Source organism: Amphiura filiformis, chromosome 19, assembly GCF_039555335.1.
Source record: "Amphiura filiformis chromosome 19, Afil_fr2py, whole genome shotgun sequence".
NCBI lineage: Eukaryota > Metazoa > Echinodermata > Ophiuroidea > Amphilepidida > Amphiuridae > Amphiura > Amphiura filiformis.
The window spans coordinates 13,821,331-13,949,779 of NC_092646.1; the positions used below are offsets into that span (position 1 = coordinate 13,821,331).

Here is a 128,449-nt window from a genome sequence, read left to right on the forward strand (position 1 = left end):
ATTGCTCTGACCTCATAACCGCCAGTCCTATCATTCACATGACTCATTCAACAAAGAAACCATTTGAAAAACCCGTCACCTTAACCATACCTTGTCCACCCAATCCTAATAAGAGTAGCACCCCCGGTGCCGCCAATAGTAGTGGGGGTAGTGGCAGATCAGAAAAGACAAATACCCAGCAACCTTTGCGTCCAGAGGGGGCTGTTGTCATCCGGGCAACGAAGAGCAGTATATTTGGCGGCGATCCATCGAATGACTCCTTGCATGTGCTATTTAGGCAAGGAAATTCGGCAGTGTGGAATGAGTTGGATGGAGTGGAGATCAAACAAGTTAGAAAAGATGTGGTTGCTGTGGAGCTTGAACAACCGGTAGATAGGTAGGTTCATACGAACAAAGTAGACTGTGCCATTATCTGAAGGAGGGTCGAGAAAGCGTGCCTACTCAACTTAATACAGAATGTCCTAGTCCTGGTGATGGTGGTCCCTTGACAAAAAAAAAGCTACATGTTGGGATTTATAACGCTCGACTTGTCATTCAGCAAATAGATCTTATATCTCAATTAAGATGGAGCACAACACGATGAGGAGATCCGCAAAAAAAGCGGGACACGCAGAAGGAAGGCTGCTGTAAGGGTCAATCTTCCAAGATCAACGGTTAACGGTTTGCTGCTCCGAATTTTTCGTCCATGATCTGATAATGGCATTCCTGTATTAGAATGAGACAAGGACCCAGAATGATATTTCTAGTTTTCGTATGAATTATGTCGTAGACGTAGGCCTATACACATAGTTTCGACCAACCCTCTTGACAAAGACCTAGTAGTTAGTATTATGTACTTTGGTTCACCTGAAGTTCACCTGAAAAATGCTTTTTCACGGTTGCGCCGCAAGTGCCGAAAGTTATTACACGTCCGTGTACCCTCTGCGAGATTCTAATCTCCTCTAAATGAGAGGGGGTGTTGATGCAAGAGACGAAAGGCAGACACGTACCCTCCACAAAAACGTTACAATAGATTGGTTTTACAATAATACATGTTTGTACAGCAGTCTGTATCAGTACAGTTGCCAGTCAGACAATACGGACGCACATCACTAAATAATTATGATGATATCAATACAAACTTCAAATGTTTTTGTGAATGGTATCTGCCTTTCGTCTCCTCAGCTGGAGGCACTAATATGCTCGTAGACAATTCTACGGTACGTCACTATATCGAACCAAAAAATAGCTAGTTTAATGGGCCTACTTCATCTATTGAAAAAGTCATTATCTCTCGATTTTATTTTTCTCTTTATTCACATCAGACTCGTCGTACTACGCATGACAGCAGAGCCTCGTTACCCAATCCAAAACATCACCAACACATTTGAAAAAGCCTTGCAGATCAAATATGCAAATATCATCCTTCAACATAGAGAAGATGATCCCCAGCAGGTTGCCGTTCTTTGCGTCCCGTCGAAGCAATTAGAGGGCGCCCTCAGACGGTTAGGTAATGATGGTTATGAGGCACAGGCTGATCCCAGTCCAGAGATTCCGATGACGGAAGGACAGGAGATTACTTTGAAGTAAGTTTCAGGTTAAAATGAACAGAGACATAGGCATGGATTGTTCCAATTTTACTCGTATTGTCAAGGGAAATAAAATACAGTAGTCCTTCGCACACATTTTGAGCTTTATTGGTAGGATCTGCTCTTTGACTTAATTCTACATAATGACGAAAAGGACTTTAGATGATACCAATTTCTTTTTAAACCCCTGATCACTATTGCCTTTTGTACAGCGTTTGCGATTGGTTAATTACACATATTGATCTGAGTGACCAAGTACACCTTCTAAATATTTAAGCTCAATCCTCTTCAACCCTGCCACCATTCTTACCATTTTGCTGATTGGCTCAAGAAATCATAACAGCCGTCTTGTAACCAATCATAATAGCTGTCTTGTAACCAATTAGCAGATAGAAATCATGGAATGGGATTAACGTTGGCGTAGCAAGAGCCTCGGGGCCATGGACAAGGAGCAGCTAGTGCGGGCCCTTTTAACATCTCCTTTATCATGTTTATCAGCCCTTATTTCATTTTCGCTTTTGCTCGGGGCCTTGAACTCTCAGGCCCCCTGGACTTCGTCCACCCTATCCACCCGTTTGTTACGCCCCTGGGGTTAAGCCATTGTAAACAGCGGAATCCTGTATTCGTCCCTATGGAAAATCGTGACATCTTTTTTCTCGTTTCTCTCTTCCATTTAAACGTTAACAGATTCAACGGTAATATTAAGATAATTGGACGCGAGGAAATGAAATTTACCTTTTACTCTCACAAACGAAATCTCGTGGAATTTTCCGTGACAGAAACCAACCGTTTCGGCAACTACAGCTCTTCCGAATACCGCGGCATGGCCGAATTCTATGGAATACCAAAGATAACTTTACAAGATATGGAAGACCCGGAAGAAGTGTTGCTAAAAGAAGCCGAGGCTAAAGCGGCTGAAAAAGAGAATAAAGGAGATAAGAAGGATGAGAAGAAGGGCAAAGGTCAAAAAGGTCAAGATAAAGATAAGAATAAGGACCAGAGCGACAAGGAGACATCTCAGGGTTTGCTCTGTAAGATTCCAGTAACGTTACCAAAGGTACGAGCTTATTGTATAATAGTGTCTTACCGGGTGTCTTACTCGATTCTTGGACAAACATAACATAATAGCCATAGTATTAACCAAATCGGAGTTATCCTTCGTGTAAGAGAGCACGAAATAATAATAGTAGGCCTATTAGGGTTAGGATTTAGGGTTAAGGTTAGCATGGTTAGGGTAAAGGTTAGGGTCAGTGTAAAGGTTAGAATTAGAATTAGAGTTAGGATTTGTTTTGTGCTTTCTTACACGAAGGATACACCCGAAATCGGGAGATACCCTCAAAACGAATGATGAATATCATATCAATCATACAATATGTTTATAGCTAACTTACATGGTCAAAATACATATAAATACACAGTGCTTGAAACATTCCAAACCTTAAAGAGCCATTCGGTCATTTTAATGGTTATGTTGGTCCATTATATATTGACATACTATCCAGTGGCGGCACCAGGAATTTTTTGTCGGGGGGGGGGGGGGGGATTGGGGGAAAAATGAATTTCAGGGGGGGGGCATAATCGATAAATTTGCGCAAAATTGCCGCAAAAAGTTGAAATTTACGTAATTTTGTGGGTTTTGCCTTATTTCAAGCACTGTAGCACATCTCATTCACGCATTCATTGTATTCAATTATATTAAAAGCAACACAATCTTTTACTACATTTACAAAGAAGGATAGAAATGCTTTAATATTTCAGTTAATATCATACCAAACGTCGGTTCGTTGACGGTATAATAATATTTGATGCACCTTTATATTAGTCCTCGTACTTTTTAATTTGGTTTACCATTACGTGACAAAATATTCTTTTACACGCAGGCTGAGCCCGACCCTCCATTACCACCAAGCCGATACAGAACAACTGCAATTGACATAGGAGGTGTGTATTATTAATTGTTTCAAACTTGCATTTACACCAATATCCAAAGAGTGCTTTTCAAGTTATAATGCTGTATCATATCTTGAAAAGCATGGGGCAATGAGTTTGGCAAACTGCCGAATCGGGATTCGTCACTTTGTTAAATCAAATTATTGTGTATTGATTAGCGCTGTAGGTTCTGAGAGCAGCCGCACTTGTTTTAACTGTGATCAGCCCGCAGTGTGATAAGTAAGCAAATAATTTAGGGTACGTGGCATAGTACAGGGTCATAGGGCCAGCAGTATGTCGCGTTTTTGGCAGGTTTACATGGTCCAGTAACCATCAGATGACTGACATGTGGTAACAAAGGAAACAGTCACTGCAATCAAAATATAATCTGTGTACAGACAGATAACTGTGTGGTATCATTATAATACACTGCATTTGCGATGCGTTGCTTTGCGATGCGGTGCGGTGCGTTGTCGCACTGTATCGTACTGCAAACTACTGCATCGCGATATCGCAATAAAGTTAAATACATTTTAAATTGGAACCGCGACGAGTTGTGTGAGTTGCGGCAAAGGTAATCGATATATCGGCATCGCAAAGCAACACATCGCAATAAATGCGGTGGTAGTATGAACGGACCTTAAATTAACGGTGCACCCAGACAATTATGTGTCATTCTTTATCAAAAACGCAAAAAAGGCACCAACATCTTTAGGACTCTATAGGCCTACATGTTTTGTGAGAACGAGTTCCAATTGTCGGTTTGTTTTAAATTGAGATTAAGAATGCCTAAAATTGGTCGTCAAATGGCTCAGCTTAATATAGTGGTCGGGGAATTCTACATGTATTATTAAATTTCCATAACCTGGTCGCTAATAATTTATTTATATTTTTTATAACTATATTTCAGGCATCGTGAGTAATACCAATTTAAAATGGCTGTCATCGGAGCTTGGCAATGAATGGGAGTCTCTAGCCACGTACTTGGGAATCAAAAGAAGTCGTGTACAGAGTATAAAACGGAATAACCCCTCCAAACAAGACCAACAGATCCTGGATATGCTGATAACGTGGCGAAGTCAGTGTCCCAAATCATACAATAAGGAAAAGAAAATTTGTTCAGCACTTACCCGATGTGGGCGATATGACTTGGCTGAGGAACTGAGATATAGAGAGGAAGAGTTTGAGGAAGGCAATGATGACTAGATCACATGATTATCATAATTGTGATGGACTGTGAAAGTGCTTCCAAAATGTCGAAAAGCCAGTGCTCGAATATGTCAAATGAAATGGTGCTTTACTCACCTAGTGACAGCGAGCTTGTCTGAGTTTAGGGAAGTGTTAAGGCTCTTAAGAGAGCAATGGTATAACAGACAAGCAAACGGCGGGGAAGGGTGATGGGTAGTCAGAAAAGCACTAACTTGCTGTTATAGTCAAAAAGTCGTGTAGGGGGCCTACAGAGTATAATAAAACGCAATAATCCATATAAAACAAGAGCAACAGATCCTAGATATGCTGATAACAATAAGGAAAAGAAAATCTGTTCAGCACTTACTCGATGTGGACGATATGACTTGGCTGAGGAACTGAGATATTAAAGAGTCAATTTGATATTTTTTGGAATCCTTCCCAAATCATTTTTGAAGTAAATTCACGCGGATGCATGCTTACAACGTTTATATAAATCACCTGGTTTAGGGACCGTTCACAAACACTTGTTAGGGGACCTGATGCAAAAATGGGGGCCTTAAAAGTTTTGACCCTCCAAAGGGGGGGGGCTGAAGAAAATGACCACAAATTTTCCTGGGAAAATTGTGTTTATAAGCTTTTCCATTGGGTTGACCCATAATTTTCATGTCAAAAAAAAGGGGGGCCTGAAATTTGTGAGACCTGTAAAGGGGGCATCAGGCCCCTAACAAGTGTTTGTGAACGGTCCCTAATGATACCCTTGGGTGTGGGCTTGCGCGGTAAAATAATATTATATAGATAGAACTACTTTTATTTAGTCAAAATCACCATGTCATCTAACAAGGTTCTATTGTACTTCCGAAGTATATGATACACTAATAATTAATTTTCTCATGGCTAATGCTATCAAAGCATTAGCCATGAGAAAATTAATTATTAGAATATCAGAAGGACATTCTTCGTATTCAGAATGCAATTCGATATGTCCGATGTGCTCTAATGTCCCACAATAAATACTGTCCAAACGTTCATACCCCTTCCCTTAAGAACATTTATTGTATATGGACAATCCTGATGAATCTATTTGCGCAAATTAGTGAGCCTTTGGAAGGTTCACTAATTTGCGCAAATATATAGATTCATCAGGATTGTCCATATAGGCCTACAATTATATAAAATGTTCTTAAGGAAGGGGTATGAACGTTTGGACATATCGAATTGCATTCTGAATACGAATAATGTCCTTCTGATATAAAATAATTTTGATTTTTGAAATTCGCAATGTAATACACATTTTATGGCAAATCATTAAAAATTGATATTTTGATATTTAACAGTACTTGAAGTAAACTTTATAAATCTGATGATTTATACTTAAAGTGTATGAAGGTGGGATGAAAAGCCGACGATCAATTGAAAATTTTGACCTTTCGTATTGAAGATATGGATTTTTTCCCAAAACATTTTTAAAAAATAGGTCTTTTTGGGGAAAAAATCCATATCTCCAATATAAAAGGTCAAAATTTTCAATTGATCGTCGGCTTTTCCTCCCAGCTACGTATACACTTTAAGAATATATCATTAGATTTATAAAATTTATTTCGACGACTGTTATATATCAAAAATTTGACAAATATCAAATTTTAATAATTTGTCATCAAATTTGTATTATCGTGAATTTCAAAAAATGAAAATTATTTGATATCAGAAAGACATGCTTCGTATTCAGAATGCAATTCGATACGTCTGAGCAGGGGTCTGGTCTGAGGTGCTCTCATGTCCCACAAAAAATACTGTCGAAACGCCATAAACGCTCATTCTAGATCCCTTAAACAAATCCAAGAAAAGGTGATGTTGACATACCTCAATGACGTTTCGTGCTGTAACACAGCACTTTCTCAAATTGAATGTTCAGCGTTGACCTTTCTCGTCTGTTGCTTCCTGTTGGTAGCTGACGTAGATGGCGCTGTTGATTTGTTTAAGAACATTTTATATGATAATTCACTAATTTGAATTTTCATTTATCTATGATAATACATATTTTCAATGAGATTGATCACACGTTGAATGTAAATATAGGTAGCCTAAAGAATAAAAATACGATATACATTTATAATAAGTCAAATCGTGCGAATGTGTGGTTATTATAAGGTCGTCTGAACATAGATTGTTGGATTGTCGTGAAACTTTCTAGGCACTTGGTAATACTATTTCTGCATTCAAATGTGTCAGCTTTGGTGTGCCTCAAGGTACAATTTTGGGCCCACTTCTATTCACGATGTATATCAATGATCTGCCTCTAACTGTGTCCAGTGATACCAAAATCACGCTTTATGCAGACGACACTGCCGTTTTTTCGCTCATTAAAAGACATAAATGAGATCAATGTGCATCTTAATGATGATCTTAAACTAATTACATCGTGGATGGAAGTGAACAAATTGACCTTAAATGCTAAAAAACAAAAGCCATGCTTTTCTGTTCAAGTTATTTTAATGCAAGGGTTGATGAGCTAAGTCTTTACATGAATAGGGAACAACTTGAAAATGTCAATCAATGTAAATACCATCTAAAATGGGAAGCACAAATTAATCAAACTTTAACAGTGCCTAGCAAGAAGAAAGCAATGTTGATTTTCCATTAACTGGGGTGCCTAGAAATAAGGAAGCAATGTTTATTTTTCAGTCACTGGGGTGCCTAGCAAGAAGAAAGCAATGTTGATTTTCCATTCACTGGGGTGCCTAGAAATAAGAAAGCAATGTTGATTTGATTTTCCATTCACTGGTTTACCTAGAAAGAAGAAAGCAATGTTGATTTTCCATTCACTGGGGTGCCTAGAAAGAAGGAAGCAATGTTCATTTTCCAATCACTGGGGTGCCTAGAAAGAAGAAAGCAATGTTGATTTTCCATTCACTGGGGTGCCTAGAAATAAGAAAGCAATGTTGATTTTCCATTCACTGGGGTGCCTAGAAAGAAGAAAGCAATATTGATTTTCCTTTCACCGGGGTGCCTAGAAATAAGAAAGCAATGTTGATTTCCATTCACTGGGGTGCCTAGAAATAAGAAAGCAATGTTGATTTTCTATTCACTGGGGTGCCTAGAAAGAAGAAAGCAATGTTGATTTTCAATTCACTGGGGTGCCTAGAAAGAAGGAAGCAATGTTGATTTTTTAGTCACCGGGGTGCCTACAAGAAGAAAGCAATGTTGATTTTCCATTCACTGGTTTACCTAGAAAGAAGAAAGCAATGTTGATTGTCCATTCACTGGGGTGCCTAGAAAGAAGAAAGCAATGTTGATTTTCCTTTCACCGGGGTGCCTAGAAATAAGAAAGCAATGTTGATTTCCATTCACTGGGGTGCCTAGAAATAAGAAAGCAATGTTGATTTCCATCCACTGGGGTGCCTAGAAAGAAGGAAGCAATGTTGATTTTCCATTCACTGGTTTACCTAGAACATGGTAGAAAGAAGAAAGCAATGTTGCTTTCCATCCACTGGGGTGCCTAGAAATAAGAAAGCAATGTTGGGTTTCCATTCACTGGAGTGCCTAGAAATAAGAAAGCAATGTTGGTTTTCCATTCACTGGGGTGCCTAGCAAGAAGAAAGCAATGTTGATTTTCCATTCACTGGGGTGCCTAGAAAGAAGGAAGCAATGTTGATTTTCCATTCACCCGGGTGCCTAGAAAGAAGGAAGCAATGTTGATTTTACATTCACTGGGGTGCCTAGAAATAAGAAAGCAATGTTGATTTCCATTCACTGGGGTGCCTAGAAATAAGAAAGCAATGTTGATTTCCATTCACTGGGGTACCTAGAAATAAGAAAGCAATGTTGATTTTCTATTCACTGGGGTGCCTAGAAAGAAGAAAGCAATGTTGATTTTCCATTCACTGGGGTGCCTAGAAATAAGAAAGCAATGTTGATTTTCCATTCACTGGGGTGCCTAGAAAGAAGAAAGCAATATTGATTTTCCTTTCACCGGGGTGCCTAGAAATAAGAAAGCAATGTTGATTTCCATTCACTGGGGTGCCTAGAAATAAGAAAGCAATGTTGATTTTCTATTCACTGGGGTGCCTAGAAAGAAGAAAGCAATGTTGATTTTCAATTCACTGGGGTGCCTAGAAAGAAGGAAGCAATGTTGATTTTTAGTCACCGGGGTGCCTAGCAAGAAGAAAGCAATGTTGATTTTCCATTCACTGGTTTACCTGGAAAGAAGAAAGCAATGTTGATTGTCCATTCACTGGGGTGCCTAGAAAGAAGAAAGCAATGTTGATTTTCCTTTCACTGGGGTGCCTAGAAATAAGAAAGCAATGTTGATTTCCATTCACTGGGGTGCCTAGAAATAAGAAAGCAATGTTGATTTTCCATTCACTGGTTTACCTAGAACATGGTAGAAAGAAGAAAGCAATGTTGCTTTCCATCCACTGGGGTGCCTAGAAATAAGAAAGCAATGTTGGGTTTCCATTCACTGGAGTGCCTAGAAATAAGAAAGCAATGTTGGTTTTCCATTCACTGGGGTGCCTAGCAAGAAGAAAGCAATGTTGATTTTCCATTCACTGGGGTGCCTAGAAAGAAGGAAGCAATGTTGATTTTCCATTCACCCGGGTGCCTAGAAAGAAGGAAGCAATGTTGATTTTACATTCACTGGGGTGCCTAGAAATAAGAAAGCAATGTTGATTTCCATTCACTGGGGTGCCTAGAAATAAGAAAGCAATGTTGATTTCCATTCACTGGGGTACCTAGAAATAAGAAAGCAATGTTGATTTTCTATTCACTGGGGTGCCTAGAAAGAAGAAAGCAATGTTGATTTTCCATTCACTGGGGTGCCTAGAAATAAGAAAGCAATGTTGATTTTCCATTCACTGGGGTGCCTAGAAAGAAGAAAGCAATATTGATTTTCCTTTCACCGGGGTGCCTAGAAATAAGAAAGCAATGTTGATTTCCATTCACTGGGGTGCCTAGAAATAAGAAAGCAATGTTGATTTTCTATTCACTGGGGTGCCTAGAAAGAAGAAAGCAATGTTGATTTTCAATTCACTGGGGTGCCTAGAAAGAAGGAAGCAATGTTGATTTTTTAGTCACCGGGGTGCCTAGCAAGAAGAAAGCAATGTTGATTTTCCATTCACTGGTTTACCTGGAAAGAAGAAAGCAATGTTGATTGTCCATTCACTGGGGTGCCTAGAAAGAAGAAAGCAATGTTGATTTTCCTTTCACCGGGGTGCCTAGAAATAAGAAAGCAATGTTGATTTCCATTCACTGGGGTGCCTAGAAATAAGAAAGCAATGTTGATTTCCATCCACTGGGGTGCCTAGAAAGAAGGAAGCAATGTTGATTTTCCATTCACTGGTTTACCTAGAACATGGTAGAAAGAAGAAAGCAATGTTGCTTTCCATCCACTGGGGTGCCTAGAAATAAGAAAGCAATGTTGGGTTTCCATTCACTGGAGTGCCTAGAAATAAGAAAGCAATGTTGGTTTTCCATTCACTGGGGTGCCTAGCAAGAAGAAAGCAATGTTGATTTTCCATTCACTGGGGTGCCTAGAAAGAAGGAAGCAATGTTGATTTTCCATTCACCCGGGTGCCTAGAAAGAAGGAAGCAATGTTGATTTTCCATTCACTGGGGTGCCTAGAAATAAGAAAGCAATGTTGATTTCCATTCACTGGGGTGCCTAGAAATAAGAAAGCAATGTTGGTTTTCCATTCACTGGGGTGCCTAGAAAGCAGGAAGCAATGTTGGTTTTCCATTCACTGGGGTGCCTAGAAAGAAGGAAGCAATCTTGATTTTCCATTCACTGGAGTGCATCGCAAGAAGAAAGCATATGTTGATTTTCCATTCACTGGGGTGCCTATAGAAAGCAATGTTGATTTTCCATTCACTGGGGTGCCTAGAAAGAAGAAAGCAATATTGATTTTCCTTTCACCGGGGTGCCTAGAAATAAGAAAGATATGTTGATTTCCATTCACTGGGGTGCCTAGAAATAAGAAAGCAATGTTGATTTTCTATTCACTGGGGTGCCTAGAAAGAAGAAAGCAATGTTGATTTTCAATTCACTGGGGTGCCTAGAAAGAAGGAAGCAATGTTGATTTTTTAGTCACCGGGGTGCCTAGCAAGAAGAAAGCAATGTTGATTTTCCATTCACTGGTTTACCTAGAAAGAAGAAAGCAATGTTGATTGTCCATTCACTGGGGTGCCTAGAAAGAAGAAAGCAATGTTGATTTTCCTTTCACCGGGGTGCCTAGAAATAAGAAAGCAATGTTGATTTCCATTCACTGGGGTGCCTAGAAATAAGAAAGCAATGTTGATTTTCTATTCACTGGGGTGCCTAGAAAGAAGAAAGCAATGTTGATTTTCCATTCACTGGGGTGCCTAGAAATAAGAAAGCAATGTTGATTTTCCATTCACTGGGGTGCCTAGAAAGAAGAAAGCAATATTGATTTTCCTTTCACCGGGGTGCCTAGAAATAAGAAAGCAATGTTGATTTCCATTCACTGGGGTGCCTAGAAATAAGAAAGCAATGTTGATTTTCTATTCACTGGGGTGCCTAGAAAGAAAGAAGAAAGCAATGTTGATTTTCAATTCACTGGGGTGCCTAGAAAGAAGGAAGCAATGTTGATTTTTTAGTCACCGGGGTGCCTAGCAAGAAGAAAGCAATGTTGATTTTCCATTCACTGGTTTACCTAGAAAGAAGAAAGCAATGTTGATTGTCCATTCACTGGGGTGCCTAGAAAGAAGAAAGCAATGTTGATTTTCCTTTCACCGGGGTGCCTAGAAATAAGAAAGCAATGTTGATTTCCATTCACTGGGGTGCCTAGAAATAAGAAAGCAATGTTGATTTCCATCCACTGGGGTGCCTAGAAAGAAGGAAGCAATGTTGATTTTCCATTCACTGGTTTACCTAGAACATGGTAGAAAGAAGAAAGCAATGTTGCTTTCCATCCACTGGGGTGCCTAGAAATAAGAAAGCAATGTTGGGTTTCCATTCACTGGAGTGCCTAGAAATAAGAAAGCAATGTTGGTTTTCCATTCACTGGGGTGCCTAGCAAGAAGAAAGCAATGTTGATTTTCCATTCACTGGGGTGCCTAGAAAGAAGGAAGCAATGTTGATTTTCCATTCACCCGGGTGCCTAGAAAGAAGGAAGCAATGTTGATTTTCCTTTCACCGGGGTGCCTAGAAATAAGAAAGCAATGTTGATTTCCATTCGCTGGGGTGCCTAGAAATAAGAAAGCAATGTTGATTTCCATCCACTGGGGTGCCTAGAAAGAAGGAAGCAATGTTGATTTTCCATTCACTGGTTTACCTAGAACATGGTAGAAAGAAGAAAGCAATGTTGCTTTCCATCCACTGGGGTGCCTAGAAATAAGAAAGCAATGTTGGGTTTCCATTCACTGGAGTGCCTAGAAATAAGAAAGCAATGTTGGTTTTCCATTCACTGGGGTGCCTAGCAAGAAGAAAGCAATGTTGATTTTCCATTCACTGGGGTGCCTAGAAAGAAGGAAGCAATGTTGATTTTCCATTCACCCGGGTGCCTAGAAAGAAGGAAGCAATGTTGATTTTACATTCACTGGGGTGCCTAGAAATAAGAAAGCAATGTTGATTTCCATTCACTGGGGTGCCTAGAAATAAGAAAGCAATGTTGGTTTTCCATTCACTGGGGTGCCTAGAAAGCAGGAAGCAATGTTGGTTTTCCATTCACTGGGGTGCCTAGAAAGAAGGAAGCAATCTTGATTTTCCATTCACTGGAGTGCATCGCAAGAAGAAAGCATATGTTGATTTTCCATCCACTGGGGTGCCTTGAAAGAAGAAAGCAATATTGGTTTTCCATTCACTGGGGTGCTTAGAAAGAAGAAAGCAATGTTGGTTTTCCATCCACTGGGGTGCCTAGAAATAAGAAAGCAATGTTGGTTTTCCATCCACTGGGGTGCCTAGGAAGAAGAAAGCAATGTTGGTTTTCCATTCACTGGGGTGCCTAGAAATAAGAAAGCAATGTTGATTTTCCATCCACTGGAGTGCCTAGAAAGAAGAAAGCAATGTTGGTTTTCCATTCACTGGAGTGCCTAGAAAGAAGGAAGCAATGTTGATTTTCCATCCACTGGAGTGCCTGCCTAGCAAGAAGAAAGCAATGTTGATTTTCCATTCACTGGAGTGCCTAGAAAGAAGAAAGCAATGTTGATTTTCCATTCACTGGGGTGCCTAGAAAGAAGGAAGCAATGTTGATTTTCCATTCACCGGGGTGCCTAGAAATAAGAAAGCAATGTTGATTTCCATTCGCTGGGGTGCCTAGAAAGAAGAAAGCAATGTTGATTTTCCATTCACTGGTTTACCTAGAACATGGTAGAAAGAAGAAAGCAATGTTGCTTTCCATCCACTGGGGTGCCTAGAAATAAGAAAGCAATGTTGGGTTTCCATTCACTGGAGTACCTAGAAATAAGAAAGCAATGTTGGTTTTCCATTCACTGGGGTGCCTAGCAAGAAGAAAGCAATGTTGATTTTCCATTCACTGGGGTGCCTAGAAAGAAGGAAGCAATGTTGATTTTCCATTCACCGGGGTGCCGAGAAATAAGGAAGCAATGTTGGTTTTCCATTCACTGGGGTGCCTAGAAAGCAGGAAGCAATGTTGGTTTTCCATTCACTGGGGTGCCTAGAAAGAAGGAAGCAATCTTGATTTTCCATTCACTGGAGTGCATCGCAAGAAGAAAGCATATGTTGATTTTCCATTCACTGGGGTGCCTAGAAATAAGAAAGCAATGTTGATTTTCCATTCACTGGGGTGCCTACACTCAGAGAATATTTACAAAACAATATGTAAGTATAGAACCTCATAATAATTAAGTAAAATTTACCTCAGAACTATGTAATAATTACCAAAATTATGTAAAATTTTAATTAATTTTACCCAAATTAATTAAAATTTTACATAATTCGGTAAATATTACATAGTTCTGACGTAAATTTTACTTAATTATTATGAGGTTCTATACTTACATAATGTTTTGTAAATATTTCTGTGTGTGTAGAAATAAGAAAAGCAATGTTGATTTTCCATTCACTGGGGTGCCTAGAAAGAAGAAAGCAATATTGCTTTTCCTTTCACCGGGGGGCCTAGAAATAAGAAAGCAATGTTGATTTCCATTCACTGGGGTGCCTAGAAATAAGAAAGCAATGTTGATTTTCTATTCACTGGGGTGCCTAGAAAGAAGAAAGCAACATGTTGATTTTCAATTCACTGGGGTGCCTAGAAAGAAGGAAGCAATGTTGATTTTTTAGTCACCGGGGTGCCTAGCAAGAAGAAAGCCATGTTGATTTTCCATTCACTGGTTTACCTAGAAAGAAGAAAGCAATGTTGATTGTCCATTCACTGGGGTGCCTAGAAAGAAGAAAGCAATGTTGATTTTCCTTTCACCGGGGTGCCTAGAAATAAGAAAGCAATGTTGATTTCCATTCACTGGGGTGCCTAGAAATAAGAAAGCAATGTTGATTTCCATCCACTGGGGTGCCTAGAAAGAAGGAAGCAATGTTGATTTTCCATTCACTGGTTTACCTAGAACATGGTAGAAAGAAGAAAGCAATGTTGCTTTCCATCCACTGGGGTGCCTAGAAATAAGAAAGCAATGTTGGGTTTCCATTCACTGGAGTGCCTAGAAATAAGAAAGCAATGTTGGTTTTCCATTCACTGGGGTGCCTAGCAAGAAGAAAGCAATGTTGATTTTCCATTCACTGGGGTGCCTAGAAAGAAGGAAGCAATGTTGATTTTCCATTCACCCGGGTGCCTAGAAAGAAGGAAGCAATGTTGATTTTACATTCACTGGGGTGCCTAGAAATAAGAAAGCAATGTTGATTTCCATTCACTGGGGTGCCTAGAAATAAGAAAGCAATGTTGGTTTTCCATTCACTGGGGTGCCTAGAAAGCAGGAAGCAATGTTGGTTTTCCATTCACTGGGGTGCCTAGAAAGAAGGAAGCAATCTTGATTTTCCATTCACTGGAGTGCATCGCAAGAAGAAAGCATATGTTCATTTTCCATTCACTGGGGTGCCTAGAAATAAGAAAGCAATGTTGATTTTCCATTCACTGGGGTGCCTAGAAAGAAGAAAGCAATATTGATTTTCCTTTCACGGGGGTGCCTAGAAATAAGAAAGCAATGTTGATTTCCATTCACTGGGGTGCCTAGAAAGAAGAAAGCAATGTTGATTTTCTATTCACTGGGGTGCCTAGAAAGAAGAAAGCAATGTTGATTTTCAATTCACTGGGGTGCCTAGAAAGAAGGAAGCAATGTTGATTTTCCATTCACCCGGGTGCCTAGAAAGAAGGAAGCAATGTTGATTTTACATTCACTGGGGTGCCTAGAAATAAGAAAGCAATGTTGATTTCCATTCACTGGGGTGCCTAGAAATAAGAAAGCAATGTTGGTTTTCCATTCACTGGGGTGCCTAGAAAGCAGGAAGCAATGTTGGTTTTCCATTCACTGGGGTGCCTAGAAAGAAGGAAGCAATCTTGATTTTCCATTCACTGGAGTGCATCGCAAGAAGAAAGCATATGTTGATTTTCCATCCACTGGGGTGCCTTGAAAGAAGAAAGCAATATTGGTTTTCCATTCACTGGGGTGCTTAGAAAGAAGAAAGCAATGTTGGTTTTCCATCCACTGGGGTGCCTAGAAATAAGAAAGCAATGTTGGTTTTCCATCCACTGGGGTGCCTAGGAAGAAGAAAGCAATGTTGGTTTTCCATTCACTGGGGTGCCTAGAAATAAGAAAGCAATGTTGATTTTCCATCCACTGGAGTGCCTAGAAAGAAGAAAGCAATGTTGGTTTTCCATTCACTGGAGTGCCTAGAAAGAAGGAAGCAATGTTGATTTTCCATCCACTGGAGTGCCTGCCTAGCAAGAAGAAAGCAATGTTGATTTTCCATTCACTGGAGTGCCTAGAAAGAAGAAAGCAATGTTGATTTTCCATTCACTGGGGTGCCTAGAAAGAAGAAAGCAATATTGATTTTCCTTTCACCGGGGTGCCTAGAAATAAGAAAGCAATGTTGATTTCCATTCACTGGGGTGCCTAGAAATAAGAAAGCAATGTTGATTTTCTATTCACTGGGGTGCCTAGAAAGAAGAAAGCAATGTTGATTTTCAATTCACTGGGGTGCCTAGAAAGAAGGAAGCAATGTTGATTTTCTAGTCACCGGGGTGCCTAGCAAGAAGAAAGCAATGTTGATTTTCCATTCACTGGTTTACCTAGAAAGAAGAAAGCAATGTTGATTGTCCATTCACTGGGGTGCCTAGAAAGAAGAAAGCAATGTTGATTTTCCTTTCACCGGGGTGCCTAGAAATAAGAAAGCAATGTTGATTTCCATTCACTGGGGTGCCTAGAAATAAGAAAGCAATGTTGATTTCCATCCACTGGGGTGCCTAGAAAGAAGGAAGCAATGTTGATTTTCCATTCACTGGTTTACCTAGAACATGGTAGAAAGAAGAAAGCAATGTTGCTTTCCATCCACTGGGGTGCCTAGAAATAAGAAAGCAATGTTGGGTTTCCATTCACTGGAGTGCCTAGAAATAAGAAAGCAATGTTGGTTTTCCATTCACTGGGGTGCCTAGCAAGAAGAAAGCAATGTTGATTTTCCATTCACTGGGGTGCCTAGAAAGAAGGAAGCAATGTTGATTTTCCATTCACCCGGGTGCCTAGAAAGAAGGAAGCAATGTTGATTTTACATTCACTGGGGTGCCTAGAAATAAGAAAGCAATGTTGATTTCCATTCACTGGGGTGCCTAGAAATAAGAAAGCAATGTTGGTTTTCCATTCACTGGGGTGCCTAGAAAGCAGGAAGCAATGTTGGTTTTCCATTCACTGGGGTGCCTAGAAAGAAGGAAGCAATCTTGATTTTCCATTCACTGGAGTGCATCGCAAGAAGAAAGCATATGTTGATTTTCCATCCACTGGGGTGCCTTGAAAGAAGAAAGCAATATTGGTTTTCCATTCACTGGGGTGCTTAGAAAGAAGAAAGCAATGTTGGTTTTCCATCCACTGGGGTGCCTAGAAATAAGAAAGCAATGTTGGTTTTCCATCCACTGGGGTGCCTAGGAAGAAGAAAGCAATGTTGGTTTTCCATTCACTGGGGTGCCTAGAAATAAGAAAGCAATGTTGATTTTCCATCCACTGGAGTGCCTAGAAAGAAGAAAGCAATGTTGGTTTTCCATTCACTGGAGTGCCTAGAAAGAAGGAAGCAATGTTGATTTTCCATCCACTGGAGTGCCTGCCTAGCAAGAAGAAAGCAATGTTGATTTTCCATTCACTGGAGTGCCTAGAAAGAAGAAAGCAATGTTGATTTTCCATTCACTGGGGTGCCTAGAAAGAAGGAAGCAATGTTGATTTTCCATTCACCGGGGTGCCTAGAAATAAGAAAGCAATGTTGATTTCCATTCGCTGGGGTGCCTAGAAAGAAGAAAGCAATGTTGATTTTCCATTCACTGGTTTACCTAGAACATGGTAGAAAGAAGAAAGCAATGTTGCTTTCCATCCACTGGGGTGCCTAGAAATAAGAAAGCAATGTTGGGTTTCCATTCACTGGAGTACCTAGAAATAAGAAAGCAATGTTGGTTTTCCATTCACTGGGGTGCCTAGCAAGAAGAAAGCAATGTTGATTTTCCATTCACTGGGGTGCCTAGAAAGAAGGAAGCAATGTTGATTTTCCATTCACCCAGGTGCCTAGAAATAAGAAAGCAATGTTGGTTTTCCATTCACTGGGGTGCCTAGAAAGCAGGAAGCAATGTTGGTTTTCCATTCACTGGGGTGCCTAGAAAGAAGGAAGCAATCTTGATTTTCCATTCACGGGAGTGCATCGCAAGAAGAAAGCATATGTTGATTTTCCATTCACTGGGGTGCCTAGAAATAAGAAAGCAATGTTGATTTTCCATTCACTGGGGTGCCTACACTCAGAGAAATATTTACAAAACAATATGTAAGTATAGAACCTCATAATAATTAAGTAAAATTTACCTCAGAACTATGTAATAATTACCAAAATTATGTAAAATTTTAATTAATTTTACCCAAATTAATTAAAATTTTACATAATTCGGTAAATATTACATAGTTCTGACGTAAATTTTACTTAATTATTATGAGGTTCTATACTTACATGTTTTGTAAATATTTCTGTGTGTGTAGAAATAAGAAAGCAATGTTGATTTTCCATTCACTGGGGTGCCTAGAAAGAAGAAAGCAATATTGCTTTTCCTTTCACCGGGGTGCCTAGAAATAAGAAAGCAATGTTGATTTCCATTCACTGGGGTGCCTAGAAATAAGAAAGCAATGTTGATTTTCTATTCACTGGGGTGCCTAGAAAGAAGAAAGCAACATGTTGATTTTCAATTCACTGGGGTGCCTAGAAAGAAGGAAGCAATGTTGATTTTTTAGTCACCGGGGTGCCTAGCAAGAAGAAAGCCATGTTGATTTTCCATTCACTGGTTTACCTAGAAAGAAGAAAGCAATGTTGATTGTCCATTCACTGGGGTGCCTAGAAAGAAGAAAGCAATGTTGATTTTCCTTTCACCGGGGTGCCTAGAAATAAGAAAGCAATGTTGATTTCCATTCACTGGGGTGCCTAGAAATAAGAAAGCAATGTTGATTTCCATCCACTGGGGTGCCTAGAAAGAAGGAAGCAATGTTGATTTTCCATTCACTGGTTTACCTAGAACATGGTAGAAAGAAGAAAGCAATGTTGCTTTCCATCCACTGGGGTGCCTAGAAATAAGAAAGCAATGTTGGGTTTCCATTCACTGGAGTGCCTAGAAATAAGAAAGCAATGTTGGTTTTCCATTCACTGGGGTGCCTAGCAAGAAGAAAGCAATGTTGATTTTCCATTCACTGGGGTGCCTAGAAAGAAGGAAGCAATGTTGATTTTCCATTCACCCGGGTGCCTAGAAAGAAGGAAGCAATGTTGATTTTACATTCACTGGGGTGCCTAGAAATAAGAAAGCAATGTTGATTTCCATTCACTGGGGTGCCTAGAAATAAGAAAGCAATGTTGGTTTTCCATTCACTGGGGTGCCTAGAAAGCAGGAAGCAATGTTGGTTTTCCATTCACTGGGGTGCCTAGAAAGAAGGAAGCAATCTTGATTTTCCATTCACTGGAGTGCATCGCAAGAAGAAAGCAGATGTTGATTTTCCATTCACTGGGGTGCCTAGAAATAAGAAAGCAATGTTGATTTTCCATTCACTGGGGTGCCTAGAAAGAAGAAAGCAATATTGATTTTCCTTTCACCGGGGTGCCTAGAAATAAGAAAGCAATGTTGATTTCCATTCACTGGGGTGCCTAGAAATAAGAAAGCAATGTTGATTTTCTATTCACTGGGGTGCCTAGAAAGAAGAAAGCAATGTTGATTTTCAATTCACTGGGGTGCCTAGAAAGAAGGAAGCAATGTTGATTTTCCATTCACCCGGGTGCCTAGAAAGAAGGAAGCAATGTTGATTTTACATTCACTGGGGTGCCTAGAAATAAGAAAGCAATGTTGATTTCCATTCACTGGGGTGCCTAGAAATAAGAAAGCAATGTTGGTTTTCCATTCACTGGGGTGCCTAGAAAGCAGGAAGCAATGTTGGTTTTCCATTCACTGGGGTGCCTAGAAAGAAGGAAGCAATCTTGATTTTCCATTCACTGGAGTGCATCGCAAGAAGAAAGCATATGTTGATTTTCCATCCACTGGGGTGCCTTGAAAGAAGAAAGCAATATTGGTTTTCCATTCACTGGGGTGCTTAGAAAGAAGAAAGCAATGTTGGTTTTCCATCCACTGGGGTGCCTAGAAATAAGAAAGCAATGTTGGTTTTCCATCCACTGGGGTGCCTAGGAAGAAGAAAGCAATGTTGGTTTTCCATTCACTGGGGTGCCTAGAAATAAGAAAGCAATGTTGATTTTCCATCCACTGGAGTGCCTAGAAAGAAGAAAGCAATGTTGGTTTTCCATTCACTGGAGTGCCTAGAAAGAAGGAAGCAATGTTGATTTTCCATCCACTGGAGTGCCTGCCTAGCAAGAAGAAAGCAATGTTGATTTTCCATTCACTGGAGTGCCTAGAAAGAAGAAAGCAATGTTGATTTTCCATTCACTGGGGTGCCTAGAAAGAAGGAAGCAATGTTGATTTTCCATTCACCGGGGTGCCTAGAAATAAGAAAGCAATGTTGATTTCCATTCGCTGGGGTGCCTAGAAAGAAGAAAGCAATGTTGATTTTCCATTCACTGGTTTACCTAGAACATGGTAGAAAGAAGAAAGCAATGTTGCTTTCCATCCACTGGGGTGCCTAGAAATAAGAAAGCAATGTTGGGTTTCCATTCACTGGAGTACCTAGAAATAAGAAAGCAATGTTGGTTTTCCATTCACTGGGGTGCCTAGCAAGAAGAAAGCAATGTTGATTTTCCATTCACTGGGGTGCCTAGAAAGAAGGAAGCAATGTTGATTTTCCATTCACCCGGGTGCCTAGAAATAAGAAAGCAATGTTGGTTTTCCATTCACTGGGGTGCCTAGAAAGCAGGAAGCAATGTTGGTTTTCCATTCACTGGGGTGCCTAGAAAGAAGGAAGCAATCTTGATTTTCCATTCACTGGAGTGCATCGCAAGAAGAAAGCATATGTTGATTTTCCATTCACTGGGGTGCCTAGAAATAAGAAAGCAATGTTGATTTTCCATTCACTGGGGTGCCTACACTCAGAGAATATTTACAAAACAATATGTAAGTATAGAACCGCATAATAATTAAGTAAAATTTACCTCAGAACTATGTAATAATTACCAAAATTATGTAAAATTTTAATTAATTTTACCCAAATTAATTAAAATTTTACATAATTCGGTAAATATTACATAGTTCTGACGTAAATTTTACTTAATTATTATGAGGTTCTATACTTACATAATGTTTTGTAAATATTTCTGTGTGTGTAGAAATAAGAAAGCAATGTTGATTTTCCATTCACTGGGGTGCCTAGAAAGAAGAAAGCAATATTGCTTTTCCTTTCACCGGGGTGCCTAGAAATAAGAAAGCAATGTTGATTTCCATTCACTGGGGTGCCTAGAAATAAGAAAGCAATGTTGATTTTCTATTCACTGGGGTGCCTAGAAAGAAGAAAGCAACATGTTGATTTTCAATTCACTGGGGTGCCTAGAAAGAAGGAAGCAATGTTGATTTTTAGTCACCGGGGTGCCTAGCAAGAAGAAAGCCATGTTGATTTTCCATTCACTGGTTTACCTAGAAAGAAGAAAGCAATGTTGATTGTCCATTCACTGGGGTGCCTAGAAAGAAGAAAGCAATGTTGATTTTCCTTTCACCGGGGTGCCTAGAAATAAGAAAGCAATGTTGATTTCCATTCACTGGGGTGCCTAGAAATAAGAAAGCAATGTTGATTTCCATCCACTGGGGTGCCTAGAAAGAAGGAAGCAATGTTGATTTTCCATTCACTGGTTTACCTAGAACATGGTAGAAAGAAGAAAGCAATGTTGCTTTCCATCCACTGGGGTGCCTAGAAATAAGAAAGCAATGTTGGGTTTCCATTCACTGGAGTGCCTAGAAATAAGAAAGCAATGTTGGTTTTCCATTCACTGGGGTGCCTAGCAAGAAGAAAGCAATGTTGATTTTCCATTCACTGGGGTGCCTAGAAAGAAGGAAGCAATGTTGATTTTCCATTCACCCGGGTGCCTAGAAAGAAGGAAGCAATGTTGATTTTACATTCACTGGGGTGCCTAGAAATAAGAAAGCAATGTTGATTTCCATTCACTGGGGTGCCTAGAAATAAGAAAGCAATGTTGGTTTTCCATTCACTGGGGTGCCTAGAAAGCAGGAAGCAATGTTGGTTTTCCATTCACTGGGGTGCCTAGAAAGAAGGAAGCAATCTTGATTTTCCATTCACTGGAGTGCATCGCAAGAAGAAAGCATATGTTGATTTTCCATCCACTGGGGTGCCTAGAATGAAGAAAGCAATGTTGGTTTTCCATTCACTGGGGTGCTTAGAAAGAAGAAAGCAATGTTGGTTTTCCATTCACTGGAGTGCCTAGAAAGAAGGAAGCAATGTTGATTTTCCATCCACTGGAGTGCCTGCCTAGCAAGAAGAAAGCAATGTTGATTTTCCATTCACTGGAGTGCCTAGAAAGAAGAAAGCAATGTTGATTTTCCATTCACTGGGGTGCCTAGAAAGAAGGAAGCAATGTTGATTTTCCATTCACCGGGGTGCCTAGAAATAAGAAAGCAATGTTGATTTCCATTCGCTGGGGTGCCTAGAAAGAAGAAAGCAATGTTGATTTTCCTTTCACCGGGGTGCCTAGAAATAAGGAAGCAATGTTGATTTCCATTCACTGGTTTACCTAGAACATGGTAGAAAGAAGAAAGCAATGTTGCTTTCCATCCACTGGGGTGCCTATAAATAAGAAAGCAATGTTGGTTTTCCATTCACTGGGGTGCCTAGAAAGCAGGAAGCAATGTTGGTTTTCCATTCACTGGGGTGCCTAGAAAGAAGGAAGCAATCTTGATTTTCCATTCACTAGAGTGCATCGCAAGAAGAAAGCATATGTTGATTTTTCATCCACTGGGGTGCCTAGAAAGAAGAAAGCAATGTTGGTTTTCCATTCACTGGGGTGCCTAGAAAGAAGGAAGCAATGTTGATTTTCCATTCACTGGGGTGCCTAGAAAGAAGGAAGCAATGTTGATTTTCCATTCACTGGGGTGCCTAGAAAGAAGGAAGCAATGTTGATTTTTTAGTCACCGGGGTGCCTAGCAAGAAGAAAGCAATGTTGATTTTCCATTCACTGGTTTACCTAGAAAGAAGAAAGCAATGTTGATTGTCCATTCACTGGGGTGCCTAGAAAGAAGAAAGCAATGTTGATTTTCCTTTCACCGGGTGCCTAGAAATAAGAAAGCAATGTTGATTTCCATTCACTGGGGTACCTAGAAATAAGAAAGCAATGTTGATTTTCTATTCACTGGGGTGCCTAGAAAGAAGGAAGCAATGTTGGTTTTCCATTCACTGGGGTGCCTTGAAAGAAGAAAGCAATGTTGATTTTCCATTCACCCGGGTGCCTAGAAAGAAGGAAGCAATGTTGATTTCCATTCACTGGGGTGCCTAGAAATAAGAAAGCAATGTTGGTTTTCCATTCACTGGGGTGCCTAGAAAGAAGGAAGCAATGTTGATTTTCCATTCACTGGGGTGCCTAGAAAGAAGGAGGCAATGTTGATTTTCCATTCACTGGGGTGCCTAGAAAGAAGGAAGCAATGTTGATTTTTTTAGTCACCGGGGTGCCTAGAAAGAAGAAAGCGATGTTGATTTTCCTTTCACCGGGGTGCCTAGAAATATAAAAAAAAAGCAATGTTGATTTCCATTCACTGGGGTGCCTAGAAATAAGAAAGCAATGTTGATTTCCATCCACTGGGGTGCCTAGAAAGAAGGAAGCAATGTTGATTTTCCATTCACTGGTTTACCTAGAACATGGTAGAAAGAAGAAAGCAATGTTGCTTTCCATCCACTGGGGTGCCTAGAAATAAGAAAGTAATGTTGGTTTTCCATTCACTGAGGTGCCTAGAAATAAGAAAGCAATGATGGTTTTCCATTCACTGGGGTGCCTAGCAAGAAGAAAGCAATGTTGATTTTCCATTCACTGGTTTACCTAGAAAGAAGAAAGCAATGTTGATTTTCCATTCACTGGGGTGCCTAGAAAGAAGGAAGCAATGTTGATTTTCCATTCACTGGGGTGCCTAGAAATAAGAAAGCAATGTTGATTTCCATTCGCTGGGGTGCCTAGAAAGAAGAAAGCAATGTTGATCAAATCAACAGTTAACAACAGTTAAAATAATAACTATTTGAAAAAAATCCCAATTCTGTAAGATCTGGATTGGTCTAGAACTTGTTCTAATTCCTCGAGGGGCCAACGAGGCGCGTGCGCATGGCCGCAAAGCGGCCAACGAGGCGCTTGCGCTTTTGTAATGTCAGAGAGGGGTTGTCATGGCCCCATACAGGCACTGAACTGGTATAGGACTGGTGGATTTTGTAATGTCAGAGAGGGGTTGTCATGGTCCCATACAGGCACTGAACAAGTGCTAGGTTGGTCAGGCCTGTAGAACAGCTTTTTTTCGTCGCCTTACACTCTTTATTTTCTCAATATAAAAATTATATATATGTGGTGTGATCAAGCAAAATCAGTCTGAAGTCGGTCATATTCAATTTTATTATCGGATTGTAACAAGCATTTACAAAGCTACATTTTGCAGAAACCCCAATTGAAATTGAACATTTAGTTCCAAAGATATGAACAGTAAGTGTTGAAGTGTTTCCAAAACAATATGCAACAAAAGAAATTGTCTTTGTTTGGCTATATCTGGGAATCAATATCCAACTTCCGTCTGATTTTGCTTGATCACATCACATATATATCTTTATTTGGCTGTGTTAACAAGAATTTCACGCATAAAACAAATTTATCATAAATTGACAACAGTAATTATCCATTTCATTTTATTTAACAATCAAACAACTTTTGAAGGTAGTATTCAGTGTTCAGGTTTTCTACAGTAATTAAATATGATGCTTGGGACTTGAAAAGAATTGTTTATCAGGAATTTGGTGTTAACAGATTTTCGTATTAACGAGTTTCCACTGTAAAGGACAACTCCACACAGGCTGTAAATCTGGGTGGGGGACTGGGGGTACTTTATTCAACAGTTGAGTACATCACCATATTGTCTCCAATCGTGATGCCGTTTTGAAAAAGCAGAACCAATTTCCGAAGGAACAGGACAAAATACAAAGCAACAAGTTTTTTAAATATGAAGAGACCAATACAAGTTTCACACATCCAAATTTTCTCTACACAGCCAGGGCTCAGTTAATATGAAAAGAATTCTGCCCTCATAGACAATGTGTACAGCTTTAATGGAGCTGGGAATGGTCTTGCCATCACTGGAAACTATTTGTTTTTTCAAAATGGTATAAAAAAAAGTGCATTTTCTCTTCATAAACTGATTACCAGGTATTACTAGGCACTAAGATCCAAACATTACAATATGCCAAGACAAAGTCCTTTAACCCCCATATGCATAAGTTGACCTATGAATGGATTGGGTACAATAACTCATACTCTTAAAACAGGAGGTCAAATTTTGAGGTATACTTGAGTGGAGGTTAATGAACTTTGCCAATCGCAAGAGAGTATTTTGGTTTATTTGGTTCAAATTTTTTATTTAGTCCATATTATCATTATAATTTCAACATATGGACCAATACCATAAAACTATAAACTGTTCCCTATAACTAGTGAATTACTTTAGTTTATAGCACTTGCATAGCACAGGTAGCAATCAGGGTAAAAACTGGCTTTAAAATGTGATACTGGGATATCCCATTAAAATCTGCCTTCATAAGCAATGGAAGCACAGGGTACGCTCTCCTAGTAGAGGAAAAAATAAAGCATTAATTGTCCTCTGTGTGTCCCTTTTCAGCCCCATAACAACCTTGTTTTCGACCAAAATCACACACTGCCACTGGCTCATCAAATACCAAAATGTACCTTTATTTGGGGCTAAAATAGTCTGAAATTGATTCCAGTAACACCGGCACAAAATATGTTCCCCCTCCCTAGATTTTAATGCTTCCACCACAACTGTCTGCCATACCCCTGTGGAAGATTTTTTTAAAGTCTTCCACAGAGGGACTATGTTTTTCAAATGTTAATCATTTTGAAACCCATACTCCCCCTGTATTGGCTTTACCTTTATCTTCCACAACTGGAGTGAGTGTTTCAAATGGAAGTTACTCAATTGTCTATTCTATTTTAAACCAATACTCCCTCTGTGGTAGTTTTTAGCTAAATCTTCCAGGGGGGGTGGTGGATTTCAAATGGAATAGCCCAATGTCACCTTCTACAATCAGTATAGACCACTTGACATCATTGTTTATAAACAAAGGCAAGAGACAGGTCTATCGAGCTTGAACGAACCGCTACACTTTTCAATGACTTTCTTGTACTATATGAAATGTGGTGGGCGATTTAAAATGCATGTGCCCTGAGCAAACTACAATGCATACGCACACTGCAGGGCAAAGAACAATTAAAATTGCCATAATGTGCGCGCATACTGCCAGGCAATGGCATCACCTGTCAAGTGGTCTATATCAAAGGAACAGTTTTAAAGTTGCACAGAGTTCATCAGTAAGAACAAAGCACAACTATTTATACTACTGTATGTCCATGTGTTTCAAATGAACACAAATGTTGGGACATCAAGTCACACAGCAAATAAATCCTTCACATTCTTCAGTCAGCTGGATTGTTAACCCACCCCATGAGAACTACATGCCAATTGTTCAAAAAGAAGTTTTCATTATCAATTGGATCAATCAGGAACATTGTTAAGAATAATTTCACCACACAAAAAAATTGGGGTGAATTATTTGCAAAACTCCATTCTGATTGGTAATTAAAGTAAAGATATCATGTAATTGACCAATCAGAGGCAATGTTAGATCGGCAGGTAGTGCTCAGGGGCTTAATCATCATTATTCAAACATGCAGGCAAAAAGTTCATAGGTTTCAATGTCTCTATGTATGTATTTACAAATGATGTAGTTGAACCACACACATCCACTGTGGCCAGGGTGGGTGTTGCTAACACATGTATAGACTACGTGGTTTCTTCTCTTCTCCAGAATCCCATTTTGAAAATTTATTCCTCTGTATGGAAAGATTGAGAAAAAAAAGACAAGCATGTTTAATTGTTTCTGCTAATTTTTCTTATATTACAAAGGTTTGATGATGTCCTAAACAAAAGTTCTTTTGTTGGGGAGGGGGAAGTCTGATTATTGTTTGGGCATAATTTAGTTGAAAAGGAAACTACAATCTTGGAAATAAGTCTTGGAACACTTTTGTGCCACAAATGGAAAACTGACACCCCTCGCCCACCCGTGCAATGTTGGGAAATGCCAATATCTTTAGCAGTTTCTCAAAGTGTTCCAAGACTTTCAGACCTTCATTTTTGAGGGGCTCAATTGCACCAGAGCTCCTACAACTCTCCTTAACAACATTTCAGTAGTATGATTTACTGAGCTCCTCACTACTTGTATTGAATAGATTGAGCTCCTTGTTGAGTACCTTAGTAAACACAGGAGAGTGATTAACATAGCTCCTGTAATTCTCAAAAATGAAGACCTCTCCAACATTGATTGATGGGAAAGGTAAATCATTGTTGTAGATGTCATGTTTGTTCAAAAACAAGATACATGTCATTTCCATGATCATTGCAAATTCTGCATGGAATTACAACAACATGTACCAAGTGTTCCAAGTATTTTTTTTTCAGATTGTAGGTGCAATCTCATAAATTGCCTCTCAAATTTATTTACTGTCAAAGTGACAATTTTCATGCTACATTTATTTTCATGCTATTCGAAGCAGCTATTGCAAAATCAACAATGTGTGAATATATTAATTTTGCGTGTTAACATAGGTCAATGTAAGAAAGGTTAGAATCACAAATTGAAAACAAGGGAGTGTGCATTTCAAATGGGGTTACCTGAATGGGTGACTCTATTTGAAATCTATCTACACCCCCTGTGTGGGAGATTAAAGCCATGTCATCTATACCATAGGGTTGTATGGTTCTGGGATAGCCCAATACATTGTGTAATGAGCTAGTGGTCAGCTGAAGTTTATAGATCCATTTCGTTAAAGTCACAGTGAGCAATCTTATGGGTACTGGACGGTGAGTGATGAATATTGCTCTCTGTTAATCAATGTTGGGTGAGCGATGGCGAGAGATCACTCACTTCAAACGTGTAGAGGCCTGCATACGACCATTTTGTACAATTACCACATTATTTAATAACATACCCTATATGCAATATTGGCCCAGATTAGTAAAGCCGGTGGTACAATACCAAATAGAATTCCCCATTTGATAGTCCTTGGGGTAGCCCTGAAGAAGTCTACTGGCCTATGTCTGGTATAATTCCATCTGTCCACAGCAGGATCCACCTGTAACAAATAAATGAGGAGGAAAGAAAGCTTGGTTTTAAATACTCTTGTGCACTTCAAATGTCATATCCATGAAATACAGCTTTCAAAAATTGTTGAAATCTTTAGAAATGGTAGCTTATAAAGCTGCTGAATATATTCTGAATATAGCTACCTTTATGTATTTCCCACATGGTAAAGTTTGGGTTGGTATTTTGGACAATTTATTGCACAATTTGACATAACTTTGGAAAATACTGGAATATCTTGGATGATTTTTTAGCGTTTTGAAGGGCAACTTGAGTAATATTAAGAAATCAAACAGGTGAACTTGGAGTAACTCGCATACTAACCAAGTGTAGGCCTACTAACCAAGTGTAAAATTTGTCGTAAAGATAATCCGATAACAATACACTAATCCAACGAGCCAAGTGATGGTCAGAATTCATTCCGCCATTACTCATGTTACAGCTGGGGACCATCCACTCCAAACTTGTGTTGTAACTGCCCAATTGGGTGGAAAAGCACTGCTTCAAAATCAATTTTTAATTGCATTGTAAACTTTCAGCATCCTTTTGTCACAGAGGTGATGAAACACAATTTCAAATTCCCGCAAAGCCTGCATCATTTCACATTTCAGGTGGAATGGCCCACTTCAATGGCTGGCATTCACTCGGTCGGACATCCGGGAATATTGTCCCCTTCGTCCCCTTTACACAAGCGCACGCATAGCAACCAGCTCGAGAAAGGGGAACTGCACATGCGCACACTGGTTTTACAAGGCTATTTTCCCTTTGTGACGTCAGCCCGACCAAGAGAATGAGGTGTAGGATTAGGAATGTGTGGAATCGGATTTCCGATTTGTCTAGTACTACTGCATCAATAAAAACAAGTCATTTTCAGTCCCTTCATATACGTTCCCTGATTGACCCCTCATTTTTAAAGGATTCTCATTTCAATGAAAACAATTTTACCTGAAATGATTACAATTTCAAAATTTTATCATGTTATGATCAAAACATGCCTATTTTAATTTTAACGTTTTCAAATTTTAAGCTTAACTTAACTACAGTCAAGACAAACTCGTAAAAAACAACAACAGAAACAGCGCATCTTACCAAAAAGCCCCGAAACGAGGGATCGTTAATTTTCTTTTGAAAATCACGCCTTAAAGCGTCTCGTATTGATTGTCTTTCTAGAATAGCTCTCTTCTCCGCATCGGAGACTCCCCAGGTCGCTGGATTCCCGTCCGACATCTTGGATTCGTAAATGATTCTTTGAGTTCCATAGGGCTGACATCCTTAAATTGGAAATAATGGAATAGACTATATTCAAGGTCCTCATTTTCAATAAATCATTCATTCATTTGTAGTGATCTTTGGCGGTTTTAGCTTTCATTCATTCACCCGGGTTCATTCATTCACAAAAAAGAAATAAACAATATCGATCAAAATCATCAAAAACGAATCATGGAAGAGCAGGATGGTGGCCGAAAATCCCATTCGACCTTCCGGGGGGGGGGGGGGACAAGCTTTTCCCAATTTATGATCAAAAGTTGTAGGCCTATTTTATATGTGCGAGCGATACAGTGGCGGCGCTACGGGGGGATATTTTTCTTGCCCCACCCCCAGTTCCCCCACCACTTTTGATCCCAAAAATTACGTCAATTTCCATTTTTGCGGCAAAATTGCGCAAAATTTGTCAATCATTGTTCCCCCTCTGAAATTCACTTTGCCCCCCCCATACATCCCCCCCGAAAAAAAAAACTGGATCTCTTAACCCTTCCCCTTTCTTTTTTTCTACTCCCTTCCCCTTTCTCTTCTTCCCTCTTTCTTTAGGCCCCATGTCACTTCGGAAAACGCGGTAAAATGAGCGAAATCGCTCAAAAAAGCTAAAACCGCCAAAGATCACTACAAAATCTGGCAGATAGGCCTAAGCTTAAAATCTTGAAAATGGTGGGAAAAGAGGATAGATTCTGCAAATAATGTGTAAATAATGTGCGATTTACCGCGTTTTCCGAAGTGACATGGGGCTCATACTTGCCGATGATTTTACATGCAGAAACTCACACAGGTGAATAAACCATTGGGCTATTCCAGTTGAAATCCATACACCCCCTATGGAAGAAATACCCTTAATCTTCCACACAAACAGTGTGAATTTCAAATGAAGTTACCTGAACACCTCTTGCTTGATGCGCGAGTGAATCATCAAATCACCTGGCAGGCAGGGTGGAAGTTATTTGCTGTGTCCATACATACACATATTGACGGACCGACCACACACACTTGAGGAACTCGCGTCGATTTGAATTTTTATCTTTCTCATTCTCCATTGAAATGTGTACAAAAGTGAAAAGTTGAAGCCCAAAATTGGCACTTTCCTTAATTTTCAGTACTATGAAATTCATGGGAGTAAAAATATGGACAATTTCGAACATATTATTTTTTCACCCCCCCTGAAAACCCACCCACCATACCCCCCCCCCACACACACACACACACACATTTGGGCAATTTTGGGCATCATGAGGTCATGACCTCCATCTAGGGGTGCATGTCAAATGGAATAGCCCAAACGTGTGGCAGTCAAATTTCACACTATCAGCTACACATGAGTAGCCTATGTATAAGAAAAAGCACTTGAAATTCCGGAAAAATCATTTAAAATTTGAATCTCCCATTGAACCCTGTGGTAAAGCCTCATGTTGGAACTCAAATTGGGCAATATTCTTCATATTGACTGCCTTGAAATTGCAAGGGTTGAAAGTATGGGCAATTTCAAACATTTTTTTGGACCGAGAGCGGGCAAGATTTTGTATACTGAGCCCCCAGCTAAAAGTCTAATCTTATATTAGTTGTAAAGAATTTGTGAAGTTTAAATCTTAAAGGAGGATTTCGTGATCCTAGCATTCTCTTTTTATTACATTCAGTAGATATCCACGAAAAAAGCTTTATTAGCAAATTTTCAGTTGATTCCGATTTTGCGTTTGCGAATTATGTATGATTATGTATTACACTGCCCCACATAGGCCAGTGTTGTAATTTCGTTCTGGTATACCAGAACGAAATTCAAATTTTTGGTACATAAAAATTATGTAGCCAGAGGTTTCCAGTGGTATAAAAATCTCAACTTTTTTGAGACAAGTGAATGTAATTCATGTAGGCCTATAAGTAGCTCGTTCACGTAGCGGTTTCGTTGTCCCACTGGCCTATATAAACGTAGATTGCCTGGCGATCGGAGTGTTATCGTCAGAGCACCTCGCACAGTGACATCGCCCCGATATCTTCATAGTAGAAATCGCATGGTAGGTTGAATCCACAGCCACCCATGACCATTTTATTCGGACCTTATGAGATGCATATTATTAGCGAAGTGACCTGACTAAGGCTACTGACATAGACGGGGTAATTGATTTCTCGCTCTGTGAGCAAGCTTGTAATTGTATACGACATTGCGGTCAATGGTTATACTCTCTCCACTTGAGTGAGTGCCGCTATAGCCTGCTGCGCGCTGTAGTCCATACAAGACCAACGCAATATAAAATTGAGAGTCTTGGTCAAATTTTGAGTTCAAAGCGCACGGCCAATTTTCAAAGCGCACGCTAACGACTATAATATCTGTTCAACACGTATTTTCAAGTGTATGAGACCACATCTGGTTTCTTGAGAAAAATTCATTTACGGGAGATATTCATCATTTTCTAACTCAGTATCCGAAGATTTTCGTCTGATATCAAAATCGTGCATAGTAATTCACGTGTATCGATCCCGTGTATTCATTTTAATGTCACTGCTGCACCAAATAATTATTAGCCAGGCGATGTCGGTGTGCCTCGGACTACTATCAGCTGTGCAATAATTATGTGTACCCCCGGGGTGGTGAATTTTCAAAATGGTCTGCCAAAATCGCTTGCCCACCCCCCTTTGGCCGTGCCAAAAATCTTTGTCCCACCCCTATAATTCACCAGAGACCGGGGGGTATACATTATTATTGCACCACCCCTAATAAGTTATAGGGCCTAATGGTAAAAATAATATGCATCAGTGCTTAGAAATGTCTAAAACTGGTGTAGGCCTAAAATATAGGCCCTAATTCATAATTATTTTACAGTGTTGAATATTGACATGGAAAATGTTTACTTTTGCGTATTGCTTATAAACATTTTACATAACTTGTTTGAAAGGTCAAAGGTAAATATAGGCCTAATACTATCAATCTTACGGTTATGCAACAAATATAGGCCTAGTTGTAAAAGTTGTAGGCCTATTTAGCTATAGGCCTACACATTTGATTTATACAAAAAGAAGCTGTAATAATCATACTGTCATACAAAAAGCAGGCATAGCCTAATAGCTAAGTATAAGCAGTTTTACTTGTTACATGATATATTCTGAAGATAAAATGTTGATAGATAAAGTGAATAGAAATTTAAGGTACTGTTGCGGTTTGGTAGTTCACAACATCTCGCGAATCATCGGGTAGTGAGCTTTGGTAAAAATTACATTGATCATTTCATAGCGAATGTGTAGAAGAATTTAAATACGGTATCCATTATACATGTTATACGTACTTTTGTAGGTCATGTGGTTCTTGAGTTATGTTGTAGACCTAGAGGCCTGCAACAAAACTTTTGTAAAACGTAGGCCTGCATTAACCGCAACAATATTATAATCAAGCAAGTTTTCAAAGTATATGATTTGTAGAATGAACTTTTGCAAAACATCAAAGTGTTATTTTTTCAATAATATAATATTGATTTGAATGAAAATCGAGGTGTTATCATGGTTAATCTGTGACGCCGCAAAATAAAGACTTGCCAAAGACTACTGTGAAAAACAAATAATTAGGAATGTCAGCCTGGAGACTCAATTAAGTTTCTATTAAGGACAAAAATATTTCCTAAAACATGTCCACATCTCTACAAATATAAAGATTTTTGTGCACACCAAAAGTATCGCTTTACTCTTTTTACATCTACTACTATATTACCTGTACAATTAACATGTTAACTGAATCACATATCGTTAACATTGAATCTTAGGAATAATTTTTGTACTATTGTTCTAGAAACAACATAGTAACAATTTTCACGGGTTGGCGCATGTTTTGCAGTTGACAGGCAGTGGAAGGGGAGGAAATTCCCGTTTTGTGCAAGGTAAGATGTCTGGATAATTTTTTAACTCATGCATTTAGTTGTAACAAACATTATTACGTGTTTTAATTATAAATTTGTATCAATCCTAGGTATTGAAATGCTGTAAAAATTGCAGAAAACATCTTTCTTGCAAGCACGTCCAATTTTGCGTGACGGGTGACGGGCTCTGTTTACACATTATTTTGAGAAAGTCTTTCCAAATTTTGAAGAAATACCTTTGCTAAAAGCCATCTAATAATAAATCGCGGGTGATATGTGGACTAGTTAATATACAATCTTCATATTCGTAATGTAACATACGGCATGCAATTTAGTTTCTTCAGTCGGGGTTTGCGTTTGTGATGCTGTAGCCATCTGTTGCGTGTTGCTGTTGGTCATGTTGGTGTGATGTGTGAATGAGTCATGATACAGTCATGATTAAGTGATTGTCATAATTCAGTCAGCACACACAAAAGCATCAAACCTTACTCGAGAACTTGATCTAGCAAAATTTGCAATTTTTCGGTAGATCAACATTGACTGTGACAGCTCTTCTTCTTTCAGAATACTCTCCAACATTCCACAAGGAATCATATGAAGAGGGTGTGAGTGTGCAATGCTGTGCTGCTTTTAGTCTCTGATATTGTTTATTGTGTCTTGATTCTTGAAGAATTCTGAAGTGCTTGTCTTGAATTGATTTATTTCTTCAATTGAGTGGAGATCGGGTGGAAGTGAATTCCAATCAATGATGGTGCAAGGCACGAATGAGTTCTTGAAACAGTTGATTCTTGAGTGGTACGGTATGTAAGTGTTGGTAGTTCAGCGTCTTGTGTAGCGGCTGGCCGGGCACAGGTAGTCCGACACTGGTAGGGCCAGGGGACCCCCTGTGGCTTTAAATGCAGTACGTTGACCCTAGCAATCTTCATCCTTGTGCTTCACATGTCCCAACCAAGAGATCTTATCAGACCAGATGCACTAATGGTTTGCTGATAATCATTGCTGAGCCTCTTCTCTGGAATTTACCAATCTCATGTATGTGTTCATTTGTAAAAGGGTCCCACACACTACCACAATATTCCACAGTTGGTCTGACAAGAGCAGTATGCAGTTGCTTTAGTTTCATTATTACAAGAACTCAGGTTTCTCTTTATGAAACCAAGTGTTTTGTTTGCAGAAGCAGTAATTTTAGGTGTTTGTCCCATTTGAGGTCTTGTGATATTTGAGTGAGAAGTTGTTTCTTCAAGAATAGAATTGCCCAAACTATATTTTGTCATGATAGGTGACCTAGAGCCAGTAATTCTTAGGAGAAAGCACTTCTGGGCATTAAAGCTCAACATTAACAGTTAATCCCTGCTCACGTCTCGCTTGTTTGAAAATTATTTGCAAGTAAGGGTTCCGTCAAAATGTGAGAAAAAATGGACATAGATAAAATAAACATCTATATCATAGCTACCATGGCTACACGTTTCTGATTCTGGCATAACATGAACATCTGAACACTTGAATTTAACAGATTTGAGATTCCTATTTGACCCACCCACAACACAAAAACAAATAAATTGATGAAAAACTATACTTTGATCAGCTCGTAATCAGCGGGCCTCATAACATCGCGGATTAATATCAAAATGTTTCCATTTTGTGAATTTTCGTGTCACACCTCTCCAGAAGCATCACAAAATATTAATGCAAGTCTTGGAATTTATCTACTTTCTTTAACACACAAAATGAAGGCCGGACATGTCAACTAATAGCTCTCTTAACGTGGGTCTACTTTTCAGCGTAGTGGTAAAAGCCTAACAATCCCCGCCTATTACGAGCTGATCAAAGTATAGACACTTCAATTTTCACCCCCAGTGAGACTGTCGTTTACCCTAATTGTAAAACAACCCGTAAATGGGGATTTTGTATTATGCATAGGTTTGTTCAAAATATTCTCTGACGCAAAGCTTGATTTCCACGAATGCATCTGTGAGCAAATTTGTTGCTATCATAGGCCTAAGCATAGATGCAGAGTCTTAGCCAGAAATCAGAAACCACCCATCCAAGCAGACACCAAAATTTGACCCTCAAATATAAAACAACTTGTCTATACCCATGGAAGGGTCACTAGGGTCAAGTATGTCCTGATTTGGCCTTTACATGTCACCCTGAATTAGTCTCAAGTTCATATAACCTTAAAATGATCTGTTTTAGAGCTATCATATCTGTATAATCCATTAAATCCACCCGTCTAAAATTAGATTAGGCCGTCTTAAAGACGGGTGGACGCATGGCTAGCTAAGACATTGCATAGATGTGACTCTCACAAAAATAAATTATGTGGGTCAAGTATACAACATTTATGTATGTTTCCTTTACTATCCTGTACTTTAAATTTGTCTATGTATTGTAGTAGCCAAAATTTATGAAATTTGCCCAAAAAAAATTGGGAAAAGTTGTAAACCTGCCAATTTGTGTTAAATTTGGCAACAGTTTTTTAGCGTTTCACAAGTAATGAGTGCACTTTCAGATTAAATCAGCTGCAGTGCTGCACCTCCCAACCCAAAGCAACTCCCTGTAACAAACAGCTGCCTTGTTTAAATCTGAAAGTCATGAAATAACCTCACTTATAATATCCCCAAAACTATCTATGGTTTGTTTCTTTTCTATTTTCAGAGTTTACTTTCTTATGACTTGCCATTGCAGGGCTTAAACTGTCAACATGCCCGGTCAAAAACGTATCTTGCCAAACTTTGGTAAGTATTCATCTCGCATTCACAGAAAGAATTCCTAATTGGTTTTAAATGTGTTGGTGATACGTTTCATTTAGTGTAAAAATAGTTATTGTTTGTTACTTTAGTTATAAAGTGCGAATTTGCTAACTTAGGTATAAATTGCATGACATTTAAATATTTTTTAGATTTTGTGTTTTTGGCGGGAAATAGTGTTTTTTTGCTCTTCTTGGAAAATCAAAGTGCACTTTTTGGCCTTCAAAATCATGTATTTCTAGCAGCCCTACTTTAGCTTAATAACCAATCAAGTTTTGATGTTTTTACTTTACAGTGAGTTTCAAATGGGATGACTATCTTAAAGAGACAGGTGGGATACCAGCTCCAAAAGGATGCTTTAAACAGGTAAGGGGGTATTCCAGGAGAAATACACTACACACACCCCTTATGGAAGATATGACCTTAATCTCCAATACAGTGGGTATAGATTTCAAATGGAGTCACCTGTTTAGGTAAACCTATTTGAAATTCACACTCCCTGTGTGGAAGGTAGAGGGTCATGTCTTTCATAGTGGTGTATGGATTTCAACTGGAATTGTTTGATAACAAGGATTAAAACAATACATTATAGTGCATACATATCTTCATTTAATTTAATCTTGTGATTCTTGTCTCAAGTTGAGAGTAACGCCATGTGTTTATTTCCCGGTGTCAGTTTCGAATCGCATAATACATTCTAATCCCACAGGGTGTATACCCATGTAAAAGGGCAGTTTGTCCTTAGGCTGATGACGCAACATCCTGCGCAACCTCTTACACGCCCTGATGCTACTCTCAACTTGAGACAAAACACAGTATAATCTTCCATGTGGGTATGGGAGATTTCAAGTGGAATAGACCAATTCCATATGTCAACTACCGAGTGCATCAAGTTGTGTAGGGATGATTACTGATTTTACTGTGTCATGCTGCTTTTGTTTTAATAATACATTTCCATGCCTACTAGAATCTGAATCGCTGGCTGGGCCAGCCAAACCCTGGTGGCATGAGGTCTGTGATCGTGTGCGTGCCACCCGAGGGATCCCAGAAATCTTTGTTCATCTTCTCTCCTTTTTCGTTCCTTCTCTGCCTTCAGATAGCAAAAAACCACGATCCGTGTTAGGGTTAATAAAAAACTGTAGACTAACAGTATAATGCTGTATAGGCTATATGTCAGTAATTCCATAAGGAATTAGCCACATTTACATTACAATGAACATTTATATGTGTTCTTTTTGCATGAATGCTTGAAAGGTACAGCATATTATGTACGTAAGTTTTAAAGCATTCCATTTCCCAAATATATCGGGTCACCTTCCTTTAAGTTATGATAACTATATTTATAGTGCTTGATGTTCCTTATATGTCCACTACTGTTAGCAGGCTTTTTTCCCTTCCATCTTTTAGTCTGACATACCGCCTGGGAATGAATTCTTACCTGGGATGAAACTGGAGGCTCAAGATCCTCGCAACACCACCTCAACATGTATAGCAACTGTTATAAAGTCTGCACAAAAAGAAACTCAGCTGTTATAAATACGCCTATAGCTTCAGAACTAATAATTGTTTTCACAATATTTCAACATAAAAAGGAGGAGGATTTATTTACGCGCAGTTTGATACCCCATTTGTCCAATTTGGTTCAATATTAAGAGCACAGCAGCGTTTTGAAAGAAAAATACCCGAATTTAAAATTGCAGCTATTTGTATTGATTTGAAGTCAGCGCGAAGATAATGGCGGGTTTTACGTGCCACATGCTTGTGTAATAACCATTGATGGCTGTAAATTCCAACTTTTAAATTTGGGTATTTTTCTTTAAAAGCTCTGCTGTGTTGTCAATATTGAACGGCATTGGACAAATGGGGTATCAAAATGCGTGTAAATAAATCATCCTTCTCACTATGTTGAAATATTGTGAAAACAATTCATAGTTCTGAAGCTATAGGCGATTTATAACAGCTGAGTTTCTTTTTGTGCAGACTTTAGTATTCTATGGGCCAAGACTTGGACTAAGACTTTTTGTTTGTTTTTCTTCCCATCTTTTAGTCTGAAGCACCACCTGGGAATGAATTCTTACCTGGTATGAAACTGGAAGCCCAAGATCCTCGCAACACCACGTCAACATGTATAGCAACCGTTATAGGATTCTATGGGCCCAGACTTAGATTAAGACTTGATGGCAGCGATAACAAGAATGACTTCTGGAGACTTGTGGATCACCCTGATCTAAAACCTGTTGGGTGGTGTGAGAAGAATGGTGGCATGCTGCAGCCACCTCTCGGTAGGTCACAATATTTGCATGTATGCTAAAAAGTTTGCAGGGGTGTAAGAGTTCCTCTTTTGAGCTGATTTCCTCTTTTTGTTGCTAAAATTTACATGATTTCTTTAATTTTCAGCCCATATTTGACATTTTTGCCCTGATTTTATGCTGTTTTTCAGCATTTTTTAGTAATTTTCCTCTTTTTTGGTCAGTGGCCTCGCACACCAATGGTTTAGACTTACAGTAGTCCAGACCAGGTCCAAGACACTTGTGAAGCTGTTGTGATAATGATTCTAGGCAATCAGAAGTTGTCTGTGTGCGGCCATTTTGTGTCCTCTCAAGTTTCTATGGGCATTTTGTACAGAATGTCAATCATCTGGAAAATTTTCCCACCCACCACCCCCTATAACGGTATGTTGGTGACAAATTGTCATTGTCTATTACCTCTGTCCGAACTTGGAATAACCATGTTTTTATTGCTATGGCAGATCCATTGTATTGAATTGTCAAGGCATGCATGGAGACAAAAATAGTGTTCCGTACCTCCGATATTTGTTGGCAACAAATTGAAATCAAGCGATGGTATGCATCTTTAGGCTTGAGCGTTACAAAGATATGCACTTTACATGTGTAATTGCCATATTCGTAATTAGGTAAAAACAAAACAATTCAGACCCCCCTGTCCGAATAAGTGAATTACCTGGCACCTACTCATATCAAATTTTTCAATTAAAAAAAAGGTGTCAAAATGCTCAGGAGATTATCCTAATAAGCTGGAGCTCTTAGGAATATGAAACATCACCATTGTATAGCCCACCCCTATTACTAATCTACTTGTTTTGTTTTGTTTTTAATTGGAAGGTTTTCGAATGAATGCATCATCTTGGCCATCATTCCTGCTGAGGACTTTAAATAATGCAGAGATGGCACCAGAAACTGCATTTAAATCAGTAAGTTACAGAGATAAAAGTTTTGCAGATATTGCTGATTTTTTTTTATTATTATTTTTTTTTTACGATTTCAGAATTGGATGATGGGATGATGATATTTCAGTATAAAAAAAGCAAAACATATATGTTTTTAGGGGGTGGCGCGGTTATACCCCCTAGCCTATTCCCCGACGAGCTGTTTGAAATGTGTGATGCCATGCACGCTGGCTCAGCTGTCTGACCAAGGGTCGGAGACGGCCAAGGGCCAGAGACAGCCAAGGGCAAAAGACAGCCAGGTACCAGAAACACCCAGGGGCCAGAAACAGCCAAGACAGCCAAGGGCTAAGCTGCCTGGCCAAGGGCCAGACTGATTTTCAGGATATGGTTCTCTTTTCCAGTTAAATCTCTACTTTAAACAAATCAAATATTAGGATATTATCATCCATAAAAGTGAGTGCAATTTTAATACTTCTACAGCATAACAAGGAGGAAGAAGGAAAAAAATCAAAACATTCAGATCCGATTGTGAAGTCTCAAAAGTCAAAATTCATACACACTCACTCCAGTTTAGCTTTGACTGCCTCCTGATCACATCATATATTCTTAACCATGATTGGTTCATTACATGATATAATCATCTGAGTAACCAATCAAAATACAGCTTTTAGAGCTTTTGGTACTTATAGGCTGAATCCCCTTCAGCCCTACTGACTATTCTTACCATCTCTGATTGGCTCAATACATGATACAGTCCTCTTTTTGACCAATCAAAATAGGTTTTATTTGGTTACAAAGATTAACATAATAGTTAACCAATCAGAGGCACTGTAAATGTTGCCTATGCAGTTAAAATTCTTAATTTTCAATTTTCTGATCTCCAGGAACCGGCAACTCCAGAAGGCAACAAGTTCAAAGTTGGCATGAAACTAGAAGCCGTTGACCACAAGAACCCATATCTCATATGTCCAGCCACTGTGGGAGAGGTCAAGGAGAATATGATATATGTACAGTTTGATGGCTGGACAGGTGGTACAGATTACTGGGTCGAGCATGACTCTAGAGAGGTCTTCCCTGTCGGTTGGTGTGCGGCCACCTTGCATCCTTTACAACACCCAGGAAAGAAAGGTAGGTGTGGATATTTATAGGACAGTAGGACACTAAACTTGTTTATCAACTGGTCTACTGTTGACCAGTTGCTGTGTTTTACAATTTTCCAACCAACACATCAACTTACCCTGATATTTTTGATCTAACTTTTTATTCTTAAGAGTATTTGACTCTATAGACTATAGGCCGTGCATCTCTATGGCCCTTGGTTTTCCACTTTTGTAGTCCCCTCTTGGGCAGAACATGAAAACACAACAAATCAAGAGTAAAGATATGTCTGAATTTAATAGTGTTGTGCTGTGACATTTTTATTCACCAGTGTTGGAAATGCATGTGACATGTAACATCTACAATAGAAATGAAACTTCTACTCAATTTATTTTTAAAGTTACAGCTATTTTAATATTTGACATTTTTGGGCAAAAATGGAAAAAAATCATGAAAAACACATTTTTAACCCTAAATAACTCCTAAATGTGCCAAGTAAAATGTGGGAACATTTTGGATATTAATTCAGACATATCTTTATTCTTGATTTGTTATGTTTTCATGTTCTGCCCAAGAGGGGACTACGGAAGTGAAAGATAAATGCCCATGCCTCATAGTCTATATTGACTCTCAAATTCCCAAGAGTCAAACCTAATTTTCCAAGATTCAAATCCAAATTCTCAAGAGTCAAAAATGTTTGAATGTCTGTGCCTAAAACAATGGCAATGCGTAATCAATAACAATTACTGCACTCTTATTAGCAGATCACCCTTGCATTGTTTTCCATATGGTATATCTCTGTACCATAGTGATGAGGTATATCACCTTTTTGAGTATGTAACTTGTTACCAACCATCTTGGCAAAAATTGGCATAGGAAATCACTTTTTCAGTGATTTAAAAATTGCTCAAAGGCAGCTGTGATGAAAGGGGTATCATCTGGAATAATTTGAGGGTTGTTTTTACAACTGGACATGGTCAAGTACCTGTGGCAGTACAGCTTGCCTGAGGCGTTTACAGCTGTTTTTTGCCAATTGACAGGTGCTAAATTTGAGCCCTGTAGGAGCTCTGTGGATGTAAGAAGTTCAGACATATAGTCCTGTCCAATTTCTTGACAACACCCAGGAAAGAGAGGTAGGTTTGGACATTTAAATGAGCTCTATCTGTTGGTTAAGAAGTTCAGACAATAGTCCTGTCCAGTTTGACGATTTGTAGGGGTATCTGGCTAGCAGCCCTCGAATTAACCCACGGCACCGACGGCATATTGCCGTAGGTGCCCACCCCCATTGCCGTAATGCCCTCAAAATATGTCCTTTACCGACGGCAGTCACTTGCCGTGCCCCTAAATGAAGTTGCCGTGGGTGCCCTAGCCGGCCGGCCCTGCCCCTTCATTATAAAATCGAAAACAAGTACTGGTTAAATCCCCGCAAAATTGTGGAAAATTAAATCGAAAATCTTGAACACGATCGCTATTTTGAGCATGATCGTAACCCAGCTATCAATCACAGTATACACAATAGTTTGTTGTGAATTAATATTCATTACCCCTACGTAAGCTTACATATTCAGCCAATCACATCTGCTTTTATACATTATCTGGTTGCTATTCATTTACTCGATTGGTCAGAGAAATACCTTCAATGTACTATCGACCAATCAGAAACGCTGTTAGTAACTATAAAGCTTCCTTGACCTCGTGTCGTGAACAAAATCTGAGCGCTGGGCAAATCAATTGTTCTCTCGATTATCAAACATTGACTTCCCATTGCAAACCGATGGCGATACCCTTCCGGTATCATCTTATCATGTACATGTGAGCCCATCTCTAGATATGTTTTGCATGAAATAGTTTTTATCCCGGCGAATTTGATCAATATTATTACCAAAGTTACAGCTGTTTCATCGCTGTTTCGAGTCAGTTTTGCAGCTCAGAACTAGGGATCGCAAAATTAAACTGTTGATTTTTGATTGCTTTTTATATAAAGCAGGTTTTTTAAGCAATCAGGTTAGTTTTAGTGTAAAGTTGAGAGTCGAATTTTACTTTGGTGTCGAATTCTGCTGACGGTAATGCATCTATTCGCTTTTGAAAAATTGCCTTGGTGCCCTTCTCAAATTTTCAACAGTTGCCTTGATGCCCTTTTGAAATATTACAAATTGCCGTGCTGCCTTGCCTTTTCAGTGAAAATCCACGGCAATTATCAACTTGCCCTAAAAAAGTTGCCGTGCCCCTTCAGATCCTTAATTCGAGGGCTGCTGGCTAGAGCATGTGGCTGTTGCTTAGCTCTCTCTATCACCTCAATCAGGGAAGTGTCAACATTTCTGCAGGTGAAAATGTATATGTTCAGTAAATAGTGATGCAATTATATATTCAGATCTTCTTGTAACCATTAGCGCCAATCCGGCTTGAAATGTGGGGGGACAATTGGCCAAAAACACGAAAAGTGTGGGCAGTTAGTTAGTAGATAGCTGTTGTGAATTGGTCGAATCTTGGTATCCTGTGAATAGTAATGACCTGTGGGAACAATTGTTGTTTCTTATTTTGAAGTGGGCTTAACAAAGAATTCAAATAGCACAGTGACACTTTTGTAGGTCTTCTGGCTGTTGAGTTATGATGTAAAGAATGTCAAAATGAAACATTTTCATAATGACACGTGTGCTAATGTGCATATTTTGCATTCCTTACTCATTTAAATCATCAAGGTGTAACCAGTCTTCAAATTAATTTTTTTTGCCTTGGGGTGCAATTTCATCTGACGTAGAGCAACTTGAAGTTCAGTCTCAGACAGTCAACACATAATGTCAGTATAATATGGTGTTGCAATTTTGTGGCACACTTTTAAAGTTGTATCGCTACAGGCAAATTTTCGGGTGCAAATTGCACTGCGATAGGGCTTATTTCGATTGCTGGGTGTAACTTTTACCCCCCCATCTAGACAATGAAAATTTATTTTTTGGAGTTGAACAACCATGACTTAATGAAAGTAACCCTATACTTTTTTCCCATTAGATAAAGCTGCCAAGCTCCGCAGACCTAGTGGGAATGCCTCTGTATCAGGAGTCAGTTCTGCCACAGCCACCGGTGCCTCGACATCAACACCAGGACAGACGCCCCCACCCACACCTCCCCCTGCAGTGACAAGTGCAAAAGCAGAGTCAGATAGCACAAGTACAAGCAGCAGCTCATCTAGTGAAGCAGCAGCAGGTAGGTGACAGTGGGCTGTTCCATTTAAAATCCATACTCCCTGTGTGGAAGGTTTAGCCAAAGTCTTCCACAAAGGGAGTATGGGTTTCAAATAGAATACACAATTGGGTAACTTCCATTTAAAATACTCACTCCAGTTGAAAAACATACTCCCTCTGTGGAAGACTTTTCTTAATTCGTCCATAGGGGTATTGCAGATTTCAAATGGAATGGCCCAATTCCAAACTGTAAAAGTGGATAATTTTTACAAAACATTAATTTTTGCACTTTTCGTGCTCAATGCAGCAACCGCAAAAATAAAAATGAGTTGTGAATATGTTCATTTGTGTACATCCATATCAAAACGATGCACTTGTCGGGTGCTACATGTGTCTCATTTCACATTATAGCTCAGAATAAATACCAGGCTCATCTCCGAAGTGGAGGTCACTTCAAATCATCCCCAGTCACATAGTTATGGAATGTTCTCTGTATTCCTAAACCATGTGACTTGGAATGATTTGAAGTGACCTCCACTTCGGAGATGAGCCTGGTATTTATTCTGAGGTATTATGTGAAATGAGACACATGTAGCAGCCGACAAGTGCATCGTTTTGATATGGATGTACACATTTATGTATATATAGCTCTATTTAAGAAAACTCAAAGTCACAAATTTAAAAACAAGTGATTCAAATTAAGTGAAGCATGAAAAATTATCATGTACGAAGGTAACCATTTGCAGTATTGCAAGAAATATTTTAGAGGCTGCAAGTAATTATTGTTTATGAGAATCTTTGAAAATCAATTTTGTGATTTGTATCCAAAAGTCCTGAGGGAATTGGAATTAATGCTAAGTATGTAATATGAATTAATAATATAGTCCGACCTCTGTGAAACAGCAGCAGGTAGGTGACAATTCCAGGGCTTCAACAAGCAGCACTATATTTCATATTTTTCTTTTATATTTGTGGGAAGCAAGTGACTTTTATGTGAAATTTTGTCAGCGAACGCATGGAAATTTTGTCTTTTTTGCAAAACGAGAAACAATCAACACTTGATGTCAATTAAACCACTTGCGGTTCCGCCATTATGCACTATGTGCGGGAGAGCCTCGAACTGGCAGCATACATGAATGGGAATTGAACCAGTCATATAACATTCTGTGTAAGGTTACGTAATTCTTCCTTTCATGTATGCTGCCAGTTCGAGGCTCTCCCATATAGTGCATAATGGCGAACCGCAAGTGGCTTAAATAGATGGATGACGACATTGGCGTCATACTTATGCATAATACAACTTTGCAGGTGGTTAAACCACCATGTTCTATAAACATACCAAGTTTGACAGAAATTCTCAATAATGTTGTATCAAGTTGGATTGGATAAATGATTTGCCCGAACTGGTTGAGTTATCCAAAATTTCATTTGCCCCCCAAAAAATTGAATTGCCCTGAGATTTTGGACAGGTGAATTGTACAACTAATTAAATAATAATCTTTTTTAAATCTTTTTTCTTCAGATATTTCTGTGACTATCTACATCAACAACAGTTGTATCAGTGGGCCTTATCTTAGTCCGCATAAACTGTGGCAGATGCCTAGCCACATAGGGCCAGCACCTATAGACAAGGCATTACAGTATGCTGTACAGTTCTGTGTAGACTGTGCTGTGCAGCCTAAAGCTATTATGGGATTCTTCAAGCCAAGTCCAAGGGGGACCATTTTCCTCACAGGTAAAGGGATATTACAGTTGAAATCTATACACCCCCTGTGGAAGACATGACCTTGATCTTTGACACAGGGAGTGTGAATTTTAAATGGGGTTTCCTGAATGGATGTTTCCGTTTGAAAATTTACACACCCTGTGTAGCAGATTAAGGTCATGTCTACAATATGGGGTGTATGGATTTAAACTGGAAGAACACATTAAAAAAATGTAAAAAAAAGAGTAGAATTACATTAAAGCCATATTATAACATTTTCATACAAAATACATTGGTATTTCTTTCCATAAAATGTTAGCTTTTATTGTCAGATATATCCCCTTTTAATTTTGATCCGAACAAAAAAGGCAAAGCAAAGAAAATTGGAATTTACCACCAGCACGTATTACTCCTTCGAGCAAATGTTATAATATGGCTTTAATGCTCAGTACTGTAGATAGAGCATTACTTCAAAGCGGGTGGTCCAATTGTTACACATGATTTTTGTACCTCATATTGAGATCCATTATCCAAATATTCTTATTCCAAGCGTTGAATTAAATAACCTGCAGTTTGGTTTCTAGAGCAAAAATGTATGCTTCTCAGTGGCCCATAGAATTGAACATGACTTTAGGGGTGTACCACCACCTGGCCCCTAAACTAAACATATTTCAGACCTAAAATTTCACTGAGGCTCTGAGAACACTAATGAGCTCCGCACCTCGTACCAAATTTGCATCTTTGAGATAAATCAGGCTGGAGGGATGAAGCTGTCAATCGGGTCACCCAGGTCAACCCTGGGGTTCAACCTTCAATTGAGTCAACTATACTTTGCTTCACCTAGAGTTTGGTAGTGAAGTTTGGTAGCTGCGTATTTTTGCTGTTCACATAAATGAATCGCACAAGTTATACTTAATCGCACAGAACGTATTACACATGCATATAAGCCTATAAGGGCAGTTTGTTGGCACGCTTGCGGTGATACCATGTAAGGGATGAAATCAAAACTCAGCCGGCGTTGACTGCTGGTTTCGTTCTAAACAATGGAAACCAGACGGAACCACCGGTCAACCGCCAGTCGAGTTTTGATTTCATCCCTAACAGCACTGATGCCACTACCTAAGCCGAGGTGAAACCACTCGCTGCAAAATAATTTGTAACCAACTTGTGACATATTCCTTTGCAGCCACGTATGGAGGTGAGAAACACACAATGAAGATTGGTTCACCTTATAACAGGGCATCATTTTGGAAAGCAATAGACAAGCTATGTGAGGATCTCTTGTGTTGTGGCAACTTCTTCACTAGTCAACCACTCAAAGAACCTTGTCCAAGATGTGCTAGGAAAGGTAAGACAGTTTAAGTGAGTGAGTGAATACATGAGTGAGTGAGCGAGTGAGTACATTCGTGAGTGAGCGAGCGAGCGAGGGAGCTGTGTGAAGATCTCTTGTGTTGTGGCAATTTCTTCACAAGTCAACCACTCAAAGAACCTTGTCCAAGATGTGCTAGGAAAGGTAAGATGATTTGAAAAGGGGGGGTGAGTGAATGGGTATGAGTGAGTAAGTGGGTAAATTAGTGAGTGAATGTGTGGGTTAAGGTTGGTCTGAACCCTGGAATTATGGAAAGTTTCGGACCTCATAACTTCTAAATTGTTGGTCTAAAGTATATAAAAGTATACATATTTAGAATGGCAAAGACTTGATAAGTTCATCTGTGAGGTCAAATTTGGGCCAAAATCCCAAAAATAACGGTTTTTGGCCCACTTCTTTTTCATGCACCTAACAAAAAAATTCTTGGGCCAAAATTTTTTTTAAATTAATTTTTAAAAACTAGATCAAAATATCTAGGACCCGTTTTTTCATTTTTTTTGAATTTTGACCAATTTTGTCGAAAAAAATTTTGGCCCAAGAATTATTTTGTTACGATGCACAAAAAGAAGTGGGCCAAAACCGTTATTTTGGGGGATTTTAAATAAAAATGGCATTTTGGCCCAAATTTGACCTCACAGATGAACTTATCAAGTCTTTGCCATTCTAAATATGTATACTTTTATATACTTTAGACCAACAATTTGTGACCCGGCAGCACAAATGAGCCGTAAATTCCCTTAATTGTATTCTGAGTTACGGTATAAAATGTGTACGAATGTCATATTCATCGGTAACTTCAGCTGGCCCGACATCCGTCTTATTTCGATAGTCAAAAACTAATCAATAATCCTATTGTTGAAGTGGATAATAAGCTTCTACTTTAGATGGCTATAGAACTTTTAATAGCTCTGGTCTTTGTTTGCTTATATTCCTAAATCCTGTTCAAGTGGTGGGTTACCAGGCATTGTATTTTATACAAGTATGCATAACCAACAATTAACAATGAGAGAACTTTTTTAAACCTCGTTGACTTGGGGATGATTTGAAATGACCGCCAATTATGACTGTTTGATATTTATTGCCAACAATGTGGAAAACGAGACACATGTAAAAACGTAAAAAGGTATAATTTTGTTGAAAGAGCAAAGTTTAACAAACCATAACCCCGCTTCTGGATATTGTTTGAAGTCAAACGATATACCATTTTTAAGTTTATGATGTTTATTTTTTAAACACGAAATAAAACAAAATTGACCGTGGGAGGAATTTACGGCTCATTCGCCGTGGACGGTCACATTTAGAAGTTATGAGGCCCGACAGTTTCCATAATTCCAGGGTTCAGACCAACCTTAAATGAGTAAGTGGATACGTGAGTGAGTGTGTAAATGAGTGACTAAGGCCATAAGCAAGCTAAATGAGGATCACTTGTGTCTACAAAGCATCAGGAAAGGTAACAAATAATTCAGTGAATGAGCTAGTCTTTGAGCGATCCGTGAGTGAGCGAGTCAGTTTGCAATGAGTGATATGAGCACTAATTGAGTGAGTGATGGTTGGTGAGTGGGGGTGAGTGTGTGAGTGATAGCAAGTGAGTGATGGTGAAAGAGTGATGGTGAGTAAGCAAGTTAAATGGAATACATGGTTCCCATGGTCCTTGAGATTTCTTGAAAGTCCTTGAATTTGAAAACACCTTTTCAAGGCCTTGAAAGTTCTGGAAATTTGCACAAGGTGCTTGAAAGCACTTGAAAATTGAAATTTTACCTAAGCATAATTTTGACAAAATTTTAGGAGCGGAGAGGAGCCGTTGCTTTTGTTAATATGTGCCGCATGGAGAGCAGCATCATGATTTTAGTTTAGTGGTAAGTCCTTGAAAATCATTCTTTTGGACCTTGAAAGTCCTTGAAAAGTCCTTGAATTTTAAAAGCTTCAAGGTGCGGGAACCCTGGCCGAATAGTCCAATCATATCAAGCACCTTTAAACTACTTTTTTTTTTTTTTTTTTAATTGTCAGCTGAAGACAACTTGAATCAGCCTGGTAGTAGTAGTAGCAGTAGTGCAGTGAAATCATCATCAGCAGCACCAAAGAGGACACATTCCACTGATTCATCTACTGCATCCACAGACAGGGAACACAAACCACCTAAAGCAGCTAAACATCCAAAGAAAATCACCACACAACGTAAGTAATGGGCTATTCTAGTTAAAATTCATACACCCGCTGTGAAAGATATGACCTTAATCTTAGGGGGTTTAGATTTTAAATAGAGCAACCAATTTAGGCCCATTTTAAATTCACACTCCCTGTGTGGAAGATTAAGCTCATGTCTTCCATAGTGATGCTTTTGGAATGGCATCTAATTTACAATACTTAAACCAATGTAGCACACACATACATGTATACTGTATTACATTTTTTGCATACTCTCTTTCTGATCAAGTTCAGACGAGACAAGAAGGCTAAATAACTGTTAGGTTCAAGTTGTTATGCTTGTTTAAAATGCTGTTGTGTAGGCCTAAAAGGTGGATGAAAATAATTTTGGTTTGGAGGGGACTTTACAGATAATAGGCCTCTGTAAAACTTCTGGCCTTAATCTTTGTTGCCTATGAGTTATGCTGTATTTTTGTCACAAATATATATCAGAGATGGTCCTGTACGTAACGTTTATTAAGGGTGGGCATCGCCAGGTTATCTCGATCATATTGAGACAAAACTTAAGTCTCAAACAAATTGTAGTATAAGCTTAAAATAATGGTGTATAATCTTAAAAATGTTTCAATTACGTCATTTCTAATCTTCTTTCCCTCCCTCATTGCATCGCTAGTGCTTCACTATATATAGAAAGGTAAAATCTGACTACAAACTTAGCAACTTTATTCAGCTTTCATTTGGGAGTTGTTGAGTCCTTAGGTTATCGTGGGGTCATCAATTTAGCAGTGAGAATGATCGCATCGCGATAATTAATATTTTCTCACAATATTGTCGCCTAGCACCATATCACACACCCTTAAACGTTATGAGAAATCGGCCATATTGGTTTGTCATGCATTGAAAAGGAGAGACCAGTTAATTTATCTTAAAAGTATTAAAGGCAGCACATAAACATTCATACACTCTTAAAACCACATAGCCAGACAGAAAAACAGAAAAATATGCAGAGTGCATAAATATTGTATAATCGCACTCTCGTGCAGTTACTGAATCAATTTCATTACGGGTAATTTATTGTTTATTCTTTTTTGTACAGCTGCCAGCTCAACAACAACAGTCTCCGAAGTGAAGCAAGAACCCAAGCCATCCAGCAGCAACCCTTCCAATTGGACCATTGAGGAGGTGATTAGGTATGTTTCGGAGTCTGACAGTGCACTAGCAGCTCATGTGGATCTCTTCAGAAAACAGGTGAGTAATAAGAAAAACCACAGCCAAATTATCACCCTCTAAGAACTATTTTGATTGGTTGTGATGATGGCAATATTATGTATTGAGCCAATCAGAGATATGATAAGAATAGTCAGTATCAAAGGATATTGAACTATAAATTGCTCTAGAGTTCCAGTGGTGGCATCAGAAATGTTTTATTGGGGGGGGGGGGGCATTGAGGGAGGGGGAAGTGAATTTCAGAGGGGTCAAAAATCATGATTTAACAAAATTGCCGTCAAAATTGCATGATTAGGTTGATATGCGTGATTCGAAGCTGCCACTTCAAAATCATTATTCTCAACTTGAGACGAGACACACTCTATTCACTATTTGCACTGTTCCGCCATTATGCACAATGTGTGAGGAGAGCCTCGAACTGGCCGTACACATGAATGAGAAGCAGACCAGTCATATAACATTGTGTGTAAAGTTATGTAATTATCCCTTGTATGTGATGTCAGTTTGAGGCTCTCCTTGCACACAGTACATAATGGCGGAACCGTGCAAGAAGTGAATAGTATATTACATTCATTGTTTAAAGATTTTGAAAACATTCCATAGTATGATCCACAGTTACAAGTCACTATTTCTGTAAAACATTTTTCGGTTTGTTTGTCTCTTTTCAGGAGATTGATGGTAAAGCATTCCTATTACTCAACAGTGACATGATAATGAAGTATATGGGTCTTAAGCTGGGACCAGCACTCAAACTATGTGCGCTCATTGAGAAACTCAAAGCCAAGAAAACGTGAAACACAAGTATGTCAGCCCTAAACTTATTGATACAAGAGTCAATATTTGGGGTTTCATATGTTTTCGTCGTTGGGGAGGGGAAAACTCTCCTATATGCTGGTGGCCCTTGAACATGTTTGAAACAAAACTGCCAAGAGGGTACATGTAAGGATGTTTTGCGTTAAACATATTCAGGGGCCAATAACGCAGGTTTTTCCTGCCCAACGATGTAATGTTGCAAACAGTATTTGTATATTCAACTCATAAATCAGAGCTTTTCCATTTAAAATCCACACTTCCCCTGTGACACATGTTAGAAATATCATACACAGGGGGAGTATAGGTTTCAAATGGAATGAACACATTAGGCAGCTCCATTTAAATTTCATACACCCTCTGAGAAAGATTCAAACTGAATCTTTCATAGAGGGAGGGTGAGTCTCAAATAGAGTTGGTTAATGTGCTAATCCAATTTGAAGTCCAACTCCCCAGTGGAATATATTTCCAAAGTTTTCACAGGGGGAGTGTGAACTTTAAATAGATTAGCCCAAGTGATTCAAGTGAAATCTTATTTTATTGTACTGTAACAATGATGCACAAATATACAGGAAAAAAAGTTTTTTCTGTTCACTAATTGTGTATTACACCCATTTGTTGGGATTTTGTTTCAAATTAAGACCATCAATTTCTCTGCTGAATTCTCTTTAAAAAAGTGTTACCTTGAATCTTATATTAATGTTCTCTAATAATCATGCAAATATACACTGAAAAACTGTCTACAGGGTGAGTCAAAATGATCCGTTCCCAACTTTGCCAAAAAATCGGGAATTTTGGACACCCTGAATATTGTCAATATGAATGAAATTTCTGTTATTATATAGTTGACAAATTTGTTAGAATTTATTCATTTATTTTCTTGAATTTTCATAAAAAATCAATTTCTTTGCCTCATTCTCATATGAATGTTTTGAAAAAATAATGTTATTTCTTGAAAGAAAGTTGTTTACTGCTTAAATTTTGATCATGGTATTGAAGTGAAATTATTTTACGTACTTTTACACAACCATTGTGTATGTGTAGTTGAAAATATTATGTATTGTTTATGAATTAATTTTCCTTTTAAAATTTGCTTGAATTTCTATTTTTTATTAAATTCAATTTCTCAGTGCCACTGTTTAATGCAATTTGAATATTTTTTTGAAAAGTTGTTTCTTGACTTCAAAGTAGTTAACCTTGAATAGGTGCAATATTAGTTGTATGAATTGGAGAAAGAAGAATCTTAGACAGCTATCCAGTTACCCAGACCTGCCAACTGTCCCTCATTTGGGGTTTTCCAAAGTGAAAATTTCAGTGATGGCAAATTTAAATGTAAAAACAGCAGAAAATGATGCAAATTTCACTTCAAAATTTTGCTATAGCATTCTCTTTAGTGTATTGTGATAAATTTAGACCTGCAAAACCTTCCCTGAATTCTAAACGTATTACACACCTCAAGTCTTTGAATTTGTCGGTACCTGGTTTGTGTACATGTACAAGGTTTTGGCCTCAGTGCCCCTCATTCTGACTTGGGTAGGTTGGCAGGTCTGAGTTACCCCGATAGCAATTGCTTTATTCCGTGTGGGAGTAACTGAATTTTTTGACCAAGATTATGCTCACTGCGTAAGAATTAGTAGTATGGATGTTAGTAGATGTTTCATTGGCTATTCCAGTTGAAATCCATACACCCCGTATGAAAGACATGACCTTTAATCTTCTACACAGGGAGTGTGAATTTTAAATAAGATTACATGAATGGGTAATTCCATTTGAAATATACACTCCCTGTGTGGGAGATTAAGGTCATGTCTTCCATAGGGGTGTATGTCAAAAGCAGCCCAATTAACTATTAACCATTCATTTCTATGAGAAAAAAAATGCAGTGGAGAATATCTTTCAAAATCTCCCAATTGGGCTCCAAATCATGGATGTGGAAACCCAGGTTTCATTCCATAGAATGCTTACCTATGGACTATCCATACACCCCCTATGAAAGACATAACCACAATTTCTCATTTCTCAAATTTTAAATGGAGTTACAGGTGACCCCATTTGAAATTCACACTCCCTGTATGGAAGAGTAAGGTGATTCTTCCATAAAGAGGTGTATGGATTTCAACTGGAATAGGCCAATAGGTGGTCCACGGTCCAGATTGGGCCCACTGACCAATTTTGGTTTGCCCTTGAACAGCTCTGAAATGTACAGTAAACACAGCAAAACAAGGTGTATTTGACCCTCAAACACAAATCTTTGAAATGGTTTTGGCCCTCCTTGGCCCACAAGCAAAAATAATTGAGAACCTCTGGGTTATTACAAGAAAGCCCTATATGCAATAGCTGCCCTATAGACATTTGACAATTTTCTGCATCCTATATTGTACAGAATCTAAAAATATGCCACTTGGCAGCTATTACAGATAAGCCTTTCTTGCACCCTCAACTTATTGATTTCTTGTGGCTTAAACTTTACGCTGTCCATTTTATGTTTAGAATATTGATGGTGCTTAAGAATATTTTGTCATAATGTTATACTTGAATTTCATTAGCATCAACTCGTCCAGATGCTTCATCTCAATTGATAATTAAATGAGGACGGAAGATGGAAATAAATCAATAAGAAGAGACAAAATCAATACAGATCCCCAACGATGACCCTGTCACTGGACTTATTTTCCAAATTTTGAAATCATATTTTTTTATTAAAATGTTGAAATAATGAATCATGCATGACTCTTACCAAATTCATTTCACAGCAGTGTACTATTGGTGTAATATTATGCGTAATAAATTGAAAATATAGTGTCATAAATCAAAATAAAATCATCCGTAACGTATCATGGGGTTGCATAAATTACTACGAATAAATCTTGTGCAATTATGATATTACCATAGAACTAGCCAGTGGTTCCCAGCAGGATATAATTAGCTAATAGCTAATTCAGGTTATTAGCACACGCATGGTAATGAGGTGATGCTACCATCAGCTTTATAGTCATTAGCATGACCAGTTAATGGCCCAATTAAAGAATAAGAAATTTAAATATTAAAGAAATCCATTGTATAAATCATTAAATTGGGTCTGTAATGACTAGCATTCCTTCCCTTTCAGCCAGGGGATCATAGGCAGCAGAAGTGTGTGTGTGTGTTGGGGGGGTAGATCCCTTAATTTTGGGACATCCCCCCTATAAATGCTAATAGTCCTTTTAGCCTGAAAACGCCATATTTTGGGGCAAAATAGGTTTCAAATTGTCCCCTAATTTACATGCACATGCAGTGGCCCATCAAATAGTAAAATTCATCTTCATTTTGGGCAAAAATACTCTGAAATTGAAAATGTCCAAGTCAAACCAGAACAAAGTATGCTTCCTCCCCCTAAATTTTAATGCTTCCGCCGCCACTTCAGGGAATGGAACAGTGCAAATGATGTACCATTCATCCTTAATTGAGGGGAAATTCAGTGCACAAAATTATAAACTGTCAATTTCATATTTGGCAAAAATATCAATTGCCATTTATGCAGCTGGAAAAATACATAAAATAATATAAAATTATCACTGTCGTGGTGAAGAGTTTGGTTGGCTTGTCAACCATGACAATTTCTGTCATAAATGTTAAATAGTAACTGATACAGGTGGCAAAATTGGCAGTTCCATGTGAAATCCACACTCCTTCTGTTGAAGATTTAGATCAAGTTGTCTACAGAGGGAGTATAGGATTCAAATAGAATAGATAATAAAGTAAGTTCCATTTGAAATACACCAGGCACAAAAAGAAACTCGTCAGTTATATTCATCCTTGCTGTTCAATAACTTGATAATTTTGGATTATTCTGAAATATACATTTTGTTAATTGGATTTTGCTTTCTCATTTGACACCCTATTCATGAAAAACGAACAAGAATTGACCAAGATATGCGCCTCCAAAGCCTCAAACCCCAGAATCAAAAGTTGCATTTTCAACGATTTTCAATGGGAACGCATCGTTGTATTGCACACAAGCACCACGGGCCAATCAATGAAGCACACAGTGTAACAGGCACAATTGAATCGTTAAAATTGCAACTTTTCATTTTGGGGTTTGAGAGTTTGAGGCGCATATCTTGGTCAATTTTGCTCAATGTTCACGAACAGGGTGTCAAATGAGAAAGAAAAGTCCAATTAACAAAATGTATATTTCAGAATAATCCAAAATTATCAAGTTATTGAACAGCAAGGATGAATATAACTGACAAGTTTCTTTTTGTGCCTGGTGTACTCCCGTTGTGGAAGATTTAAACCATATACAGTGGGAATATAGATCTCAAAATAATTAACCCTAGCCAGTTGCATTTGACAAATACTCCCTCTTCGGAAAATGTTTGTTAAATCTTCCAGAAGGTATATCAGATTTCAAATGGAATAGGCCCTTGTGAGAGGTATAATAAACACAAAACTGAAAAGTGTGTTTTTTGGATCTGGTGAAAAAAAGAAAGCAGTTTTGAAATCTTTTAATTCTCTACTCTTGTACAAGCTTTGAACATTTACAAGAATCACACAAATGTTTTCATGAGAATATGCAAGAGGAATGACCTCCCACCCCATAGGAACTATTATGATTGGTTGCGAAAAGGACTCTATCTTGTAATGAGCCAATCAGAGATGTGGTAAGAATAGTCAGTAACACTGAAGAGGATTAAGCATACAGTTGCTAAGAGATCTAAAGGCTATATTTTGATTGGTTACTCAGATGATTAAATCTTAAATCATGTAATTAACCAATTAGAGACACTGCAAGAAAGACAGTTATGTCCATGGAATTGTGCATTTTTGCTGAAATTGAATTGTACATGTGATATTTTCAAAATCTTCAAGAAATTTTGAAATTCATTAATGTGCAGTAAACCAGTGTCCAACATTCCCCCATGTCCCCCTTCCTGGTGCTGCCACTGACAATTTCCAAAGGCCTGTATAGAGATGTATTTTGTATAAAAAGTTCTGTTTTGTATGTTTGGTAGTATGACTACCTATCTCATGTGAATCTCATATGTATGAATGTATGTATATTATGTATGAAATGTTTATATAGATTGTTAGAGGTTGTATTTACTGCAGTTGAGGAAAAAATTCTCAAATAAAATTTTGAGTGTTAAAAGTTAGAGACATTAATTATTCATGTACGTAAAATGTGTACTCTCAGCATCTGGTAAGAATTGAGTTATTACAGTTAAAATCCATACACCCCCTGTGGAAGACATGACCTTAATCTTCTGCACAAGGGGTGTAGAATTCAAATGGACTCGCCTATTCAGGTAACTTCATTTAAAATTCACACTCCCTTGTGTGGATCGATGAAGGTGTTGTGGGCCATAGGGGGGTGTATAGATTTCAACAGGAATCAACCCATTTTGGAGCAGACGACCCTGAATGGGCGACTCCATTTGAAATCTACACCCCCTTTGTGGGATATCAGGGTCATGTGTTCGATAGGGGGTGTATGGATTTCAACTGGAATAGACTGCACACCACCAGTTATACACCAAACCAATTTCCAGTAATCACACAACCTATAAATAGCGCAATACGCTCGCACAGACTCGCTGATTGACAGGTGAGCTGTAACTGCCTCTCAGACTAGCGACGTCTCGGAGAGGTTTACTGCTGACTCGGGGACAAGAGGGGGCACTTTCATGAGCAATCTGTAATGGTGATGCAAACACATTATGTTTTGACCCCGCTGGCTGGGCCATCTTTAACACTGCAATAACACTGTATTTAGATCCAATTGATGTTTTCTACTTGAATTTCAATTATAATGTTGCCTTTCCACATGTTATGAAATTTCAATGAGCCTGAGCAATTAACACATTATTTAGACAATAAGAATTGTGCGTCATCTGTTTTGAGGTCATTGGGTGAAATCAGAGGGGTTTGTGTTGGGCTGAGGAAAGTTAACACTCATGAGGAAAAATACTGAGGCCCAATCAACCCAAACCCCAATGATTTTATGTAATGACCACAAAACAGATGGTGCAAAGTTATTATTGTTATTAATTACCACCAGTTTAGGCATTTGTTTCATGAAAATAACATTTGTTTGTTTAAAAGACTGTTTAAATCTATTGTATCTTTTGCGGGCTTACTCGCGCTTATTTTGCACGCTTGTTTGCGCGTTACGAAATACGCAAACGCCAGCCGTTTATGTGCAAGATTGGAACAATTAAGCACTTTGTGGTCAATAGTGAGATCTTAATGACCTACAGTTGTGTCCTTGTGTTCACAAAGGATAAAATATGATTGGTTCACAGTCACACACATCATAATTATATTCATGAGGTCTTGAATGTTGGTTAAGTCATTTCTGTACATCCATATCAAAAGGATGCACTTGTCAACTGCTACATGTGTCTCTTATTACATAAATAGCTAAGAATAAATACCAGACTCTTCTCAAGTGGAGGTCAATTCAAATCATCTCCAAGTTGCATGGTTTTGGAATATCCCAAAGAACATTCCTAAACCATGTAACTTGGGGATGATTTGAAGTGACCTCCACTTGAGATGAGTCTGGTATTTATTCCAAGCTAGTACAAAATGTATGTAAAAGTAGTATGTTTCACCTGACAAGTGCATCTTTTTGACATGGATGTACACTATTTTTGGAATTCAATTGAATGAAAGTATTTTTCTATTCTTGAATTGTAACTATAACTATTATATGCATTACACATTGAAACATGCATGATTATTGAAAACTGTTGAAAATAGTGTTTATTAATGTTATGTTATTAAAAGTTAGTGATAAAACTTTTTGCATAATGAATGGTTACCTCTAAATTCCAATTGAGCCAGTTGTTAACTTCATGAGAAATACGTACCGATTGACCAAAAAGAAGTTTTCATTATCAATTGGACCAATCAGCAACATTGTTAAAATAATTTTACCACGCAAAAAAATTTGGGTGAATTATTTGCAAAGCTCCATTCTGATTGGTGATTAAAGTGAAGATATCATGCAATTGACCAATCAGAGGCAATGTATTGGCAGGTAGTGCTCTCAGGGCTCAGGGGGTTAATCACAATATGCCACACTTAAAAATAGATTGTCATATTTTGATCAATGTAGCAGTTCATAAATTAAGACCTTATAGCCAAAAATTAAGGTGACCTAAATGACAGCAAGGATGTTTTATAATTTGGTTCACTTCAAGTTCGGTAGTGACGTCAATGCTTTTTCGAGATTGCGCCGCAAGTGTGCCGACAAATCGCTCTTGTGCGCGTGAGTGTACACTTTGCGTGAGTAACTTGACGCGCGCGATTCACTGCTTAGGCCAACGAAATACGCACATACATCACTACCAAACTTGAGGTGAACCAAATTATAGTTGCAGGGGTCAACTTAAATGTTAACATAATACAGCGCCATTCACATGTATCAAAGCGCTTTACATTTATTCTGCTGTCATTATAATATGTCAACTGCCATACAATGCCCAAGGCATGCTCATACCTTTGGGCGGTGCTCAATGGACAATATTCCTAACAGCTCCCCTTTTCACCCCTGGGTAGAGAGGGGCAAGTGAGGTAAAACGCCTTGCCCAAGTGGCAAGTGCACAACACAATGGCACCACTGGGGCTTGAACTCGCAACCCTCTGATTGCAAGGTAGAGCCTGTACCGCTGTGCCATCATGCCCCCTTGGGAAGGAGGTCTGCAGATAATTAGTATACAAATACTACTTGGTTTAAAGGAAAGAGGTGAAACTATTTTTCCCGAGGTACTGGCTACAGGCCTACCACCCTGAACCTGAATAGACCTACCACCCCGAAGGTGAAGGGTTGTAGGCCTGTAGCCAGTACCGAGGGGAAAACAGTGGCCCTATTTTCCTGAAAAAAAATAATATAAAAAAATCAACCTACCGACCCAAAATAAATTTTGAGCTGAAAGGGCAAACAGACCTCTTTTTTTTTTGGCTTTAGGATCTTACTCATGCTCACCTACTGTCAGGAGCATATATTCACAGAGTGATCTTTGATTGTATAGAACCTATTCAGGAAGCCTCCATGGGGCAGTTAGCATGATAATAAAATAAAGTAGGTGACAAGTATAATTATATGGTTGTGGAATCGAACTACCGACCTGTCCCTTTGTCATCTTAGAAAGTCCACCAATATGGCTGCCATTTCAATTGTTATACCAGTTGGTTTATTGAAAAGTGTCGCAGGGCAGAAAAAACCTAGTATATTTATTTTCATTGTTACTCATTTGGCAAAACAGGGAACAGTTCAAATTTGTCAAATTTGAAGGTACATTTTCATTTTGCAAGGGACATCATCAAACAGACTTAAACTAATAGTTAGAAAGTGTTGTGTCCCCTTCAAAATGACAATACTTTCAATTTTATCATTTTGTACTATTTTGCCAAATGAGTAACAGTGACATTAATACATAGGAGTTTTTTTCCTGCCCAGGTCTATTTACTGTATTGGAGACAAAAACTCATACTCCATGACTTGAAATTTTGAGTTACTATAGTTAAGGCCAAAAAAAAAAGGTTTGTCTCAAAGCTTGCGCGCTCATTTGTAAAATCCCACCATTTGGCAAAAAACAAATGCGGACATTTTAATTTTTTTTAGTTTAAAATCAGCGAAAATCAGACTTTTTTCTCAAAATACCATGAAAAAAAGTCAGGAGTAAAAAAAAGAAAAAAAATTGCATTTCGCATTTGTTTTTAAATTTCTCGTGAGCTTTGAGACAAACTTTTTTGGGGGGCCTAATGGAGGTTATCAAACTGTGCCCTTGATATGAGGCCATTATAGCTCATTCTAATTATTGTATTGTATTTATGGTTATCAACTTATCATATCATCAGTATACCACACCATATCAAATATGAATTTTTTCTTTTATCATTATGTTGAAATAAACACTGACAACAAAGTTGAACTAAGTTTTAATGTAGTTGTATTTAATATGGCACTGATGCCTACTGCATCTCATTTATTTTAAAATTCTTTATGCATGTATTAATTTGTATACTGTAAGTTTTATCCCCTTAGCTTTGTAAAAGCAAAAGGGAGATCATGCGATGGTGTGTAATCAGGGTTCGGTTTAAACTGGCAAAAACCTGTTTTTGCCTGGTTTAAACCGGCAAAAATGGCAAAAAAATGACGAAAACTCATATGTACTCAGTTAAATATTAAAAAGTAACACAGAAAGCTCATAAACAATGATAAACAACACAACTTTTAATCAATCATTCAACATATTTTTGTCTCGTCAAGTCCTTAAAATGAAAATGATTCTGGCAAAACTGGGTTTTTTTCACCTGCGGCAAAAACCTGTGAACCCTGGGCGTGTTCCTTCTGTGTATGAATGTAGGGGGGGGGGGCTGATGAGTGGATATGGGTTCAATTTCGGTGAGGTTTTCAATTGTCTCAATATCTGGAAATCACAATGGGGTACAGTGATGTAACTTGGTAGGGAGTAGCAGGGCCAGAGGTTCTCAACCTGATTAGATACCCTGGGTATGATACCCAGGGCAAATATGCTACTAGAAGATGAGTTGCATAATTTATGCATATAGTAAATAGGTTTTTCTTTTCTCAATATCTGGAGATCAGTATAGGGTACAGTGATTTTTCTTATTTTTCAGTTTTGTTTTTGTTTTGTTTTCCCAATTTTTTACTAACCAGTGAGTTCAGGATTAAACTTGCTGTATTTTTATTATGCTTTTTCTTAGCAAGTATGTAGAGGTTTATCCGCTATTAGAGGATCAGCATGTCTCCTATCTCCCTTACTATTTTGGCTTGAAATACCAGGAATAAAATTACCAAAACTTAGGCAGTGTTTTCAGGCCAAAATCAAACTTTATTTTGGGCCAAATTAGCATGAACATTGCTCAGTTCACGCAGTGAAAGAAAGCACATTTGTGTCCCAGAAAAGTATGATGCCCTAATTTTAATTATGATTGCACAGAAGATCCATGCCTATGACAAATGTAAAATCGAAATAATATAAATTATCTCTAGCTAATATGTAACCAACTACTCATTTATTTTTGAAGTTGGATCAATTATGACAAAAATCGATTCAATTTATTTTGCTTGACACTGAGTGAAATGTCCAAAATGTGGACCTTTTTCGAAAATAAATTTGTTCACATGCAAAAAGTGAACTCAATTTTTCTTTCCAATTTGGACCTATGGTGTATTTTAACATTTCCCCTCAAAACGAAAAAATGTACCTTTTTATAGTGGGGCACCCCTGGCTATTTTTTTTAAAGATTTAAAATAGTTATGTATTTTTTTAGTTATACTTTTAAACCTCATTTGAAAGGAAAGCTATTTTAGTATTTACCCCGCATATTTTTGATTGAAATTGTCGTAATTTACTTTCCATAAGTTAAGGGCTGGGGTATGAACGTTTGGACAGTATTTATTTTGGGACATTAGAGCACATCAGACATATCGAATTGCATTCTGAATACGAAGAATGTCATTCTGATATCAAATAATTTTGATTTTTGAAATTCGCAATTTAATACACATTTTATGGCAAATCATTAAAATTGATATTTTTGATATTTAACAGTACTTGAAGTAAACTTTATAAATCTGATGATTTATACTTAAAGTGTATGTAGGTGGGATGAAAAGCCGACGATCATTTGAAAATTTTGACCTTTCGTATTGAAGATATGGATTTTTCCCCAAAACACCAAAAAAAATTAGGTCTTTTGGGGAAAAATCCATATCTTCAATATGAAAGGTCAAAATTTTCAATTGACTGTCGGCTTTTTCCTCCCTGCTACATACACTTTAAGAATATGTCAGTAGATTTATATAATTTACTTCGAGGACTGTTATATATCAAAAATTTGAAAAATATCAAATTTTATAATTTGTCATAAAATTTGTATTATATTGTGATTTTCAAAAATGAAAATTATTTGATATCAGAAAGACATGCTTCGTATTCAGAATGCAATTCGATAGGTCTGAGGTGCTCTCATGTCCCACAAAAATACTGTCGAAACGCAATAAACGCTCATTTTGGATCCCTTAAGAAAGCACATTTGTGTCCCAGAAAAGTATGATACCCTAATTTTAATTATGATTGCACAGAAGATCCATGCCTATGACAAATGTAAAATCGAAATAATATAAATTATCTCTAGCTAATATGTAACCAATTACTCATTTATTATTGAAGTTGGATCAATTATGACAAAAATCGATTCAATTTATTTTGCTTGACACTGAGTGAAATGTCCAAAATGTGGACCTTTTTCGAAAATAAATTTGTTCACATGCAAAAAGTGAACTCAATTTTTCTTTCCAATTTGGACCTATGGTGTATTTTAACAAATTCCCCTCTGAAAAAAGGACCTTTTTGTTGATCTTGGATGGGGTACCCCTTGGCGAAGTCTTAAAGACATCCTATAAACAAGCATTTTCATGATCTTAAACCCAGAGTAGATCTTTTAAAATAGTTACATAATAGTTATATATTATTTTCTTATCATTTTTTAAAACAGTTATGTATTTGTTAGTTATAAAGGGCATATAGTCCTACTTTTAAACCTCATTTGAAAGGAAAGCCATTTTAGTATTTACCCCGCATATTTTTTATTGAAATTGTCGTAATTTTCCATAAGTTAATCTTCCCTGGGTCACTTTAATGTATCAAAAAATAGGACAATGAATAAATTGAAACAATTTTCGTATTTTAGGGGGACGGTTACAAAAGAACCCTCCGAGAAGGCGATTTGTTTAGGGTCACATAACGGTCATTCATGACTCAATACATGGATGTTTCTCACTATGTTTCCCAAATTCATGTAGCATGTCACTGAGCTATGTTAGAGCTTGAGTTCGTACCATTTAGTGAATGCCATGGTATGTTGTCAGGAATTAGACAAAGGAAATTAGAGGAAAGGAGAAATTTTTTAACCTGAAGCAAAAATTATGCAAACTATGTCCATACTTTTTTGTCAGTCGAAAAAATTTCCCCCAAGTTTTAACTTTTGATTTTATTTGCTCTCAACCAAAATTAGCAAAGGATTTATAGTTCTGGCAAGTGGCAATTGATTGAAATAAAACAAAGGACAGTTCTTTGTTTTACTTTAAGAACTAAGTAGGCCTACTCATGATGAACAAAGAAAAGAAGGAAGCTTTGTCATTACATCAGGGAAGTGCCCTGATCATATCATGCTCATATTAAATCCAGTGAAATTTGAAATCCCGCGTTTGTGTTTGAATTTAATGGTTATTTTCTATATAATTTCTTTTGTTTATTTTATGCTGATGCAATGATCATGATCAAGTTGCCCATTCTCAAATCATTAAATCATGCATATTATAGAGTTCAGTCACAGCCGCACAAAGAAAACCATGAACAAATAATCTCTCACACACGACACATGTTTTTTCCCTTAAGCGCAGTTCACGCCTTGAAAAACGAGAGCGCAATTGTGTGGCAAAGAGACTGTGCTGCCAGCCCTGTAAACAGACATGCTCAGTTCACCGCGATTGGCAAACAATCGTAGTCTCCTACGCAGCCAGTTTGTGTCGGTCTGACACTCGTCGATCTGTATGTTCGTGATAGCCACATACAGTCTGGCCCGAGACTAAAACAATCGCTTTCTTGGTGACCTATTGCGTCACACTTCCCAATCAGCTGTTCAGTGATCTGACATTTCTACCTGATTATAAATGAATGAGGGCTTCCTGTCGCTCTAGTCCATACAATTACTCACGATATTCACAGCATGGGAGCAACTTTATTGCGAAAGTGGAGAGAGGATCTATATATCAACATGAGATAATATTTTTTCCGTGATTTTGTCGTCATTTTGGTGGAAAAATAGTGAATTTACGACACCGACAGTGGAATCTAGCCGGGCGATCTCATGAATATCGCCAGGCCGGGCGGGGAGCTGGATTGACTGATTATCATTATCGCGTTATAACTGTTAACCGTTATATTCAGATGTGGACTTGGTTTTATCTCAGATGACTTGTTTGCTTTTGGAAGAGAATTGTTAAATAGCAAACCAGAAGAATTATCTGTATTTTTATCAGCGTTCAATATAATATGCAGGATTAAACTGCTTTGACATTGCTCAATAGCCACTTACCATGCTTACAGTACTTACAGCGACACTGCGATACACGTGAATGTTAATGCTCTATCTGTGCAGCCTTCTTTACTAATCCATTTGTTTGTTTGGTGATTTTCCTCAACAAAGTCAAGATGAAAATGTGTATTTCACCTTGATATTGCTTCGACTTTGAAATAGTCGTTTGACTTTATAAAACTCAACTTTTAATATAATAATTAATGACTCCTAAAACGGAGCCTGGCTTCAACATGACCGACAGCGGTGGTAAATTACAGCGAGCAAGTTTTAGCTTGCCCGCCAAGCTAGGTTCGCGAGAGGGTCGCGAGAGCCAATCGAGTGAGGGTACCACCACAACGGGTACCCCCGGAGGTACTCCTAGGAGGGGTGGGTTTGCCAGAAGGCAAGTATGGGAAAGATCGAAAGAGTGGGTAGCCAGAGAAGACTGTCTTCAACAGCGAGTTTTCAAAGAAAATATTCGAAGAGAATGAGTCGACGGATGAGTTTGGCGGTGCCCGCCCCTGATGGGGGCTGGGGGTGGGTGGTGTGCCTTGCTTCTTGTTGGACCAATGGAACAATATTTGGTGTAATTAACTCCTTTGGTGTGCTATTTGTCGTCATGTTGGATCAGTTGGAGGGAGCTACATCGTTTAAAACGGGTAAGTATATTGTGTGGGTTTATATAAAAAAATTTATTGTTTTTTTGTTTGTTTTGTTTTTCAAAATATCACTTGTAACAAAAATTAATGAGAATTACCAGGAGAATTAGGCCTAAAATTGTTTGATTGGCGTAACCCGACCTACCCTAAAATTAGGCCCTATCCTACTGTAGAGTTGTTTTTTTGGGTTTTTTTGCAATAAAATATATTAATTTAAAAAAAAGGCAATAAAAATTTTAGTTTAAAAAAAAATCCAAGGCCTTCATCAAACGCAATTTTATATACAACTTTAAAAGTTGCATGTCCTTGAATATACTTTTTACAAAATCCCTACTTTAATACATATATCGTATTTTTTATGTTACGCCAATCAAGCAATATTTTTAGACCTTTAATACTGAGCTTCCAGGAAATTCTGAAAACACGAAAGGACATTGTATTTAAATTAACCAACAGAGCGTTTTTGCAGAGCGTTGTTGCATAACTGCCAACTTGTTTCTGACTGCATGTGATGTATGTTGGCAGCTTTATAAGATAATGATCAAATTATATTTTATCATTTTTCTGTTGGAAGATATAGGCGAGCTTCCATTTTTATACGCTGAAAACAATGAAATCGTTGGAAAATATAATAAAAAATTTCATTTAAGCAAACCGTGACCACGATGCACAAGACTACCAACTAGGACCCGTGGTCATAGTTTAAACACATTTTGATCAATTTACTTTTGCCTGCCTTTCAATTCTCTCACAGCCGTGTAAAAAGTATTATAGTTTGAATAAACCCACTTGTACTATGAACCAAGGGTGCTGCATAATTTTATGTAATGTAAATAGATCCACTTGTACTATGAACCAAATGCTGCATAATTTTACATAATTTAAATGCTGCTTATTTTCTTCCATTTGCCGGATCTTTTTTCTTTCTCTTTTTTCATTTTTGATTGATTTTGTTTGATATATGTTGTTGGAAAGCTTGTTTTCACCATGTTTACTCAACTGTGTTACCATTATGACGTGTAAAATCGGCATGAATATTGAAATAACGGGGAAATACCAAAGGCCAGCCTATAGAACATTTGACAAAATAGTTCGATATGATGATATTGACATCGGAAAGTAAACAAACCTACTACTTTTGTGCATTATTCTGTATAGCAAGGTCACACTGCTTAAAGTTTATAGCCATTGTTGTTCAGTCCATTGTGTAGTTGGATCAAAAGTTGTTTTGCTATTGCCCTACAAATTTAAGTTCTGCGACGACAGAACAGCACGTTTAGAAAAACGTTTAAATGTTGGGTTATGTAGGCGTAGCTAAATGGTATAAAACGTTTTTAAAAACATTCAAAAAATTTTTGAAACATTGCTGCAAAACATTCTAACATAACATATATGTTAGCCAAATATTTTGCAAAAATGTTTGCTCAAAACTTTTGTACAATAAGTTTGACAACAATTTTTAAAACGTTTTGTGTATTTTTATAATAAAACGTTTTAACGTTATTAACTATGAATGTTGTTAACTATGAATGTTATTAAAACGTTTTAAAAACCGTTTTAATACATTCAAAAACATTTTTGAAAACTTGCTGCAAATTTGTCTAGCGTGTGTTGGCAAAATATTTTGCACAAATGTTTGCCAAAAACTATTCAACAATAAGTTTGAAAACAATTTTTAAATGCTGTGGTGTATTTTCATAGTTAAACGTTTTAAAAACGTTTTCATGACCGTTACAGCGATATTTAAATGTTACTAAAACGTTTTGAACAAAATCAAAACGCGTTTTAAAAACATATTGTAATTGCGAATAACTGACAGTTTACTTATTTTGCGAACCATGCATGCTTCTTTTATTATGTTAAAAATAAACTGATATTTTACCTATAATAATTATATTTGCAACATGTAGCCTATACACTGTCAGAAAACCAAAGGTTCCTATCCGGTATGTAGAACCTTTAATAATTTTGTCCCGGTATTTTGAGCTGGGGGGACTTAATCACTTATCAAGACCCCCGGCCCCAGCCAATCGGTACGCCTGTGTTCTTATCATGCTTAGTAGCGCTTAGTGGAAGGTGGGTGTAACATTAGATTTATGGAGATGGTGTACCTTTCATAGGCCTAATGTGCTCCTCAATCTGATAATTTGTCATTTAGTAAAAATTTGCAAGAATTTAGCCAATTTTCTTCTCTTTTTCAGCTAAAATAACGCGATTCACAGAAAATGAACATGGGCATATTTGGGTCTCTTTTTCGTCAATAATGGAATATTTTCCGGGTAATTTTTCGGAGTCCTCGCAATATCCCCACCTCCAAAATCAAGTAACTAATTTCGAAAATGCATTTTAGATTATCTTAAGTTTTTATTTTTTTAAATTATTATTCCGTGTAGTGCACACCAATGGTTCACGAGGCATATGATAAAAGTTTAAAGGCGCGTTGTTGAACACCTCAAAAGTAGTTCGCTGTTGACCCAAAGAAAGTGGCCACTTGAATTACGCAAAGTGGAAATGACATCATAGAGCAATGGTGTATGTATGATGCACTCATGTCATGGGATGAGAGATATATGAACAGCTGATGAGGAGGAGGCTCCGATTGGGAGATGGGTTTCATCATTTTATTTCTACGTTCAATAATGTTTAACATCGATCATGTGCATGCATGCAACACTTTAATTGTTGTCATCATGATGAGTTGAAATATTAATATTGATGACAGGAGAACACTAGTACTAGTATAGTATTTGAAAAAGAATATTAATTGTAAGCCATTTATGACAACTTTCGTCAGCTTTCCCCCAATCCCCCCCCCTCTGAATAAATCCTAGCGATGCCACTGAAAAAGTGGAAATATATAGAAAATATAGAAATTAATCGTCATTTCATGCAAACATAAATTGGAATAATTATAAAAACCTGTAAATTTACTAGGAATTCACAATGAAAATTTTAACTAGAAATTTAAAATAATAATGTAAAGCCATGTATACGATCTTATAATATCAAAATAATTGGTTTTATAACTTTTTTTGTTTTTCTGGTTTTATTTTTTCCTTTTCACTTTACCTCGTTATTTCAGCTTAAAATTGACTGAAACCCTTCCTGACACTCATATTATTGCAGCATTTTGGGTAAAGAATATCCCAATTAAATTTTGACGGAGGTGGAATTAACTAGAATTCTACATGCCACATTTTTGAAGAGATTGGACCATGGCCTTTTATAGACAAGTAATCGGTCTAATAGAAGGTCTACGGAATTAACAACATCCGATTAGCTATGCAATTACAGATGAATCTGGTAATCTCCATGTCAATTTAGGTGTCATTGCACTACCTAGCTATTTCACAATATAGTAGACCTATAATTAGGCAAAAAAAATTGTTGTGTTGCTCTCATCACCGTCCAACCCTAAATCCTGAAAAATCAGGGTCGCAATTTTTGTTGTTGAATGATTTCACAGATGTGTTCAAAAACTCAACGTTTTTCACTTAAAATTGATATTTTATTGAAAGACTAGTCTTTAATTGATGTCTAACAGGTACCCAGAAGTCAAAATTGACAAATGTCCCCTAATTGAAGAAGCATTATTTAATATTTGAGGGGATTTTTAAAAACTGAAGGTTTAAAAAAAAAATCCGACCGTCCGACCCAAATTTCCCATTTTCCCACTTGAGGGCAACACAACAATTTTTTTGGCCTTATATAAATTTAACATGATGAAGGTAGGTCTACTACCTTCATGGACCAATGGCGTCTAGCGGGATTTTTCAGAGGAGCCAAGGCGACTTACAAGGTGAAATTGATGAAAATGGGCAAAAAGGCCTAACATTTAATATCATCGTGGCTAGAATCCCTTCGGATTGCTAAAGTCAGAAAATACCCCTAAAGGTTAGCAACAACTTTAAACTGTTGTGATTTGGTAGTTCACAGCATCTTGCTGGTATTGAGCTTTGGCAAAAACTGCATTGCTCAATTCATAGCGAGCGTGTAGAAGAATCTAAATATCACAGATATACTTTTGTAGATCCTGTGGTTCTTGAGTTATGTTGTAAAAAGGACTGAAACAACCACACTTTTGTAAAACGTAGATAACTCATTAGCAGCAATAAATTAAGCAAGTTTTCAAAGTAGGCCTATATGATTTGTAGAATGAACTTTTGCAAAAGATCAAAGTGTTATTTTTCAATAATATATTGATTTAGATAACGAAAATGGTTGCTTCGACCAACAATACCTCGTCTACCCTTAATCCAGGCTACGCCTTCGACCTCCTCATAAGACCAACGAAAAGTAAGTGTCGGCGCATTCCCCAAATTAAAAAATCGGGAGTATGCGCCAGTATGAGAATCGAACCCGTGCCCATGTCGAATGGAATTATATAGATATGCAATAAATACTTCAGAATAAATAAATATTAAAATTGGCTACACGTTGTATGACCAAAGTATGAGCATATTGCATAGATCACATTTAAGTGAAATAGGAAACACACGTTTTATAGCATTTCCCCCGAGCATTTCTCCTTCGTAGTTTAAACAAATATTTCAGATACCCATCAAGGCCCGTAAAATGTTCAGACCCCCCCTCCGCGCAAATATTGATCGGTCCCTAAATTATAAACAGCAGAAAAGAAGATGCATCACATCACAGCATTCATTTTGTAGCTTTTTGTGATATGCCCTACATAAATGTGAAAATGTCCACGATTAAAGTTGACCCCCCCCCCCGCCTTCCCTCTCCTCCCCTCCCCGGACAAGCTTAGTAGAGAATGGTCATGTGCTTATTACTCCAGAGGTTGTTCACCTAGTTAGTATTCTTGACACAGACCCAAATAGCTTTCTTGGAAGCATCCTATCCATATGACGGAGGCCCATACAAAACGCAATGTATGTCAAGGTTTTATGCAACATGTGCTAGCAATGCAGTCTTTCCTTACCATGCTTACCGGGGGCACCGTTGTGACATACTTCTTAGTGCCGGCCGCTTAGTAGCACTGCACCGTCTTACAATGCAAATAATTCTTTTCTACAATTTTTGTCAGCTAGCTGTAAATCTATGAGATGAATAGTCGGGAAAAATGTATGCATATGTATGCATGCTTTAAAACAACATGCCACTTGAATGAATGCATGAATACATAATACCAGGAGGCGAGTAGCTCACATGTGTAAAATATCACTCTTGTTAATTACCAAGCATACAATGTTTCATGGTATTATGCCAACATTGAAAATGTCCTTCGATTGAATTACTTGATCGCTAACGACAAACCATTTGTTTGTTTGTTTGTTTGTTTGTTTGTTTGTTTGTTTGTTTGTTTACCTAGGTTGGTCCGTGAGGGACACATGCTAATTCATGGGAAATCCATGGACCGTTCCAAGCTCATACTTAAAAAACATTGATTTGAACCATTGAAAATTGTTATTATTATTTTTATAATAATTATTATTATTTTTATAATAATTATTATTATTTTTATAATAATTATTATTATTTTTATAATAATAATTATTATTTTTATTATTATTATTTTTATTATTTATTATTATTATTATTATTATTATTATTGTTATTATTTTTATTATTATTATTTTTATTATTGTTATTATTATTATTATTATCATTATTATTATTATTATTATTAGTGTTATTATTATTATTATTATTTTGTTATTATTATTGTTAATTTATTATTATTTTAACATGAAATTGATTGAATACTAGTAGGTAATGCACTGAGTTCTCATCTTATTTTTCCACGGCAGTAAGTGCTTCTGCTCCGTGACCCTCCACCAACCAGGCTCCTCTCACTTGCATCGCCTGATTCTCACACGAGCAAGCCATGCAGCCCTTCTTGATATTCATCAATGATGTATTTTAAACCACTTATTAACCAACCTTTTTATATAGCAATAATTAAGTCGTAACCGGCTATTATTATTAAGTCAGTTTTGTCTTTGACTTCAGGTACTTAGCGATTGATGTTATCTTTCAAATAGAAATATGACGGGTTCGTCTTTCCATTTTGTCAGTTATAAAATAAACGGAAATTTTGGAGTGTTTTTATGTACCATGTGACTCGTTTACCCACGTGTTAAAATGAATACTCCTTAAGATTTGAAAAGCATGCTACTAAGAATTGTTATTCACAACTGGTTGTGGTTTCCCTTTTCTTTTTTTTAATTAACAAAGTAAAGACAAGTGATGATGTATTTTTAATGTTTTTATGCCTTTCTTTTTACTAATTCTGGTTATTAATCTTTATTATATAGGTCCCTTTGCCTTTTTTAAATGCTGGTTTTAAAGATTTGCAAATTATCTTGTCTATGTTTTATTGTGTAATGTAAATCGACTTGTGGTCTCCCGATGTACTGCGTTATATACAAATCAAGTATATATTTTTAAATATAAATAGGCCTATGCGTTTTTATAAAATTACAACGTCAACAACAGCAGCAACACTGCATGCAAAAACAGTGTTTAGAAATCGAGGACAGATCTGTGTTTAGAAAGTTAAACGCCCTTAAAGTTTAGACACATTAACACAAAATCATATGACTAGTGTTTATGATCTAAACATTAAAGTGTTTAAATGCTAAACATTTAACTTTCTAAACACCAATCTGTACTCGATTGCTAAACCCAGTTTTTGCTGCAATATTAAATATGACATAATTTAACAGAAACCAAACCGGTAGCAAAACAAGCAAATATTTTGCAATAACATTTTGACAACATTTTTCATGTTTTTTGTTTTTATATAAAACGTTTTAAAAATGTTTTAATGATATTTATATAAACCAACATTAAATGTATAAAACGTTTTAACCAAACCCCAGACTGAATTAATCACACGTTTATAACGTTAAGCATTATTCTGTTTGTTGCATGGGTTGTCATGGTTGTTGAGAGAGCCCGTGATATTTATCGAGAATGCAGAAAATGAGATGCGCATAATTTGTTACGAAATCAATAGACTGAAATGTTTGATGGCGCCTTGGTTTGGGCTCTTGGCGTATTAAGGCGGGCCGGCCGGGGGAGCATGACATATCGGATGTTTCCTCTAATACCTATGTTTGCACTCACATATTGAGACAAATAAAGCTGACACACAAGAGGAATTGTATGGGTTCTATAAAGGAGATCCAAAGGATTGATAAATTAAGGGGTGCCATTTCCGCCCATGATCATGTGCATGATTTTTTTGGAGGAGGGGGGTGAAAAAACTAAAACATTCGTTGTGGTATCATTCAAGAGCCATGGAAATATGTACTATTATTTGCGTTCTCACTTCATGTAAGATCAACTTGTATTCATAACAGAATTATACATGCACAGCAAAAAAAAAAAAAAACTTCTGCCCAAATATGGTTCCTGCCGTCCGACTCGCCTAAAATGACGATCGCAAGCAAAGGTTCTCACTCATGCACTAACAGGCCCATGGCTGTTTTCTATATACAACTTAATAATTGCGTATATCATGTATATAGCGTTAGATTATTCGAGAAGTGAATAGCAAGTTGTTTGTTTGTTTGTTTGTTTGTTTAAATAACGGCCGCTCCGTTCGGAGACACGCTTAGGTCATGATGGGTACCTCAAACAATGCTCAAACCAACTCCTTAATCATGTTAATTTTGATATTCGGGTTGAGAACCACAACAAGATCTAGGCCTATATTAGAGGGGATATAAGCTTTAAATTCTATTTTGCGTGGCATTTCGAATAAGTCCAGACAATACACTTCACATCTACAGCATACATGGCACACGCTTATCTAATTTGTATATAGAGAAAATTTTAAATGAACTTAAAATTATCTATAGATGGAACAACATAACAAACTATTATTAAAAAAACTGCTCAAAGTTGGGCACTCTATATATGACGTTATATATTAGTGCCAGTGAATTTTGACACTATAATACGCTCAGGGTTTAATACTCAAGGTTAATACCAAGTCCAAGGCCTTGCACACAATGGCTGTTGTGCATGTTGAAAAAAGTGGGCGAATTTCGGATTAAGGCCTTCATGCACTGTCAAAACTGCCAAAACTACACTGCAAAAAAAAAAAAAAAAAAACTTCAATGCGTATACGAGGCGCGTATCACGATTACAGGGGTATTTCTATACTAGCCCATTGACAGTAGAGGATCACAGAACCGCTAAAACCCAGTGACCCCCGGGGGTCACTCCCATTGTGGCCTGTACACCATCCGCGATAATGAAAACGCGTAAAAGGGTCGTTTTTCGTGGGTATGCACGATACGCGCGTATCGCGTTAGGGTGTAAAAAACAAAAAAAAAAAAAAAAAAGGGTAGCAAAATTGCAATTTCTAAATACGCGGAAATGAAATTTAGGGTATGAAATTTGATGTTAGAAATGAAATCCCTGTTTAGGGTGTCGTTTTAGCCAAGGGTTAAATCCTTGTTTAGGGTGCTTTTCAAAAGTTGATTATCGCGGATGGTGTACAGGCCACAATGGGAGTGCCCCCCCCCGGGCAGTGACCGCTCCACTCGAATTTTTTTTTTTTTTTTTCTGGGGAAGCAGTCACTGGGTTTAGCCATAGACTCTCCTGGTTTAGCTGCAGTTCTCTGCATATAGGCAGGTTTTATCATGGTTTTATGATGGTTTTGGATCACCAGTGACAGTCAAAAGGCCCTATATAGGCCTGTGTATGGCTAATTTCTACCCGGGGTATTTTAATAACAAAAATACTGCTAAATACACACCAACATGTAGCCTATATCTGCAATAAGAATGAATTGTTACCTTAATCCAGCTTAATCTAAGGATCGGTGGATACTATAATTGATGTCGGTTAATAAAATACAGGGTGATCCATTTTTGAGACACCCTGAACAGCCAGACAACATAAGGTGATTTAGAAATTTACCTTAAGTAGGTTAATAATGGTATATCAAATTATGAGTAATTACAGAACGAAAGATAATATCGTAGTCTGAATCACATTATGTTGTATCTCAAAAGGCTGCCTTGTGTGATTTTTATTATCATTGTCGTAATTCATTTTGTTATTTTATATATAGCATGCTTCTTTCTTTCATGAATGGACAATTATGGTTGTAATATTGTGATAATATGACGTACTTCAAGTATACAAAGTTAATTTTACAGTGTATCTCAACACAGTTAGAGATATGATTAAAAAATCACACAAGGCAGCCTTTTGAGATATGACAGTATGTGATGCAGATCATAGACATACCACCTAGACCTATTACTGCCCATCCTTTACCACAGCGGGAGGTGAAGCCCTGTGACGGATTGACGGGGTTACTAGGCGAGGAGAAATATCGCATACATGTTTGACGCGCTCGTTTGCGTGATTACTGCGCCGTTATCGCCGCGTCAAATGCAGCATGTTCCATAGACGCGAACATGTCTGCTTGTTTGCGTCCGGGTATGCGTCCTTGTCAAATTCGTTGCTAAGCAGTGTCGGCTTCACTACGCGAGTCAAAGTCATTGGTCTAGGTTCTCGTTTGTCTGGGATGCAGATGATGATATGAAATAGACATCATATAGTGTGGGAGAAAAGAATGACAATACAAATGTAGGTCGGTCACACTATGGACCACAATAGCCTCATCCCAATGGCACAGTTCAATAACCTCAATTAAACAATCATAGTGCAAAATTTGACCTCAAGTTGCTAAGTATGAGTTTTTGTACTCAAAATTTCTAAGGTCGTGCAATAAATGTACTAGATGTATTGGGGTTAAAGAACTTTGCCCTGATAGATGAGTATGTTGTGGATCCTAGTGTCAGGATAAACGAATTATCCCTCATTACTCAAATTTCATCCGCACAGGTTAAAGGGCAAAATCAATTCAATCCAACAGGTTCTTTTTTTTTTTTTTTTTTAAATGGAACTGCGTGTGTTCAAGCCTTATTCACGCGACCAAAGAATAAAAATATGATTGTATGTAAATAATATCACACCATGTGATATTATTAATTTTATTTGTGTTGAGTTAACAAAATAATGATATCACTGTCAATTATGTTGGACCTGGACCTCGTGTATCAATGTTTTTCTCATCCAGGGACCGCGTTATGTGGTTGTCATGGCAATCCCAGGTTTACTTCTGAAATGAATATGAAAACAAATTCATCCATTCTTTTGGCAATACCTGCGACACCAAACAGTCTCAATGTCAAGACCAAGTTAATAATATCCTGCATTTTGTATAAACTTGAAATTCGACCTTTAGGCGCGACGAAAACCAACAAACCAGGGCTGTCTGCAGCGAAGAACGGACTTAAAAAATCACAGAAAGCTTGAAAAAGCTGAACTTTTTCGCAAACATGAAAATTTGAAGAAAAAAAATTGGTCAAAATAATAAAATAAATCCACTACGGCCAAAATCCGGATGTTTTCAATTGCATAACAAAATGTTCTACAAAAATCTCTACAAACGGAAAATCTGGGTCTGTCGGCGCGTATAGGTATAGGTTTTTCGTAACTTTTGATATACTAAGTATACTGCGCCAATATAGTATCCTTACACTTTGAAAAATAATCACAATTTCCAAACTGAACAATATTGGGGTAAATTTTTTTTAATAGATGCACTATCTAATCCGGCATATTTTGACACCACATTGAATCCAATGTGACTTCAAGAAGCAAAGTTACAAGCATTTGATTAGACGAAGGTCCTGTTTTAAAAGTGACAAACTGGCCTATTCAAAACTCCACAGACTAGCCATCTGGTTTGACAGTGGTGAATGGCTAATTTATGCATTTGGCTTCAATTTAAAACAAAAGAGAACAAAAGAAAACTGAAACAAAAGAACTAACAAATAAAATGAAAGTTATGAAAAGTACAGATAAATCTGCTTTAAATAACGCTTCATTGAAGATAAAACTGCTTTAAATAACGCTTCATTGAAGAAACTGTGTTGTCTCTTTGTTTCGCTTGTTGGAATCTTTTTACGGCTTGTATAGGCCATTTTGTCACTTTTAAAACGGGACATTCGTCTATTCAATTGCTTGTAACTTTACTTCTTGAGGTCACATTGGATTCAATGTGGTGTCATAATGTGCAGGATTAGATATCATCTATTAAAAAACAAATTTACCTCAATATTGTTCAGTTTTGAAATTGTGATTATTTTTCCAAGTGTAAGGATATTTTATTGGCGCAGTATATACGTAAGTACTACCATATTAATTGTTTCTGCATGTTGATCTTTCGTGTGGAGTATAGAGAACTTTGCCGCTGAGTGTGTGATATCGATGGTCACGATCGAGGAGTTGATAGCTTTTGATTCATTCTAGAATTTCAAAGTCATTGTCACGATTGTGTATATAAAAGACATGAACAACCTATATTGGGCAATCGTATGTTCATGTGACCAACCCAGTTGGGTATTATTTCCTGTTATTAGTTTCAAAACGTAAAATATCGAAAACAATGGAAAAATGATATGGGTCATAGGAAGACCTGTTGCATATTGATAACAACGTGCAGTCTTTATATTAAGTACTGTGCAATAATAATATTGTTATGAGACCCCGGGTGAAATTTCTAAACGGCATGCCAAAATTTGCTTCCCTCCTGAGTTCCTCTTCACGCCAAAATTTGCTCCCCGGTACCACCCTCCCTTGCACATGCATATTTTGGAACCCAATTTGCAAGCTTTAAAATAAAGCGACTCGAGCAATAAATTGTGCATATTTGAACGTTTCCTTACTGTTTCCTAAGCCTTATAGAGTGTTTAATTTTAAAACATGCCCCCACAAAATTGATTGCCTCCCCCTTGCGACGTACAAAAAATACCCCTTCCCCTTTTGGCTTTCTTGACCCAAAAGGGGGCTCATATTGTACATCGGCTTTATGCGATGTACCTTTGTCATGATAACCTCAAGCCCTAATGGTTGACATCATTATTATCACACTGGATAATCAGGGAAGTGCCTGGATAATAGCCTAAAAGAGATTTAGAATATTTCATTGTTTCGTCAATTTATTTGGTTGTTGTTTATGTAAAGGCTATTGTAAACAAACAAGCAAACAAACAAACGCATATGGTATACCTAACACTAGGATCCAAAACATGCGCATCTATCAGGACACAGTTCTTTACCTCCCATACATTTGTACATTCATTGAACGACCTTCGTAACTTTGGGTACAAAAACTCATACTCTGCAACTTGAGGTCAAATTTTGCACTATGATTGTTTGATTGAGGTTATTGGACTATGCTATTGGGATGAGGCCATTGTGGTCCATAAGGCGTATGTTGGCACAACCATCCTCTCGTGTTCATTCCTCTCGTGTTCGTCATTTATCTGCTCTGTCGACAATATCATTAGAGAGGCCACTTCATCTCATAAAAGTGCTCTTAAAGGAACACTGTCGCAAAAAATGTGGACTATTCCAGAAAATAGTTGCATACCCCATAATTTTTTTATAGAGGAGTTTGGATTTCCGATTTGTTGTCAGTCGTGATTGTTGGAAATCCATTCCATATTACACCCCTATGGAAGTCACGACCTTATAATCGTCCACACAGGGAGTGTGAATTTTAAATGGGGTACCCTGAATGGGTGGCTCCATGTGAAATACACACCTCCTTATGCGGGCCGGGAGATCAGGTCATGCACGTCTTCCATATAGCATATACATAGGGGGCATATGGATTTTACCTGAAATAGCCAGTGGCGGCACTACTAGGGGCAAGGGGCATCCCCCTTAATGCCCCCCCCCCCAGTTTGCGTTCCCACATTTTAAAGGCAAAAACCTCAAAATTTTAAAAACGTTCCACTTTTTGTGGCAATTTTTTGCAAAATTGGATGACTTTGCCCCCGGCCCCCGAAAAATAATACTTTTTGTTTTGGATGGATGTGTTTATGAATATTACCTGGGATAGTTTGTTTTGACTGTCATCTGGGACTCATCCAAGATTATATTTCATCGTTATTCAACACAATAGCAAAGTGATATTTAAATCATCTGATATAAATAGAAGATAAAAGACGATTGACTTCCCAGGGTACTGTTTATAAGTCATATTTACTCAAACAGAAACAAATAATAAAGCATGTTGAAATGTCGTTCACGTGATTTTAGGCATGGGCAATATTCTGTTATGACATTGTCAACTAACATGGTCCAGAAACAGCTATAATGTTCACATACTGCAGTTACTGTCCGTTTTCCTATACACAATACACAGTGCTCTCACCATTGACGCGTGACCCCTACAAATGATGTACGTTGCAAGAATGGGCACTTGCCTAGTTAACATCACTGTGTGAAAAATAACCAGCCAATATGTTAGGTATTCTCCAAACTTCTAGCAAATATATTTCTCTAACATGACCTAAAATTACAGCTAGGTTAGATGTTCAGAAATAGTCGCACTTTTGTAAAATATGAGTGAGGGCAAGGCATAGCTAGCCAACTCCCCGTGTTAATTGAATGGAGATTTGACCGAAAATATTGGTATCGGACTGCTCACTTCTGAAGGATGCCACAAAAAAACGGTACAAGCTACATCTGAACTATTCTCTGGCAATCATCATGATGAGTGTCTTATATAGTATGCCGAAATTGGGTACTGTAGGTGATTGACAAAGGGTCGCACTTTTCTGATAAATAAGTGACAGTGAACATGAAATATCAGCGCCCATAAACCCAAGTTAGTAGCTAGTTAGTGGAGGCCGTCACGGGACTGATTATTGATTATTGAAGTGCCTTATTAATAGATACGCACGATTTAGGGCAAGAAAAACAAACCGGGACACTTTTGGAGACATCATCATCATCATCATCATCATCATCATCATCATCGACATCATCATCATCATCACTTTCTACATTTTTTCTAAACAACATAGGGCCTACCGTTTTAATAAGATTTTTTCTTGAAATGCATGTAACTATAATTATTGTTTAGAGCGTGATGAAATAAAACATCACGATTTTCATCACAAAACAAATATAATGCATAAGAAATCGTTTGTTTTAGAGCGTGATGATGAAATAAAACATCACGATTTTCATCCCGAAACAAAGTAATACATAAGAAATCAATTTTTCGTGAGTGATGAAATAAAACATCAAAATTGTCATCACGAAACAAAGTAATACATGAGAAATCGTTTGTTTTAAAGCGTGATGAAATAAAACATCACGATTTTCATCACAAAACAAAGTAATAGACCTACAAAAGAAATACATTTTTCGAGAGTGATTAAATAAAACATCACGATTTTCATCACGGAACAAAGTAATACGTAAGACATCGTTTGTTTGATTGCAATCAACCGCGACAGTTCGTCTCACACACATAACAATGCACTGCGATCAAATAGGTTGATGACAACATTTGATTGAATGGACTGCACTGCGCCATGATTACGTGCACCGGTTCAAATCCTTTGTTTGGAGCCAATCAATAATTTCACGTACAGCCTCTATGCAAATTAGAGTTTACACACGCTGCAGCTGGGGTAATCGACCGAAGCTGGTTGCCGTTAGTGATCGAATGCATGAGCTTATTTGCTTTACTGAATCGATTTACTGGATTAATTTCCTGTTAACTGGGTTTAATGCCACAAAGGTCGAATCGCCTTTGCCATGGACCATGACTGCATCATGTGTGGTATTTTAAAACGTTTTTCATCAATCATTAGGCCCTAATGTTTGTCAAAGTCTCATCTTGTAGCTATCTGCATTTGCACACAAAAATAGATCAAAAACAGTTCCGTGCATGGAGAGTTTTGGAGCCTTGCGTGCATTCGATCCCCGTAATATATGCATGATATGTGGCTCACTCTTAAGGGATCTAGAATGAGCGTTTATGGCGTTTCGACAGTATTTTTGTCGGACATGAGAGCACCTCAGACGTATCGAATTGCATTCTGAATACGAAGCATGTTTTTCTGATATCAAATAATTTTCATTTTTTGAAATTCACGATATAATACAAATTTTATGACAAATTATTAAAATTTGATATTTTTCACATTTTTGATATTATAACAGTCCTCGAATTAAATTTTATAAATCTGATGATATACATGTATTCTTAAAGTGTATGTAGCTGGGAGGAAAAGCCGACGATCAGTTTAAAATTTTGACCTTTTATATTGAAGATATGGATTTTTTCCCCAAAAGACCTTTTTTTTTTTTTTTTTTTTGGTGTTTTGAGGAAAAAAATCCATATCTTCAATACGAAAGGTCACAATTTTCAATTGATCGTCGGCTTTCATCCCACCTACATACACTTTAAGTATAAATCATCAGATTTATAAAGTTTACTTCAAGTACTGTTAAATATCAAAAATATCAATTTTTAATGATTTGCCATAAAATGTGTACATTGCGAATTTCAAAAAATCAAAATTATTTGATATCAGAATGACATTCTTCGTATTCAGAATGCAATTCGATATGTCTGATGTGCTCTAATGTCCCAAAATAAATACTGTCCAAACGTTCATACCCCACCCCTTAAGTTTTCTCAAAAATCAAACCTTAAAAGTGTGGTATGTATATGTAGAAGGAAATTTACTGAGAATTTCAATTAACAAATCGATAGGTTTTCTTGAGTTAAAGAGGAAAATGTTAAAAAATTCTCCACATAGTAAAACTTAATTAGTCAAAAAAGGTCCAATTCGACTCAGTCATACAAGATATAATTTTGTTATTCAAGAAAAATAATGGCGAAATAATGTAGGCCTTTTTATAATGCTAAAAGAACAGGAATAGCATTTCACATTAATTTGCATAATTTCAACATATTTTTATGACTTATAATTTACATGACTAATGGTGAATTTATGAATTTGTGATTTATCGTAATTTAATTCTTAAAATTATCTCGTCAACAACATAATAGTCTGGATAGTGTATTTAAGCTTAAAACTCTAATTTAATTAATGTGTGCACAATTGATAGATTTTCACATCTGATCTTTTCAGTCACCCTACTCCCTCTCTTTGTTAGCTTCCCAAGTCGGGGTTCGCTATCAATAAACTGGTAGATTCCAAAATCAGAATTGTTCAGTATTAAAGTGAGCCATTATAATTATGCAAGATAATGTTGCATTCAATTACTTTTATTGTCACTAATCATCTGATATTTTTTAACTCTTTATGACCATTTTACTGTTGAATACTTTAATTTTAATAAACATCAGTATAATTTTGAGTTCAACGAAATGGGTTCATCATGACTAATAATAACATATTTTTAATAAAATTCGACTATGGCATAGTCTAACAACATAATAACTCACTCATTATGCATGCTCGCTTTTTTATCTCGTCAACTCGTGGCCTCACAGAGTTACCGTACAAGTAACATTGCCACATCTGTCAATGTCTGTGCTAGCAGCAGTGGCAGGCATAAGGACACCATTCACACCAAATTATCTTTGAACCAAAATCATTATTTTCTTCTTTTTTTTATGTATTTTGGTCTGATTTTGTCACAATTCATGCAACTTGTAAATGTCATTTTGGTGAATTATATATTTTGCATATAGGCATAAACGGTAACAACGAGTATGTGTCGGCCAATACACAATACGGCATAAGTTTGTTTGTATAAAGATAACATGTTTATAGATTTGTCTTATCTATATTTAGACTTCGAGATATGATGATGATGATGTTAGGTCAACTGTCTTGCTGGATGAGGAGTGCATCAAGGCCGACGATCAGTTTAAAATTTTGACCTTTTATATTGAAGATATGGATTTTTTTTTCCCAAAAGACCTTTTTTTTTTGGTGTTTTGGGAAAAAATCCATATCTTCATTACGAAAGGTCACAATTTTCAATTGATCGTCGGCTTTTCATCCCACCTACATACACTTTAAGTATAAATCATCAGATTTATAAAGTTTACTTCAAGTACTGTTAAATATCAAAAATATCAATTTTAATGATTTGCCATAAAATGTGTACATTGCGAATTTCAAAAAATCAAAATTATTTGATATCAGAAGGACATTCTTCGTATTCAGAATGCAATTCGATATGTCTGATGTGCTCTAATGTCCCACAATAAATACTGTCCAAACGTTCATACCCCACCCCTTAAGTTTTCTCAAAAATCAAACCTTAAAAGTGTGGTATGTATATGTAGAAGGAAATTTACTGAGAATTTCAATTAACAAATCGATAGGTTTTCTTGAGTTAAAGAGGAAAATGTTAAAAAATTCTCCACATAGTAAAACTTAATTAGTCAAAAAGGTCCAATTCGACTCAGTCATACAAGATATAATTTTGTTATTCAAGAAACATAATGGCGACATAATGTAGGCCTTTTATAATGCTAAAAGAACAGGAATAGCATTTCACATTAATTTGCATAATTTCAACATATTTTTATGACTTATAATTTACATGACTAATGGTGAATTTATGAATTTGTGATTTATCGTAATTTAATTCTTAAAATTATCTCGTCAACAACATAATAGTCTGGATAGTGTATTTAAGCTTAAAACTCTAATTTAATTAATGTGTGCACAATTGATAGATTTTCACATCTGATCTTTTCAGTCACCCTACTCCCTCTCTTTGTTAGCTTCCCAAGTCGGGGTTCGCTATCAATAAACTGGTAGATTCCAAAATCAGAATTGTTCAGTATTAAAGTGAGCCATTATAATTATGCAAGATAATGTTGCATTCAATTACTTTTATTGTCACTAATCATCTGATATTTTTTAACTCTTTATGACCATTTTACTGTTGAATACTTTAATTTTAATAAACATCAGTATAATTTTGAGTTCAACGAAATGGGTTCATCATGACTAATAATAACATATTTTTAATAAAATTCGACTATGGCATAGTCTAACAACATAATAACTCACTCATTATGCATGCTCGCTTTTTTATCTCGTCAACTCGTGGCCTCACAGAGTTACCGTACAAGTAACATTGCCACATCTGTCAATGTCTGTGCTAGCAGCAGTGGCAGGCATAAGGACACCATTCACACCAAATTATCTTTGAACCAAAATCATTATTTTCTTCTTTTTTTTTATGTATTTTGGTCTGATTTTGTCACAATTCATGCAACTTGTAAATGTCATTTTGGTGAATTATATATTTTGCATATAGGCATAAACGGTAACAACGAGTATGTGTCGGCCAATACACAATACGGCATAAGTTTGTTTGTATAAAGATAACATGTTTATAGATTTGTCTTATCTATATTTAGACTTCGAGATATGATGATGATGATGTTAGGTCAACTGTCTTGCTGGATGAGGAGTGCATCAAGGCCGACGATCAGTTTAAAATTTTGACCTTTTATATTGAAGATATGGATTTTTTTCCCCAAAAGACCTTTTTTTTTGGTGTTTTGGGAAAAAAAATCCATATCTTCATTACGAAAGGTCACAATTTTCAATTGATCGTCGGCTTTTCATCCCACCTACATACACTTTAAGTATAAATCATCAGATTTATAAAGTTTACTTCAAGTACTGTTAAATATCAAAAATATCAATTTTAATGATTTGCCATAAAATGTGTACATTGCGAATTTCAAAAGTATGTGTCGGCCAATACACAATACGGCATAAGTTTGTTTGTATAAAGATAACATGTTTATAGATTTGTCTTATCTATATTTAGACTTCGAGATATGATGATGATGATGTTAGGTCAACTGTCTTCACACATGGTACTGAATTTTGACAGCATATGTCAAACTAAACCAAATTGAATACTTTTGTCTTGATGCAACCACAGATCCTAGAAATTTTCCAGGATCTGTGATGCAACGTCCCTCTTCCACTCTTGTTTCAACGTCCCTCTTGCTCTTCCACTCTCGCCATAATTTCTACATAATTGGTAAAAGGCACTGGTGATAGGAGACATCCTTGATGCACTCCTCATCCAGCAAGATCGATTAAAAATATTACACAGTTCTTTATTCTCAAATAAATGGTCAATGGCGGTGAAAGCATTACAATTTAGAGGGAGGAGCCCGGGAGGGGGACGAGTCTCATCAACTATACTTGAATTTTCCGGGACTTTTTTGTGAGCTTCTGTGAGATGTGTGCATGAAATAGATTATGGTGCAAATAGTGAACAGTTTTAGAAAATATGTGTGCACAAAAAAAAAATCAGATTTTTCAGATTTTGTGACATTTTAAGGTAATTTTAGCCTCCAGAAAAGAAAAAAAAACGCCCGACCGACCGACCCTTCTTGAAAGGTCCGTCCGCCCGTAGAACATGTTTTTCTCTCGTCGCCTTACTTACTTTTATCATTGTGATGTATTTCCCTTTTTCAAACAATTGTGTACTATTTTTTTAACTTTAACTTTTAATTTAAAGTTCAAAAAATAGTACAAAAAGGTCAGTCTGGTTCACTGAAGGTACATGCGACACGAATGCAAGGTTATTGTCTTCAATGCCGGGTAAAATAATTAACACCACAATTGGACTTGCTGTCGAAAAGTACAAAGGTTTCAGATTTAAATTATTTACTTTAATTGATACAAAGCTGTACTATCTATTACTGCCTATTGAAATCTGCAGATAAATTCAATATGATAAGAAAGCCCCGAACCATCTGTTCCGTTGAGGTCAATTGTTTTAAGGTTATAAAGGCTAGGCTTTACAATCATAATGACAATGAAACATGTGATGATGGCGACCATAAAGGAGCAATTTACCTGCAGGTTTATCAGTATGTCTTCTATTGTGTATGAAACTCCATTCTGCAATAGCTGCCATATGTTGCTGGAATGCCTGAATTTAGAAACTTGCCAACTTTTTGACTCGCGCAAAATGTGAGCTAAACCGAATATAAAAGTGACTTACCTGTGCCTACCGGAGTACATGGAGTACGACACGCGTCTGTATCAGTGGGGGTTTTATCGAAAAACTGGGGTCATTCAATGGTCGGCTCCAAGAAAATGGAGGTCATTCAGTGTGGGATCCCAAATTGGGTGTCATTGAATGTGAAAAAATAACTTTCTGGACCAAAATGTGCAAAACTGTGTTCGAAAATTTGCAATTTTGAAGCTAAAATGGATATAAAAATGTTAAATTTGTTGAAAATGCGCGCTTCCATTCCGCGCAAAATTGGGCAGATTTGGTGTAAATTTCTTTTGTGTAAACTTCTGAAAAAATGGGGTTATCGGGTGACAGATTTGCAGGAAAATATGGGTTATATTGAGAGGCAAATACGCATGCCAATATATGCGAGTGCTACAAAGACCCAGACACTGAGACAGCAGACGAACCACGCAAGTTCACGAACGGCATATGGACTTCCGAATCTCCGTCCGACTAGAACCGTTGACTTTCGTGGTTCGTCTGTTCCCTGACTTTTAAACATCCTATGTTTATAGTTTTTGGCAAAGGAATCCTTTTCGACGGACGAACTTCAAGGACGAACTTATATTGTAGAACTTCCGTGAGAACTTCAGTCCATCATGTCCATAGAGCCAAGGTGGTCTTGAAGGCCGTGTACATATCCTGTCATATCTTATGGATGGAAGTCGGTTTCCTAAAGACAAGAGTTGAATGTCCTTAGTGACTAATGGTCACTGATAGTAATGCATGCATGCCAAACTACAATCTGACTTAATTAATCGGAAATATATATCGCCTAATTGTTTCCTTTTATAGCTTGTTAATTAGAACAAAGTAGGCCTATTCTAGCCATGGCTAGAATGATTAGAACAATGGTTATTTCTCCTTATTCTTATCCTTATTAGGGTGAGATGACCGAAAATGCGTTGCGCTGTCGGCCGGGAGAATATGCGCGGCGAGTATTCCAAACAGCTCCAAACGATGGGCTTGCCTCCTTTGAGGATTCTCTTCCTCTTCCAAAATGTTCCGATAATTGTGTTCAGTTACTTTACAGAATATAGGCCCCCTAATATTGTAGAAATTCTTCTCACCCCCACACGCGTGGTTCGGAAAGTAAAGCTCTTAGCTCCGTGTACAGGAAGAGTCATATCCGTGCACGTTAGGTGTCAGAGCTATAGGGGCCACCCTCCCCGGTTCTGATATCTGTTATCCTCAATCCTAGATTTCAGGATAAGTTGGTGAGGTGCAGTTAGTCTGTCGATACCGTCTTACCTTGCACTGCATTTACGCGTATACGTTAAAATGCCTGTTCCACTCACTATGCAAAAAAAGTTAAAGGAGTCGAACCTGTATTTACAGGACGGAGTGCCCATCTCTCTTGGCGTTGGCGATTAGGCCAGACTCCACCGTGAAATGTTGTTGTGTGGGGGGGGGGGGGGGTAAGAATGCCGGTACCCATTTACACCTGGGTGGAGAGGAGTAATGGAGATAAAGTGCCTTACTCAAGGGCACAACACCATGACGTCGCCGGGGCTCGAACCCGCAACCTTTCGATTATGAGTATGTATGCCAAAGGAATAACAGACAAGCAAAAACAAACTAACAAACAAAAACAGGAAAAATTATTTGGAAATTAACCTATAGTCTGTGATGAAAATGGTGGTGCCTAATGAGATATGCACGCACAAAACGTTATAGGCCATGTAGATTTCTTGAAATATCAAACTTCTTTGTGTGTGGGGGTGGGTGGGTGTGTGTGTTGTTTATTAACAGAAAATGTCATTAAGGGATCTAAAATGAGCGTTTATTGCGTTTCGACAGTATTTTTGTGGGACATGAGAGCACCTCAGACCTATCGAATTGCATTCTGAATACGAAGCATGTCTTTCTGATATCAAATAATTTTCATTTTTGAAAATCACAATATAATACAAATTTTATGACAAATTATAAAAATTTGATATTTTTCAAATTTTTGATATATAACAGTCCTCGAAGTAAATTATATAAATCTAATGTTATATTCTTAAAGTGTATCTAGCAGGGAGGAAAAGCCGACGGTCAATTGAAAATTTTGACCTTTCATATTGAAGATATGGATTTTTTTTCCAAAAAGACCTAATTTTTTTTTTTTTTTTTTTGGGAAAAAAAATCCATATCTTCGATACGAAAGGTCAAAATTTTCAATTGATCGTCGGCTTTTATCCCACCTACATACACTTTAAGTATAAATCATCAGATTTCTAAAGTTTACTTCAAGTACTGTTAAGTATCAAAAATATCAATTTTTAATGATTTGCCATAAAATGTGTATTAAATTGCGAATTTCAAAAAATCAAAAATATTTGATATCAGAATGACATATTCAGAATGCAATTCGATATGTCTGATGTGCTCTGATGTTCCAAAATAAATACTGTCCAAACGTTCATACCCCAGCCCTTAAGTCGTTCAGCCTTTGTTTGAATTTACTGGATTTTATCCACTTTGAACATCTTGAATACTGCTCCCTGATCTTGTGTACACCATACATCCAAAAGGCTAATTATATCGATATGGAATTGGCAGAATGCCGATTTTCGATTCGCCTCTTTAAATTCACGTTACGCATGCATGAATTCTCTTGAACAGGGATCAGACGGTGCGGCACTGCACCGATAACCAATCATGTCTGCCCTCTGGATCTCTACCCTGTCATCAAATTCAAGAGAAGTCATGCGTGACATGAATTTAATAAAGGGACGAATCGGTATTCGGCATTATGCGAAACTCTAGCTTCAACAAAATAGAATTCAGTAATATTAAAGAGTACACTGCAAAAAGCGTGTTTAGGAATTAAACACTATTCTTGCACCACATTCTAAACATGCTTGATTCCTAAACCCTATAGTGGCAGCCAGCCCTGATATATAGCTACTAACCGCTCCATCTCGGGGCACTTGACGTGATGGGGTGTGCAGACAGCGCACTGCAAAAAGTGTGTTTAGGAATTAAACACTTTTCTAAACACTATCTTGCACCATGTTTTTAAACATGTTTAAATGCTACACATGTTAGTTTGATGGAATTTAACACATGATGTTTTGGAATTTGACATTGGTTTTTAGGAATAAAACACTTTTCTTGCACCACATTTCTAAACATGTTCGATTCCTAAACACCAATGTCTAAACACATTTCTAAACATGTTTGATTCCTAAACACCAATGTCAAATTTCCTAAACACAGCCCATCAAATTCCTAAACATGTGTAGCATTTAAACATGTTTAAAAACATGGTGCAAGATAGTGTTTAGAAAAGTGTTTAATTCCTAAACACACTTTTTGCAGTGTATATACAATATATCTAACATTTTTCTTTTTGTTCTTTTGTTCTTCTCTCTTTCAGCTTGGGTTGGTTCCGTATGTGCTGGGTTAACCTTCATGCTGTCTCCATTCGCCAGTGTAGTAACGGATCAATTAGGCTGTCGTCTTGCTGGAGTTCTTGGGGGCGCTCTTGCCACAGCCGGCTTACTCTGCAGTTCTTTTGTACATCGTGTAGAATATATGTATCTAACTTATGGTCTAATGACTGGAGTAGGTTTCTCTATTGCATACAACCCATCGCTATTTATCTTAGGACTTTATTTCAAAAGAAGACTTGGTTTAGCCAATGGTCTGGTTACTTTTGGCAGCGGGATTTTCACCATAGGACTACCGCTTGGAATGAAACAAATTCTGGATGCAGTTGGTTTAGCTAACACGTTACGGGTGCTTGCGGGCATCGCTTTTATTATGATGTTGGGTGCTTTAGTTTTTCAACCAGTGATGACCACAATTGAAATAATCGAACAGATAGAAACAAAATTTTCCGCAGAAGTGGAAAAGGAAAAAAATGAAAAGTTGTCCGGACCAAAGAAAAGGACGTTAAAACAATCTTTGAAGAGAGTGTTTGATACATCTATATGGAAAATCCGGAATTACAGAATCTGGGTAATTGGAATACCAGCTGGGCTATTCGGCTACTTCGTCCCGTTTACACATTTGGTAAGTATAATGTCAAGAGTATCATGTACTTTTATCAGTTTATAATATCGTTTGAGTTTGGCAGACTGCCGAATAGCGATTCGTAGTAATTGGCGAACAGGGTATCTCTGGGAGAGAGACAGAGGGCAGCATACCAATTATGCAACGGTGATTCATCGTGATAAGTGAGCAAAGAGGGCGGCATACAGTGCTTGATCCCCTATCCGATAATTCAAGAGAATTCACGCGTAACACCAATTTAACAAATAGACGAATCGATATTCGACAGTCTGCAAAACTCATAACGATATTAAGATAAAGTATATCGATGGATCCACCAACTTTGAAGACGTTTTCCCTTCTAAACGTACTTCTCGGTTTCTAGCCAAGTTTTCACCAGGCCCAAGTTGCTCTTTTGATCACTAGTTCAATATCCTCTCTGTATAACTTACCCCTATCATCGAAACTAACGAATTTCAGTTAAGAAGTGCAGTGGGTAGATGCACTTATGCGGATGACGTCACAGGGCAACCAAATTTGTAGAGGAAGGAAAAGAACAGTATATTGCCTCATTAACAAGTTAACAAGAGTCGTAACCTTTTAACAGTAATTAAATCGTTCATTTAATGATAACGAAAAGATAATCGCATTGCCAACGGCGTAGCTCAATGACCCAAACCAAAAGTTCAAGTTTATGAATATACAAACATATTAGGGTTAATGCCTTCTGTCTTGACCGACGAGCTTGTTGAGATCTTATAGTGCACATGTCTATAATACTAATTACAATTCCACATAAGTGAACTTTTAATTAAACAATACAACAAATGTCGTGAGATTTGGTTAATGGTACTTTTGATCGAAAGTTGGTTTTGAGGGCGAGTTGATTGCACTAAGATCTCAAACACACCCATCTGTCCGACAGAGTTCGTTAGCGTCAATGGAATGGAAGGGGGGCAATCGGCCTGAATTGTTTTTTAAAAAGTGGATAAAAAAGACATAGAAATAGGCCTATCATTTTGCCGAAAGGTTGGGGACACGTCCCCGAATTAAACCCAATAACTTGGTAAACCCTAATCCTTTCCCTAACCCTAAACTTTACCCTAGCTCTAACCTACATGACCTATATAACCTAAGCCCTGATTCTAACCCTAATCCTATACACTCCAGAGGGCACCTTTAAAGGTTCTTCAGAGAACCATTAAAGGTTCTTCAACCCTTTTCGGACTAACGGAATAATGCATGGACTTTTCCCTGAATTTTGACTTGTAACCAAACAGTTGCACAATCACCGGTGTGCAAGATATGACGTTTCGAGGGATATCTTTATTCGCTTGCTTACATTTCCTGCTAAAGTCAGTAGGCCTGAGGATGAAGTCGCCTAGATATTAATTAATTAGTATCAATCGGCCTACACATTTAACCACGTATAGGAAGTTCAATGACCTTTGATCTCTTTAGATCTACGATTAATTGTAGGCCTGTCCTGGCCGTCGTGATATTGTAGATTTTTAAGCCATTTTAGGCCAATTTTGACCATTTTCGTAAAATCCCCCCGCCCCGCCTGAAAGTCACAATTAGGGCCTACCCCTGTCCTGTCCTTCTTTAGGCCATATTCACCTCATGACAATATTCTTACACTAGGGCCTACCATTGTACTACTCAACCTTCAATATTTTTAATTTTGTATACTTTAAATATTCGCAAGAATTTTCAAAGAGTGCCAAAATTACAAGTCATCTTTATCATGTCTATAAGTGATGATTTTTTTTCACTCAGTTTCCCTATATAGATTCCTGGCCTAGATCAAAGAACGTCATGCCGGTCTCCCCCTAGCAAAACCTTTTAACCACTTTAAACTTGTAGAAGGCAAGCTACAATGTATGTATCTGTATGGCGTGAAGCACGTACGACGTAATAATGTTTTTTATATGAAAAGTGTTTTACACAGCGGAGATAAACCTGGTTTACAAATTCAAAACGAAAAAAGAAAAAGGTTTACGAACGGAGTCCAATGCCAAATTGTTTTTCGCCGAAAACCAGGTTTTTCAGGAACATGATCTTTGAAATCAACAAACCATGCTAGTCTGAGCTAATAGGTATTCCCCTTCAGGAATGTAGTTTTACCAATTTGAAACGCCAAGTTTAACGAAAAGCGTGGCTTTCTCCGTTAAAATAATAATAGGTCTATCTCCATGGTTTTGGGGTTTTATTTGGGGGGGGGTTGTATGTTTTTTCGACTTTCGATCTATACAAACCTTAATCAAGAAATCAGGTTTCTCGTCAGAAATAGGGTTGTCTATTATATAATATCATTGAATATGATGAAGTTGATATCGATGCAGCGAATGTTATTTTGAATTTTATATTTTAAAATTTCGGCATTTCTGCAACGCGTGTTTTTGGCCCTTATTTATTTTTAAAAAAAATCTTTTTCGGCCTGTTTTAGGCCGCACAATAATTGTCCTCGTTTCTATAAGTTGGTAGCAGGGCGCTTGTCAATGGGAAATGGAGGGTCCTCAGTTTGGTACCTGTTTTGTAAAGACTTGCTTCCAGTTATAGGACTAGTATATATTATATCGGAAGTATTTCTGGTGCCTTTCTATTGGTCTTCAGCGGGGTCTTCAGCTCCGGCAGCTCGTGCCAATGATGGCTCCTGATCCCCCTCCTGATGTAGATTTGAAACAAGTGGGCGGATTTTACATGATTTTGCAAAAAAACTAGTCTCTTCCGCAGCCAGTTAGGTTCCACTTGAACCAAACTGGTTGCGGAGGAGGCTAGCAGAAACCTTTGGGAGGTGTGTCAGTACGTCATTCTACTGGACACAATACATTATGTAATCGCAATAATAAAAAACCCTTTAAAAGGGACTTGCTGGGACAAGGTTGTTCACAATCAGAATATCATATTTCTTTTTATGAAATGGTCAAGTGCACAGTTGCAATAATAAACCTTCATTTTTACATCATTCTTATACCACCTTGCAGGTCAAACACACCAATGACATTCTACCAGGTTACAATGCCGAATTGCTCATCACTTGCATCGGTGCCACCTCCGGCATCGGTCGTCTTTTCTTCGGTTACATCAGCGACTCACCACGCATCAAAAACCGTGTGCAACTCCAACAACTCTCGTACCTGATCATGGGCGTTTGTACAACTCTTCTCCCAGTTGCCGTCCATTACGGTACACTGATTGCTATTACGCTAGTCATGGGCATATTCGATGGTTGTTTTGTAGCAATGATGGGACCCGTCGCATTTGATTTAGTCGGCAAGGAGAAGGCTTCTCAGGGTATTGGTTGTGTGCTGGGATTGATGTCATTTCCTATGATGATTGGTCCTCCCATGGCAGGTGAGTTACCAAACAAACAAACAAACAAACAAACAAACAACTTGACAAACAAGGTCATGGGCTAACAGACAAGATAACAATCCGAACAGTTTTTCACCAACAATCAGCGAAGAAAATAGTTGGCACATTGCCTCAATGGTACCATTATAACATAAAGATTCGCATAATTGCGCATTGGGTTCCCTTGACATAACCGTATTATATTAATAGGCAGTATGTGCCCTCCTGCAAAAATCCCACAGCAAATAAGGATCCTTAATTAATTATTGTTTGGATTTTCAGAGGAGGGAGCTATTTGTATGTGAAATTTACCCTTAGGCAAGGGACCCTATTCCATGTGCGCCATTAGGCGAATCTTTACGGTAGTACGGTATGGTGAATGCCATACATACTCCGCCCTGTATCCCATGCACCCTTCCACACTCCCATCTTTCAATGTTGCAAGTCTCCCGGAGACAGATATTCGCCATTATTATGTTTTGTTGCATCCAAGTGTGTAAAAATATTGGATCCAAAACATAATAATGATAAAATTGGATGCTTTACGCCCAATATTTATTGGTCTAATAATTTAAAACTCATAGCTCGACCAATAAATATGGGCTCAATCGATCCAATTTTATATCAAAAGTGTGCTAAACATTTGTTTTTCCTATTTGGTCCTATAGCACTATTGGTGCCCAGTTATAGGTAGCCCTACCGATGACTCTTGCTATCATACCCTGTTGGTGTAATAGATTGTATAAAGCATAATAGTTAACATTTGTATAGTGCTATCGTTTTTCATTTTGATAAAAAATGAAAGCACTGTGCAAATGTTCAGGGTACGATAGAAAGAGCCATCGGCACCTACCGGGCACCGATAGCGCTATAGGGCCAAATAAGATGTGGTGCCTTAGAGCGTCTTTGATCAAAGTGTTCGTTGTAATTACCTTAATTTGCATTATGCTGTTTATAAGTTAATAAAAGACAATATCATGTCACAGTCGAAGTTTCTAAAAATGATCTCTTCTTTATTTCTTTCCTCTCAACCACCAGGTTTAATCTACGACTTAGTAAACTCCTACATTCCAGCTTTCTTCATATCGGGTGCTTCCCCAATCATTGGGGCATGTATTCTCTGTCTTATCCGCAAGCCCAAACCTACTGATGACGACGACGACGTGTTCCTTGAGCAAAGTACCACGCTGATCCCGACCGGCTATAGCGGATCCGAATCATCCGATGACAGTCTCGATATCGGCACACGACGAAATGGTTACGCTAATGTCGACTACGAAACCGAAGTGACGAAAAAGAGGCGACCCGCTTTTTTTCTAGGACCGGCACCGAGGACTTAAAACGAGTCAAAAAAGAAAAGGGTAGCTATATGTATAGTCCAGAACCGTTACCAGAAGTTGAGAAGATTCTTTATAGTGCTTTGAAAGAAAACCCGACGAACCCAAACAGACCGAGACTACCTAGTAATAGAACTAGTAATGTTTCGTTCGCGGATTTCATTGAAGAGGAATCGACACCAGAGCCGACACCCGAACCGACGCCAGATCCGACGCCGACGGAAGAACCTGTATTTAGTGCACCAAAAGATGTGAATTTTGAACCACGATTACATGAAACTTACAGCTATACTAGTAAACATACATTTGTATGATATTAAGATTTTTTTCATTCTTCCTGTAAGGTTTTATGATATTTTTGGACAAAGGATCAAAGTACTTTAATATACACGGAAAAATATTTTAAACACCTGTTTAAAAATCGGATTGTTTAAGTGTCAGGCTTAAAAACTTTTGTTGTTTTAAGCCTGACGCTTAAACAACCCGATTTTTAAACAGTTGTTTAAAATAATTTGTAGGATCAATCTTGTACACTCAATAAAATAGGCCTATGCAAAACGTTGTAATTTTCACTCAAAGTTGAACAAATTTTACACGTAACGTATTACAGTGTATAAGACACGAACTGATTAATGGCTTACTTAATTTCTGACTGTCTCAAAAAAAGGTTATTTCCTAAGGAATTTCGAATTACAAGCTGTTTCAAAATGATTAGTACCCATCAGTTTTCATTGATAATGGATGAATCTGACACATTTAAATTCAACACAAGATGCACATACTTTGTAGATCAATTGTATTAAACAAGTCATAAACTATACATTCTGGACATTTCAAGAGTATCCAATGTTGCATTTGGAAAAGGAAAGCTTTTCAATAAACATCAAAATTGACGGTTACCAATTATTTTGATACAGCCTGTATATATTAAACTTACCATACTGGTACTTTACATGTTTTTTGTTGCCACACTGAAAAAACAATTGGTAATATATAAAAACGTTTGAGTAACACCTAATAAACACTATGGCACACAATTTTAACACTAACGCGCCAATTTGAACACATGTACGTGTTGATAATTAAGATTTCCATCAAATTTTAACAGAAGTTAAAAGAGGAGTTAATTAAAGTGTTAAAATGTAACGGAAATGTAAATTGTTAAACGCATGAACGCGTTAAAATTGTGTTTAGTGTAAAACACATATTAAAAATTTAACATCATGTGTTTAACTTTATACATATGCCTACGTGTTAAAAACGGCGTGCACGTGTTAATAAAAGTGTTAAAATTGGTGCGTCATTTTAAAATGGGTGTGCATTAGTGTATAGTGTTTATTAAGTGTTACTCAAAATGTGTTAATATATTATTATTTGCAGTGCAACTTCATAGACAAGATAGGTGTTATACATTTACTGCTATATGAGAGTAAGAAGTTGAAAGATTTAGATTAAAACATTCAACTGCACTCACCAGATTATTTTCCCAGATATTATGAGAGTGTCGAAATGCATCACTTGAAAAATTCACCATGCGTTTTTTCACCCTTAAAAAGTATCCTCTATATGGAATCCCTCAACGGTTCTCTAACCAAAAAGGTTCTATAAAGGTTAAAAATGGTTCTACAAAGGGATATAGATTTGATGAACCTAAAAGGGTTCTTTCAGTTTAAAGAACATTTTGAGGATTCCAATAGGCATATAGAGGACAAAAAAGGTTCTCTAAGGCCTTTTAGAACCTTTATTTCTGAGAGTGCAGTATTATAATATAGAGGTTGAAAGATTCATAGGCTAAATGTTTACGAATTATATTCCTCTTCATGGGCTTACCTGGGCCACCGAGCCAAGGTGCCAAAATTTCCTAATCGTACCACTGATTCGCTATTAAAATGATTTTACCGCGGGACACGTGATGTGTGCGCGAAAATGTGCAATTTTAACGCTAATATTAGTCAAAATTATGAAAATTGTGGCCTAAAACCGGACCCAAGCAAGCTATTCATTACAACCTTTGGTTAATTGAAGACCTCAGAACTAAAAGGAGGTTAAATCACATTGCATTATCAAGATCAATGAGAATGAAGGTTGTTATCCATATACCGTAAAGACTCGCCTAATGGCGCACTTGGACTCCTTTGCCTTGGGGGTAAATTTCGTGTGCAAATAGAGAGCTCCCTCCTCTGAAATCCCAACAAGAATTAAGGTTCCGTGGCCTTAATTGCTGGTGGAAATTTTACGGGAGGGCACTTTCAGCTTGTGCCTGAAATTCCACTTATGCCAAGTGAGCCCATATAGCGCCATTAGGCGACATTTTCCGGTAGTTTCAATGCAAGGAGGTGGTTTTGTCCATGCAGTTTCAATGCTCTACAACATTATTTTACTATGAAACTTGTACAAAGGGTGTAGATACTGATAGGCCCCTTGTAGCGGAAACTGACGTTCACTCATTTTTCATGATGCTGTGACTTAACCCCCTTTAGTTCTGATGTCTTCAATTTTGACCCTGTACCTTGCCCCCCCCGGACCGCCGTCGGTATGTCTCACACCTCCTTTATTGTTTGGAGAACTGACAGTCACATTCAATGCTATCAATTATCAATAAGTGGGTAATATCGTTTGCAGGTTTCACCAAACTGCCGAATTCGGGTATGTCACAGGAACTCCAATTTTGGCACATTCCTGAAGGAGCTTACTTGCCCATTTCAGCAGTTCTACGGGTTTTGCCGAATTTGAAATGTGTTTTTCAAAATGTGCTTTTTACAGTAACATGTCGTATATGAATACCGTAAAATACGGCAAATATGCTGTTAAATATCGTATTTTTAACGAAATTTACACTAAAACGTAAATCAGTGTTTTACGATAAAATACCAGCGTCCTATAGCTGCCAATAACTTATGGATATACCGTCAAATACGGTAAACATCTACGGTAATAAAAACGGTAAAATAATTATTATTAAACGTTAATACGGTACTGTAAAACGTATACGTTTTTTACCATTTTTTGAAATATAAAAACGGTCGTATATTTTACTTGTAAATATACTGTTATTTTTAATTTAGGCTTGAACAAATAGCAACTCATTCCCGATGCAAGAAGTCGGTGTTAATTGTCACATTTGGTGGTTTGGAAAAGTTGTACATGCGTCTAATGTAATAATGTTATTTTACCGCTTAAAGGCCGTGCCTCTGCATACTGCCTAGAGAAGATATCTTACCCTTCCCAGAATCCTTTGCAATATTACACCACCCCGTGTTATCAAATGACACTCTCTGCGCATGTTCCCTGTGTAAAACATGTATTTTTTCATATTGAGAAAAGTCGGCTGCTAAACAGGTTGTATAAAGTATCATAATTGTGTAAGATAAGGCCCTCTGTTCATTGACTGCACTTTTTGTCACCCGTGTTGAACTGCATAGCCTATAAAGCACAGAAAACTGAAACGGTAAAACATTGCATTGTGGGAAGTGTAAGATATCTTCTTTGAATACTGCCTATAACGAGATAACTGAGCTAATTTTAAGTCTGTTGAAGTGTGTGAAAATGTTTATAAATGATGTTTATTATATAAGTGATCTGCATATAGTTGAGCTATAGTTTAAGATGTGTTAATATAATAGTGTAAATTGATATTTTTATTGTATAAAAGATTATAAATTATATTGTAAAAAGATATAGACAAATGTGCTGATGCAAAAGCGCAGACTATTAGTCGTGTGTAAATTTGATTTTTCCCGCGCAAATGCTGCAAATTGATGTTCAAGAAAATTTTCAACTTTTATCATACAAACCAGTCAGATATGTGCGAACGTGTAAGGCTGAAAATGGTTTACCTCAGAATATCACGTGCACAGATTTTAAAATATACATTTTATTGCATAATACTATATTATAGCCTAATATAATAGTTCAACAAAAAAAATACAAACTTCGGACTCAGGCGAAAATAAAGTAGTATAAATGAACAGAAATCGTACATTTCGCATTGCCTTTTTTTTTTTTATTAACAATCAAAATACCGCTAATAGGTATTTGGAGGTGTTTTTTCTTCATTTTCTTCCGATACAAAGTTGTTTTTTAGCCTAACGCGATAATAACTTGCAATATTATTTCCCGTTTTGCAATATTATTTCCGTTTGGTTATTCTACGATTATGATATATCATTCCACGGGGGTGGTGGAGAACAGCAACTTGAATCCAACCCCACCCCAAATGCAATTATTATTCCGTATTCGGTCACGTGATAAAGATTCGGGGACAAGGACCAGGTTTCAAGTGACTGTGTAGACAGAACTTTGGATCTATAATGATGATTGATGAAGTCCTTTGTTCAGAATGTGATCAATTTGTGTTAATTGACATTGACGGAAGGTTGTCATCCCAGTGCATAGATAAAAAAATTATACATATTTCTTCAGTCGAAGAAATTACATGAGTTGGCAGAGTGCCGAATATCGATCCGACTCTTCATATGTTACGCCAAAATTCCAAATTTGCTAAGGGGTCAGGCGGCGCGATACTACTGGTACACCGTTAACTAGAGAGGGCGGCATACCGAGTTTATGTCGCAGGAATCGATATTCGACAATCTGCCAAACTCATAACGATATTAAGTATTAGAGTGCCTAATGTTTCAGTTGCGAAGATATGTAGTTTGTAAGAAGTTAATGGCGATTTTGATATTTGTTTTATTTGTCACAGGCATAGGAAGCACTGACCTGGTTTGTTTTACTTAAACCTTCGTGAGCTTTAATCTAATACACCCAGAAAATAGGGAAAATATCAACTCAAACCTTTTGAATAAATGGCTATAGAGAAATGCGCCATCCATTTGTCCTCTGATGTTTGAGTTTGTCAAATTCTTTGGATAAGAGCCCGTCCCCTGTTATAAGTCCCCCCCCAAGATGTGGTGATGACTGTCCTGAATTTAAGATTATGCCTTTGTTGTATACCTTCATTTATTCTTTCATTTTTAACCATTTTCGTAAAGTTTGGCTCCCTGGAAAGGTTCCGTGGTGGCCCCTTACAGAGGCGTATTAAGAGCCTCGGGCCCATGGACAAGGAGCAGTTCGGGCCCTTTCAACATCTCCTTTATCAGCCCTTCATTCATTCATGCTTTTGCTCGGGGGCCTGATCCCTCAGGGCCCCTGGTATATTCGTATACACTGTCCACTTGTCTCCTCCCTTGTCCCCTCCCCTCTTCTAAAATATCCTGGCTACTCTCCTGGAGTAAGGGACCGTTCACAAACACTTGTAAGGGGGGCCTGATGCAAAAAAAAAAATATTGCGAACATTTTTCGGGGCCCCCCTTTACAGACCTCGAAAATTTCAGGCCCCCTCCCCCCTTTTTGACATGAAAATTATGGGTCAACCCCATAGAAAAGCGTATAAACTCAATTTTTCCAGGAAAATTTGTAGTCATTTTTTCAGGCCCCCCTTAGGAGGGTCAAAGAAATTCAGGGCCCCCTTTTTGCATCAGGCCCCCCTAATAAGTGTTTGTAAACGGTCCCTAAGGACCAGATTATCTGCAGAATGGAAGCAAACAATAATGTTGGTGATGTTGCTAGCCATACGGGTGTGACAAATCCGTGTCTTTTAAAATTACCATTTTTGTAGGATAATAACTAGATTATCTGTGACGAGGAACGAATATCCCAGCAAACACAAAACGTTTTTAAAACGTTTTAAACGGGCTATATTTTGGGTATTGGTTTTGGTAAAAACGTTTTAACGACATATCAATATCGGGTTATTTTATATAAAGGTCATGTAAATATTTTTAAACGTTTTATATGATAACACACTAAAATAACATTTTAAAAATGTTGTACAAATGTTAGTAAACTATTATAAAAATAAATGTTTGCAAACATGCTTTGCCAAATACTTTATCAACACTTAAATATCATTATATTAGAATACCGTAAAACCTCGCCTACAAGCATATAGAGTGCTTCTGATGAAAGCTTAATTATTCCAGGCGCCATTATATGGAGTTTGAGCAAATAAATTACAGATCCAAGCATATATATACAAACAAACAAGTATTATTGCAAGACCAATCTATTGTATTGGTATATTTACGCTTGTTTCGTATTAGCTTTCATCAAAAACACTATGCTTGTAGACGAGGTTTTACAATATTTTGCAGATAGTTTTCAAAATGTTTTTGAAACGTTTTATACCCTATATATAATATATATCTTCATAACCCGACATTTAAACGTTCCCTGGCAACCTTTTCTAACCTTTCATTTTGCAAATAATGTCGAAAACGTTTTGTGTTTACAGGGATGCAGTAAATATATTCGCCTCAGTTTCTACCAAAAATTTAGATCGAATATCATGATTTTTTTATGAGATATAGCGTTCTAGACAGTGTTGACTTACTTGCAGATAAAATAGGCCTACGTGGTCTACGTATAATTACCTGCCTTGTCAGCATAACCTATGGATGCGACCTAATTAATGACTGTGATAGTGAATCAAAATAAATATTGACTAATGTTTAATAAAATGTGTCTACAACATTAACAATGATGAGTGAATATATGTGATTTATATCGTGTGGACTTTTTAATGAGATTTATAGGGCTATAATAATCGGGGGGGGGGGGGCACTCATTGAAGTGACGGGTAAGGACATTTTGTGATCCACAGCCCTCCCTCCCCCACTTTTCTCAACAAAAAAAGTTGAGATATTTATACCACTGGACCCTTCTGGATACATAATGTTTTATGTACAAAAAAATTCTTGCAGATTAATTCGTTTAGCAAAAATATTGTGAAATTTGAATTATGATTTACGTTCTGGTATATACCAGAACGAAATTACAAAAACATTGTCTATGGAACAGTCGGATCATGAATAACTCGCAAAAATCGCAATCAACTGAAAATTTGGGAATAAGCTTTTCTCGTGGATATCTGTCATGTCATCAAAAGAAGATGCTAGGATCACGAAATACTCCTAAAATAATGGGCACACCCGGACAAAATCGGAACACCAATGTTTTTGCTTGCTGGTGTCTCTAAGCATTGTCCTGAACAACATTTAAAAAAGCAAGTATAAAAAAAAATAATGTTCATTTGAATACAACAAAAATGTTCGCTATAATGCAGTGCTCAAATTTCAAAATGGCGGAATTTGGATGTTAAAAAACCCATTGTATTCCTCTCGTAGGATTCAGAAAAAGAATTGTTTGACATACCCCCGATGTACAGTTCGTGAGTTATAGGCTTATAAAGGTCAAGATGTCCAATCTTGGTCTCCACCATTGTCCAAAGGAGTAAAAAAATAGAAAATCCTTCGATTTTGACATTTTGACCTTAGTTATATATAGCCCATATAACTCAAGAACTGTACATCGGGGATATGTCAAACAATTCTTTTTCTGAATACAATGGGTTTTTTAAATCAAAATCCTCCGATTTTGACATTTGACCTTCATGCTTAACTCAAGAACTGTACATTAGGAGATATCACAGGCCTATAAGTCCGGGTAATATATAGGTCTCAGTGAATCCTATAATGCTAGGCATACATTGGTATTGGTTTTACCCATGCAGAATCGACCAATTTTGAGATTTGAGCCCTGCATTAGCGGCCTTTTTTGTTTTATACAAATTAGCATTTCCCCTATTTTTCTTTTTATCTTTTTATGCTGTTAGGATGTCTTTTAGAGATACTTAAAACAATAAACAATATGTTTGAAAATTGACTCGTCTATCATAGTAGGGGCGTATCGGTAATAAATGCAATTTAAAAAGGGAAGGGGGCATTCGGTATAAAATATTTGGTTTAAAAACAGGGTCACAATTTACAGTATTTACAATAGACTACCGGGGTATGCCATAGTCGATTTTTGATAAATAAAAGCATGTTATTAATCATGATGAAAGCATTCAGTTAAACTCGAAATTTTAGCGTACTGATATTTATTACATCAAAATACTAGTATAAAATTGTGAAGAAAAAGTTATTATATTAGTGACAGTAGAAGTAAAGTGTACGTAGGCTTATATTATTGAATGCAACATATCATAATGTCATAATTGTATTGGCACTTCAATACTGAACAATTCTGATTTTAGAATCTACGAGTTAAAAAGAGGGGGTACGTACGGTAACTGAAAAGATCAGTTGTGAAAATCTATCAATTGTGCACACATTAATTAAATCAGAGTTTTAAGCTTAAAATACAATATCCATATATGCACAATGGGCAAGTGGACTACGGAGCGGGCTACGGAGTAGTCTAAATTTACAAAAGTGTGACAAATTTGCTGAATTAAAGGGGCATTTCGTGATCCACAGCCTCATCCCCCACTTTTCTCAAAAAAAGTTGAGATTTTTATATCGCTGGAATACTCTGGCTACATAATGTTTATGTACAAAATATTTCTTGCAGATTAATTCGTTTAGCAAAGATATCGCGAAATTTGAATTTCGTTCTGGTGCACCAGAACGAAATTACAACGTATTGTCTATGGAGCAGTGTAATACACATAACCATGCATAATTCGCAAACGCAAAATCGGAATCAACTGAAATTTTGGGAATATGCTTTTTTCGAGGATATGTACTGAAAAATGTTATAAAAAGAGGATGCTAGGATCACGAAATACTCCTTTAAGATAAATTAAATGTTTCTGCATAATTTTTAAGGCATGTTGATGTGGGTATTCTTTCTTTCTTTCTTTTTTGTCTTTCTTTCTTTCTTTCTTTCTTTCTTTCTTTCTTTCTTTCTTTCTTTCTTTCTTTCTTTCTTTCTTTCTTTCTTTCTTTCTTTCTTTCTTTCTTTCTTTCTTTCTTTCTTTCTTTCTTTCTTTCTTTCTTTCTTTCTTTCTTTCTTTTCTTTCTTTCTTTCTTTCTTTCTTTCTTTCTTTTTCTTTCTTTCTTTCTTTCTTTCTTTCTTCTTTCTTTCTTTCTTTCTTTCTTTCTTTCTTTCTGTATTAGATCTGTGATGAGGGCGTCCCATAAGTTTTACGGTCGCGCGCCCTTGCTCATGAATATTAATATTTTTAGTGATGACATCACTTACTCATTTAAATATCATAGTCGTGGAAACAGTCAACATGGACGCTATCGGGAATCAATTTTGACATAAACAATACGGGAATTAATTCCATCAAGTACAAGTGTTAAATTAATGATCGATAAATCGCTCGGGCAGTATGAATGCTGAAGTACCAGAGATTATTGTCATCATGAATATTTTACAAAAAACAGTTTGGAAGCTGGTATAATAAGATGCTAAACGGAGGAGGTTACTCGTATCCTTTTCATGCTTTTCAGTTAAGCTTAAAATATAATTCATTGTTTACATATTTTGTTTGCATTTTTGATGTGCCTCTTTCTTGCAATACATGCCTGAACTCTTGCCAAACCAGCATTTATTTAACCATGCAACCTGTTGCCTAAAGTATTATGTACAGGAGTGGTTCGTAGTTACTTTAATTACGATAACTTTGAATCCGATTTGTAAAATAAGGATTCAATCAGCTCATTTATTCATTGTATTGCACTGATGTCAGTGCCGCGCTGTTACTTTCCTATTCAGCATGTTGACAATTTTGACATCAACGTCTGAGGTAGACAAAAGACCTGTCAAAACTGTTCTTACACTCAATATCAGAAGGATGGTCATGGTCCGTCCACAATAGATCCTGTATCCTGTATGGGAAATCCCGCCTTCTAAGTTTTGTTTAGGCGCACCGCTGATATAGCGTAAATTGTAATAGAGTGATTCACGCAGCATGAACTGGATTAATAAAAAGCTGTGAAGTAGGACCATAGACATGTGCTTCGTTTGTCCAATTTGCTATCAAAATTCAAGATTTTGAATGGAAACAGTTCAGACCCAGACATGCCGAACACGATAATCTCAGTAAATGAATATTTTGTTCTGGGACTGATTATTTGGACTAGGATTCAATCATTATTGACATTGACATTCAAATTTGTCATCAAACAACAAACGTACTACATCATTTAACATGTTTAATAAATAAATAAATAAACAGTTCCTGACCAGTGTAAGCCCAAGCTAGCTTCGTAAGTGGGTCGAAAACTGGTCTACGGTGACATAGTCGTGGAATGAACTTTTCGCTACCGATACTCTTAAAAATCACTCAAAAAATTCATCTTTTTAAATATTTCTTTGGGCAAAAGTTCTGATGCTTACATGTATAATATTAGTTGAGCAATCACAGATGACATCTGTGACACATGTTTCTAAAGTGAGTATTTTGCTAGATATAAATTTTATGCAAACTTGCCAAAAAGTTTAACATTGCACTGCAGACCCCTTACTCGAGAACTCTAGCTTTGAATTTGCACACAATAGTTACGCAATCGATGCGAGAGTGCTTTGCTATCGGTCGGACAGCGGAGCAATTTTTTGCACTGGAGGTTATTAATCATGTAATTCTGTTAAGGTTGATCTGAACCATGGAATTATGAAAAACGTTTTGGTCTTGTAACTTCTAAATTGTTGATCTAAAGTGTATAAAAGGTCATTTAGAATGGAAATGACCTGACAAATCCAACGGTGACGTCAGATTTATGTAAAAATGCTTACTTGTGGAGAAAATCATCCAAAAAGCGTGATTTTGACCCAAAAATTTACGTACACCGTAATTAATTATTTTTTCAGTAAAAAAAATGTTCTTATTGATTTTCAAAAACTAGGTATGAAAATCTAGGATCCGTTTTTTTATTTTTTTTTTATTTTGATAAGACCAAAATCTTATTACCTTTATTTTCTACATGTATAATGAATCTGTTAGCTTGTACGAAAAATTGAAATCAAGCATGAAAATGAACACATTTTAAATCGCCGTTTTCTATCAAAAGTGGCAGTAGACAGCAATCAAACAACCCATGTTTTCAAATGTGATCATCTTGAGTCCTGCAATTTGCGCAGCTCGTAGTCATAATTAAGATACACCTTTCGCGCACGTTTTACGAAAATCCAAGGAATATTTTCCATAAAAAAGAGGAATACTACAACAAGCCAAATCATGACAAGCGCAAGCCGTTGTCTTCAGCAAGGCAACGCTGGGCCTTGTATCCACGATAGTGTACTCTAGAGTCTGAATTACTGTCAGGCGGCAGGCCCGTACGCAGGATTTCATTTGGGGGGTGCTGATTTTGAAAAAGTGGACTTTTTTCCAAGGGGGTGGCGATTTTATTAAAAGTGGACAAAATTTGGACCTTTTTTGTCCAAAAAGCGTAAATTCTGAAATTTTGGGACTTTTCATATATACTTTTCCAAATGTGGGGGGGGGGGTGCGTTGCACGGTGTGAATGGGATGGGAGCTGTCATGACATGTGCTTTCTAGTAGAATAGAAATAATGGAAATAAAAAGGAGTATGTGATTTCAAAAAGTTCTGGACGCAAATCTTCTACTTTAATCTTACTATAAATAGGGGAATGTTGTATCTGGGTATGTCTATAAAGGCTCTGTCAGTTTCGATCCAAATGTCGCCAAATTCATACGGGATATCGAGAAATATACCGAGACGGTAATCACGGAAGTTTGGTTGAAAACGGTCAAGAATTGGCTGCAAAAACAGTAAAAAGTGAGTTTTTCGGCAATTATATAGCGGTTGTTTGTTTTAATACGGCCTATGCCAACCAACGCGTCCACATGTCCAGCATAAACCGCGCCGTCGTTAGCGTCGTCGGCGTACACGACGCCCGCCACTTGACTTGCACGCACGGCATACACGGGTCCGCATAGCTAACTTGCGTACAGGGTTATGGTTTAGGGATACGGGATGGGACAACGGGATTAGGCCTACGAAGACTTAAAATAAAAGGTAGGCTTACTTTGGATGGATTAAATAAATAAATAATTAAATGTGAAAAAAAGGAAGCTAATATAAATAAGAACAGAATTAAGTAGGCCTATTTCATGCAAACGGAAAATCACAAAAGAAATGTAAGAAAAGGCAACGGGGTTAAATAAATAAATAACATGGAAACGAAAAATTAAAAGCTAAGCAGGAAATATTAAAAGGGGGGAGAAGAAACTGAAAAGAAAGAAGCTAAAAAGGAAATGCAAGAAGGGAAGGGACAGGTCTATAAAAAATGAAATTTACCTTTTCAATGAGTCTACATGTTCAGTAATTCCTCCTGTTTGAGTGAACGCTCCCGTTTACTCATCTAGCGGGGACCCGCTAGTTCCCATAACTCATGAGGTTAGAATCAAGTTTATTTTAAAACTGCCTTCTTTAATTTAGAGTTTTTTTGTTTTAAGATTGAGACCACCCAATGTTAAAAATAAAAATGTGGCAGATACATTGAGGGTTGAATGCAAGAAAGTCATCTGCAATAGCTGCCCTATAAAAGACATAACAATTTCTACATCATGTTGTACATCTATTATAATAAATATGATGCTTGGCAGCTATGATTTGGCCACATGCACTAAACCCCTGGGTTCAGTATGGTACTGTACTACTGTGTGAAACAATCAAGGGTCATGTTCAATTCCTTAACTAACATTACACAGTGAGAAATTCAAGGAACTAAGCAAAGATGGAAATGACAAGTTGTCCAAAAGTGAACCGCTCCATGCTCAGCAGTTGGCAGCCAGAGACAGGGCCAGGAAGCTTTCCTTGGAAACAAATCGTAGGAGAAGGTAAAAAAGAACTGAAATGACCCATTTGGTATATTCCAGTTGAAATCCATACACCCTATGGAAGATGTTACTGTAATCTCCCACACAGGGGGTGTAGATTTCAAATGGAGTCACCCATTCAGGTAACCCTATTTGATATTCACACTCCCTTTAAGATTAAGGTCCTGTATTCCATAGGGTATATGGATTTCAACAGGAATAGTCCATTTCACAAAGACTGAAGATAGAATAAAAGTACTGATACATGCATGTATGTTCATATTTTTTTTCCTGTTTTTTCTTATCACACCAGCAAGACTGTCAAATTCTGCATGGTGCTGGCAACAAGGCATTAGCCAGAGGGGTGTCCAGGTGTCATTTGGACACCCTGTTTTCAATTTGGACACCCTGATTTAGTAGAATAAGGTATTTGTGACCATTTTGGACACCCTAAAGACACCCCTCTGGCTAATACCTTGGCTAGCAATAGACACAGAGGACAATAATTTACACTCTCAGAGTGTTGTATTCCATGTTTTATCCAATAGACGTAATGTATTGTGAAAAAATCCGCCCTACATAACTTACATGATCTGATCCAATCAGACCAAAGTCGGCAATAATGAAATTAAGAAAAACAGTAAGAAGCATTAAAATTTACAAAAATGGACATATCATTGCATTTTAAGTTCAGAACTGTGCCAGGGACTTCGGGATTTCATCAAGTATACTGAGCTAGTTTGTTATAACACAATTTTGATTGTGCATGTGGACAACATATTTTGAATTGAAAGAAAGTTCTGATGAAGCCTTTAAAAGTTTGATTTATCACAAATCTCTATTGCCGTATTCACTTCAGTAATGGCCCAGTGCACAATAACAAAGTCATTTGGGTGGGTGTTTATTTTTTACATTGTGTACAAAAATGTGCATTGCGTACTGAACATAAAATTTGGCCTAAAATAGTCACACATCACCATCTGATTGTTAGTGCGCCCACAAAAGAAATGTGTCCCAAATGGTGACCTTGTCTGGTCTTGTCTGGACCTGTCCATCATAGCTTGTCTTAGCTACTTGGCTCCTGGGACAGGCAAAACGAATACGTGTGACATTATACTTAATTCTAAAGATAATTCTTGAATAAGTTCTGTGAACTCAAAACAAGACCAGATTAATAAATCAAGGCTATACCAAGTGCCTATTTACAACTTTGTGCTTTCAGGGTCAAATTTTGGACTGGCAGTATTGGTGAAAATGACAGGCACTTGTCAAATCCTAACTAAGGCCTTACTAACTTCTCCAGTGCTCATTAAAATACACAAAAACCCAATTCAAGTTGATTTTCTAACCCTAGGGCTTTGGAGCTCAAGAAGCGGCTGGAGGCACAGAAGGAAGCTAAACGAAGGGAGGAAGTTTTAGAAGAAAGGAGAAAAAAGCAACAAGAAGCTACGCATAAATTTCAAAGACAAAGGAAGGCCTCGCCCCGGGTTCCTTCAGACAAAACATCAGGTATGTATACCAGACTTGAATCTGAGAGTACTACAGAGATGCCAACCCTCCCTATTTATTAGGGAGGCTCTCTATTTTTGTAAACATTTTTGTCCATTTTGACACCCAAATTTGGCAACCTCCCTATTTCTGACAAGTTATGTGCCATTGAAGTTGCATGTTTTTGGCTTCCAAAATCGTGTTTTCCCAGGTGCTTACCGTAATACAAGCAAAGCAATTTCACAAAGCTAAACTTACTTCTGCTGTATCTATGTTTTGTTCGCTCTTTTTCAGGGAAGCCTTATTCCAATACCCAACTGCATGATGGGATACATATGGCCCATGGATACAGAGTAGATGGAGTTAATGGTATGTTTAAACTTTAAAGACTAGTTATTATTGAGGCACTTTGAAAGGCTTAAAGAAAAGTGTGACCCAAATGACAGCCTCATCTCCCATTTTCTTGATCAAAATTGAGATTTTGGTATCAGAAGAAAGCTCATATTTTTCTCGTTACCCCAGTAAACTTTAATGCCCGAGATATGTTTTGTTTAGATGGTGTGAACAAAAATGTTGTGAATTGTGGCAACACAACCAGAACTATATGGGGGGGGGTTGTCATATGTTTTTGCTTCTCATATCAAAACCGCTGGAGCAACACAACTTAAAATTTTGAAACATATTGTTTTATTGGTAGAAAACATATCGTCGGCAGAGTGCAACACTATCGTAAGTGCAGTAGAATGCAATAGCTGCCATTTGCAACATTTCAATAAATGTACTTACTTTTAACCAATAACACTAGAAAAAACACTCAACTATATGTAAAGGTGATATATCTTGGGGTAAGCTTAGTGGCCATTAGGAAAGTATACAGAACATCAACACTTTACAATGAGCATGATGAGGGGATTGTGCTGCAAACAATAGGTGTTTTACAAAAGGCAGCTATTACATTCTACTACACTTACGATAGTGTTGCACTCTGCCGACAATATGTGTACATAAATACCAGACTCATCTCAATTGGAGATCACTTCCAATAATCACCAATTTGCATGGTTAAAGAATGTTCTCCGTATTCCTTAACCATGTGACTTGAGGATGATTTGAAGTGACCTCCACTTGAGATGAGTCTGGTATTTATTCCTAGCTATTATGTGAAATGAGATACATGTAGCAGCCGACATGTGCATCGTTTTGATATGGATCCATGTTGCATTGGATAGCACGTCAGTGTAGATTATTGAAATGAAAGAAATGCATTGTGGGAAGTGTAAGAGATCTTCTCTGCAGGAGAGATATCAAACTGTAAACACAATTCTTCACACATTTATATCAATTTCAATGTCGTTAATCATCAAATGCATCCAATGCATCCAATATTAGCCAAATATCTTGTTTCTTTTAACAGGTTCAAGAGGTTATCAACAAGATACTCCCAACCTTGAAGATGCACTCCGCCTTGTCGGCGGCTACACTAGTCATAACTCCTATGGAAGCCATACAGCTCCTGCTGGGTCCATCTATCAATACGAATATAGCCAATCAGACGATTCCCTTCATAGGAAATATGGAATGGACAGCAATGCCAATGCCACTGGCTCCGGCTACCATGGGTATTCCCCCTCTGCAACGGCTACGACTTACACATCCAACCATGGTATGCCTGTCAAACAGTTCCAGCAAGATCTTCAGGACCAGCAACGCAAGTTTCTTGAAGAACAGGCCAAATCTTTGCATGAATTTAATGAGGAGATTATGAAAGAGGCAAGTCCCACGAGTGTACTGGAAAGAAGTGACAGCCTCTCAAGTTTGGACAGTCTGGAAGAGCACCCGCAGACTTCCAAGAAGGACAAGGATGATACAAGATACTCTGTGACAAAAACAAGTGGTCCTGCTGTAACTGTGAATTATTATACAAAAGGTCATTTCACCTCACCAGCAGACACAAAAATACATCAGCAACCTAAACAGACATCGTCCAATAATGAAACTGATATATCAAATGGCAAACTTTTTGTCTCCAATCAAAGAACGTTTGACAGAGAAATCAGTTCAGTCAGAAATAATCAGTACCCCAGTAATGAGCTTCATATCGAGGAGACTAGTGAAACGGATATAGTGTCGGAAGCTGTAGAGGAGAGAAAGCCTGTACTGCTGCAAGGATCAGGCTACCATTCCAGATCCAGCCTGCCAAGATCATATGCAGATGCTATCGGTAACCAGTACCTTTCAAGGACATCAGAAACGTGGGTCCCGCAGGCATCATATGAATCAAGTCATGTCAACTCAGGACATGCTGGTGTCTCTGCTGCGTTTCAAGTGGCACCCAGTGGTATATCAAGTGCTAGTTCTGCTCGGACTAGGAATCTACCGGCAAAGCCATCGGCTACAGTTTTTACGGTAGTGCCAAATACGAACGGTTCAAATATAAGTCATCAGACTCATCAGGTTGTGAATAGTACTACTCCGAGTAATACTCAATATACTGTGAGTAAAACTCACGAAGTTACGAGTAGTCCTAATAGAACTAAAGAAAGAGCTGCAGTTAGCAATGGGAAAGAACAGAGAGGTGTTCAGTTTAATGAAACACCAAATACCTCAGATAAGCATGTAAAAAAGGCTAGTAATAGTAAGAAGCTTGCCAAAGAGCCTGTCAGAAGTATCTTAAAGAAAACCAACTCGGACCAACCTGCTAAACTTGGAGGGTTCAAGGTCAGAGATAGTTTGGAAATCAGCAGGTCATCTCCTGGGAGGAAGAAATCTGTACGGTGGACTGATAATGTAGAATATGAAATTGACAAGGATGAAGCAGTTTGTCAAGACTCTCCCGTGGTGGGAAATGGATATGATGGACTTCCAAGCGATGAATCTAAGGATGCAGGAAGCAGTGATGCATCAAGTACACAAAGTAGACCCATGTCTAGTGTTTCAGGAAGGGACAACCGGACAACAAGTACACAAGAAAAGCAAAAGGGATCTTCAAAATCAAAATCATCTTCGTACCACAACTCTAGTTATGCCGCATCATACGCATCAAAAACGCCGTCGGAGACTCCATCATCTACAGCTACAGCTTCAACAGGGATTGATACACCAGCATCAAAACCAGCTAGAAATGGGTACAAGAATACCACGTCCGCAAATAAAAATGTCACTTCTACCGCTGTTAAAAATGGAGCTGTCCACAATGCAAACGGTCTTCGTCTGGATAAAACTCCCACCGATGCCGAGATTAACTGGCTGTGGGATAAAGTAAGAACTTGCTTGAATAGCAGAGACGAGATGGAAGAAGAGCAAACTAGAGTTGTGGAGCGACCTCCGAGCGGCGTTCAGCAGTCAAGACAGTTAGCTTCAGTGACAAGTCAGTACATCGATGGTGGCCGAATTACGGCAAATTTACGAATCATGAGCCCGCAGGCAAACGCCGCTGCTCAGAGTAGAAATAACAGTAGTGTACCAAGATGGAGGACTAGCAGCGATTCTGGTAGTTATTTACGACGGACTGCATTGTTACATCAGCGTCGTCAACATAGTGCAATATCTAAGGGGAAGGGTAATGGAGGGGCATCTGGTTCTACAAGACAAGGGAGCGGTCATCAGCAGCCGGTTCCTTCGTCCAGCCATCAGGGACCATCACGGACAGTGACAATGCCGCCACCACATGATAATGATGGTAAGTAACTTTTTGGAACGATTGCCGAATATGGTGCAACTCTGCTAGTCTTATAACAAGACTACTCTACTCCAACCCCAACCCTAAACTCTGTAAACGGGGACTGGACTCAAGTCTAGCAAGAAGCACCCCATTCGGTAATTGTACCAACATTTTATTGTGTACATTGTTTTTCATGTAGGTGGCATTGATCTGTTCATGATTATAAGCTTTTTTGACACCACCTGACAAGAGAAAAATATAATTTTATTAAAAATGCAAAAGAAAAATTCAGATATGTGACCTATTACCACGAAATGAGCGTAAAGTTGCAAGTTGGTAGTTTCGAGACCTCATGGCTACAGTGCATTGGTGTTCTTTGTTTCACATGCACCTTTTCAAGCCAATAGTATGCCTACATGTCATTTGTGAGTGGGGGCACAATGGCACAATTACAAAGAACATACTACTGGCTTGTATAGGTGTGCAGCAAACAAAGAACATCAACTCAGCAGTCAGGATGTCTCGAAACTACCAACTTCCGACTTTGCGCTCATTTCGTGGTTGCATGTCTTTCTCTTGGTTTGACTGAAGTCACTAGGAAAGCCCTGGAAAATGCTGGATGTCTTCAGTGCTTTGCTACTTGCTATTCTTGGCAAAGGGGATAACAACATTTGCCCTAGATTTTCGGGGTGCTATTCCAGTTGAAATCCATACACCCCCTATGGAAGACATGACCTTAATCTTCCAAATGGGGAGTGTGAATTTCAAATGGAGTAACCTGAATGAGTGACTGGAATATCACATTTGATTATTTTTTCATTGCAGTATCTGATAGTTTGCTGGCTTTCCAGAGAGCTGAGCAGCTAGTGAATGACAACATACCTGAAGCAGACATTGCTGTTGCTATTGACAACCACAGGTCACCTGGCAATCAAGATAAAGGTCAGTCAAGGTCATGGTAATAAATGGTTGTTATACCACAAATTTATTTGTGTGATGTTGATTTCCATCTTAGTAATAGTCGCCGGCAGAAATAAACTCTGAATTTGACTCTGACATCTGGTCAGTCGTCAGGCTGAATATGATGTACTGCGCATGTCAGCAACCAATCATGTCGCGCCTCTACTCTGATGTCAGATGCAAACATTCTAAGTTTATCTCTGGCGGTGACTATTAAAAGAAGAGATTCATGTAGCTTGTAGTGTTTCAAAATTAGCCTTTCTTTTCAGATCGTTTCCGACATACGAAATCTGTATTCACTTTAATCAAAACATCTTAACAACCAAAAATTACATTTTAACCAAATAACTTTTATTTTGTAGCCAAACATTACGGGTATAATCATGGGTAATTTCAAATATCCTGGCTCGTAAGATAACAGAGATGTGACGATGGAGGTAGAACTTTTTGAATGACCCTCGTATTTAGGAGATGCAACATTGTATCAGGGTTGTGACTAGTAGAGTTTGAATTGTGGGCAGGAATTTACAGAAACACAATATTTTAGCAAGATTTTACCAATATTGGACACTTTTAGAATAGATTCAGTAAAATACAGTGATCTTTTAGTTTGAATGGTGGGCTCCAGCATTGTAATGAACCTTAACTGGTGGGCTCCAGAAGTGAGTGGGGAGTTCCTCCACCCATCACCGCCCACCGTAGCTACAACCCTGCATGCTATTTATGTTAGCTCAGCTTGTAGCGTTTCAACTTAAACCACAACTTACATGTAGCACTCATTTTATTTTGCTGATTTGATTTGATTTGATTTTATCTTTTCCCTATGCTTTGCAGTACCCATCAGTGCTTTATCAATGGAGGAACAGAGAATACTAGAATCACTGGACCGACTGAATGATAGATTACGATGTAAGTCATTAGTGTCCCTCTGTGTAGACATAGTCAGTAGCTGATTGGAAATCTTTGGTAATTAGTTCAGAAAGATGTCGCGTGTGGTACAAAATCGCCACAACCAATCACACACTGGTGACATCACATTCGATTAGTATGTGGTGAATAAATTAACAATTTCAGTCAGGAAAATACAATATTTTTGTCGTAGTTATATTCACAAGTTTGTGCCCCGTTTCAAAAACCTGGCTTTGCTACTGGCTAATGCTGGTTTCATACTTTCCTGCCGCTTGCCGCTCTGAAGATGATTTATATCGATCACTCCACCGCTTTGCCCAAGCAGCAGCATCGCTGGGAGTTGAATTCAGGTTGACTCGGAGGGGTGCCGCTCTGACGTATGAGAACAAAATACGATTTTGGAGCGGTGCTGAGCGGCAACAATGGCTTTCAGAGTCATGCTGCTGCCACTCAGCGGTGTGTTGCTCAGCTTGCAGACAAGTGCAAGCGGCATGATGAAACATGTCGCTCAGCGGCAAGCGGCAGAAAGTATGAAACCAGCATTAGACTTAAACTGTGACAGGTAATATGCTGCTTTTCTTGTTTTGTTTATATTTTTGCCAGTGTGCTGACCCTAGTAATGTTATGAATTATGGTGATTATAAGTTGAGAAGTATAAGTTACCCATGAATAGTTTGTGAAGAGTAAATGTTATATTGGATGCCTTTGAGTCAAATTGAGTGTGGTACGAGGCATGAGTGATAAAAACACTGACTGTTGGCATTTTCGTGGTGCTGAGATGTTGATGCGTCAAATTATTTCTGAAAATATGAGCAATATTAAATGCATTACCTGTATTAAAACGCTATGCATAAAAGTTTGCAGCATGCAATCTGATTGGCTGCTTCACTCTGTATATTTTTTTAACATCTTTTCTGATTGGCTGCTTGGTTTTAGAATGTATTAATCTAATTAGCTTCTTATTTTTGCATTTCAGCTGTTGCCCCTGAAGTGTCTCCATACATGGCCATTACACCTAAACCACCGCCATTTGTAAGTATCATGAATTATCAGTTATTAGTTGTCCGAAAACCCAAGGAATGTTATAAACCCTAATCATTACCCGTAACATAGTCCTCACCCAAACATATAACTCTAATGCTAACAATTACCATAACCCTTGCCCTAGCCTTAACCCCAACCCTAACCTAAAATGCCATAAACCCTAACTTGAAAACTTTCCAAACTAATGACCCTTCGGACAAGCAGGCTGTTCATGAATTATCAAGTTATCCATTCATCAGGATTTCTTATACATGAAGTTTTAAGTCGACATTCTTGTGGAAAATGTACTTTGCAGTTTCACATCCTGAGGTATGTGACATATCTGGTCCAATTATACTGAAGTCACCAATAATGAAAAAGAATATGGACATATTAAAAAAAGGCACTATATTTTAAATAATGTGTTCTGATTGCATATGGAATACAATAAACATTCTATGCAGAGTAGTATGCGAGGACAAACATACAATTTTCCTGTGGTACACACTACACACTGTCACTTATGAATATGAATATGCATATCCACGCTTTAACTTGATTTAGACAACTTCAAATATTTGGGCAAGAAAGTGATATTTTCTCTTAAAATTGTACTATTTGTGCAGTAAGAGAATAGAAGTAAAGGTTGCTACCTTATAAAATATTTACATCCAAATTATGTGTCCTTGACAGTGGACATGACTTTTGGACCAAGTGAATCTGGTTATATTTCTAGTGATTCTATACCTGCACGAAAGCTTGAATTGCAACTTGTATGTAAATGTAGAATGATTCAATCAAGTAAAAAAACACCCTGTACTACAGGGTGAGACAGAAGTGTTTGTCATATTGAGTTATTCCAGTTTTGAAATCCATACCCCCCCATGGAAGATAAAACCTTAACCCTAACCCAACTAGGACTCACTAAAGCTCACTATTAAAACCACTCTGCGTGCATGCATTCCACGGGACTTGATGATGCAATCAGACCAAGTCATATATACCCAGGGAATCGTTGGCCAGGCCAACGTCACCTGTGCAGCTACATGCTGGGGATCTTCTGCGTGGCATGCGAGGGGTCAGAGGTTCGAATCCCGGGGGTGCCAAGTGACTTTCTTCTTCATCTTCTCTCCTTTTTCATTCCTTCTTTCCCTTCCGATAGCCAAAAACACACGGGTAGGGTTAGGGTTAGTGACCATGCATGTTTTTCCTATATGCCTCCTTAACCCTAACCCAACTAGGACTCACTAAAGCTCACTATTAAAACCACTCTGCGTGCATGCATTCCACGGGACTTGATGACGCAATCAGACCAAGTCATATATACCCAGGGAATCGCTGGCGGGCCAACGCCACCTGTGCAGCTACATGCTGGGGATCTTCTGCGTGGCATGCGAGGGGACCGAGGTTCGAATCCCGGGGGTGCCAAGTGACTTTCTTCTTCATCGTCTCTCCTTTTTCATTCCTTCTTTCCTTCCGATAGCCAAAAACACACGGGTAGGGTTAGGGTTAGTGACCATGCATGTTTTTCCTATATGCCTCCTTAACCCTAACCCAACTAGGACTCACTAAAGCTCACTATTAAAACCACCCTGCGTGCATGCATTCCACGGGACTTGATGATGCAATCAGACCAAGTCATATATACCCAGGGAATCGTTGGCCGGGCCAACGTCACCTGTGCAGCTACATGCTGGGGATCTTCTGCGTGGCATGCGAGGGGACCGAGGTTCGAATCCCGGGGGTGCCAAGTGACTTTCTTCTTCATCGTCTCTCCTTTTTCATTCCTTCTTTCCCTTCCGATAGCCAAAAACACACGGGTAGGGTTAGGGTTAGTGACCATGCATGTTTTTCCTATATGCCTCCTTAACCCTAACCCAACTAGGACTCACTAAAGCTCACTATTAAAACCACTCTGCGTGCATGCATTCCACGGACTTGATGACGCAATCAGACCAAGTCATATATACCCAGGGAATCGTTGGCCGGGCCAACGTCACCTGTGTAGCTACATGCTAGGGATCTTCTGCGTGGCATGCGAGGGGTCCGAGGTTCAAATCCCGGGGGTGCCAAGTGACTTTCTTCTTCATCTTCTCTCCTTTTTCGTTCCTTCTTTTCCTTCCGATAGCCAAAAAACCACGGGTAGGGTTAAGGTTAATCTTCCACACAGGGACTCAGGGAGTGTAGATTTGAAATAGAGGCATCCATTCAGGTAACCCCATTTGAAATTTACACTCCCTGCATGGACGATTAAGGTCATGTCTTCCGTGGGGTGTATGGATTTTGAATAGAATAGCCTTCTTGTAAGCAAATGTGTGCATGTAACTTATCTTTGCAACTTTTGATATGCATGCATCCTATGGACAATTAACGACAAATTCAGTGTTTCTTTACAATACACAGTACTACAAACCCAGGAAAGCAAAACTATATGTAAAAGACAACCAAAATTAAGTGTTATGGTGTCAGCTAGGTGAGCATTATTTGCCATCAGATACTTCACATGCATGCTTAATTTATTCATGTTACACTGGGGTTGAGGTGCTATTAAAGGCAAAATTGAGTTATCGTCACCGCATAGTGTTCCTGGAGCACTAATCGTAACCTCTAACCCTAACCAGCAACAAAGTTAGAGCACTGTGTGTTGATGAAAACTCAATTAATCGCTATTAAAGGGGCCTATTCTTCTGATGATGCTCGGCTTTCATGGGGCATCATTTTAAAGAGTTCTTTCTTCGACGCTTTTTTAATGAAAAAACATCAAGGTTTTTTGCATGCTTATAATGGTGTGGGCATGTGATCACTTAACTTTGCAACAAGTAATCCAGAAATATTTGACCTAATAATAAGCACCCCTTCCCTTTTATAAGCACACCCTGTGGATCCTTTCCAATTTAAGCAGTGGCGTGCGCAGCACATTGAAAGTGGGGGGGGGGGGGCAGGTTGTTCAGTTCACCCGAATGGAGTCTGGTTAGGAGCAAATTTTGACGTTTTTAACGTTTTTCAAGTTGTAATGGTTGTGACCAAATTAAATATAAAGTTTGTTGTTCTACTTATAGGTTAATAAATGTTTATCACTTTTTGGGAGTGAAATTGTGCAAAATAATGCACTTGTAACTTGTTGATGTGTCTAATGCACAAGCACTGAAGGTGGAAGTGCAATAGATGTATCAATATCTTGGTACAAGTGCATTATTGTGTACAATTTCTTATGCAAGAAGTGATACGCATTTATCAACCTATTTCATATATATGAGAAAACAATTTCATGATTTTTGCTATTTTTATAACAAAATTGTCACTAAAGTGTTTGAAAATACAAGCAAATTTAAATGCATCAACCCTCAAGAAGAATGAGCAAGTGGATGTAAGGGGTTTTGCAACAAAGCTCTTCATATATATGCTACTTGAAATGTATCCTCTATCTTGCATGACTTGCACATGATTTTGTCATAAATAACTTTTATTTATTCATGATTAATCCAGACCTTTTCAGCAGCTGTTCGAAAATCTGCAGAAATTAGTTCAGAATTATGTCGCATTTGTTAAACAAAAACACCAAAGCAATCGATGAGCATGTGATGTGATATGATGGCACTAATCATGTACCGCGTTACTCTTTACTTGATGCAGCGTATTGGAAGCAATGTTCACTGCATGGTGGACTACACGTTCAAATCGCCTGAACTTGATTTGGTTAAATATATTTTGATGCTATTAATCGATCAGTGTTTTTCTTTCTGAAAAGGTCTATTCCTTGTTGTGTGATGGAAGCATGTCTGCATTATTAGTTTCAAAAGCTCACAGCATGAAATAATGTGAATGAGACTTGTATAATTGAATGCTGGAATGAGGCTAGTACAGCAATCTTAATCTGCTAGCTTATGGTTGCAAGGGAAAATTATCAGGGTTTGAAAATTTGAGGTTGATTTCAGGCTTAAAAGTTACTCACAGTCAACAGAGGCTAACCGGCAGCTTTTTATTGCAACCAGTGGGCAAATATAGCCTATAGCCTGCTTTATCCCATTGAATGGGTGTAAATGATAAAAATATGATATATATTATATCACCCAGTATCCAAAGTAGAATAACTTATATTCTAACTTTTATTGGAGCTGAAATCCACCTGTACTTTGTTTAGCTCATAATAGGCATGCTCAAAACATATTTGTGGACTGATATAGAATGGAGTAAACACATGCTGTTTGGGGCAATTGGGTATTGTGTTCATTTATGCAAAGAATAAAGAATTAGTCTCTTTGTTTAAATTCATGTTGAATTTTAGGGCAGAGGATCAATGGTGGAGAGCCAGAAGGCACCATATCAATTATTTAATGGTAATTTAGTGGTAAGAGAGCGCCGTATTATACAGGGTTTATTATCGGTGCAGTGCCACGCTTTCTGATCACTGATCTATAAATCAAGAGAATACATAAATTTTACAAAGTGACAAATCGCTATTCGGTATTCAGCCAAAGTTATAACAATAATGTTGTGTGAAAGGATAGATGTAGAGGCTAAAAACAATACCTTTATTTCTCATATTGAATTATTTGTTATTAATGTGTACAGTAATCCCTTGCCTGTATTAGAAGTATGATCAGTTTGGTCTCATACCATTCAGCCTAGTGATGAGGTCACATTAGAATTGTCACAGTGCACTTTTTTTAAAGACATTGTCCTTAAAGGAAGTCTTCGGCAATCACAACATTATGCCTTATATTTAAGAAAAATAATTATTAAGCACGAATCATGTGGTTTTATTTAAAACAAACTCATAGTGACCATAAAGACGAATAAAAACAGTTGTCTTTCAACATGCGATATTCAAAATTCTCGAAGGCCGAAATTGTCGAGTCCCGGGGGGGCACTTCAATATGAAATGGATATAGGTGTAGGGCTGGCACTTTCGCACTAAGGGGCATTCGGTGAGAGCAAAATGTAAAAAATATGGGGTCATTGGGTGAGAGCATGATTTTTGGCATTCGGTGAGAGCAAAATGTAAAAAATATGGGGTCATTGGGTGAGAACATGACCTTTTTTAAATGGAATCTTTGGGTGAGAGCCAAAAAGCGCCACAAAAACCTCGAAAATCGAATTTTTAGTTCAAAATGGCTTCAAATTTCATTGTTTTTTCAAAATAAGTAACAAAATCAGTGATAAATGAAAGTTGCTGTTCAAATTGAACTTGTAAGGGTCTTTGGGTGACAGATCAAATGGAAAAATAGGGGTCTTTGGGTGACAGAGCATGTGTTAAGTAAAAAAATATGGGGTCTTTGGGTGACAGCGATGCTGAAAAAGGGGTCTTAACAGCCCTACATACGCGTCACCTCCAAAGTTGAGTGCCCCCGGTGTCTAGTGCAGTGACATCTCAGTAATACAATGATGTCTGACGACAAGTGAGCACAAAATACCCATTACGTCATTGCACTTAGACAATTTCGGCATGGGAATTTTGAATATCGCGTGTTGAGGGCTGACTGTTTTTATTCGTTTTTTTTTGGTCAATATGAGTTTGTTTTAAATAAAACCATGTGATTCGTACTTGATAATTATTTTTCTAACATAAAAAGCATAATGTTATGATTGGCGGAGTCTCCCTTTAAACTATATCTTATATTTGTGAATAGATTCTCACAAAGATTATTAATAAAAATGGGCTATTCCAATGAAAATCCATATACCCCTATGGAAGACATGACCTTAATCTCCCACACCAGGGGTGTAGATTTCAAATGGAATCAACTAACTCTTGAGTCAACTATTTAAAATTCACACTCCCTGTGTTGAAGATTAAGGTCATATCTTCCACACAGGGTGTATGGATTTCAATTGGAATATCCCAATTAAGGAGAATCAAATAATGCTGAGCAAGTTCTGTTACAAGAATTAACATTAATTCTTGTGATCCGTGGCAAAACTCTACGCTCCTGAATACATTACTACATAAATTTGTTAAAATTGAGATTTTTTTGTGTCTTTCAGGGCGGTGCTTTCCGTGGCAAGCGTCCGTTGAGTTCAAGACAGCAGGCGGCAAATGCAGACCAAACGCCTTTGTCTCGTGCAAGATCGTCATCTGCCGACAGGACCAATGTGAGAATCAACTTGTATAACTGACAGGACTCCGAGATGGAGCGGAAACAAGATGTGGAAGTGTGACTGATTTCTTGAAAGAATTGTGTCAGATTTAAGAGTTGGTGACGAAGTAGGCAAAGTCAAGGAATGAGCTATACATGTGGGAAAGTTTGCTCATGTAACGTAGCATACCATCTCCCATGATGAATATGAAAAGAACAGTCGTGTATGGAGGACAGGAGTCTGCAGTACCAAGATGAAACGGAATTCTGAAGTGCCTTCCGTGAATCACAAGAGAGATGATCACACAGGCTTTTAGCCTGAGCAGAATTTCAACAGGGAAGGTCAGAGGTCGTCTGCCATTCAGAGCAGTACTAGACTATTATAATAGTTTTATTTTGGTTAATGCATTGAGGCAGCTGTTCCGTGCGAGTATATATGCAGTGTCTTCAAACATGTCCATATTTATTCCAGCACTTTGAGTGAAGGCATGCAATGTGAAGCAGGGCCCAAAAATGTTCACTGACTCGCCGAGAGTATAATGCATGTTACATGTTATATTTTCCTGTGATAAACAGAACTTTTGTGTGACTAGAAAAAAAAGTGCCTAATATTTAGGTCAAAATTAGCTTAGGGTACAGATGAAAGAATCGGATGCAAAATGAGATTGATACGAAGGCTGCCTTGTAGCTGCTTATTGAGGGTACTATAATCTGTCTCATCTCAAGTTGAGAGTGCCATCAGTGTGTTTACGCAGTTGGGTCCCCAGCGTACAGACAAAATTGCTCTGTACACATGTATGTATATGCCTTGCGGGACTATGTTAGCACGCTCGATTCCACTGCGATATCCAACATGGCGTTATTCTCAACTTGAGCCGAGACACACTATAATTAGTGCATGGTATTGAAAGCTTGTAATCATTTTTAAAAAATAGGAATGAACACTAAAATATAAAATAATGCTATGAATAACAATTTTGATTTCAAAAATAACGCAAGGCTTCAATAGTGTATAATTTCGTTTTGCATCTGAACTCTGATACCAAGTCAAGACTACTTAAAAACAGAATTATTTTGTTACTAGAAAAAGGTTCCTAACATTGAGCTTTTTAATGCTCTGTGTGTTAGCCATAGGCTTCAACATTTTTGAGATATTTTCTCAAAATACCAAGAGCTATCTCCGGAGCCTCTGAACCAATACCAGGCTTGTTTGTACTCATTTTAATGCATTTTTCATGCTGATTCCAAATATGGTCATGATAATGTACAATTCTGAAATTTTTTAATTAAAAAAAAATTGATACTGTCGTCTGCAGTCGACACCCGCGTGAAGATAGTTAATGTCCCAAAGTATGAATATCTTTTAAAAGTATGTGTTATCACTATGTTGAAACACATACCACATGATATGCCAAAAATGAAATATAATTGGCTATTCTAGTTGAAATCCATACACACCTTCTTGAAGACATGGCCTTAATCTCCTACACGGGGGGGGGTGAAGATTTCAAATGGAAGCACACATTCACATTCAGGTAACCTCAGGTAACCTCATTTGAAATTCACTCTCCCTGTTTGGGAGGTCAAGGTCATGTCTTCCATAGGGGGTATAATGGATTTCAACTGTAATAGCGCAATATGACAACATATATTTTATAATAGTTAGTGTACAAAATGTATAAGGAAAACCAAACTTTTTATCATAAGCTATTTTCAAATCTTTTTATGAAAATTATTCTTATTATTAAATTTATGTAATATAACCTAGGTCTTGAAAATCAATTTTTTTTTCAAGTGAGAAAAAAACCTGTCTGTTTCACTTAGAGAAGAAGAATATGAACTCACTATCCACCTTGTATATTTGGCATTGTCAGCTATGGGAAATATTTTTTTTCTGGACCTTTGCCATAAGCACATGGAAATCAGTTGTAGTAAACAGTTCATTGTTTTAATAGCCAACTGTAATTGTAATTTTCATGAAAGTTCATCTGTGTTGGTATAAATCATGATTTTGATTTAAACTTTTGATCCAAACACAAGGAATTAATTCCTACCTCGGAATTTTCAGATGGTACTCCATCTTTCATCAGCGAGTGAGTGATTGTATCAGGTCGTGATTTTCTTGACCTTTGACCTGATAACAGACTCGTAGACTCCTGAAAGCTTGAACCGGGCCTTCCGCTTTCTCCGATACTGTGCGACATTTACATGGAAGACCTTGAACAGAGAGCTATTGCGACAGCACCCCACCGCCCTCTGTGGTGGTTTCGCTATGTAGATGACACCCACTGCAAACTTAAGAAGTGTCACTCGCAAGAATTTACTGACCATCTAAATTCGCTGGACAAGGACATCAAATTCACCACCGAAGGAGGGAAAACGACTCGCTTGCTTTCCTAGATACCCTCACCGTAATCCAACCGGACAGATCCATCAAAGTCACCATTTACCGCAAAAGCACACACACCGATCAATATCTCAATTTCTCGTCCAATCACCCCATTGATCACAAACTTGGAGTTATCCGAACTTTGTACCATATAGGGCCGACACCGTGGTCACTAACCTCCAGGATCGCGAGGACGAGAAAGCACATGTGAACAATGCTTTAGTGAAATACGGATACCCCAAATGGGCTCTCGATAAAGCTACAGAACCAAAAACTCACAAAACGAGCGACGTGGGCGATAAACGCCCAAATAAAGGTCACATCGTTCTCCCCTACATCAAAGGCACTTCTGAAGCCATTAGAAGGACTTTTAGCTACTACGGTGTACGCCGGTGTTAGCGTTTTCTTCAAACCGACCAAGCACACTAAGACAAATCCTCGTGTCACCCAAGGACAAGACAGATAAGAAGGACATTACAGGTCCGGTATATTACATCCCATGCCAGGGCAAAACTGTTACCGGTACCGGACAGTGCAAAGAAGCCTATATTGGCGAAACTGAACGCTCTTTGAAAACACGTTTTAATGAACACAGGAGACCCAGTAGTACAGCATCAGAGGTCTCAAACCACATCCACATCGAGTCTCCGGGACATTTTGTGGACTTGGACAAAGTCCGCATACTTGACAGAGACAGCAGGTGGTTCCAACGTGGAGTCAAAGAAGCAGTTCACATCAAAGCCAACCAACCATCTCTCAACAAAGACGGGGCCGGTTCAAGCTTTCAGGAGTCTACGAGTCTGTTATCAGGTCAAAGGTCAAGAAAATCACGACCTGATACAGTCACTCACTCGCTGATGAAAGATGGAGTACCATCTGAAAATTCCGAGGTAGGAATTAATTCCTTGTGTTTGGATCAAAAGTTTAAATCAAAATCTTGTAATTGTAATTGATATTAATGAATTTCTTATTTATATCACTGGTATTATGTGAATTGCATTGTACATGTACTTACAGAACCAATAGTAATGTTTTGTGTGTGCTTGTTTAACCCCCTGAGCACTACCTGCTGATCTAACATTGCCTCTGATTGGTCAATTAAGTGATATCTTCACTTTAATCACCAATCAGAATGGAGCTTTGCAAATAATTCACCCCAATTTTTTTGTGTGGTGATATTATTCTATTATTGATCCAACTAATAATGAAAACTTCTTTTTGACCAACAGGTAGGTAGTTCTCATGGGGTTAATTAATATGCATGTTACTGTGTCCGTCCATTTGTTTTGTGTGTGCTTGTTTCATATGTGCCACGATCTGGTCCATGGAAGCCAAAGTTGACAAAGTTGAAACCGAAATGGAAGGCAAAACTATGGAATAAAAATTCCATAAAATAGGCTTCACAACACTTTAGAACAAGTATGCTAGACCTGATGTTTTCAGTATATGATAGTTTAATGCTTGTATAAGGTATTAATTACAGTAACTTAATTTTCAAAAATGCATCCTTTGGACTCTGTGGACCAGAATGTGTCGCATTATCACATATGCACGTTGCTGTATCCGTCCATTTTCCACAAGCTGATATATGTACTACATAGGGTACTGAACAGTAAGCTTCACCATTGAATAAGTGCACCAAAGGTATTACTTATTAATCCATGCAATTGATAGAGTGATTGGATTTGTTTAGCAGTAGAGCATCACTCAAGTTTAATATATCTTTTTTTGGACATAAATTGACTACATGTATGTAGGTTTTTCACAAATTATTTCACTTTCTTGGTTATCGATACATTGCACATCCTACAATGATGTCATACACACATTTTGGTGGAAATATGCACATATTTGGCCTGGGTTTCTAAGGTACTATATCGACGTTTTCTGGCTGTGCAAACTTACTGTTCAGTGCTCCTTTTGAAGATGTGCTCAAAGAAATTGAGATGCTGATTACAAAAATATATTGACACAATCTGATTCAATCAGGCCAAAATCTGAAATTTGGAAAATAGTGTTATTACCTTATATCCAACTTACTCACTACATAAGCTTAGTACTGATGTTGAAATCACAAGTTCCTTGTATACCATAAAGATTTGCCTAATGGCACACTTGGGCTCCTTTGGCTTCGGGTAAATTCCATGTGCAAATAGAGAGCTTCCTCCTGTGAAATCCAAACAAGAATTAAGGTTCTGTGTCCTTATTTGCTGGTGGGAATTTTACAGCAGGGCACTTTTAGGTTGTGCCTAAAATTCCACTTATGTTAAGGGAGGCCATAGTGCCATTAGGCGAACGTTTAAGGTATGTGACCAGAGGTATGTGACCAGATCTGATCCAATCAGACTAAAGTTGGCAATAATGAAACTGAGATATAGGCAAAAGGTGAGGAGAAAAAAAAACAAGAAAAAGAGAAGAAAATGGACAAATAAAAGGTTCGTAACTTTGCAACTAAGTATTCAAGAGACCTAGGGATTCAACATCAGTAGGTATAGGCAAGTTAGATATGGTAGTAATTCAATTTTCAAAATTTCCGACTTTGGCCTGAGTGGATCAGATCGGTTCACATAATATAAATGCCTTTGTAAAGTTTCAAATATCTCTTGTGAATTTATTGTGTGGTATTTACACCTTGATCTCTATGTGTGCCTTTGCATTATGTCCAAAGTATTACATGCCGTCCATAATATTGTGCTCAGTATAAATAGTCAATTGTGTCTATTGAACATGTTTTGAGTTCAGATGTGAAAGGCGATTATATCCAATTTTTCCTGATTTGAGATATAGGCAGATGTAACTCGTCAAATATAAAGAACATAATAAGAAAATGTGTGATGTGTTTGATCACAGTTTTAAAAGTGTGCATGGTTTTTTTTAAAGTATAGTGTACCCTTTATAGGGCAGATGGTGGTGGCCTTAACGCACAAAGTTTTAGAATGGCTTATATTGCCTTTTGCATCAGAACTCTTCATGTAAAACTTACATGACTAAAAGATGACTTCCAAATCAAGGAATTCCAAAGAGTCAGACAAAATAGTAGTAAAAAGTCCATCATCTTGTATTGATATGTGATTGAATAGCACTTCCAAATTATCCAATGACTGGGATGGGAATGAAGCTTACTGGGCTTTTCCATTGCCATACCCATGTGGGAGATTTAAGAAAAGTCTTCCACAGAGGGAGTATGTTTTTCAAATGGAATTCACTAACTACAATGTATAAATAATAGGGTTCATTATTTTGAAACTCATACTCCCTCTGTGTATGGCTTAAAACACAACTGGAGTTATGTGAGTATTTCAAATGGAAGTACTTTCCTGCCGCTTGTCGCTTTGCCGCTCTCAAGATGATTCTTACTTCACTGCGCAGTCGCACCAGAACGCTAGCGGTGACCAGCGACAAGCCGATATATCGATCTGTCCACCGCTTTGCCCAAGCGGCAGCATCGCTCAGAGTTGAATTCAAGTCAACTCGGAGCGGTGCCGCTCAGACGTATCATAAAAAAATACGATTTTGAAGTGGTGCTGAGCGGCAGCGGTGGCTTTCAGAATCATGGCGCTGCCGCTCGGTGGTGTGCTGCTCCGCTTGCAGACAAGTGCAAGCGGCATGATCAAGCGTCATGCCGCTTAGCGGCAAGCAGCAGAAAGTATGACACCAGCATCACAGTGTTAAGTTGAGATTTTCCATAAGAATTCAGTTTTAATAGAAAACACAGTAAAATGACAAATGTAGAACTTGTGAAATTATATTTATTTCTAGTAACCATCCAAGTATTACGTGTGTACATTGTATTATTTCTTCCTTATGTTGTAGCCTTGTACTATACATGCTTTATACCAAATGTTTTTTTAATATATGAAAGCCATACTGTATTATATACCTCATATGTGTACATCCATATCAAAAGGATGCACTTGTCGGCTGCTACATGTGTCTCATTTCACATAATAACTGGGAATAAATACCAGACTCATTTCAAGTGGAGGTCACTTCAAATCATCCCCAAGTCACATGGCTTATTAATACAGAGAACATTCCATAACCATGTCACTTGGGGATGATTTGAAGTGACCTCCATTTGAGATGAGTCTGGTATTTATTCCTAGCTATTATGTGAAATGAGGTACATGTAGCAGCCGACAAGTGTATCGTTTTGATATGGATGTATATAGATTCCTGTGATTTGATTGGTTGAATGTGCAGTCATTGAATTAACTATGCCCTCGAAATGAACTATGGACCGGTCCATGGAAATGAACTATAGACCGGTCACGTGCGTCCCGATCAATCTGCGCAATCGCAACATCCACATATCCATTCGGTATATAAAACAAATATTCGCTGAGGAGAATGCTCTTGAATATTTTTTTAAAATTTTGATTTTGGCACGATTATAATGTATTTTAATAAACTAACATACCCTGCAAAAATCACTTTTAGGTGCTGTAGTCATAGAGTATGTCATGTAATGATTACAATAGAAATATTAGTCAAACACATACATGATATCATAACCAGGGGTGTGAGTGACCTCTATTGAAAAAAGAGCAACTTTGTTCAAAAAAGAGGGAAAGCACTGAAATATGCTCAAAATGGGCTGAAAATGAAAGAAAAAGCTAAAATTTTGCCTCAAAGAAATTTCCTAAAAGGAGGAATTCAGCTTAAAAGAGGAGATTTCACACCCCTGCATAACACATGTGCGGATTGACAGAGTGACATGCATTGGTGACATCACATTATGCGCTGGTATTAAATAGCAATTTTCTTTGTTTTGCTTCATCTGTTCAGCTAAAAACAGGACATATCTGACAGTAAAAACTAACATTTTGTGGAAAAGAAATACAATTCCATTTCTTATGAAAATGTTACAACATGGCTTTAACCAAACTTTTTAAAAAATATATCTAGTTTTAAAAGAACATCAATGTGTGAAATAAATTTGCTATGGGGTTCAGCCATACCACTAATATGCACACCTATAGTGCCAACTTTGCATACAAATTGGTACAATATTAGTAATTTAATTGTTCAAACTCATGTTTTACTGGAGCTTGTATAAGTATAAAATATGAACATTTTATGTTTACAATTATCTGTGCATGAATACACAAGATCAAAACATGGTTAGCAGTAACATGAAAACACGTTGGGCTATTCCAGTTGAAATCCATACACCCCCTGTGGTAGACATGACCTTAATCTCCCACACAGGGAGTGTGAATTTCAAATGGGATTACCTAAATGGGTGATTCCATTTGAAATCTACACCCCCTGTGGGTCATGTCTACCACAGGGGGGGTGTATGGATTTCAACTGGAATAGCCCATTAATCAGACATTTTTATATTACCGTAATCGTCCGAGTATAGTCCCACATTCGAGTACAGTCTCACTCCCCATTTTTCGAAAAAAATTCCAGAAATTGTAAAAAAAAAAATGCATTCAAATTCAATGCATTTTGAAATCATTAATTGAGTATGACATACATGTAAGTACAAATTATCAATTTTCATATCATGCAATTTTATTTTTAGGTCAACCATGAATGATCCCAGCATTTAGGTCTAGGTCCAGGGACACTAGTACTCCAAAACCAAAAGAAATAAATAATAAATAAATAAATTTTTTATTATTATTTTTTTTAATTCGAGTATAATCCCACCCACACCCCCCAAATTTGAAACATTTTAACCTAAAAAACGGGTGGGACTATACTCTGACGAATACGGTACTTATTTTCTCAAAAGGTAGTCAGAAATATTGGTGTCATTTGCAGAGATGTTATAAAGATTTCTTTTCTTATCAAGATGACCCAAAAGTAACATTTCAAAATGCAAGATAAGGCCAAAAAAAAAAAGGTCTGTTTACCCTTTCAGCTCAGAATTTATTTGAGTCGGTAGGTTGATCCTCTTTTTTTTTAAAAGATACTAAAGCATTCCATGGTATCCACAGCTTGCCATGGACCATTTGGTCAATGAGAAACACAATACAGTTATTAATTCTAGCTCGTATGCAGGCATAGGCTGTTGTGTAAGACTTCCAGCGAACAGTTCTTGATCTTGGTCAGTAACACCGATGTAACTTGAACAGAATGTACATGAACTGTATGACTAAAAGTTCATGCAGTTCAAGAAATATAGCATTTGTTATACAGCATTCATTGACATCTATAAGTGAATATATTGGGTCTACATCTTCTAAATTTCACCAATATTTAATGCTGAGAACTCCATCAAAATGTTAAAAAAGCTACATTTCCAATTTGAAAAAAAAAAAGCGACTGTGATTTTTTGGGTCGGTCGGGAAAGGGCAATCAAACAACTTTTTTTTTTTTAACTTATGGCAGGAAATGTGATATGTCCTCATTTGTGGTGCACATTATCTACACCTCCACAAGTACACCCTAGACATAAAATAAAAGTGAATGTGTGATGTCAATATTGGTTACTGTGACATTGTCCGTACATTATACGTAGAGCGTTCACATTCATTTATTTAGTGGTGTCCCGGGGGCGCTGTCTATATATACAAGCATCACTCTTATTCCACAGTATTTTGCATTCTGCATCACTCATCTTAATGTATACTATAATTAGGACCTTGTGGATCAAGAAGAGGCCTTCTTTCATCATCTGTTTGAAACATCGCATCATCAGATTCAAAACGCATTTTAAAGAAGTTATGGAGGTTAAAATATTTGACATTAACATTTGTGTTTTCTGGATCCAGGGAGATAGTGATTGTTTTCTGTTTATGCTTACAGTACC

At 37.7% G+C, this 128,449-nt stretch overlaps 5 protein-coding genes across 6 annotated transcripts in view; 4 read left to right on the forward strand and 1 right to left on the reverse strand.

The window, feature by feature from the left end:
• The window catches only part of LOC140140949 (death domain-containing protein 1-like), a 15,182-nt gene extending 9,919 nt beyond the window's left edge, over positions 1 to 5,263 (forward strand). The window contains exons 7-11 of the mRNA XM_072162715.1: positions 1 to 376; positions 1,305 to 1,565; positions 2,256 to 2,625; positions 3,449 to 3,509; positions 4,408 to 5,263. The exon at positions 1 to 376 is cut by the window's left edge and continues 49 nt beyond it. Of these exons, the coding sequence (XP_072018816.1) occupies positions 1 to 376; positions 1,305 to 1,565; positions 2,256 to 2,625; positions 3,449 to 3,509; positions 4,408 to 4,703 (1,364 nt within the window). The 3' untranslated portion in view covers positions 4,704 to 5,263. The remainder of the gene's footprint in view (positions 377 to 1,304; positions 1,566 to 2,255; positions 2,626 to 3,448; positions 3,510 to 4,407) is intronic.
• An 18,875-nt stretch (positions 5,264 to 24,138) lies between these two features.
• On the reverse strand, positions 24,139 to 28,931 carry LOC140140950 (NADH dehydrogenase [ubiquinone] 1 beta subcomplex subunit 4-like). Its single transcript, XM_072162716.1, has 3 exons — positions 28,767 to 28,931; positions 27,526 to 27,669; positions 24,139 to 26,370 (listed from the first exon to the last, which is right to left on the reverse strand). Exons 1-3 carry the CDS (start codon positions 28,902 to 28,904, stop codon positions 26,305 to 26,307), a joined length of 348 nt encoding a protein of 115 aa, XP_072018817.1. The 5' UTR covers positions 28,905 to 28,931; the 3' UTR covers positions 24,139 to 26,304.
• Positions 28,932 to 32,734: 3,803 nt separating this feature from the next.
• On the forward strand, positions 32,735 to 51,514 carry LOC140140396 (polycomb protein SCMH1-like). Its single transcript, XM_072162156.1, has 13 exons — positions 32,735 to 32,806; positions 35,444 to 35,523; positions 35,831 to 35,901; positions 37,583 to 37,817; positions 38,658 to 38,746; positions 39,607 to 39,850; positions 42,827 to 43,021; positions 44,522 to 44,734; positions 45,891 to 46,052; positions 46,116 to 46,217; positions 48,081 to 48,248; positions 49,315 to 49,466; positions 50,114 to 51,514. The coding sequence occupies exons 2-13, from the start codon at positions 35,490 to 35,492 to the stop codon at positions 50,237 to 50,239; spliced, it is 1,791 nt and encodes a 596-aa protein (XP_072018257.1). The 5' UTR covers positions 32,735 to 32,806; positions 35,444 to 35,489; the 3' UTR covers positions 50,240 to 51,514.
• Positions 51,515 to 62,894: 11,380 nt separating this feature from the next.
• Positions 62,895 to 98,235, forward strand: LOC140140956 (monocarboxylate transporter 10-like). Its single transcript, XM_072162722.1, has 4 exons — positions 62,895 to 64,012; positions 87,232 to 87,869; positions 90,836 to 91,205; positions 92,244 to 98,235. The coding sequence occupies exons 1-4, from the start codon at positions 63,763 to 63,765 to the stop codon at positions 92,543 to 92,545; spliced, it is 1,560 nt and encodes a 519-aa protein (XP_072018823.1). The 5' UTR covers positions 62,895 to 63,762; the 3' UTR covers positions 92,546 to 98,235.
• Positions 98,236 to 101,619: 3,384 nt separating this feature from the next.
• LOC140140951 (uncharacterized) lies at positions 101,620 to 120,832 on the forward strand. Of its 2 annotated transcripts, none has more exons than XM_072162717.1 (9): positions 101,620 to 101,822; positions 105,069 to 105,197; positions 106,531 to 106,685; positions 106,959 to 107,033; positions 108,079 to 110,343; positions 111,151 to 111,267; positions 112,120 to 112,194; positions 113,171 to 113,226; positions 119,203 to 120,832. In XM_072162717.1, exons 1-9 carry the CDS (start codon positions 101,800 to 101,802, stop codon positions 119,332 to 119,334), a joined length of 3,027 nt encoding a protein of 1,008 aa, XP_072018818.1. In that variant the 5' UTR covers positions 101,620 to 101,799; the 3' UTR covers positions 119,335 to 120,832. The 2 variants fall into 2 exon arrangements, with proteins under 2 accessions (XP_072018818.1, XP_072018819.1); XM_072162718.1 differs by lacking the exon at positions 119,203 to 120,832 and adding an exon at positions 115,621 to 115,720.
• The last annotated feature ends 7,617 nt before the right edge of the window (positions 120,833 to 128,449 follow it).

Excerpts from the sequence above, each read along its gene's own strand:
- LOC140140950 (XM_072162716.1), bottom strand. The coding sequence starts at position 28,904 with ATGTCGGACGGGAATCCAGCGACCTGGGGAGTCTCCGATGCGGAGAAG. Across the intron at positions 27,670-28,766 it reads CCTCGTTTCGGGGCTTTTTG|GTGGATCCTGCTGTGGACAG; the intron begins GTAAGATGCGCT and ends TATTTGTTACAG. Across the intron at positions 26,371-27,525 it reads GGGCCAATATTGCATATAGG|AGGAATAAATTTTCAAAATG; the intron begins GTATGTTATTAA and ends CTTTCCATACAG.
- LOC140140396 (XM_072162156.1), top strand. The coding sequence starts at position 35,490 with ATGCCCGGTCAAAAACGTATCTTGCCAAACTTTG. Across the intron at positions 37,818-38,657 it reads CATGCTGCAGCCACCTCTCG|GTTTTCGAATGAATGCATCA; the intron begins GTAGGTCACAAT and ends TTTAATTGGAAG. Across the intron at positions 46,053-46,115 it reads TCCAAGATGTGCTAGGAAAG|TGAGCGAGCGAGCGAGGGAG; the intron begins GTAAGACAGTTT and ends TACATTCGTGAG.
- LOC140140956 (XM_072162722.1), top strand. The coding sequence starts at position 63,763 with ATGGGAAAGATCGAAAGAGTGGGTAGCCAGAGAAGACTGTCTTCAACA. Across the intron at positions 64,013-87,231 it reads AGCTACATCGTTTAAAACGG|CTTGGGTTGGTTCCGTATGT; the intron begins GTAAGTATATTG and ends TCTCTCTTTCAG. Across the intron at positions 91,206-92,243 it reads GATTGGTCCTCCCATGGCAG|GTTTAATCTACGACTTAGTA; the intron begins GTGAGTTACCAA and ends CTCAACCACCAG.
- LOC140140951 (XM_072162717.1), top strand. The coding sequence starts at position 101,800 with ATGCTAAACGGAGGAGGTTACTC. Across the intron at positions 101,823-105,068 it reads CTAAACGGAGGAGGTTACTC|TGAGAAATTCAAGGAACTAA; the intron begins GTATCCTTTTCA and ends AACATTACACAG. Across the intron at positions 112,195-113,170 it reads ACTGAATGATAGATTACGAT|CTGTTGCCCCTGAAGTGTCT; the intron begins GTAAGTCATTAG and ends TTTGCATTTCAG.